The following is a 140,960-nucleotide window of genomic DNA, read 5'->3' on the forward strand; positions in this document are numbered from 1 at the left end:
GAAGCTCTATACAGTCAGCAAAAACAAGACCAGGAGCTGACTGTTGCTCAGATCATGAACTCCTTATTGCCAAATCCAGACTTAAATTGAAGAAAGTAGGGAAAACCACTAGACCATTCCGGTATGACCTAAATCAAATCCCTTATGATTATACAGTGGAAGTGAGAAATAGATTTAAGGGCCTAGATCTGATAGATAGAGTGCCTGATGAACTATGGACGGAGGCTTGTGACATTGTACAGGAGACAGGGATCAAGACCATCCCCATGGAAAAGAAATGCAAAAAAGCAAAATGGCTGTCTGGGGAGGCCTTACAAATAGCTGTGAAAAGAAGAGAAGTGAAAAGCAAAGGATAAAAGGAAAGATATAAGCATCTGAATGTAGAGTTCCAAAGAAGAGCAAGAAGAGATAGGAAAGCCTTCCTCAGCGACCAATGCAAAGAAATAGAGGAAAACAGCCATAGTGGGAGGTATCAAAAAATAAGGGCACTTTTGAGGTGTGGCCAAAAGTTTGGCCCAAAAGTGACCCAAAAGTTTTGGGTCGTGATTCTGGGCAGGAGGTGGACCTGGGTCCCCACACTGGCCCCTGGATCCTGACCTGCACGCTCGCTCCTTCCCCCAAGGTGGACATGTTCTCCGGGGCAGTATTCATTCAACAGGCTCTGGGCTGGAACATCTATGCCTCCGTCATCGCGCTCCTGGGCATCACCATGATCTACACTGTGACAGGTGGCGGGGGCGGGGTCTTAGGGAAGGGAGCCGTGCTAGGAGCGTGGACTGTAGGCGGGGCTTAGGGAAGAGAACCGTGCTAGGGATGTGGGTGTGGGCGGGGCTTAGAGGAGACACCGAAGATAGAGGGCTGGAGAAGTTAAGCGTGATGTGAGCAGAAGGATCTAAGTCTTTGGAAAGCAAACTACACCTCCCCCACCCCACCCTCTACCCCCTCCCCCTCCCTCCCCCTCCTTCCGCCCCCACGTTCCTTGGATTGGTCCGGAAGTTCATAGCTCTGAGCCCCTCTTGGGCTTGGACAACAAGGAAGACTTAAGTTTTTATTAACTTCTGGCGGGGGGAGAGTGGACTTGGCCAGACTCCAGGATAGCTCACCAATCCCAGTGTAGGCCCAGGGATCCCGGGGTGGGGCCTGAGGCCTGACGCTGGCCCAGAGTGGGCGGGGCCTGGTGCCAAGGCCGGCTGTACGGCCCGGCCCCTCGGAGTGGGATGGAACTGAGAATTGGACCTTACAGGATCACCTCCTTCTGTTACACACACGAGAAAACCTGGACTTAGAGGAGGGCCTGTAGTGGAGGTCCTACACGGGGGGCACCTGGCATCCGTGAAGCCCCAAACTCAGCCCCACTGTGCTCACCCAGACCTGCCTCCTGACGCCGGAGTGCAGGAGCTCGGAGAATGGGCCATCATTTTGAAATCTGCCCTCCAGGAAAATTAATTGGAAAGGGGGAATCCTTTTCCAGTTCCCCGCAAAGACAGTCTATGTACTAGAGGCAGCCTGTCTGGGCTGTGCCCCCTGACCCAGGCCGGTTGCAGGAGGGCTGGCGGCACTGATGTACACGGACACGGTGCAGACCTTCGTCATTCTCGCCGGGGCCTTCGTCCTCATGGGTTACGGTACGGGCTCAGCCCATGGGGGAGGGGCGCGGAGGGCGCAGCTCGCAGAGCTCTCCACTCGGGAGCAGGGACATCGCGCGTCTTAGGCGGGGTGGTCCGAGGGAGGGCCTTGTCGCGGGTGCCGGGTCCCCTGACGGCCGTGCCCTCACAGCCTTCCACGAGGTGGGCGGGTATTCGGGGCTTTTCGACAAATACTTGCGGGCAGTGACGTCCCTGACGGTATCCGAGGATCCGGCCGTGGGCAACATCTCCAGCTCCTGCTATCGACCCCGGCCGGACTCCTACCACCTGCTCCGGGACCCTGTGACGGGGGACCTGCCATGGCCCGCGCTGCTTCTGGGGCTTACTATCGTGTCCAGCTGGTACTGGTGCAGCGACCAGGTGAGGGGTCGGGGCTGCGGCGGGATGGGAGGCCGGGATAGAACCTGCGGGGGTGCCGAGCTGAGATGGGAGGAGCCTGAACCCACCTGGGAAGCCAGGTGGAAGGCGTGGTCCGAGGTGGGGGGTGGGGGGGGGGAGGCCTGCCAAATAGACCTACCCAGATGCAGGCGGATCCAAGGGGCAAGGTCCGTTCTTGGAACTGAATTGTCCGCCTCGAGGGGCCAGCGGCGGGGCCCGGATTAGAGAGGCGTCTTGGGGCAAGGCCAGAGAGATGGCGATTTACCCGGGACTGGACGCAGGTAGTTTGAAAGCTCCTCGTCGCAGGTTATAGTGCAGCGCTGCCTGGCTGGGAAAAACCTCACCCACATCAAGGCGGGCTGCATCCTGTGCGGCTACTTGAAGCTGATGCCCATGTTCCTCATGGTCATGCCTGGAATGATCAGCCGCGTTCTTTACCCGGGTAACGTCTGCAACCCCGCCCCGCCCCCGAATCCTGAGCCCCATCCAGCCCCTTTCTCAGGGGAGTCTCCCATTTCCGTTCCCGTCCGAAGATTTGGGCCACCCAGTCCCGCCTCCCACCTGGGGATCCCATCTCTCCACTGGGATTCCCGGTCCCCACTTGGGCGATCCGAAGTTTCAGACCCGGCCCCGCCCTAGCCGCGTGGCGCCCTCCTTCCCGCAGACGAAGTGGCGTGCGTGGTGCCCGAGGTGTGTAAGCGCGTGTGCGGCACCGAGGTGGGCTGCTCCAATATCGCCTACCCGCGGCTCGTCGTGAAGCTCATGCCCAATGGTAAGGGCGGTCCCCGGGTTGCCCTCCATGTCCACAGGCGCCAGTGCGAGGCGTCACCCCTCGCCCGGCTCGCAACTTCCGGGCGCCCCCTCGCGACCGCAGGCTCACGGCTCCAGTCCGCCCGCAGGTCTGCGCGGACTCATGCTGGCGGTCATGCTGGCGGCGCTCATGTCCTCGCTGGCCTCCATCTTCAACAGCAGCAGCACACTCTTCACCATGGACATCTACACGCGCCTGCGGCCCCGCGCGGGCGACCGCGAGCTGCTGCTAGTAGGACGGTGGGCCTGGGTTTTCCATCTCCGGCCCCACGACTCGGCCCCGGGGGAGGGGCAGTAGGGACAGGGGGAGACCGGGTCCTGGGTGAAACCTCCCGATGGCCGCCCACCGCAGGCTCTGGGTGGTGTTCATCGTGGCCGTGTCGGTGGCCTGGCTGCCCGTGGTGCAGGCGGCGCAGGGCGGGCAGCTCTTCGATTACATCCAGTCGGTCTCCAGCTACCTGGCGCCGCCGGTGTCGGCCGTCTTCGTGTTGGCGCTCTTCGTGCCCCGCGTCAACGAGAAGGTGAGCGTGTGTGCACAGCGGGCGCTGGGGCCGGACTTGGACGCCCGTGGAGGCTGACCCGCTCTCCGGCCCCGCAGGGCGCCTTCTGGGGACTGATCGGGGGCCTGCTGATGGGCCTGGCACGCCTGGTTCCCGAGTTCTCCTTCGGCTCCGGCAGCTGCGTGCGCCCCTCCGGGTGCCCGGCTCTCCTCTGCCGCGTCCACTACCTCTACTTCGCCATCCTGCTCTTCGTCTGCTCCGGCCTCCTCACCCTCGTGGTCTCACTGTGCACACCGCCCATTCCGCGCAAGCACGTAAGTGCAGGCCTCCCGTGGGGGCACTAAACGCGGGTGGGTGTGGCCCCTCTCCAGCCCGAGGCTGCAGTCTGCTTCCCACGACTCCCAGTGGGGAGGACCTGATGTCTGTAAGGAGGTTTGGTGAGGACAGACCAAGGAGTTCAGTTTGAAGCTTTAGTTGCAAAGCAAGCACAATGTTTTGATTCAAATCAAGTTTATTTGAGGTGGTTTGGAGGTGGCCTGAAGATCATGGGGGAGGTGAAAGCCCCCCAGAGTTTTGGCCTGAGTGGTGGCCGGGAGGGACCGAGTACTACCCCAAAAGCCCCCAAAGGGCTTGGTCTTGTGCTGCAGGAAGGTGGGTGCCCCAGGGCAGAGCTGACTGGGGAACGGGACAAAAGAGCCGGGGCCCAGAAGGAGGGGCAGGACTCCACAGGTGCAGAAGGGGCAAAGGCAGCAAGAGGAAGCCCTGGTAGCAAACACCCGCAGGGAGGAACACGGCATTGGCAGGACTGGAAGACTAAAGTACTAGAATTGAATTGTGAGTGTAGATGGGGGACATGCGGGTAATGAAGCCGAGGGCAGAGCAGGGCCAAGAGTTTTTAAACACTTAGTTGAGCAGCTTGGGTTTAGCCTGAGGGCAGCCATGGAAGGTGGTCCCGAGCTGCTGTGCAGGCTGGACAGAGCGACGTGAGAGAGTGCTGGTGTGGACGGGAGACCTGCTCTGCTCCCACTCGGCCCCTGCTCCCTCCTTCCCCAGCTCTACCGCCTGGTTTTCAGTCTCCGGCACAGCAAGGAAGAGAGGGAGGACCTGGATGCTGAGGAGCTAGAAGGTCCAACCGCAGCCCCCGTGCAGAACGGGCGCCCTGAGCACGCAGTGGAGATGGAGGGTAAGGCACTGCCCCTGGGAGTTGGGGCGGGGGAGCTGCAGGAGCAGAGTGTCCTCAGACTTACTGTCAGGCCTCAACTTCTCCCAGCGCCCCCGCCCCCAAGGCCAGGCCTGTTGCGGCAGTGCCTGCTCTGGTTCTGTGGCGTGAGCAGGGGTGGGGTGGGCAGCCCCCAACGCCCTACCCAGGAGGAGACGACTGCTGCAGCCAGGCGGCTGGAGGACATCAGTGAGGACCCACGCTGGGCCCGCGTGGTCAACCTCAACGCCCTGCTCATGATGGCCGTGGCCACATTCCTCTGGGGCTTTTATGCCTGAGGCCCACTGCATTGGACACCCTGAGCCACAGCCTTAGATGAGTGGGGGTGGAGAGCCAGCTGCGGTGAGAAGGGCCTGGGGCCAGAGAGTAGAGGGGAGGCCCCGGGACCCCTACTCTCTGCCTTGTTTCTGCCTGGGACCCAGTCCATAGCCACACCCTGTGAGGCCTTGGCCAGCTGGCCACTGTAGTTCCCCTAAGAACAAATAAAGCTGCCTTGCCTAGTCCTGCTGCAGCCAGAGTGTCCTTGTTCCAAGCCCCTGTCCTGAGACCTGGGCCTTTGGCAGGGATGCTCACAAGACCTTCTTCTCTGGGCACAGGAGCCACGTGGCCCTCCATTCATCCACCTCTAGCTGGTGCTTCTCAGTGCTCCAGCCCGCATCCTGTAGACCTGGGGAGAGGGCAGAGGGGTGGTGCTGTGGGGGAGACTCTGGGCTAACCCAGGGGAGAGGGTAAGGCACAGCACGGGCTGGGTGTACTGCTCAGGTTCCCCTTGCCTCTGCGGGGTGATCTCTGGTGTAAAATGAGGCTAAAACCTCATCTGGTTGCCGTATGAATTCATTAAGCAGCATAGGGGAAAGGGCTAGAATGGAGTAGGGGCTAAATGAAAGATCATCATCAGTAATTTGTGAGCCTTCCCCCTCCCCCGAACCCACCACCCCATTCCTCTCTCCAGTGCCAACTGGGCTTCCACAGTCTATCAACACTGAGTGCCTCACCTCAGTGTTGGTTAGACCGTCCTAACCTCCCCGTCCTGCAGACAGGGAAACTGAGACCCGGACTTGAGATCACACACAGAAGTCCAGGTCTTCCACCTCCCAGACAGAGGGGTCAGGATGGGGCTAGGCAGGGCCTCTGGGGAGAAGGTCCAGGAGCCGTGGAGCAGAAGGATGTTACCTTTCAAGAACTTTGGGAAGAGCTTGTCCAGCACTTGGTGTGTCTCCCTGACAACGACCCAGCTCTCTTTCTCAGGACCTGGACAGGGGCGAAGAACCAGAAGCTCCCAGGTGTCCCAAGCCAAACAGGGTCCTTCCCCTCTCCACCCGGCTTTGGTCAGAAGAAGCCTGGACTGCGAGGCATTTACCTGCCTGTGCTTGGTTCCTCAGTTCCTCCAGCTCTTCTGGGAGGGGTCCATCTCCCCGCAGGGCTCCAAGCACCAGCCCGTGAGTGGCAGCCCTTAGAATGGCTTTAGGTCCTGCCATCTGACTCAGGACAACCTGTACCTGGTCTGGAGAGACCCAGGGACAGAGTGGTTCCAGGGAGGGGCTAAATCTGAAACTCTCAGGCCTACCAGCCTGCTTCATCCCTGTCTGGCCCAAAGACCTTGGCCTGGCATGAAAGGCCAGCTCCCACCCTTTCCTTTCCAACTTCATCTCCTGTCACTCCCCAATGCTCTGGCCAAGCTAAAATGCCCAATTTCCAAGATACAACTTCAAAGCAGCTCCCTGAGGTGGGCTTATCTTGCATGTCTTGAATAGTTAGTGAGAATAAGCATCTTTTGACACACAACCAGCAGACCATTAAACTTTAGTGCCTGCTTCCTCAAGAGGTGACCTGAATAGGAGACGAAAGAGGTTCCTCAGAGAGAACCAAAGGTCACAATCTCATTTGTGTGTGCTGCAATGTAAAAGTGCTTTTATATAATTGCTTTTTCTGATCCTCATAAAAACCCTGCAGATAATAAGAGAGGTATTATTAGCTCCACTTTACAGAGTCGTCAAGGGAACTTTACAGGGGCATGCAGCTATACAATTCGAATGGATTCAGTCTCAGCTTCAAGCTCCCTTGAGGACAGCAGGCAGACTCCAAACTGTCCAGCATGTGTCCAGAGCTTGGGGCACAGGGGCTGAAGGAATGAGAGGCTGAGCCCAGGAGGGTGAGTCTGAAGCTGGGAGAACACGGCACACTTACTTCGTGACTGGTCCCAGCGAAGGAGGTAGGGTTCTTGGTGCCCCTCAACCAGCTGCTGCAGCTCAGAGACACTGAAGGAAACAAGAGTGTGCAGTCGGTGGTGGGGGAGAAGACAAAGCAGGCATGACCATCCAGTCACTGCACAGCCACCTAACTGTTAACCAGAACTGTCCTGCACCTCTTTCCCATCCGCCCCTCAGCTGTTACCTTCCCCAGCATCAACCCTTCCTTTCTTCCTGCATCCAACAAACATATCAACAAACATGTCTTCTTTGTCTTACAAGAGTCACTTGAGTAGCCCTACACTCAGGCAAGTAAATATCCACAGAGTAGAACTACTTTATTTGGTGGTTCAGAAAGGCCAATCTGGGATTTCTCTAGTGCTCCTACTACAAGGAGCATGGGTTCAATCCCTGGTCAGGGAACTAAGATCCCACATATTCATGTTATACACCGCCTGCCCTCAAGCACCGACAGTGACACCACCCCCCCCTACCCCCGCCTACCACCAATGGAAATGAAGAACCCTAGAGGTAGGGCTTGGTCAGGGGAGGCAAGTGATAATCAGAACAAGGAGCACAGGCTTCCCTGGTGGCTCAGTGGTAAAGAATCCGCCTGCCACTGCAGGAGACATGGCTTCGATCCCTGATCCAGAAGAGCCCACATGCCACGGGGCAGCTAAGCCTGTGCGCCACAACTACTGAGCCTGTGCTCTACAACCTGGGAGCTGCAACTGCTGAGCCCAAGTACCGCAACTATGATGCCCTCAAACCCTAAAGTCTGTCTCTGCAACGAGAAGCCACCACAATGAGAAACCCCCACACTGCAACTAAAGAGTAGCCCCTGCTCTCTGCAACTAGGGAAAAGCCCATGCAGCAACGACCAAAAGACCCAACCAAAAATAAATAAATGCACTTATTAAAAAAAAAAAAGAACAAGGAGCACATGGGGGGAAGGGTGACAGCGGTGATGGTTGGGAGATGTTGGGACACTCACCTGGACGTCACACGGTGTAGGGGGGCCCCCAAGGATAGAGACACAGATGACCAGAAACCTGTGGGAAGCTGGAGTCAGGATGCCCAGGCAGAGCAAGGAGCTAGGAGACATAAGACTTGAGCCCAAGGGGTTGGGTCACCTGTCCACAGTGGCTCCATCTGATTGGCTGATGTGGGGCCAAGTACCTCTCCCCGCTGAAGGAAGTGCCTCAGGACCAGCCAGAGCCGCTGTTCATTCAAGGTCTCTATGACAAGGGCCCGGACCGCTCGGTAGTTGGCGTAGATGTGCAGGGCAGTGAGGAAGAAGAAACAGCCGAGGCTTAAGCTGGGGCAAGAGAATGAGCTGGTCCGTGGGAGCAGAGGCCCAGCTGGGCGCCTCCTTCCTGCCTTAGATCCCGGCTTACCTGGGGCTATCGGACACCAGGGGCAGCATCAAAAGGCTAACCAGGAGCCCCGCCAGGTTTACCAGCGTCTCCTGGAAAATGGCAGAGGGGTTGGGAGCTGGAGGGCTCCCCTCCAGGCCAGACTGAACATCTCTGAGTGCCTTTCACCATAGTCCTCCCTGCCCCAGATGCTCCCTACACCGATATGGGTGCCTAGGAAATTTTTAACATTTTTGATGAGTGAGCCATCCTTTGAGATACCATCTGCTTCTCTGTCCAGCTAGATGCAATGCCCGTGGAACATTTCTTTGTTTTGCAAACATCACTTGTGTAGCCCTACACTCAGGCAAGTAAGTGTCCACAGAGTAGAATGACTTTATTTGGTGGTTTAAAAAGGCCGATCTGGGACTTCCCTTGTGGTCCAGTGGTTAGGACTCCATGCTTACACTGCAGGAGCCATGGGTTCAATGCCTGGTCAGGGAACTAAGAATCTACATGCTGCATGGTGTGGCCAACAAAAAAAGAGGCCGATCCCCCCCAACCCTTGGTATGCAATAACAGGCAGACACTTCTGCAAAGAGGTCAATGAACCTAGGAAGAAATGCACAAAATCCCAACTTCCCTGGAGAATCAATGTTATCAGACCCCACTGATGGCCCAAGATGGCCTGACTGAGCCTACCTTAGGGGAAAAGACCCATGGCCACAACCCCCGACGCATCAGGAGGGAGGAGAAGTCTGAACTGGGGTCCCTGACTATTGGGGTCCCTGGGATAGGTGGTCCTGGTGCAGAGGGGTGGGCTGTGGGTGTAAACTGGGGATCAGGGGCCTTGGGAGCTCAGGAACAGAGGGCCCTCCCCAGGGTGGGAACAGTCATCTCCAGCAGCCACACAGAGTGGGCAGCAAAGCAACAGCTTCAGAAAGCAGGGGCCTGGTCCCGGGCTGAGCACCAGTCTTGGGTACCCCAATGACCTTACCGCCTCTGTGAACTGAGGAAGCCCCGGGGCCCTGGAAAATAGGCCTGGGGGTGGAAGGGGCTAGAGGTTAGAAAGAGAGCAGGCGAGACAGCAAGCACGGGGCTGGGAGATCCTAAAGACTTGGGCCTGGTGTACTCACTCCCTAACAACTTTGGAAAAGACAATAGGGAAGAACTCGTTCAACCATTTCTTGAGAGAAGGGACAAGCCCAGGGGAACCCAGGGAGAATCAACCTTTCTGGGTCTTTTTTGCCTCAGCTGTGGAGTGGTGACAATGACACCCTGCGTGAATCCATTGTAAGGATTTCATGAGTTCAGACAAACGAAATACTTGGCACATGGTTTATGCTTAAAAAATATTAAATTGTGTTGGGACTTCCCTGGTGGTCCAGTGGTTAAGACTCTGCTCCCAGTGTAGGGGGCACAGGTTCAATTCCTGGTCAGGGAACTAAGATCCCAAATGCTGCACAGCATGGCAAAAAAAAAAAAAAAAAAAGAACCTGTGCTAATATTATTGAAAACAGTTAGTTTTATTTTTTTTTTTAAATGAAGTTCTATTTCACAGAATCATATAAGAGAAGGCCAGAAAGTAGGATTGGAGAGAACAGAGGTTTTTTTTTTTTTTTGGCCATGCCCCCTACCCTCACCCCAGCATGTGGGAGCTGAGTTCCCTGATCAGGGATAGAACCCACGCCCTCTGTACTGGTACGGAGTCTTAACCACTGGACCACCAGGGAAGTCTCGAGAATAAATGTTTCTAAATTGCTTCAATGTCAAAGAAAACCGTGTCACACTTGTTACCTCCCTGGGCCTCACTTTCCACATCTGTAAAATGGAGATAATAATAGTATCTATCTTAGAGGCTTGGTGTGAGTTAAACAATTCACATAAACACTTAGCACAGGGGCGGGGGGTACAGAGGGATCCCATTCCTTAAGGGTTTGGCCCTAGGAATGTCCCCATCCCCACTCCAGGCTCCTTTGGTCAGGTGAGGGGCTGGGCAGGAAGGGCCTGCTACGTTGCCAGGGGGAAGCCTCAGGCCAGTGACTCTAGGCACCTCACTTTCTAACTTGCCAGGAGCTTTAACATGTAGGGCCTCACGTGGTCAGAACACGTACCTCACAGGGTGAGGCTCTGCTTTAAGAGGACGAGGTCCAGGGCAGGGGTCACTCCTGGCCACAGGGGCAGCGGGCAGGGCCTGGACTTGTTGCCACAGAGTCCGAGCCCTCACAGCTGATGACTTCTCCAAAGACTCACCGACGCCTCCTCCTGCCTGTCTCCCAGCGCTCCCCCGGAGCCCTCAGCTTAGTCACTTCCTATTCCCACACTGTGCCCCGCCCCTTCCCTCCGTGCGCCCCGCCCCTTCCCTCCTACTCGGCTGCTCACCTGGCTGCCATCCTTGGCTGACACGTCGGCCATGTTGTTTCTCCGGGCCTGATGCATGGTCAATGCGGCCCGAGTGGCCCCACCAGCCACACCCACGAGGCACTGGGGGGAAAGAGAGAGTAAAAGTCAGAGGGGCTGTGAGCTGCGGCAACACAAGCGTTTCTGGGGGTGAGCAAACAAATGGCTCAAACCAGTTTGAAAAAAGTAGGCCTCAGGCCACCCCACAGTGAAACCCTGAATGCTGTCCATTCTCACCCCGCATTTCCACTAGGCCCACTTCCCTTGTCTTGTTCCAGGAGAAAACTAAAGGTGTGCCTGCCACGCCACCCTGTGGAGAAGAAACTCACTTTCTTCCCCCAAGGTGGAGACCCGAAGGCCATTCTTAATCCAGAACTTCCCCAGCCTCCAATGTCTGCTTTAGCTGCCTCCTCCCCTGGGGGAGCTCCCAGGCCCAGTCTGGCTTGCAACTTGGCGCTTATGTTCTCCCTGCCTGGAACTAACTCCACTTTCTTCCTGTCCCAGTCGAGGCCTAGCCAAGCCTTCCAGGCCAGTTCAAAACCCACACCAGTGGCCCTGAGCGCCTAGGGCTCTCCCTCTGAGATGGGAGAGCTCATCGACTAGGACTACTTAAGGCTTTCACTCATTTGTCACATCTCTTAGATGTCAGATACACATTTCGGTGCTGTGGTAGACTTCAGATACAACTGCAGCCCTCCTGAAACTTAGAAATCATCAGATAGTAAACAAATAAACCAGTGATGACATGGTCAGCATTTGTTCAAAGGTAAGAGGAATGAGGTATGAAAGGAGGCTGCGGTGATGGGTGGGGATCTGATCACACAGACCACAAAAGCCTCATTAAGGTCTTTATACCAAGAGCAACAGGCAGGGTGTTGACCTGATTTGATTTCCACTCTAATAAGGACTATGGGGTTGCTCTGAGGACTGAAAAGGGGTGATAACAGATTCAGGGAGATGACCTCGGAAAATTACTGTGCTTTTTTTTAAGCAACAAGGACCCACCATGTGACATGGGGATGCAGTCATAAAAGGACTAGAGAGATTTAAGAGGGGGAAAATACAGTCTTGAATGGAGGCTTAGGTGAGGGTGACAGGTGACAGGGGGAGGAGGCGAAGGCATGGATGATAGCCAGGCTTCTGGTTGTTGCATCTGGGGGATGGAGGTGCTGGTCACTGGAGACTAGAATTCTGGAGAGGGGTGGGAAGGGCAGAGGGGGAAGCTCACAGCCGTGTTGGAGTCCCTTCTTTAACAGATGAAGAGACTGAGGCCCTCAGAGCAGAGCTCAATGCAGTATTTCGGCAGAGGTCACAATCTTTTTTTCCTCTGAAGTTTCCTGTCCTCGAGGGGATGGGGTGCTCACAGCATTCAGTCCTGGGCCAGGGAGCTCAGCAGCCTCCACCTTGAAGAGCTGTCAACTCCTAAATGTCAGTCATGCCACGTGGAATAACACACATTTTGAAGGGATGGTTGGGCCTTTGTGATAGGTCTTAGGTCTTTTTTTTTTTTTTTTTGCCACACCACAAGGCATGTAGAACTTCCCTAACCAGGGATCGAACACCAACCCTCCTGTGGTGGAAGTGTGGTATCTTAACCACTGGATTGCCAGGGAGATCAATTACATGTCTTCCTGACTCTTTACTCTGCGCCTGGTACTTAACTCTGTGGGGAAGACAGGCTGGGCCTCAGGTTCCGTCTTCAGATGAGGCCAACCTGAAGGAACCACCAGGGTGAGCAGCCTGGCAGAGAGGAGGAGCCCAGATTCACCCCACTTGCCCCTCCAGCCCCGCTGTCTGGTCTGCACTCTGTCTTGCCACTGACTTTGACCTGCAATGCTCTTTCTGCCCACAACGCCCACCCTGCAGCTCACACTCATTCTTCAGGGCCCACTCTCAGGGAAGACCTTCCTACATCCCCCGAGCAGGCCAGAGTCCCTGCTGAACCCTCCTGCAGCCCCTATACTTCTCATCTGGAATACCTATAGCTATCATTCAATAAATATTTAATTACGTGTAGCTTTCTTTCAAAGATGGGAGGGCCTGTGTTCTGTGCCAAACATGCAGCAGACACTCTAAATATTTTATGGAAAGAATGAAAGGTGGCCAGAGGGCTGGTCCCACGGTGTTGACAATGGATCACCTGTTCTATCTCTTGCTCAGAGGTCCTTCACCCACCCCCGGCTCCAGACACCACCTTAGACCATCTCAGACTCTAGAGGGCGTCTGGCTGGAGAGGAGGATCAGAATACACCACAGGGTCTGAGAAGAAACATCTGAACTTTTTCACTCTTTTAGAAGTGCCTTGAACACAGGGCCCAGGCTGGGCTGCCCCTGGGGCTCCAAGTGAGCCCCCACAAAGCACCAGCAGGGCAGGAATCTTGGGTATAGGGGTGCCCCAAGATGGGTACCTTGGCCAGGTTGCTGATGCAGACAGTTATGGTGAAACAGAAGGGCAAGATGGGAGCCATTATCTCGAGGAACATGGCGATGTCGTTGAGGATGTCAGCAAAAAGCCTGGGGAAGGGATATGGGGTCAGAGGTCTGAGACCTTCATGCTAGAAGACTCCCCTCTCCTCAGTTCCAGCCCCTTCTCACCTCCACTGCTTGGCATTACAGTCCATTTTGCTCCTGTGGGGGAGAAGACATTGGTCAACAATTTGGATTTAAGGGGAAAACACATCCTGTGGGCAGTGCGGGCCATCCTCAGGACTTGGGAAGGTCCAAAGGGCTGAGAAGAAGAAACCACAGCCCAGCCAGACTTCTGTCCCCACACTGTCACTGCTGCCTGAAATGCCACCATCAGCAGAAAGGACCTTCAGGGGTCACTCACATTTCCCCCTTACTAACCCATGAGGCACCGAAGGAAAAAACTGATTGTCCCATCATCCCCTGACCCTCCTGGGAGAGAGGCCATCCCTGGGTTCCTCTGCCATCTGCCCTCCTCTCTTCCTCCTGCTTCAGAGGGTACCCAGCAAGAAACCCGCATATTCTGTAAGCACTACATTTAGCGTAAATGCTACCCTGCGTGTTACAGACAACCAGCCTGGAGAGAGGTAGGACTTCCCTCAGATCACGTGGAGAATGGGGGTAGAATGGCCAAGAGAAAGCCAGGCTCTGACACCCAGCCTAGAACATCTCTATTTCGTGACACCATGGACAGTTCCCTCCTCTGCAGGTCGAGTGACTCCTGGACCCTTGTACAAACCCCCAAGGACCCCTTCTCCAAGATCCCAGTGGCAGGAGACATTATAGCCCTTGGGCGAGCTCAGACTTTACAGCATTAACACTGACCCTGAATTTGAAATCTAGACAGAAAGAGAGCATTCCTGGGTAAGGCATGGGGTGCACATGGAGAACTCCTGAGGGAACTAATACATGACAAAGGCAGGACTAGAACACGGGGGCTCCAATGCCTCAGAAAGAGTATAGGCTTTAGGTTCCAATCCCATCTCACCAGTTACAAGCTCTGTGACCTGGTCTATTTTACATCTGGACAAGGTACACATTCGATCCTACTCTACACAGGTATTAGAAGGATTAGAGAGGATACACAGAGAGCTGATGAGGCCCAGTTTGGGTTGGTAATCGTGGCTGGCGTTTGCTGAGCACTGATTACGTGCTAAGCATTTTAGATACACTAGCTCACTGCACCTCACAACCATGATTGATCGCAGATATTAAATCATTCCTGAGGTCCTTCCAGTACTGACCAGAAGAGGAAGCAGGCAGCACAAGGCCCTCAGTCCCTTCTGGATAGATGGTGATATGTATCCCATGTAGGACAGGGATTCCGATGACCTCCCCAAGCCCACTCTCTACAATTCAACCACGTATCTAAGCCACCACACTGCAGGAGGGTCATTCCTTTTGAGCTGAGCACTGTCCCACCCAGGCATCTCTTTTAACAAACCAGCAAAGGATGCTCAGAGCATCCTGGCTCCCTCTGTTTTTCCCATGATGGGCAGCAGAGGGGCCAATCAGTGCTCTTAAAGGCAGATCTCATCCCGGCAGAGGCTCTGTGGCTTCACTGCTTGGTGACCCCAGGAAGGCACCTGTACTGAGTACTCATTGAAGACTCCTTAGCTCTGATGTGCCTGATAAATTTCCCCTCCCTTGGAGATGGGTAGGAAAGAGGCGGAACTGAAAACACAGCCAGGGCTGAGACAGACATGACTCTGTGCATCAGGAAGAAAAACTCACCCCATCCACCAGGCAAAGACGATGCGGCCCAGCATGCCAGTTGAATCTGGGGGAAAGAAGCATTGGTAAGGAACAAGCAAGAGCCTTGGGTGCTGTGGGGCCTGGCACCAAGATGGCTTTCCATCTTGGGTCACTGCCTTTGGGAGCTTAGTCCGGTTTAATAAGTTCTAGCTGCATGATGGGGTCAGAAGTGCCTAGACTTAGTAGTCCCTCAGCACGTACCCCAGAGAACTAGGTACCCACACACATCAAGAGACATGGACCAGAAGGATTCTTTGCAGCACTGTTTATAATAGCAAAAAACTATTAGGTTGGACACCAAATGCTCACCAACAGGAGAACGCATAAATAAATTCTGGCTCATTTACTCAGGGGCATATTAGACAGCTATGAAAATCCAACTACTCACATCAGCATGGATGGATCCTAGTATCATCATCCTACATGAAAAAGTAAGTCACGAAGATAACATACAGCACAATATGCTGTTTGTAAAAGAAAAAAATCCCTGATACTTTCATAAAAGAAAAGACCCTGATGCTGGGAAAGATTGAAGACAGGAGTAGAAGGGGGCAACAGAGGAAGAGATGGTTGGATGGCATGACTGACTCAATGGGCACGAGTCTGAGCAAACTCTGGGAGATGGTGAAGGACAGGGAGGCCTAGCGTGCTACAGTCTATGGGATGGCAAAGATTCAAACACAACTTAGTGACTGAATAAATGCTCTTCATAAAGCTTGAAGACAGCTGAAACTATAGTGTTGAGGTATATATCAATATGGTAAAACTATTTTTTTTTATAAAAGCAGGCAATGCTCTGGAAAGTTCAGAGGTTATTGTTGATATTCTAGCTATTAGATTGGGCAGTGGGTTCACAGACGGTCATTAGAGTATAAATAAATGAAAAGGATTTGAACTGCAGGTTAGTGACAAGAGAGCTGGGAGTATATGCTTCCTCAGGCTGGGGTAAGTCAGAGAAATTTCTGGAATCCACTAGACTTTCATTTGCACAAGGGCTTATTGGCTCCCCACTGTGTGCCAGGCACTACGTGAGGGTCTGGCCGGGAGGTGTATGTGTGGCGGGGTATAGCGGACTACAGTGAACCAGAGAGTCATGGTTCCAGGCTCAAAAGCAGACAGCAGCCATGATGGACACACACACCTGAGAAGGGGACTACTCTCTTGGAGGCCATCTGCAAAGCCCTCGTCAGCTGTGGAGGCTGGCACTAGGGTGTAATACTGACACACAGCCTCGCTGTCTTTCAAAGTCTACACTGTACACCACTCTAGGAAACTTGATTCCCACCTGGTCCTCTTTGCCTCACTTACAATTGGCTGAGCTGCAAGATCTAAAAACTTCTGAATCCTAGTAAGGGATCAGCTGTCCACAAATTGTACTTGGCTCCCTCTGAAAACTCTAACTGGCAAAAGGGTGTGGCAGTTAACAGTGGGACACAGGGGCTTCCCTGGTGGCTCAGTGGCAAAGAAACCACCTCCCAGTGCAGGAGACATAGGTTTGATCCCTGGTCTGGAAAGATCCCATTACTGAGCCTGTGTGCCTAGGGTCCATGCTCTGCAACAAGAGAAGTCCGTGCACCAGAACTAGAGAGTAGCCCCCGCTTGCCGCAACTAGAGAAAAGTCTGCCAACAGCGAAGACCTAGCACAGCCAAAAATAAATGATTTTTTAAAAAATAGCTGCTAAAAAAAAAAGTAGGAGGGGACATATGTAAACCTATGGCTGACTCATGTTGATATTCAACAGAAGACAACAAAATTCCATAAAACAATTATCCTTCAATTTTTTAAAAATGTAGGACACAGAAGTCAGTCAGTGTGGGTCCAAATCTTGGCCCTGTGACCGTAGGCAAATTGCTAAACCTCTCTGTGCCCCAGCTTCCCCCTGTGGAAAAGGAATTCATAACAGCATCTACCCAGTATGGCTGTTGCAGAGATTAAGCTATGTATTACATGTCAGTGTGCAAAATGCCTGGCACACAGCAGGCTGTCAAAATACTGGCTGCTCGTAGAATTAATATCACTAGTTATAACAGTTAACATCATGTTCCATAAAGAGACCTGTAACTAAAAATGACCGTATCAAAAAATTCCAAGGGAGTTTTTTATGTAAAGCTCTGCATGCAAATTTCTCATGTTTGATGGAAACAAGTATGTAACATCCTTTCTAATGAATGGGGCTTCTTTTAATGTCAACAGGCTTTATACTAAGTGGCTATTTTTTCATCTTAAAATGGTCTTGTTTTTTTCTTAATAACCTGCCTGAGCTGAAGACATATATAAATATGTTGGTGATTAGACTAGAGTGCTTAGAAATGACACGAAACTACTGACCCCAGCACCCACTGCATTCCAAACACTTAAGCCACAGGAGTGCAATAGAAAAGATCCAAATTAAACAGTGTGGAGGTATGAAAATGTACCCTACAACTAAAACTGCTGGGTTCAAATCCAAGCCCCACCTCTTACTGGCTGTGACCCTGGGCAAGTTACTGTTCTGTGTCTCAGTTTCCCCATCTACAAATTGGACACAAGGACAACACCCATCTCAGAGCTATTGTGAATGCTGAATCAATACATTTAAAGACTGGTATACTGAGACTTCCCTGGTGGTCCAGCAGTTAAGATTCTGCCTTCAAATGCAGGGGACACAAATTTGATTCCTGGTCAGGGAACTGCTATCCCACATACCGAAGCCTGTGAGCGGCAACTACTGAGCCCTCAAGCTCTGGAGCCTGTGCTCGGCAACTAGAGAAAGCCTTCATGCTCAATGAAGAGCCAGCACAGCCAAAATTAAAAAAAAAACAACACAAAGACTGGTACATAATGAGTACTATGCAGGAACTATTATTAACATTATTAACAGAAGAGACAACTCAAACAAGAGCCCCAGATCACTACCAACTTTCCACTGACATGTACTCTCAGATAATGAGCTTCTTTCCAGAGGTGACTCACATTTGGACAGTTTGGTTAATGCTAAGGGTACAAGCAGGAGCCTCCAGATTCTTCAAAAGATCCAGGGAGGCTCACCAGAGCTGTGGCCAGGCTGACGCTAGGAGCAATGAGCCTTGGGTCTGATTGAAATCCCCACTAGGAACAACAGTGAAAGACAAAGAATGGAAGAGACAACCAAGGGCCCTCCTGATGGAAAACAGTTCCCCCCTTCTTTTCTGCTTCACTCTCTAGAGGGCATGGCACCAAACTGTATCTCTGTGCACTCCCCACCCCCGCTAATGGTTTTTCAAAAAGCAGTATACATTCAACAGATGGTTACTATAGTTATTATTTATAGATCATCTACTTTCCCAGAGGATCCAAAACACCTTTCATTCTTACCCAAACTTCCTCTCTGCCACTCAGGACCTATTACAAAATTGTTTTTTCCTAGAATTAACTAATTTCCCACACCCCAGGCAGTTGGCAGTTTTATTCAATAATTGAACTTGTAGGCAGTCCTCCACAGATGAGGAGTAAAGGGAAGGGGAACGTTTTGCTTAGGGATCTGGGCTCCAGATGATTAAGGGACACTGAACAGCATGTATGGGGAACAAAGTGCAGCTTCAAGGCTGGTGGGCGGGATAAGGGTATTCCTGTCCTGTGTTATTCATCCGTTGTCAATAAAGACAACACCAATGTTTTACTCAGTTGAATTTTGCTTTTTAACGGTACAAGGCACTCTTGGAGGAACCGGGGAGACTTGGCTCCTGGATTTAATCAGACAGGAATGCATAAACATACTCATCACAGCTCAGAGTTAGACGTCAAAACACTGGGAGAAGGGAAAAGGAGGGGTTGGGCTTCCCCGTCGAAGGAAAAAGAGGACAGAGATGATGGCAGGGCTGAGACGAGCGATGGGTGAGACTTCAGGGGCCCAGCTCACCTTTCACGAGCCAGGTGGCTGTGGCAGCTGAAACAGAGGCTTTTGCGTCCCCTACCCCTATGCCCAGCAAGACTGCGTGGGTGGCCAGGGAGCCCGAGAGGCTGGAAGCAAAGGCCTGGAGAAGAAAATAAGTGGGGTGAGGACTAAACGTAGGTTCATGGAGGTCTGAGATCTATCATCAGCCCCACATCACCAGGGTGTGTGGCCTGGGACGTGTCACAGCTCGTCTCTGGATCTCAGTGTCCAGTCTGTAAGTGGGAAGGGACAGGTGGCGCTCTGTCTCCCCTGCCCCGGCTACGTGTCTCTCCCTTTCCCGGTCGGCCAGGCTGACCTGCACGGAATCCCACAGCTGGTAGGGCAGGTAGTCCGGGCTGACGCTATCGGGGAAGCCCTGAGGCAGGAACACGGCCAACAGCCGGGAGAAAGGTGGGGAGGCAGTCCCGGGAGCCACCCCTCCGCCCCCATCTCGTCCTCCGGGTTTCGCTGTGAAGGCTCCGGAGAACCCCCACCAGCGGCGCCCCCAGGCCTCCCACTGCAGGCTCCCGTCGGGGGCGGCACGGCACCCCCGGGCCGCCCCGGAGCCGAACTGCTCGGAGCACAACACATCAGCCATCCCGAGACCCTCCCTCAGCCCTGCACGATGGGAAACGTGGCCACAGGGCACTTCCGGCTCCACTACGGCGGCTGCAGAGGGACAATCTTCCTCCGCGAAAAGGGCCTCCTGCTTCTGTGTCTGATTTCAACCAGAGACATGGTCCCTTTCCAGCCTCCCGGCCCTGCCTCGACCTCCCGGGGCTGGTCGTTCCTCGTCCTGGTTCTTTGTAGCATCTTGTCTGGGGCCGCGGGAGCCCTTTGACTCGCCAGACGCTGGAGGTACTGGCTTTGCTGTGACCCGCGACTTCCGGTTATGGGGACAAGGGAAGAGGGCGTCCCTAGGGAATTGCGTTTTGACCCAGTGCAGCCACAGAATTTTTAGCTGTGTGGCCTTGGGCAAGTCAGTGTCCCCTCTGGGCCTCAGGCTCCTTCTCTGCTGTGAGGCCAGAGACTATATTTTACTCCTGTTCCTAGTACCCAACACGTAGTAGGTGCCTGAACGACATTTATGAATCAGTGAATGCATGCGTGTTGAGAACTTGAACCAAATGATCGCTGAGGCCCCGTTAAGCTTCCCTTTTGGTTGGTTTGTGGGTTTTTTGTTTGTTTTCCTTCTGGTGGGTCTGACCCTCCACTGGAAATTTTTTGCCCTTCAGCCTTCCAAATAAATGAATAAAATAAAATATGAACTTCTTGTCATGACCCACAGAGCTCTGTAGATGAGGCCCTGCTCCATTGTTCAGACTTTACTGATTCATCCTCTCACTGCCCCCACTAGAACATAAACTCCCAGGGGAGAAGAACTTTGTCTTCGGCACTGAACTTTGTCTTTGTCCCAGGGCCTGACACAGATCAGGCGCCAACTACCTTTTTGTGAAATGAATGAATTTATTTTCTCAGTAGCCCTTGTAGGTATTCTCATTTGAACAAGGAAACTGGAGTTTGCATACCCAAACTGGAGTTTGATGGGACTTCATCAAACGGATGAAGACAGAGCTGAAAAGCGTCAAGTGTTCACCTAGTCATTCAACAGTTATTTAGTAAGAACTTGCTACTCTTCTGGGCTCTGAGGCACGAGTCCAACTGGAGGCTAATGGTTTAAGAACTACATCATCTTTTTTTCTTTTTTGGCTGGCCCTGTGGCTTATGGGATCTTAGTTCCCTAACCAGGGATGGAACCCAGGCTGTTTGCAGTGAAAGTGCAGAGTCCTAACCACTGGACCGTGAAGGAATTCCCTATTTTGTATTCTTTTTAAGTATTATAAAAATAATGGAAGGATACATTCTTATTGTAAAATAATTCAAATGATAATGTAGATGGAGAAGGTCAAATTCTCCCTTGACATTTATCCCTCTTTCCATTTTCAACAGATACCAGTCAATGCCCAGAGGTAAACACTGTTTGCCATTTGAGAGAGAGAGAGAAATATAGTTTAATGTTTAATGCCCACTGCCATACTTTCAGCCTGAGGTAGCCTCCTCTAACTGTAGTTCATTGAACATCTTTGATACCTTTTCCTATCAGTACATGTGTAGCTATTTCATTATTTTAATAGTTGGAAGTCATGCCTTGGTATGAATGTGCCAGTTTCTATAAAGATTCCCCATAATTACTTTACAATGTTGTGTTAGTTTCTGCTGTGCAACAATGTGAATCAGCTATAGGTATACGTATATCCCCTCCCTCTTGAGTCTCCCTCCCACCCCATCCCACTCCTCTAGGTCATCAGAGAGCATTCAGCTGGGCACCCTGTGCTATACTGCAGCTTCCCACTAGCTATCTATTTTACAAATGGTAGTGTGTATATGTCAATGATACTCTTTCAATTCATCTCACTCTCCCCTCCCTGCCCTATGTATTTTTAAATTTGAACAAGTATTGTTAAATTATCCCTCTAAAAAATCATACTGGAGCTTCCCTGGTGGCTCAGTGGTAAAGAATCTGCTGCCAATGCGGGAGACATTTTGATCCCTGATTCAGGAAGATCCCACATGTCTTGGAGCTACTAAGCCCATGTGCCTAAACAAAAAGAAAAAGAAAAAAACCTTACCAACTTACACTCCTACTAACAGTGTATGAGAATGCTCATCATAGTGAAGATATGTATTTCTATCTAAAAAAGTTCCCCTTGGCACATTTGCATTTTAAGCTCCACTCTTGTATTCTGGCCACAGATAACCACTGACAATGCTTTCTGCCACTATAGATTACTTTTGCTTATTCTAGAATTTCGTAGAAATGGAATTCCACTGTATATGTCTTCTATGCTTGGCTTCTTTTGCCCAGCCTAATGATTTTGAGATTCATCCATGTTGTCATGAGTACAGCATGTTTCTTTTTATTGCTGAGTCGTCTGTTGATTAGTCTGTTTCTTTTTCTTGCTGAGTAGTATTCCATTGTATGAATATGCCACAATTTGTATATGTACTCACTGGTTATTAGATATTTTGGGTTGTCTCCAGTTTTGAGTTATTGTGATAAAGCTGCTATGAACATTTGCACTTGCATGCAAGTACTTTTGTAGACTTGTATGGTCATTTCTTATTAACTCCATTTGGAGTGGGATTGCTGGGTTATGTGGTCAATGTATGCTGAACTTTATAAGACAGTGCCAAATTATCTTTCAGACTTTTCATTTTACACACCCACTTGCAATGTATGAGAATTCTAGTTCTCTCAGATCCTTACCAACACTTAATCAGTCTTTTAAACTTTTAGTCCTTGTAGTTGGTATGTAGTGGTATCACATTGTAGCTTTCATTTGCATTTCCCTGGTGAGTAATAGTGTTGAATATCTCTTTATGTGCTTATTGGCTATTTGCATATCTTCTTTGTGAAGTGCCTGTTCCAATCTTTTGGCCATTTAAAAAGCTGCATTATCTTATTATTGAACTATCAGAGTTAATTTTAAATTCTGTATACATGTTCTTTGTCAGGTTGCATTGCGATTATTCCTCTCTGTGGCAACAAATCCTTTCTACCCTAAATAAATAAAAACAAGTTCACACAAAAACCTGTACACAAATATTTATAGCTATCTATTGATGCTTACCAATAACTGCAAACAATACAAATATCCTCCAGTGGGTCAATGAATAAACAAGATCTAGTACATCCTTGTCGGAGAAGGCGATGGCACCCCACTCCAGTACTCTTGCCTGGAAAATCCCATGGACGGAGGAGCCTGGTGGACTGCAGTCCATGGGGTCGAGAAGAGTCGGAGATGACTGAGCGACTTCACTTTCATTTTTCACTTCCATGTATTGGAGAAGGAAATGGCAACCCACTCCGGTGTTCTTGCCTGGTGAATCCCAGGGACAAGGGAGCCTGGTGGGCTGCCGTCTATGGGGTCGCACAGAGTCAGACACGACTGAAGCGACTTAGCAGCAGCAGTGCATCCTTGCAGTACACACTTAGCAATGGAATGGAACAACTCATTCACTGTTACTCGCAAACACTTGGATGGAGCTTGAGGGCATTATTCTGAGTGAAAGAAGACAGTCTCAAAGGTTATATGCTGTATGATTCCATCATAGTGTGTGTTAGTCGCTCAGTCATGTCCAGCTCTGCAACCCTATGGACTGTAGCCCTCCAGGCTCCTCTGTCCATGGGGATTCTCCAGGCAAGACTCCTGGAGTGGGTAGCCATTCCCTTCTCCAGTGGATCTTCCCAACCCAGGGATCGAATCTGGGTCTCCTGCATTGACGTCCTCAAAAACACTGAACTGTAGTGATGGCAAACAGATCAGTGGTTGGCAGGGTTTAGGGATAAGAGGGGACTACCACATAGTTCAGTCAGTACAGAATCTGCTTGCAGTGCAGGAGACCTGGGTTTGATGCCTGGGTTGGGCAGATCCCCTGGAGAAGGAAATGGCAACCACTCCAGTATTCTTGCCTGAAAAATCCCATGGACAGAGGAGCCTGGTGAGTTACAGTCCATGGGGTTGCAAGAGTCAGACACGACCTAGCGACTAAACCACCAGGGATCAGAGTGGGGAGCACAAAGGAATTTGGGGGGTGATGGAAATGTTCTGTGTCCTGATTGTGGTAGTAGTTACATGAATCTACATATTGAAATCCATACATTGTATACCAAAAGGAAGTTAATTTTGCTGTATGTTAATTAAGATAATGGAATAAACAAAAAGCATATCAACAAACTGAGTGTACAGCTGCCTGTGAACACTGGTTTTTGTTTTTAAGATTTTTTTATGTGGACCATTTTTAAAATCTCTATTGAATTTGTTATTGTTTTTGAATTGCTTTTGTTTTCATTTTTGGCCTCCAGACATATGGGATGTTAGCTCCCCAACCAAAGATTGAACCAGGGATGAAGTCCACAACCCCTGCACTGGAAGGCAAAGTCTTAACCACTGGACCACCAGGGAAGTCCCTGAACATTGGTTTTTGAATGGAGAAAGATGTGACAGAAAATACATATCTCTTTAATGTTGGCTACTTTGTTGGGGGAAGGAGCAAAAATGATCCGTTTTTTCAGTGTGTATTTTTATAATGTTTCATTTATTTCAAATAGTATATGGTGATTTAGAAATTTGAAAAAATCTATTAAAATGGAAAACATTAGGAAAATATTTTTAAAGATGAAAAAGGGTATTTTTGCTTTGTCAAGTACCTGATGATATGGTAGAGAATAAGAAATGTGTGTCCATTCCAGTGGAATTCAGCCTGGTAGCATCCAGTCCTCCCATCTTACAAATGGCTCATCTGCAAAATTATGACTGTTATTGGAACTGGCCTAATGGAAGCTTTTATAAGAATACATACTTTGTGAGGTTGTTTTTTTTTTTTTTTTTTAATGCCATGCTGTGTGGCTTGCAGGATCTCAGTTCCTTGACGAGGGATTGAATCTAGGCCACAGCACTGAAAGCCCTGAATCCTAACCACTAGGCCTCCAGGGAACTCCCAAGAATAAATACCTTAATACTTGCTTGAAACAATGCCTCACACAAATCATCACTGTAATGTTAGCTGCTATGAATATATCATCTATGAATTGGAAGAATAATTGCCATCAGTTGTAGGGGGATGATTTTTAAAGTTCTTGTCTTGCAATGGGGGATCAGTCACTGTTAATTTTGTTAGCCTTTGGAACCTGGCTTCTGGGTTCCATGTGGCAGGGAGGGCAAGGCTGTCCCTGATGTGGTTTTCTGGGTCTCCCCACTTATCTGTTCTCTTGGCTTTGCTATCTTCCTAATTTCAGGGGAACCTCTCCCTCCTTCCCCTCCCCTGGTTAACATATCACCCTCCCTCAGGACCGAAATGCAGGGCGTTTCCCTCTTTGGCTGACCCTGGACCCCTTGTCTACATCTAGCTTGGCACAGAGGGAAAGCCAGAGCCTGAAAAGTGTGGCTGAGACCTACACAGCACCGTTGGACTTGAAGGTGAGCCAGCCGGGGAGAAATGTGATCTCAGGGCAGTTCAGGGTCAGAAAGGTGGTGCAGGGCAAGTGACCTTGCAGGGCACCAGGGATCCTCAGGTGGGAGTGAGGAGATTGGGAGAAAAGGATATTTAAATTTCATCTCTTTCTCTAACCATGCAGATGGCCCTTATTCAGACCAATAAGGATCTCATTTCCAAAGGAATAAAGGAATTCAACATCCTGCTAAATCAGCAGGTAAGCCTGGTGCTCTGGTTCAGAGGACAGGCCTAAAGTGTTGGGAGGTGGGCAAGGACAGAGAAAGGAGAATAACTTGGAGCAGGGAGGGTAATGGACTTGATGGAAACCATGAGAGACAGGGAATACAAATCAGAGCAAAAAGGAGGTCAGAGTTCGTAGTTATTCCTGAATCACATGTCTGAGCCGGGTCTCCTTTGCCAAATTCTGATCGCCCCCCCACCCCTACCCCCTACCCCACCCTACGTCCCCTCCAGGTCTTCAGTGATCCTGCCATCTCTGAAGAAGCCATGGTGACTGTGGTGAATGACTGGGTGAGCTTTTACATCAACTATTACAAGAAGCAGCTGTCGGGAGAGCAAGACGAGCAGGACAAGGCTCTGCAGGAGTTTCGGCAAGAGCTCAATACCCTGTCTGCCTCTTTCCTGGACAAATATAGGAACTTCCTAAAGTCCTCGTGAGCAGCCCCTCATACGCTGCCTTTCTCCTAGCCCAGAGACCCAGGCTGCAAGTCTAAGAAACCCTCAAATGCTGCCTCTGTGTTCTAGTCCTCCGGCTCCGCTCCTTCATGGTGTTGCTGCACCCTGACACCTCAATAAAGACCAGTTCTGGTTGTGGTGGTCTTCCTGGCTTGTTGGCTCTTCTTTGGTTCTGATCCCTGAATCGTGGAGACAGTTGGTCCCTTTTCCCTCAGCCCTGCTTCCTAAATATGGTCTTGAAGATCAAACTTCTTAGTGCAGAGGTTTGCAGCCTTAAGTAACCACTGGGAAGTACTAAAATAGCCTGAAGGAGGGGCCAGCTGACAGAGCCTAAACAGTAAGTGCTGAGGGACAGGGAAGGGGACAAAAAGGAGATAGAGGCTCACCAGAAAGCATGGTCCTGTGACATGCTGTCTAGCAGAAAGTTTTTGGAATCTCCCAGTCTTGTTTATCTCACACTGCAGCATGTGACAAGAGAATCAAACTATGACAAAAGTATGAGACAACCTCACTGTAGGGGGTTGGGGAATGAAATATACTAACATATCAGACTGTGGAAATGACGGAATCTATAAGACTAAGCCACAAATAACTGCATGCAAGCACTGTGCCCTAGTGCTGGTTAATAATTCTGATACTGTTGCACATGCTCATTGGAATTGAACAATAGGCATAAATACATGGTGGATAATGGGAGTTAAGTTTCTCAATGTCGGAGTGGGAATTTAGGGATAAGCAAGGTGGGGGGTGGCTAGAATAATCTACGTGGTAATGGATTGGAGTTAGAAATATCAGCACGGACAGATGGTGTGATGATGGCATATAGCCGGTGGGTTAAGTTGCTCCTCTTTTCCCTCCCTGTCCCCTTCCTCCTTTTGTAAAAAAGGTTTATTCGTTTGGCTGCGCCAGGTCTAAGTTGCAGCATGCAAACTCTTAGTTGTGGCATGTAGGATCTACTTCCCTGACCAGAGATCAAACCCAGTCCACCTGCATTGGGAGCTCGGAGTCTCAGCCACTGGACCACCAGGGAAGTCCCCCCTCTCCCTTTTAAACAGCTAAGTAAACAGCCATAAGGGAACAGAAGTGCCTCTGCACACTCCATCAAGGAGCCCAGGAGGTTTCTAACCCACCTGTGTATCTGAAAATTATCAAATAGGACCTCAGTAAGGGCTGCAGATCCAAGGGAGATACAAATCTCCTCTGTCTCCACTGGTCACAAGGCAGCAGAGGATGGAGGGGTGAAGCCTGGAGATGGCAAACTGGGAAGAGACCAAGAGACCCTTCTGGAGAGAGAGACTTTGTGGAAGTCCAGACTGCCTGCAGGGGACGTCAGCATGTCCTTAGAGCAAGGTAAGGATGAGTCTGGAGGCGAGAGGAAGGAACTTGCCAAGGTGGCCTGTCTCCCCAGGGCGACTCCACCAATGTTGAGCTTTTCACAGCAGCAGGGGTGCCCCCCTCGGGCAAAGGAGGTGGAAAGCTGTGATGCCTCTCACAGAGTGGGTGGGAAGCGCGAAGGGTGAGTGACTGCCTCCCATTCCTAGCTGCGCACATTCCAACTGGAGAAGCCCATTTCTCTCTAGCAGTACCCAGATTTCTGAGGAAGGATCTCCATAACTGAGGGGTGAGAGGAAAACATGGAAGGAAACATAAGAACCTTGGCTTTAATGGTTTGGTTCCTGCTGTCCGCTCCAGTACTTCCGCAAGAAGTCTGCCCATGAACCAGCTGGATAACCTCAACCAAGGAAATCCCTACAAACTGTGGGCACCCAAAGAACCCCAAGGCTAAACCCATACCTCCTTGTACTCTGCTGCCAGGCACCTCTGCCAGAGTGAGCCCAGGCACCTCTGCCAGAGTGAGCCCTGTGTCTACAGGGCACTCAGGCCAAGGGAGAAAATACAAACGGGCTGTAGTGCCACCTTCTGGAAAACAAAAGAAAGGATTCTAAATAGCCTGCCTGTTGAATTGTTAAGAACAGAAGACTTCAAAGCTTAGTTAAGGAGGTTTCTGCTATTTGTAACCTGAATTCTAACCTGAAAGCAAGAGGCACATACCTACAAATGCTATTTAAAAATCAAGGAAATGTGATGGACCTAGAAATTATCACACTAACTGAAGACACTACATATAACGTGTCAGATGGTGAGCGCTGCCAGGATGAAGAAATCAGTTATAAAGGAGACAGTAGACAAGGAGCGTGATTTTTTTTTTTCTTTTACTGAGTGTTTAGGTAACACCAGCAAACAAGGTGACTTTTTTTTTGTTTTTTGGCCACACTGCAAGGCATGCGGAATCTTGTTCCCAGACCAGGGATGGAACTAGCGCCCCCTGCAGTGGCATTGCTGAGTCTCAACCACGAGACCCCCAGGGAAGTCCCACATTTGAACACAGATCTCAAAGAAGATAGGGTTGGATCCAAGAAGTTATCTGAAGTGTATGCCTCAATGCAGGAATGGCCAGCACAACAGCTCTGAGAAAGGTGCTTGTTTCAGAAAAATCAAGGCTCCAAAGGAACGAGGTATGTCAGAGAGGTGTGAGCAAGAAGGTGCATGATGAGAGATGGTGGTAGAAAAATTTGAGGAACCAGGTGGCTTCCCTACTGCTGCTAAAAGGAAGTCAGAGGGAATCCCTCATCCACACTATGGTCCTCTTCCATACTCTTAATTTTGTTGCAAGGGCCTCCCCTGAATTGATTGGCTCTTTAGTACAACCTCAGAGAAGGCAATGGCACCCCACTCCAGTACTTTTGCCTAGAAAATCCCATGGACGGAGGAGCCTGGTAGGCTGCAGTCCATGGGGTCGCTAGAGTCAGACACGACTGAGCGACTTCACTTTCACTTTTCATTTTCATGCACTGTAGAAGGAAATGGCAACCCACTCCAGTGTTTTTGCCTGGAGAATCCCAGAGACGGGGAAGCCTGGTGGGCTGCCATCTATGGGGTCACACAGAGTCGGACACGACCAAAGTGACTTAGCAGCAGCAGCAGCAGTAGCAGCAGTTAGTACAACCTATTGGTTTATTTATGGTGCCTATAATGTAAGAGTCATCTTGGAATTATGAGGCCATATACAGGAGACCCGAGTTCAATCCCTAATCCGGGAAGATCCCCTGGAGAAAGACATGGCAACCCACTCCAGTATTCTTGCCTGCAAAATCCCATGGACAGATCAGCCTGGTGGGCTACAGTCCAGGGGTCTCAAAGAGTCTGACACAACTTAGCCACTTAACAACAACTCTGCCTTCTCATCCCCCAAGGTACACAAACACCCAAACACATGCACACATCTAACCATGGTCTTCTGGGCTGTTACTACCATGCCTTTTCCATTCCCAGGCTTACTGATTAGGTGAGGAGTAAATACAACTCCAGAAGTTCAGAAATCAGAAGACAATTGCTTCTTGGCAGGAAAGCTATGACAAACCTAGACAGTGTGTTGAAAAGCAGAGACATTACTCTGAGACAAGACGTTACTCTGAGACATTACTCAGAGACAAAGGTCCATATAATCGAGGCTATATGGTCTTCCCAGTGGTCATGTACAGTTGTGAGAGCTGGACCATAAAGAAGGCAGAATGCCAAAGAATTGATGCTTTAGAAGTGTGGTGCTGGATAAGACTTCTAAAGTCTCTTGGACAGCAAGGAGATCAAAGAAGTAAATTTTAAGGCAAATAAACCCTGAATATTCATTGGAAAGGCTGATGCTAAAGCCAAAGCTTCAGTGTTTTGGTCATCAGATGTGAACAGCTGACTCATTGGAAAAGTCCCTGATGCTGGGAAAGATTGAGGGCAGAAAGATGAGGGTATCAGAGGATGAGATGACTGGATGGCATCACTGATGCAATGGACATGAACTTGGGCAAACTTGGGAGGTGGTGAGGGACCAGGAGGCCTGGCGTGCTGCAGTCCATGGGGTCGCAAAGAGTCAGACACAACTGGGAGACTTAACAACAGCAACAAATACAACTCACACCAGCCAGATGTATTATTTTGTCTCTAAGAATGTAGAAATGGTACCAAGAATTCCCAATTCAGTAGCCTCTCATACTAAGTGGAGTAAGCCAGACAGAGAAAGACAAATCATATAATATTGCCTATATTTGGAATCTAAGAAAATGATAAAAATGAACTTCCATACAGAACAGAAATAGACTCACAGACACAGAAAACAAACTTATAGTTACCAAAGGGGAAAAGGGGGGATAAATTAGAAGTTTGAGATTAACATACACACACTGCTGCTGCTACTGCTGCTAAGTCGCTTCAGTCGTGTCCGACTCTGTGCGACCCCATAGACGGCAGCCCACCAGGCTCCCCCGTCCCTGGGATTCTCCAGGCAAGAACACTGGAGTGGGTTGCCATTTCCTTCTCCAATGCATGACAGTGAAAAGTGAAAGTGAAGTCACTCAGTCGTGTCTGACTCCTAGTGACCCCATGGACTGCAGCCTACCAGGCTCCTCCATCCATGGGATTCTCCAGGCAAGAGTACTGGAGTGGGGTGCCATTGCCTTCTCCGATACACACACTACTATATATTAAATAGATGACCAACGAAGACCTACTGTTTAGCACAGGGAACTATACTCAATATTTTGTAATAACCTATAATAGAAAATAATCTTAAATAAAATATATATATACACATATATGTATAACTGAATCACTTTTCTGTACACCTGAAATTAACACAACATTATAAATCAACTTTTTTAAGCCTTTAATGATAGATAAATCTGGGCCTCCATATTGGTATGGCCATTTTCTTTCATGTACTAAAATTATATAAATACATATATACAGTAATTATAATTATGGATATCATTATCTTAATTATATCATTATCAATTTGCTGTTTCTGGGTGGGGACAGATGGTAGAAAGTTCCTTACTGTTGTCTTGTTGACATCATTCTAAGAAAGTCCTCTACTTCTTCTATTGCTTGTATATTTTCAATATTTGCAGTTTATTTTATGTCATTATGGAGACCTGGGTTTGATCCCTGGGTTGGGAAGATCCCCTGGAGGAGGGCATGGCAGCCTACCCCAGTATTCTTGCCTGGAGAATCCCCATGGACAGAGGAGCCTGGCGGGCTACAGTCCATGGGGTTGCAAAGAGTCGGACATGACTGAGCAACTAAGCACAGCATACTCTAGTAAATTAATTAAAAAGAAGAAATGATGCATGACTCATCTAGGATCTTCTTTTTATTGTTGTATAGTTGCTTCACAGTGTTGTGCTAGTTTCTGCAGTACAGTGAAGTGAATCAGCCATGTGTATGCATATACCCCGCCCCTCTGGATTTCCTTCCCATCACCACAAAGCATCGAGTAGAGTTCCCCACAATATATAACAGGCTCTTATTAATTATCTATTCCGTGCATAGCACTGTATACTTGTCATTCCTAATCTCCCAATTCTTCCCACACCACTCAGTATCCATACATTTATTCTCTACATCTGTGTCTCTATTTCTGCTTTGTAAATAGGGTCATCTGTACCACTTTTCTAGGTTCCACACATATGTGTTAATATATGGTATTTGTTTTTCTCTTTCTGACTTATTTCACTCTTTATGACAGTCTCTAGGTCCATCTATGTCTCTGCAAATGACCCAGTTTTGTTTCTTTTGATAGCTTGCTGCCCAAAATCTTGTCTACCTGTCTATTGAGGCCAAATAGAAATATGTAGATAGAGTCTGGAGGAAATAGAAGAGAGTAGCTTTATTTTGCCTGGCAAAAGAGAAATGCTATAGGCTAGCACCTCAAGAACTGTGTCCCCCTTCCTGGGGAATTACATGGGGTTTTATAGGTGGGAACTTGTAGTCCAGGGTATGTGATAAGGAACAAGGTCGTGAAGGTTTTGCATTCTCTGTGGGCATTATTATGAAACAGTCATTTTTGGCATCATGTGGCCTGGTACTTGGGTCCAACAGCCCTGTAATTGGGTCCATTCATCTCTGGCTTATTGGCCTGCAACCTTCTTTCTGAAATGCAAACAGCTATAAGTGGTAACCTGCTAGAGAGTGAGGGAGAGGAAATACCAGGTGCAGGAGGTAATTTATATAATATTAGGGATGATAGGAGGTAAGCTTTGAGATGGACAAATCTAGTTATACGCACTACAGATTAGTAACAGTTAAAATAAAACTAAGATTGGTTAGCTCTTTCAGGCCATTTTATGTTTCTTCTCTAGCCTCTTCACTGTTCTCTTTATTTTCCTTGTTTTTCAGGAGGGAAAAAAAAAAAACTCATTTCTATTTTTGTTGTAGCAGGCTGAGTAATATTCCTTTGTATATATGTACCACATCTTCTTTACCCATTCCTCTGTTGATAGGCATTAAGGTTGCTTGCATGTCCTGGCTATTGTAAATAGTGCTTCAGTGAACACTGGGGTGCATGTGCCTTTTTGAATTATGGTTTTCTCAAGGTATAGCAGCAGCAGCAGCAGCAAGGTATATGCCCAGTAGTGGGATTGCTGGGTCATATCATAGTTCTAGTCTTGGTTTTTTAAGGAACCTCTGTAGTATTCTCCATAGTGGCTGTTACATTCCCATCAACAGTGCAAGAGGGTTCCCTTTTCTCTACATGCTCTCCAGCATTTGTTGTTTGTAGATTTTTTGATGATGGCCATTCTGACAGTGTGAAGAGATATCTCACTGTAGTTTTGATTTGCATTTCTATAACAATAATTAGTGATGGTAAGCATCTTTTAATGTGCCTCTTGGCCATCTGTATGTTTTCCTTGGAGAAATGTCTGTTTAGGTTTTCAGCCCATTTTTTTATTAGGTTGCTTATTTTTTGATATTGAGCTGCATGAACTATCTGCATATTTTGAAGATTACTTCCTTGTCAGTTGCTTTGTTTGCAAATATCCCCCATTCTGAAGATTCTCTTTTCATCTTATGTATGGTTTGCTTTGGTGTGCAAAAGCCTTTAAGTTTAATCAAGTTCCATTTGTTTCTTTTTGTTTTTATTTTCATTACTCTAGGAGGCTGGGTCAAAAAAGCTCTGGCTCTGATTTATGTCAAACAGTATTCTTTCTATGTTTTCCTTTAAAAGTCTTACAGTGTCCTGTCTTACACTTAGGTCTTTAATCCATTTTTAGTTTACTTTTGTGTATGGTATTAGGGAGTGTTCTAATTTCATTCTTTTACATGGAGCTGTCCAGTTTTCCCAGCACCGTGTATTGAAGAGACTGTCTTTTCTCTGTTGTATATTCTTGCCTCCTTTGTCATAGATTAGGTGACCACAGGTGCATGGGTTTATCTCTGGACTTTCTATCTTGTTCCATTGTTCTTCATTTCTGTTTTTGTGCCAGTACCATACTGTCTGATCTTGATCACAGGTAGCTGAGTCACATTGAATAGGTATATGATATATGTCCTCTAACTGGGAAAAAAGAAAGTGCTATTTATGGCTATATGTACAATGGAATTAAATTAAGGCAATTCACATTTTAAAAACTCATTTTCTTGTAGACAAAATTAACCCCAATATAAAAATGAATGGACTGACTGTAACTGGGTCTGAGACAGAAGAGCACTACAGCAATGCACAGATTCATAAATGAGCCTAGAAACACAATGAAGACCCTGGCAGCTAATTGCAAACTCATGAAGCATCTTAGAGCTCAAAACGCCTCCCCACCATCACCTCATTCAATATGAAACACATTGTGTTAAACCATTTTATTTTTGTATGGCTAGCTATGCAGCAATAGCGAAAGATACAACAATCCAAGTGAACTTAGTTAAGGGTAATTGTAATAACCTGCTGTTTCTTCTTCTTTTTTAAAAAAGTTTTATTTATTTTTGGCTGCTCTGAGTCTTCGTTGCTGTGCACGGGCTTTCTCTAGGTGCAGAGAGCAGTGGCTACCCTCTAGTTGTGGTGTGCCGGCTTCTCATTGCAGTGGCTTCTCTTGTTGCAGAGCCTAGGCTCTAGAGGACTGGCTCAGTAGTTGTGGCACACAGGCTTAGCTGCTCCATGGCATGTGGGATCTACCCCACCCAGGATTGAACCCCTACCCCCTGCATTGGCAGGTGGATTCTTAACCACTAGACCACCAGGGGCGGAGAAGGCGATGGCACCCCACTCCAGTACTCTTGCCTGGAAAATCCATGGACGGAGGAGCCTGGTAGGCTGCAGTCCATGGGGTCGTGAAGAGTCGGACACGACTGAGCGACTTTACTTTCATTTTTCACTTTCATGCATTGGAGAAGGAAATGGCAACCCACTCCAGTATTCTTGCCTGGAGAATTCCAGGGACGGGGGAGCCTGGTAGGCTGCAGTCCATGGGGTCTCACAGAGTCGGACACGACTGAAATGACTTAGCAGCAGCAGCAGACCACCAGGGGAGCCCTATTGCTTCTTATTTTTGTCTTTCGTTTTGACATTTGAAGACAACATTTCTGATCACTTTATTATTCAAGTTTTTATCAGATAACTACATTAAAAATGACTACCTTGGTATTTCTTTCCAGGTTCCCAGAAGAGTTTGCAAGAATATGCATGCTTGTGAAGAAAAACTGCTGACCCTGAGTCATATGACTAAGCAGTATTCATGTTCTCTTACAAGTTAGTCTTGATCACACACATAGAAGAAATTCCTTTCTATATAAGAAATATATAATAGATGATATTGTTCGTTCACTGTCTGTTACTGTTTATGACAAAGTTTGGAAATGAATGAGATACTTTATTTAGAACAATGGAAGAAGTCATATTTGTAGCATCACTGTAAGTTTTCGAGCAGAAACAGTGAGGAAATTGAATGAGAAAACCTAAAATCTGCTAACATTCTTCATCTCAATGAATAAATCCCCTTACACATTGACGTTGGTATTCCATAGTTCAGTGAGTAGATGTACAGCTTGAAAAGAAACTTAATGCATGAAATACAGAGTATAATTTAAAATATGCTTCATCATAATGTTATGTCTGACTCTAAGGCCACGTTACTCAACTTTCTGTCTCAGTGTAGATGCCATTAGAATAAATGTATTTGATGTTCAGTTATTTCAGTGACAATAGTAGGCACTGTGGACTAGAGCCTGGAAAAGAGTACAGTATCTTAATAAAGAGAATAAAAACCAATGACCAAAAAAAAAAAAAAACCAATGACAAAAAACCTAGTAGGTTAAGTCTACATTATCAAGAAGACCAGGTAAGATAGTTTTATATAGAGAGGGCTTCCCTGGTGGCTCAGACAGTAAAGGGTCTGCCTGCAATACAGGAGACACAGGGTTTGATCCCTGGGTCAGGAAGATCCCCTGGAGAAGGAAATGGCAACTCACTCCAGTATTCTTGCCTGGAGAATCCCATGGACAGAGGAGCCTGTCAAGCTACAGCCACAGGGTTGCAAGGAGTCAGACATGGCTGAGCAAATAGAGAGAGGGAGGAATGAAGGACCCAAAAGTGAAAAACTGGTCTCAGATTTTCCTCTCCTATAAAATTACAGAAAGAGCAAAGTTGCCACGTTTGGTTGTTCCCATTGGAATGGCAAAACTCATGACTCTTATTCTACTAAAAGTAAAGACATATTACATGGGGTACTATTTGTCATTTGAGAAGAAATTATTCTTAAGAAATCCAAGCAATTCCATGAGATAAATGAAAATTTCTCATTTTTTTAAAATCAATGGTTGGGAATGAATTAGGGAAAACAGAAAGAAAATGAAGAGAAATATGTTAGATATCAGAGAGAGAAGAACGTCTAATCAAGTAAATGACTAAACTGTACACAGAAGTTGAAAAAATAAAAATTCCAGGTACTTTCCTGGTGGACCAGTGGTTAAGACTTCGCATTCCCAGGGCAAGGGTTCGATCCTTGGTCAGGGAACTGGATCCCACAAGCCGCAACGAAGATCTTGCATGATTCAATGAAAAATTGGTAGTTAAAAATTTTTCGGGAAATAAATAGAAAGAGTAAGTTTTACTTGCGCAGGCTGATTGAAGAATTATAACTTCTGACTCTGAGACTTTAAGCCCCGAAATCATAGGCAACTCTTCAGCCCTGTGACCACTGTCCCTTTTATAACTGCCATCCCCAAGAATCTTTTCAGAGCCCCCTTTATGTCTTTATTCCTCAGACTGTAGATGAAGGGGTTTAGCATGGGCGTGACCACGGCGTACATCACTGAAGCTTTTGCACTTGAGTGTGATCTGTGGGTAGCAGCTGAGCTAAGGTACACTCCTAGGCTTGTACAAAAAAATAAAGAGACAACCGAGAGGTGAGACATGCAGGTGGAAAACGCTGCTTGCTTCCCCTGAGCTGATGAGATTCCACGTATGGAGGAAACGATCTTCGAGTATGAGAAAAGGATAGCAGCCAGGGGACCGCCAGCCAGCAGCACAGCTGCAAAATACATCACCATGTTGTTAAGAAAGGTGTCACAGCAGGCAAGTTGGACCATCTGATTGAGTTCACAGAAAAAGTGGGGGATTTCCACATCTGTGCAGAAGGACAGTCGCAACACCATTAGGCTTTGTAACAGTGAATGCAAGACACTTATAATCCAGGTCACCAGAAGCAGCAGTCCACAGAGTCGGGGGTTCATGATAACCATGTAATGCAAGGGATGACAGATGGCCACAAACCTGTCATAGGCCATCACAGTCAAAAGATAGATGTCCAACCCTGAAAAGAATAGGAAAAAGTACATCTGGGTGATGCAACCTGCATAGGTTATGACTTTGCTCTGTGTCTGGATGTTCACCAGCATCTTGGGGACAGTAGTGGTGGTAAAACAGATGTCTGCGAAGGACAGGTTGGAAAGGAAGAAGTACATGGGCGTGTGGAGGTGGGAGTCATAGACGGTAGCCAGGATGATGAGCAGATTTCCAAACACAGTGATCAGGTACATGGAGAGGAAAATCACAAATATGAGTGTCTGTAATTCTTCTTCCTTTGAAAACCCCAGAAGAACAAATTCTGAAACTCCTGTAAGATTCCATGGTTCCATGTGGTGAAGGGGACTATCAGAGAAGAGGACAATAACATGACTCATTTTCACATAACTAACAGTAGTTGCTGGGTTGCAAGGTCACAATATATATTTGCTTTCAAGAAATTAATTTTGATGTTTTGTGTATGGGTTTGTCTTCTTTAGAGCATCTCCTATTTCACCTCTGATTAGGAATTTTGGTCACATCTCAACATTTTCCCCAAGAAGTCATGCATTCTACTGCTTTACTGAGAATATCTTTCACGCACTTGAGGAGTACCTGAGTGCCTACCACAATGCAGGCGCTATCTAGGCAATAAGTACAAGGTGCTGAAAAAAACAAGGCCCTTACAATCCAACAATAATGAAAGAATAGAAGCAAATAAAATAGTTTATCAGGACTTCCCTAGTGGTTAAGACTCCACACTCCCAATGGAGGGGACCCAGCTTTGATCCCTGGTCAGGTAACTAGATACCACATGCCGCATCTGAGTTCACATGTGTGCATGCTCAATCGTGCCTGACTCTTTTGTGACCCCATGGAGTGTAGCCCTCCAGGCTCCCTGTCTATGGAGTTTTCCAGGCAAGAATACTGGAGTGGGTTGCCATTTCCTACTGTAGGGTTTACAAGCTGAAACTAAAAAACCCCACATGGCACAGGGAAGACTGGGCTCCCATGTGCAGCAACTAAGCCCAGCATAGTCAAATAGATCTTTTTTAGAAAAGAAAGTAAATGGATTCTTTTCTGGAGGCTCTAGAAGGAACCCAGTCCTGCAGACATCTGGATTTTAGCCCACTGAGACCCATTTCAGGCTTCTGAACTGCAGAACTTTAGGAGCATAAATTGGTTTCTTTTCAGCCAATTAGTGTTCTTTTGTGACAGTGGCAATAGGAATATCATAGAGACATTGATTCAGTAAAATTTTTTTTAGGGAAATGAGTTTAAGCCTATCAAGTCATGCATTTAGCTTCCCTTGAGTAAGGGCAATCTATGTTGAAAATTCATGTTAAGTAAAAAAAAAAATTAAATCAGTTTGGATATATTCCACTCTGTCTAGCTGCCACAGTAAATTTCTCATTGCATAAATGTAACTGTTGTTCTCACTGTGGGACTTTACTGGCACTGAAATATGAAAAGCAACATATTGTCAAAATTAAGATTACCCATCTTACTTTAAATCTATTTCAGCTTTCTTTTATTTCATATTAATTCAAATGTTCATTCTTTTTATTTCTATCATTTTCAATTTTCATATTACTCTTTAACATATAAGATGGACTAGAAGATACATCTCTGTGTGGGTATATATGGGTATATTTTTATATACACACAAGTGCACAGATATAACCTTTGCCCTTGAATATTTTATTTATACTAAAAATAAATTATTACATATTTCATCATTCTTCACAGCATCTATATGAAGTTATATTTAGTATCCCACATTATCTTCAGAAATAAGGAAACTCAATGAAACTAAGCCATGTCCGTGGGGCAACCCAAGACGGGCAGGTTATGGGGGAGATATTTGACAGAATGTGGTCCACTGGAGAAGGGAATGGCAAACCACTTCAGTATTCTTGCCTTGAGAACCCCATGAACAGTATGAAAAGGCAAAATGATAGGATACTGAAAGAGAAACTCCCCAGGTCAGTAGGTGCCCAATATGCTACTGGAGATCAGTGGAGAAATAACTCCAGAAAGAATGAAGGGATGGAGCCAAAACAAAAACAATACTGTGGATGTGACTGGTGATAGAAGCAAGGTCCGATGCTATAAAGAGCAATATTGCATAGGAACCTGGAATGTCAGGTCCATGAATCAAGGCAAATTGGAAGTGGTCAAACAAGAGATGGCAAGAGTGAATGTCGACATTCTAGGAATCAGCAAACTGAAATGGACTGGAGTGGGTGAATTTAACTCAGATGACCATTATATCTACTACTGCGGGCAGGAATCCCTCAGAAGAAATGGAGTGGCCATCATGGTCAACAAAAGAGTCTGAAATGCAGTACTTGGATGCAATCTCAAAAATGACAGAATGATCTCTGTTCGTTTCCAAGGCAAACCATTCAATATCACAGTAATCCAAGTCTATGCCCCAACCAGTAACTCTGAAGAAGCTGAAGTTCAAGGGTTCTATGAAGACCTACAAGACCTTTTAGAACTAACACCCAAAAAAGATGTCCTTTTCATTATAGGGGACTGGAATGCAAAAATAGGAAGTCAAGAAACACCTGGAGTAACAGGCAAATTTGGCCATGGAATACGGAATGAAGCAGGGCAAAGACTAGTAGAGTTTTGCCAAGAAAATGCACTGGTCATAACAAACACCCTTTTCCAACAACATAAGAGAAGACTCTATACACGGACATCACCAGATGGTCAACACCGAAATCAGATTGATTATATTCTTTGCAGCCAAAGATGGAGAAGCTCTATACAGTCAGCAAAAACAAGACCAGGAGCTGACTGTGGCTCAGACCACGAACTCCTTACTGCCAAATTCAGACTTAAATTGAAGAAAGTAAGGAAAACCACTAGACCATTTAGGTATGACCTAAATCAAATCCCTTATGATTATACAGTGGAAGTGAGAAATAGATTTAAGGGCCTAGATCTGATAGATAGAGTGCCTGATGAACTATGGACGGAGGCTTGTGACATTGTACAGGAGACAGGGATCAAGACCATCCCCATGGAAAAGAAATGCAAAAAAGCAAAATGGCTGTCTGGGGAGGCCTTACAAATAGCTGTGAAAAGAAGAGAAGCGAAAAGCAAAGGAGAAAAGGAAAGATATAAACATCTGAATGCAGAGTTCCAAAGAATAGCAAGAAGAGATAAGAAAGCCTTCTTCAGCGATCAATGCAAAGAAATAGAGGAAAACAACAGAATGGGAAAGACTAGAGATCTCTTCAAGAAAATCAGAGATACCAAAGGAACATTTCATGCAAAGATGAGCTCGATAAAGGACAGAAGTGGTATGGACCTAACAGAAGCAGAAGATATTGAGAAGAGATGGCAAGAATACACAGAAGAACTGTACAAAAAAGATCTTCATGACCCAGATAATCACGATGGTGTGATCACTGACCTAGAGCCAGACATCCTGGAATGTGAAGTCAAGTGGGCCTTAGAAAGCATCACTACGAACAAAGCTAGTGGAGGTGATGGAATTCCAGTTGAGCTATTTCAAATCCTGAAAGATGATGCTGTGAAAGTGCTGCACTCAATATGCCAGCAAATTTGGAAAACTCAGCAGTGGCCACAGGACTGGAAAAGGTCAGTTTTCATTCCAATCCCAAAGAAAGGCAATGCCAAAGAATGCTCAAACTACTGCACAATTGCACTCATCTCACACGATAGTAAAGTAATGCTCAAAATTCTCCAAGCCAGGCTTCAGCAATATGTAAACCGTGAACTTCCTGATGTTCAAGCTAGTTTTAGAAAGGGCAAAGGAATCAGAGATCAAATTGCCAACATCCGCTGTATCATAGAAAAAGCAAGAGAGTTCCAGAAAAACATCTATTTCTGCTTTATTGACTATGCCAAAGCCTTTGACTGTGTGGATCACAATAAACTGTAGAAAATTCTGAAAGAGATGGGAATACCAGGCCACCTGATCTGCCTCTTGAGAAATTTGTATGCAGGTCAGGAAGCAACAGTTAGAACTGGATATGGAACATCAGACTGGTTCCAAATAGGAAAAGGAGTTCGTCAAGGCTGTGTATTGTCACCCTGTTTATTTAACTTATATGCAGAGTACATCATGAGAAACGCTGGACTGGAAGAAACACAAGCTGGAATCAAGATTGCTGGGAGAAATATCAATAACCTCAGATATGCAGATGACACCACCCTTACGGCAGAAAGTGAAGAGGAACTCAAAAGCCTCTTGATGAAAGTGAAAGTGGAGAGTGAAAAAGTTGGCTTAAAGCTCAACATTCAGAAAACGAAGATCATGGCATCCGGTCCCACCACTTCATGGGAAATACATGGGGAAACAGTGTCAGACTTTATTTTTCTGGGCTCCAAAATCACTACAGATGATGACTGCAGCCATGAAATTAAGACGCTTACTCCTTGGAAGGAAAGTTATGACCAACCTAGATAGCATATTCAAAAGCAGAGACATTACTTTGCCAACAAAGGTTCGTCTAGTCAAGGCTATGGTTTTTCCTGTGGTCATGTATGGATGTTAGAGTTGGACTGTGAAGAAGGCTGAGCGCTGAAGAATTGATGCTTTTGAACTGTGGTGTTGGAGAAGACTCTTGAGAGTCCCTTGGACTGCAAGGAGATCCAACCAGTCCATTCTGAAGGAGATCAGTCCTGGGATTTCTTTGGAAGGAATGATGCTAAAGCTGAAACTCCAGTACTTTGGCCACCTCATGCGAAGAGTTGACCCATTGGAAAAGACTCTGATGCTGGGAGGGATTGGGGGCAGGAGGAGAAGGGGACGACAGAGGATGAGATGGCTGGATGGCATCATTGACTCGATAAATGTGAGTCTGAGTGAACTCTGGGATTTGGTGATGGACAGGGAGACCTGGCATGCTGCGATTCATGGGGTCGCAAAGAGTCGGACACGACTGAGTGACTGATCTGATCTGAGGCTCAGAGAGACTAAATTTTTTAAATTTAACAATTATTTTTAAATTTGTTGACAATTACATAATAAAGTAGTTAAAATTCATGTGCACTGTCTTAAGTTAAACACAAATGGAAGCAAGCAATATGTACCTTGATTTTTGTATAGCTTCTTTAATTCATCAAATGCACACTTTAAATATGCAGCTTATTTTGTGCAATTACATACATAGTTATATGTAATTTTTAATATATAAAATTCATAATATATTATTATTTATGTAATTATACTCCAATAATTTAGATAAAAAGGAAAACTGCATGGCACATAGCTAAGGGTAGTATATGGAGCACATGTAGCTGATTTTCACTTTATAGGGTGGAAAATATCTCTTTTAGCTAGATCAAAAGTCAAGTGCTGTATATAGACAGAAGCAATGAAATTAATTTTAATTAATTCACATAATAAACTCATTTTGCTGCAAATAGAAGATTAACCTAAATATAAGAATGTAGTAGACACGTGTACCCCAATGTTCATTGCAGCACTGTTTATAATAGCCAGGACATGGAAGCAACCTAGATGTCCATCAGCAGAAGAATGGATAAGAAAGCTGTGGTACATATACACGATGGAGTATTACTCAGCCATTAAAAAGAATTCATTTGAATCAGTTCTAATGAGGTGGATGAAACTGGAGCCTATTATACAGAGTGAAGTAAGCCAGAAGGAAAAACACCAATACAGTATACTAACGCATATATATGGAATTTAGAAAGATGGTAACAATAACCCTGTGTACGAGACAGCAAAAGAGACACTGATGTATAGAACAGTCTTATGAACTCTATGGGAGAGGGAGAGGGTGGGAAGATTTGGGAGAATGGCATTGAAACATGTAAAATATCATGTATGAAACGAGATGCCAGTCCAGGTTCGATGCACGATACTAGATGCTTGGGGCTAGAGCACTGGGACGACCCAGAGGGATGGTGTGGGGAGGGAGGAGGGAGGAGGGTTCAGGATGGGGAACACATGTATACTGGTGGCGGATTCATTTTGATATTTGGCAAAACTAATACAATTATGTAAAGTTTAAAAATAAAATAAAATTAAAAAAAAGAATGTAGTAAACTGATAATAAATTGGAAGAGCATTCAGCCACACACAGCATGGATGAGCCTTAGAAACAGTGTAGAGACTGACTGCTGACTACAGACTCAGAGCACAGAAGAGACTACAGCATATAATTTCATTTGATAATAAAGGTATTGTGATATCCTATTTGATATAAGATGACTTGTACATGATGATCACTTAGTGCAGGGAGTGGCTGATGACCAAGTGGTCATAGATCATCATGGTCAGAGAAACTACAAAGCATATGTAAAAATACATATGGCTGATGTAACTTTCATAGGTTATAACTTTTCTCTGCATATTCACTAGCATCTTTGGAATTGTGGTGGTGACGAAACAGATGGCCACGAGGGGCAGATTAGAGAGGCAGAACTATGTGGGTGTGTTGAGGTGGGAGTCTGAACTAATGGCTGGGATGTTAAGCAAATTTCCAAACACACTGATTATGTACATGGAGGGAAAAAACTCAAATGTGAGGGACTGCAGTTCTGGTTCTTTGATAGCCTCAGAAGAAAACTTGAAAATTGTGTAACATTGCCTGGTACCATATGGTGGTGGTGACTACCAAGAAACAAAAAATAATGACCACTAATACATTGCTAATACATTTGAATCACTACTATTTATATTAGGCAGTGAAGAAATCAACATATATATTTATACGGATCTCATCCTCTTTTAAGGGCTTCCCGGATGGCTCAGCAGGTAAAGAATCTGCCTGCAATGCAGGAGACAGGAGACACGGGTTCAGTCCCTGGGTTGGGAAGATTCCCTGGAGGAGGAAATGGCAACCTACTCCAGAATACTTGCCTGGAGAATCTCCATGGACAGAGAAGCCGGGCGAGCTACAGTCCACAGGGTTGCAAAGAGTCGGACATGACTGAACAACTAAGCAACTATGCTCTTCAAGGGATATCCCATGACTTCTCTGACAAGGGATTCCTACCCCATACTCAGATTTTCCCCAAAGAGATCATATATTGCAAAGTTTAATGAGAAATGCTTTCATGAATTTGAGAAATAAATGCTGAGTACCGACCATCTTCTAGGCAAAAGGTAAAAGGCACTAAGAGAAAAATTCCCTAGAATATGATGATGGTGAAAAATATAAGTAAATATTATATATCATGTCAGATGGTGACAGGTACTATCATCTGTCCAGAAGAAAAAAAGAGTAGATATAAAAATAGTGGAAAGGGTATTATTTTTTATTAGGAACTCAAAAAGCCCTGCAAATAAAAATAGAGAACTCAAGGAAGACTGAATACAAGACATGAGGTTCTCTGGGTTGCTCTACGAGGACAAGGGGGCTTCCCTCGTGGCTCAGATGTTAAAGACCCTGCCTGCAATGCGGGAGAGCTGGGGTTCAGTCCTGGGGTTCCCTCTGGAGGAGGAAATGGCAACCTGCTCCAGTATTCTTGCCTGGAGAATCCCAGGGACAGAGGACTACAGTCCATGGGGTTAAAGAGTCAGACACGACTGAGCTACTAATGCTTTCACAAGGGAAAGAGACTTAGCAAAGACTCTGACAAAGGGGCCTGTGTGCTGAGAGGAAATACGAGGGAATGTGATGAAAGACATTGTCAGAGGATGTGGAGAAACCAGGTGACTTTTCTGCTGCAGTGAAACTTCAAGACACAGGGAGTCCTCATTCACATGCCATCCCTCATACTTCATCAATTTTGTTTCCAAGGAATCCTGTGGGTAAAGATGATGCTCTTATTTCCATCTGTTGGTTAACATTTTGGCATCTGTACTAAAGGTCAGATTTTGGAGCTTATGGGCTGGGTACCACTGCCCTGAGAACTGCTTATGCCCCACAAAATACAAAGGAACACACTCAACCAACATACAACACATATACACACCAAGCACGTTACCACTTTATGATTTCCTGGGGTCATGTTATTACCAGGATCTTCTCACCACTGCCGCAATGATTAAGAAACAAACGATACAAGGGAAGCTGTGGACATCTGATTATTTTTATCCTAAAGAATATAGAAACAGTAACCCAATTCCAGTTGGAAAGCTACCATGGCCATGGGGTTCCATATTTATATGACCAGTTTGGGTATAATATTTAAGGAAACAAAAGAAGCATTTCAAAAACAGAGAGAGGGAAAAGACAAAGACATGTGAAAGGAAAGAGATCCAAAATGCTCAGATTTCTGAGAGATTGTGACAGGGAGAAAGCTCTTTTGGTTCTGGCAGCATTCCAATCCCATTATAGCCCCTTGACACGCAGAATAACTACTAAAGCAGCAAAAAAAAAAAAAAAAAAAATTATCCTCAAGGGAAAGGAATGATACCTCACAACGTTAAGACACCTTATCGATTGAACATGCCACTAGAAAAATGAGCAAAGGGAATCAACCCTCAATTTACAACAGAAAATTACAACCTACAATATTAGAGACTGTAAAAGATGAAATGGCAAAAGACTTTCTAAATGGTATTAAATGCAAAACTTTCAGAATCAGGAAACCATCTTTAGAATATTGAATCTACCATGTATTAGCTGTTGGTCTATGGAGAGGCAAACAAATCATTTAAAATGTGAATGAAAGTGAAGTGAAAGTCACTCAGTCATGTACGACTCTTTGTGACCCAATGGACTATATAGTCCATGGAATTCTCCAGGACTCCAGAATACGGGAGTGGGAAGCCTTTCCCTTCTCCAGGAGATCTTCCCAACCCAGGGATCGAAACCAGGCCGCCCGAATTGCAGGCGGATTCTTTACCAGCTGAGCCACAAGGGAAGCCCAAGAATACTGGAGTGGGTAGCCTTTCCCTTCTCCAGGGGATGTCCTTGACACAGGAATTTTTACTCAAATAATGGGTATAGCGGTATCTATGTATCCTGAGGTGGTCAACTGATTTAGTCAACATACGTAAAAAGTTTAGTGTAATTCCTTCCTGTGGATGAAGATGATGATGAAATGGGGTCAAATTTTTTATTTTACATCTCAAATGTGTCCATCACTTTCACAAATAGGTAATAAAATGATTGTAAAATAAGGCTCTTTAGCATACTCCTTTTTCACATTAAATACAACGTTTTTTCATGTGAATATTCAGTATGCTACCAATGCAAAATGTTTATCTTAAGAACTGTTGTTGCAAAATGATAGTGTGTTCTGGGATTTCTAATATATATAGAACATGCTCAAATACACCCCATGGTAAATATTTTTAAATGTTTTCAGTTCACTGCACAGGCCTCCACACCTAATACTCTATTTTGCTATTCCTCTTCAATGCAAAATGCTTCACATATAATTTTATTGGAACCTCTTTACACCTTTGTTCCCTTCTTCTCCTCTGAAAGGACTTGCATTCCCATCATTTAAATGTTGCAATGATTCTTGTATTTGTCCAAAGGACACTTCTCCTTCTAACATACTAAATAAATTAATGATCCATTAATCAGTCTAACTAGCAAATAATCTCTAGGTTCTGGGCTAGTTTGGTTTTTCTCTCAGGTGACCTCGGGTGGAAATCCTCCACTTCCCTCCTCTTTGAATCTTTCCTGAAGTACCTACCGAGCTCTTAGACTCACCTGAATGGGGTCTCTGAGAGGAAGAGCTCTGTGTGGAAGTCTGAATTCTTCTCTGGATGGTTAGTGATGGAGACTGAGGCTCTGTTACCACAGAGGACAGCAGAAAGGAGTGAAACTTCAGTTTCCGAGCCAAATTTAGGAATCTAAAATCAACAATCATGCCCTCTCCAGCTTAAGGGTCCCTGTGCTCAAGAACAGTAGCAGAGAGGATATTTACAGTTTCTGGGGTCTGCTCATTAGGCACTGCTTTTTATTATTACCTGTACTTCTGAGCATAGCATTTTCCTGTGGGACACTGGTCTGGACACAAGGGGAAAATCCCCCACTGATTGTCTATTCCTAATAGATCTGATTGGCCCTCAGGTGACTCCAGTTTTTGTTACTCTTTTTCCATGAATTCTCCTGCCTTCTAAAGGTCTCACCTCCTTGTACTGTCTCTCAATCTTGATTTCATATTTTCTCCAAATCTAAGACTGAGGATTCTGTGTTACATAGGTCTCACAGACCTCCAAAATATTGACTGTGTCAGGGCACATCTCCTGAAATCGCTAGAAAATTGCTATTCACCCCCTCCATAAGGGTGAGAGGTGTTTTCCTTTGAGATAAAACCATAAGTACTAGCCATTAGCTTCGTGATGCCTTTGATAAGTCAATTAGGAGTTTTATGCTTTTAACACAGATTAAGACCTGGCATTTGGCCCTTCATTTAGAAAACATTCAGTTCAGTTCAGTTCAGTCACTCAGTCATGTCCTACTCTTTGCAACCCCATGGACTGCAGCACACCAGGCTTCCTTGTCCATTGCCAACTCCCAGAGTTTACTCAAACTCATGCCCACTGAGTCGGTCATGCCATCCAACCATCTCATCCTCTGTCGTCCCCTTCTCCTCCCACCTTCAATCTTTCCCAGCATCAGGGTCTTTTCCAATGAGTCAGTTCTTCGCATCAGGTGTCCAAAGTATTGGAGTTTCAGCTTCAGCATCAGTCCTTCCAATTCAGGACTGATTTCCTTTAGGATGGACTGATTGGATCTCATTGCAGTCTAAAGGATTCTCAAGAGTCTTCTCCAACACCACAGTTCAAAAGCATCAATTCTTCAGCACTCAGCTTTCTTTATAGTCCAACTCTCACATCCATACATGACCACGTGAAAAACCATAGCCTTGACTAGACAGACCTTTGTTGGCAAAGTAATGTCTCTGCTTTTTAATATGCTGTCTAGGTTGGTCATAGCTTTCCTTCCAAGGAGCAAGTGTCTTTTAATTTCATGGCTGCAGTCATCATCTGTAGTGATTTTGGAGCCCAAGAAAATAAAGTCTGACACTGTTTCCACTGTTTCCCCAACCATTTGCCATGAAGTGATGGGACCGGATGCCATGGTATTAGTTTTCTGAATGTTGAGTTTTAAGGCAACTTTTTCACTCTCCTCTTTCACTTTCATCAAGAGGCTCTTTAGTTCTTCTTCGCTTTCTGCCATAAGGCTGGTGTCATCTGCATATCTGAGGTTATTGATATTTCTCCTATCAATCTTGATTCCAGCTTGTGCTTCATCCAGCCCAGCGTTTCTCATGCATATAAGTTAAATAAGCAGGATGACTATATACAGCCTTGATGTACTCTTCCCAATTTGGAACCAGTCTGTTGTTCCATGTCCAGTTCTGACTGTTGCTTATTGACCTGCATACAGATTTCTCAGGAGGCAGGTCAGGTGGTCTGGTACTCCCATCTCTTAAAGAATTTTCCACAGTTTGTCATGATCCACACAGTCAAAGGCTTTGGCATAGTCAATAAAGCAGAAGTAGATGTTTTTCTGTAATCCTCTTGCTTTTTCTATGATCCAATGGATGTTGGCAATTTGATCTCTGGTTCCTCTGCCTTTCCCAAATCCAGCTTGAACATCTGGAATTTCACAGCTCACGTACTGTTGAAGCCTAGCTTGGAGAATTTTGAGCATTGCTTTGCTAACATGTGAGATGAGTGCAATTGTGTGGTAGTTTTAACATTTTTTGGCATTGACTTTCTTTGGGATTGGAATGAAAACTGACCTTTTCCAGTCCTGTGGCCACTGCTGAGTTTTCCAAATTTGCTGGCATATTGAGTGCAGCATTTTCACAGCACCATCTTTTAGGATTTGAAATAGCTCCACTGGAATTCCATCACCTCCACTAGCTCTGTTCGTAGTGATGCTTCCTAAGGCCCACTTGACTTCACATTCCAGGATATCTGGCTCTAGGTGAGTGATCACACCATTGTGTTTATCTGGATCATGAAGATCTTTTTTGCAGAGTTCTTCTGTGTATTCTTGCCACCTCTTCTTAATATCATCTGCCTCTGTTAGGTCCATACCATTTCTGTCTTGTATTGTGCCCATCTTTGCATGAAATTTTCCCTTGGTGTCTCTAATTTTCTTGAAGAGATCTGTAGTCTTGAAGAGATCTCTAGTCCATTCTATTATTTTCCTCTGTTTCTTTGCATTGATCACTGAGGAAGGCTTTCTTATCTCTTCTTGCTATTCTTTGGAGCTCTGCATTCAAATGAGTATATCTTTCCTTTTCTCCTTTGCCTTTAGCTTCTCTTCTTTTCTCAGCAATTTGTAAGGCCTCCTCAGACAACCATTTTGCCTTTTTGCATTTCTTTTTCTTTGGGATGGTCTTGATCACTGCCTCCATACAATGTCATGAACCTCTGTCCATAGTTTTTCAGGCACTCTGTCTATCAGATCAAATCCCTTGAATCTATTTGTCACTTCCACTGTATGATCATAAGGGATTTGATTTAGGTCATACCTGAATGGTGTAGTGGTTTTCCCTACTTTCTTCAATTTAAGTCTGAATTTGGCAATAAGGAGTTCATGATCTGAGCCACACTCAGCTCCTGGTCTTGTTTTTGCTGACTGTATAGAGCTTCTCCCTCTTGGCTGCAAAGAATATAATCAATCTGATTTCGGTGTTGACCATCTGCTGATGTCCATGTGTAGAGTCTTCCCTTGTGTTTTTGGAAGAGGGTGTTTGCTATGACCAGGGCGTTCTCTTGGCAAAACTCTATTAGCCTTTGACCTGCTTCATTTTGTACTCCAAGGCCAAATTTGCCTGTTACTCCAGGTGTTTCTTGACTTCCTACTTTTGCATTCCAGTCCCCTATAATGAAAAGAACATCTTTTTGGGGTATTAGTTCCAGAAGGTCTTGTAGGTCTTCATAGAACCTTTCAACTTCAGCTTCTTCAGCATTACTTGTCAGGGCATAGACTTGGATTACTGTGATATTGAATGGTTTGCCTTGGAAACAAACAGAGATCATTCTGTCGTTTTTGAGATTGCATCCAAGTACTGCATTTTGGACTCTTGTTGACTATGTGGCTACTCTATTTCTTCTAAGGGATTCTTGCCCACATTAGTAGATATAATGGTCATCTGAGTTAAATTCACCCATTCAGAAAAAATTAGTTATATATATATATATATATATATAAAATATATATTTGGATCTTTTTATGCACCAGGAACTGAACTTAAGATTCTCATACAAATTGTCTCATTTAATTTTTACTAAAAGCCACTCTCTGAGGTCCATACTGTTTGAATATCATTCTATATTTTCAGAAATTGGCCTAGATGGGTGAAGTAATCTGCCCTAAGTTACTAAAGGATGAGGTTTGACTGGGGCCCCATTATGTTATTTCTAGTTCTCATGCTCAAAGCCAGTTGCCCTCAACTCGGGTATTTTTGCCTGCAGGCACACTTGGCACTTTGGGGAGAAATCTTATTTGTCACAAGTGGGAAAGTACTACTGCCATTCGTTGGATTAAGGCAAGGAGTGCTGCTCAACATCCTGTACTGCACAAGGCGTTCCCATCACAGAGAATTTTCCAGGGACTTCCATGGTGGTCCAGCAGTTAAGAATCTGCCGGCTAAAGTAGGAGACGGGTTCAATCCGTGGCCGGGGAACTAAGATCCCACATGCTGCAGAGCAGTAAGCCCATGCACTACAACGACCGAGCCTGCACTCTAGAGCCACTCCACAACAAGAGAAGCTATTTCAATAAGCCGGTGCACAGCAACAAAGATCCAGCACAGCCCCAAAATAAAACAATTAACTAATTTAAAATAAGAATTATCCAACACAAAAGGCAACATTTTGAGAAATAGTATTTTAGACCAAAAGGTCTCTAGCAGTGTATATGAATCACTTGGGAATCTTGTTCAAATGCAAATTCTGCTTAAGCAAGCCCAGAGATTCTACCTTTGGAATTAGTTCTGAGTTGATCTTGGCGCTGCTGGTCCTGTTCCATTTACCACTTTTAATATCATGATTGTGGTCTACTCTTAGAGTCAGATGGAGGTATTTTGAGACCTTCTCTACCAAGGACCGTTCCACACCTCAGGTCTGACATTAGGTGGTCAAATGTGGGACTTGGTAATTAGTCTCTGCGTACTCAAGTTTACACCTCCCTGTTGAATATTTCCTTAATGACAGGAAGTAAAACATTTTGGTCTTTTGTTCTTTATTGATAAACTCAGAAAATTCCACCTACATTATGAACTGATGTTCAGTTCAGTTCAGTTCAGTCGCTCAGTCGTGTCCGATTCTTAGCGACCCCATGAATCGCAGCACACCAGGCCTCCCTGTCCATCACCAACTCCCGGAGTTCACTCAAACTCACGTCCATCGAGTTGGTGATGCCATCCAGCTATCTCATCCTCTGTCGTCCCCTTTTCCTCCTGCCCCCAATCCCTCCCAGCATCATAGTCTTTTCCAATGAGTCAACTCTTCGCATGAGGTGGCCAAAGTACTGGAGTTTCAGCTTCAGCATCATTCCTTCCAAAGAATACCCAGGGCTGATCTCCTTTAGAATGGACTGGTTGGATCTCCTTGCAGTCCAAGGGACTCTCAAGAGTCTTTTCCAACACCACAGTTCAAAAGCATCAATTCTTCGGCACTCAGCTTTCTTCACAGTCCAACTCTCGCATCCATACATGACCACTGGAAAAACCATAGCCTTGACTAGACGGACCTTTGTTGGCAAAGTAATGTCTCTGCTTTTGAATATGCTATCTAGGTTGGACATAACTTTTCTTCCAAGGAGTCAGCATCTTTTAATTTCATGGCTGCAGTCACCATCTGCAGTGATTTTGGAGCCCAGAAAAATAAAGTCTGACACTGTTTCCACTGTTTCCCCATCTATTTCCCATGAACTGATGGGACCAGATTCCATGATCTTTGTTTTCTGAATGTTGAGCTTTAAGCCAACTTTTTCACTCTCCTCTTTCACTTTCATCAAGAGGCTTTTTAGTTCCTCTTCACTTTCTGCCATAAGGGCGGTGTCATCTGCATATCTGAGGTTATTGATATTTCTCCCAGCAATCTTGATTCCAGCTTGCGCTTCATCCAGCCCAGCGTTTCTCATGATGTACTCTGCATAGAAGTTAAATAAGCAGGGTGACAATATACAGCCTTGATGCACTCCTTTCCTGATTTGGAAACAGTCTGTAGTTCCATGTCCAGTTCTAACTGTTACTTCCTGACCTGCATATAGGTTTCCCAAGAGGCAGATCAGGTGGTCTGGTATTCCCATCTCTTTCAGAATTTTCCACAGTTTATTGTGATCCACACAGTCAAAGGCTTTCTCATAGTCAATAAAGCAGAAGTAGATGTTTTTCTGGAACTCTCTTGCTTTTTCCATGATCCAGTGGATGTTGGCAATTTGATCTCTGGTTTCCTCTGCCCTTTCTAAAACCAGCTTGAACATCAGAAGTTCATGGTTCATGTATTGCTGAAGCCTGGCTTGGAGAATTTTGAGCATTACTTTACTAGCATGAGAGATGAGCGCAATTGTGCAGTAGTTTGAGCATTCTTTGGCATTGCCTTTCTTTGGGATTGGAATGAAAACTGACCTTTTCCAGTCCTGTGGCCACTGCTGAGTTTTCCAAATTTGCTGGCATATTGAGTGCGGCACTTTCACAGCATCATCTTTCAGGATTTGAAATAGCTCCACTGGAATTCCATCACCTCCACTAGCTTTGTAGAATGTGGTCCACTGGAGAATTGATGTTAGAAGTAAGTAATATTTTAGAGTTCATGGGAGATGGCATGATACAGAGCAAGTCTGCCTAAACTGCTCTGTGGCTGCTGTAAAATCCAAATTAAAATTTGTTAGGACTGCTTAATAGAAATTGACCATTATGTAATATTTATATAGCAATGCAAAGAACCTACAATAGCCAAAAGAATTTTGTAAGAAAACAAGAAAAGGTCTCATACTACTTGACTCCAAAACTTACTTTAAAGGTGCAGAAATCAAGACATTGTAGTTTAGTGTGAAGATAGACATAGAAATCAATGGAGAACAGATTCCACTTTCAGTCTGTGTGTGTCTTTGGATCCGAAGTGAGTCTTTTGTTGACAGCATATATTTGAGTATTGTTTCTGTATCCATTTGGTCACTGTATGTCTTTTGATTGATGCAATTAATCCATTTAATTTTAAAGTAATTATTTATAGGTATGTACTTGTTGCCATTTTAAAAACATTTTTTTTTCTAGTTGTTTTTGTGGTTCTTTTTCATTCCCTTCTTTTTCTTTGTTCTCTTCCCTGTGATTTGACAGCTATCTTTGTTACTATGTTTGGTTTCTTTTCTCTTTTTGTGTGTGTATCTAATACATCTATTATAGTTTGTGTTTATTATAAGGTTTATATGTAGCAATCTACATCTATATATAAGCAACTTATAAAAATCATTGTGTTAAATTGCTAATTGCTTAACTTCAAATGCATTTTAGAACATTACATTTTTAGTCCCTCTGCCTGTGTTTACTGTTTGTGACATCATATTTTACATCCTTTTGTTTTGTGTATCCCTTAATATCTACCTACTGTGGATATAGATGACTTTACTAGGTTTGCCTTTTAACCTTCCTACTTGATTTATAAGTGGTTGATCTACTATCTTTACTGTATATTTGCCTTTACCAATGAGATTTTTTCCTTTCGTACTTTTCCCATGTCTAGCTGTGACTTTTCTTTTCTGCTTAGGGTTGTTTGTAAAGCTGATTTCATAGTGTTGGAACTCTTTTAGGCTTTTCTTGTCTGTAAAATTTTTATCTCACTTTCAAATCTGAATGAAAGTCTTGCTGAGTAGAGTATTCTTAGTTGTAGGTTTTCCTCTTTTTTACCACTTTAAATATATCACATCACTCCTTTCTGGCTTGCAGACTTTCTGCCAAAAAGTCAGCTGACAGCCTTATAGGAGTTTCCTTGTATGCAACTTGTTGCTTTTCCTTTGCTGCTTTTAATATTTTGTCTTTATATTTAATTTTTGCTATTTTAATTACAAGGTGTCTTGGTGTGGCCCTCTTTGTGGTGATTCTGTCTGGGACTGTTTGTACTTCCTGGACCTAGACATCTGTTTCCTTTCCCAGGTTAATGTTCAGTTCAGTTCAGTCCAGTCGCTCAGTCATGTCTGACTCTTTGCGACCCCATGAATCGCAGCACGCCAGGCCTCCCTGTCCATCACCAACTCCCGGAGTTCACGCAAACTCACATCCATTGAGTCGGTGATGCCATCCAGCCATCTCATCCTCTCTCGTCCCCTTCTCCCCCTGCCCCCAATCCCTCCCAGCATCAGAGTCTTTTCCAATGAGTCAACTCTTCGCATGAGGTGGCCAAAGTACTGGAGTTCCAGCTTTAGCATCATTCCTTCCAAAAAACACCTAGGGCTGATCTCCTTCAGAACGGACTGGTTGGATCTCCTTGCAGTCCATGGGACTCTCAAGAGTCTTCTCCCAGGTTAGTGTAGTTTACTGCTCTTATGTCTTCAAATAAGTCCTCTGCCTTTTCTCTCCTCTTCTTCTGGAATCCCTGTGATAAGAATGTGTTAGTACACTTCCTGTTATTTCAGAGGTCTCTTAAACTCTTCTCATTAAATTTCTTTTTCTGTTTACCTATAGTGATTTCCACTATTCTGTCTTCTAGTTTGCATGTCTGTTCTTCATATCATCTAATCTACTGTTGATTCCTTCTAGTGTATTTTTATTTCAGTTATTGTATTCTTCAGTTCTCCTTGTTTCTTTATATTTTCTAACTCTTCATTAAAAACTTCTAATTTCTCACTCTATTCATCTCTTCATCAAGTTCTTTGAGTATCTTTATGATCATTACCTTAAATTCTTTATTGGGTAGATCACTTGTTTCCACTTCAATTAGTTTAGTTCTTCTGGGGTTTAATCTTGTTTCTTCATTTGGAGCATATGTCTCCATTACCTCATTTTGCATAATCTGTTGTTTTTATTCCTATGTATTTGGTAGGTTAGTTACATTTCCTGATCTTGGAGAAGTGGCCTTATGTAGGAAATACCCTGCAGGGTGCAATAGTGCACTCCCCTCAGGTCACTAGAGCTGTATGGTTTAGAGATGCCCTCTGTGTGGGCTGCCTGAGTCCTTCTGTTGTGGTGAGCTATTATGGGCATGGCAGGTCCAGTTGGTTGTCAGGCTGTGTTGTGCCAAAGCTGCCAGCCACTGGTTGGGGGGCTATGCCTCAGGGGAGTCTCATTCCTGGCCTGCTAATGGGTAAGTGAAGTCTTGACATGATGGCTGTAGGGCCACTCTGGTCCCAGAACTACTGTCAGCCTGCTGGTAGGTGTGGCTGGTCCTGGGTTTTTGGTGAGTGGGGCCAGGTCTTGGGGTGGCCAGGGCTCAGGAGGGTCCTACAGCAGCTGGCCTCTGGTGGGTGGGGCTCCATCTCTGCTCTGCCTACCTGACTCACTGTGGTTCCTTCTTTATATCTTTAGCTGTAGAAGATCTTTTCTACTAGTCTAAAGGGATATTGTTGTTCTTATTATCATGGAGATTGTTCTCATAGATAGTTGCTTTGTAAATAGTTGCAGTTTTGGCATACCCATGGAAGGAGATGAAGTCAGGGTCTTTAAACATCACCATCTTCAATTTGCCATCAAGAATTCCCAACTCCTGCCATAAATTTTCACAGTGCACTGAAATGTCAAATCAATGCAGTAAGACCTAAAAGTGAAATAGGTCTTATAAAACTCTGGTAGTTCAGACGGTAAAGAATCTGCATGCAATGTGGGAGGCCCAGGTTTGATCTCTGGGTTGGAACGATCCCCTGGGGAAGGAAATGGCAACCTACTCCAGTATTCTTGCTTGGAGAATTCCATGAGCAGAGGAGTCTGGCAAGCTACAGTCCATGGGACTGCAAAGAGGCAGACAAGACTGAACTACTAACACACATTATTAGGATAAAGTTAAATTTTGGAAATACTCTTAAAATTAAGAAAAAAAGTCCCGAAAACTAACATGATACTTTAAAAATACAGAAATATCAGAAGTTTTCCTAATATATCAGATAATAGGGAAAATACCTTAATGGAAGTAAACCTAAAATATATTAAAATACTATTATCAGTAAATTAGCATAATCTACAAACTACAGGAAAGCTTATCCTAAAAGAGGCTGAAATACCTAAAGGCAAATTCTTGATATTGGAATGGAATTCTGAATGCAACAAATATGTCAATTGTTTGCAAATTAAATTTGAAGTTTAATGGAGTATTGAATAAATCTATAGTATTTTTCTTGCAACAAGGCTAGATGATTCTGAAGTCTATTTGAAAGAGTAACCTGGCACCTGACATAAAAGTATTGTAGACAGAAATAACATTTTTTCTACTCATTATTTAAGCATTTTATGCAGATAGATAAATAAAGATATGGCACAAAAAATAAAAATTTGACAGCATAAAAATTTTGAGCTTTTGAACAGTGGTGTTGGAGAAGACTCTTGAGAGTCACTTGGACTGCAAGGAGATCCAACCAGTCAATCCTAAAGGAAATCAGTCCTGCATATTCATTGGAAGGACTGATGCTGAAGCTGAAACTCCAATATTTTGGCCACCTGATGTGAAGAACTGACTCATTGGAAAAGACCCTGATGCTGGGAAAGATTGAAGGTGGGAGGAGAAGGGGACTACAGAGGATGAGATGGTTGGATGGCATCACTGACTCAATGGACACGAGTTTGTGTAAACTCTGGGAGTTGGTGATGGATAGGGAGGCCTGGTGTGCTGCAGTCCATGGGTTGCAAAGAGTCGGACAAGACTGAGTGACTGAACTGAACTAAATGGAACTGAATATCGTGGAATAGATGATCGTTTATAATATGATCAAGGAAATACCTTTAAAAACTAAGCAAGATATAGCTCTAAAGATACAGTTTACATAGTTCTAAAATGACATACATAAAATCAATCAATATTGTCATAAAGAAAACTTGGAAAGCAAATAAATGTCCAAAAATGGGCAAGTATTTAAAGACCCATTTCCGTTTGGTGGACTATTTTGATTTGCTGAGAATGATTGATGTTGGAAAATGTATTAATACATTAGACATTTACATGAAAAATGTACATTAGACACTGAAGAGTCTATATTTAGACTCTGTAATAAGAAATTCCATTTTTATTAAATTTATGTAAGTAAAATAATAAGATAAATGAAGTATAAACAATGATTACTGATAACAATGGTTATAAAATCTTTTAGTTGAAGGAGCAGCAAAGGCCCAGATAACTAATGTTTAGAAATAACAATAATAATGTTTTGTGCAGAGAAACAATGAAGCTTTGTAATTTTTACACTGTTTGATCATTTTCAAATTTCTTGGTCAAAGCCTAGGGAGCTCAGCAGACTTTCTCCAACCCTTTACTTTAGGTCTATAATGAGTTAACTACACTTAGATATAAAGGGGACCATCCTTACACCCTGCTCCCTACAGATCACATCTAAGGGAATAATCCTAACCTTGATTAGAAGACATACATTGAGATCCATAGCTACTCCCAAGAGGCATGACTGCCAAAACAAAATCAACTTTTATTTAGCTCCTTAGCTTCTAGGGAAATCTAGTCCTCAGAGAACAGAGTAACAATGTAACAATTTATTTAATGAGGCACAATGAGACTTTGATCCTGGAAACTTCTGAAGCTGTAATGGCTTTCTTTTTTTGTACATATTTGGCAATTTGGCTTAATCAGTAATAGAGGAAGCACAATTGTATCCTCCAGAGATCTCATGAGTGATTTTGTTTCCCTGCCCTTCCTGGAGGCAGAGCTCCCATTTTTAATAATTGTTCACAGGAGAAACAGAAAAGGAGTCAGTGTAAGTTGACTCTAGTGATACAACTTGGAAAGCCAGAGAATCCTTGTAAGTGTAGAAAAAAGTGAGATAAATGAGCTATGGAGGGAGGATCCCTATGAATGGTATCAACTTTCAAGGTTCCTGACAGAGATAAAGAAATAAAAGTTCAGCTAAACCAAGACTTCCCAGTTTTAAGAACTTGGAAAGTTTTAGCATCAACTGTGGCCTATTGTTTCTTAATATGGTTTATCTGCTTTGGCTTTCCGTTCAGTTGCATGGGCTGCCCCTTCCCTCCTCTCCCGCATTTTCTCCTGTTTATCTTCCATATCCACTTCAGCTTTTCCTTTTGTTTCTGTTTCTCTTACCTTCCACTATCAACAATTTCTAGTCAAACTCTTTCATTCAGGAAATAATTAGCAAGGATTACTCTAAATTCAACATTTAACTGTGTTCTGGAATAAAGGAAGGGATGAGATGTTATTCCTTCCATCAAAGAGGGGAATAAGACCAAAAAACTAAAAGTAATATCCCATGATAAGGACTTTCCTACCAAATTGGGGTAAGGTTCATATACAGTCTAGATTTATGGTTTCTCTTGACGGTTTGAAAGATTAGACACCTTGAGGACCATATTCCCACTGGGCAAAAAGTAGCTGGAGCCAGACAGCTACTATCCCTTTAAAAGGGGCATATGGGGACTTCCCTGGTGGTCCAGTGGTTAAGACTCCACGCTCCTAATGCAGGGGGCCTGGGTTCAATCCCTGGTCAGGAAACTAGATCCCACATGTCACCACTAAGAGTTCACATGCTGCAACTAAAAAAAAAAAAAAGAAAAGATCCTGCATGTCACCCCTAATACCCGGTACAGCCAGATAAATAAATATTTTTTAAAAAATCTCACAGTAGGCAAAACAGTGTCGACAGAGTGTAATAAAAACTGTTCAGCTGTGTCAGGGAGCGGGAGGGCAACAAAGACCTAGGGTAAAATAGAGTATGCTCCCTGAGAAAAATGTTGGAATGAGTCTTGATGGAGGAATTGGAATTTTCAAGGTACGAGCTATCCAGGCAGAGGAAATTGGGGTGTAAAAATGTGGGGTGATAATAAGCGAAAGAAGCCAGACACAGATATGTAAAAGGTTACGTATTGTGTGGTTTTATTTACATGAAATGTCCAGGACAGACAAATATGTAGAGACAGAAGGTAGATTAGTGGTTGCCAGAGATTAGAGGAAAGGTAAATGGTGAATGACTGTTTGATGGGTACGAGGTTTTCTTTGAGGATAGCAAAAAATTTCTGGAACTAAATACTGGCGATGTTCATACAACACTGTGACTATACCAAGTGCCGTGAAATTGTATACTTTCAAATGATCACAGTTGTGAATTTTATGTTATATGAGTTTTATCACAATTTTTAAGAAGTGCATTGCATACTTACGATATGAAAAATAATCCTAAGTGCCTGGAGAACAATGTGGGGTAGATGAAGAACAGTAAAAGATGAAATTGGCTTGGCAAGACAAAAATCAGTAAGTGCCCTGTTATACAATTAGTGTATTTCTAAATTTAATACAAAACTGGTCCAATATCTGAAGAAAGGAAACTATGATACATGAGTAGGTTTACATTGTAGAAAGATCTCTCTGGGGCCAATGCAATAATTGTGCTGGAGACATTCTAGTCTCCTGTCATTTCAGAGGGAGAGATGATGAGGGACCACAGAGATGGGACAGAAGTAGTGGGGAAATAATTGAAATATCTGAGAGACACAGTGCTTAAGAATAAGCCAGTACTTACTGAATATTTGTTCATGGTGGGGAAAACCAGAATTCAGAACCAGGGATGTTTCCATGTCTTGGCTGTTTCATTGCAGCACTATTTACAATAGTCAGGACACAGAAAGAACCTAAATGTCCATCGACAGATGAATGGATAAAGAAGATGTGGTGCATATATACAACGGAATATTACTCAGCCCCTAAAAGGAATGAAATAGGATCATCTGTAGAGACGTGGATGGACCTAGAGTCTCATACAGAGTGAAGTAAGTGAGAAAGAGAGAAACAAACATAGTGTATCAACGCATATATGTGGAATCTGGAAAAATGGCACAGACGAATTTATTTCCAAGGCAGGAATAGAGACACAGATGTCCAGAACAGACTGTAGACACAGGGGCAGAAGGGGAGGGTGGGATGAACTGGGAGATTAGGATTGACATATATATGCTGCCATGCGTAAAACAGATAGCTAGTGGGAACCTGGTATAAAGCACAGGAAGCTCAGCTGGCTTCTCTGTGATGACCTAGAGGAGTGGGATAAGGGAAGTGCGAGGGAGGTCCAAGAGGGAGGGTTAGGGTTAGGCTTCTCTGGGTGGGCTTATTTTAATCATAGCATTCCTTATAAAGGAGGCAGAAGATCAAAGAGACAGAAGACCATGAGATGATGGAAATGAGAGGTTGGAGTAATGTGAACAAAGGGACCAAAGAATACAGACAGCATCCAGAAACTGGAAAAGACAGATTCCACTACAGAGCCTCCAGAAAGAGCCAACCATGCCAACACCTTGACTTTAGCTCAGTGAAACTGATTTCAAATGTATAGACTCTGAAACTGTAAGAAAATACGCTGGTGTTGCTTTGTGTTAGGCACCTCAGTCATGTCTGACTCTTTGAGACCCCATGGACTGTAGCCCACCAGGCTCCTCTGTCCATCGGATTCTCCAAGTAAGAATACTGGAGAGGGTTGCCATGCCCTCCTCCGGGGGCTCTGCCCAACCCAGGGGTTGAACCCGGGTCTCTGGCTTTGCAGGCAGATTCTTTACTGCTGAGCCACTGTTGCTTTAAGCAGCCAGTAAGTGGCAATTTGCCTACCTCATAGCACTATGAGGATCAAATGAATTGACGAACAAGCTGGTTAGAACCATGGCTGCATTCTTATTAGCCATGAGCTTCATAAAAGTTTTCTGTTTTTAAAAAAAGAAATTTGTTTATTTGGCTGTGCCAGGTCTTAGTTGCGGCATGTGGAATCTAGTTGCTTGACTAGGGATCAAACCTGGGCTTCCTGCACTGGGAGCACAGGATTTTAGCCACTGGTACATCAGGGAAATCCCTAAGTTTTCTTATATAATTCTGCATTTCTAACAAGCTTTCCAGATGACGCTAATGCTGTGAGTCCATGAGTGACAATGAAGGGCAAGGAGCTACTACATAATTCTATCTCAGAGAAATGGTAGAAATAACGCTGGCTTTGAGGAATAAGATATGACGAATGGCTAGTTTGCATACTGAAGTGGGTACAGTGGCAGAAAGAGATTGGCTACATTTTTAATCCTCTGAACTGGGCTATACTGACCCTGATGCATTAACATGGAGAAGGCAATGGCACCCCACTCCACTACTCTTGCCTGGAAAATCCCATGGACGGAGGAGCCTGGTAGGCTGCAGTCCATGGGGTCGCTAAGAGTCGGACACAACTGAGCGACTTCACTTTGACTTTTCACTTTCATGCATTGGAGAAGGAAATGGCAACCCACTCCAGTGTTCTTGCCTGGAGAATCCCAGGGACGGGGGAGCCTGGTGGGCTGCCATCTATGGGGTCGCACAGAGTCGGACACGACTGAAGCGACTTAGCAGCAGCAGCAGATCCATTAACAAAATATAGGGATGTGTTTATATTACGTGTAAACCGTAATATTAACTATATTTATATGATATCAGAAATATAATCAGTAGTAGTTCAGTTGGTTGATAATGCTTATTTGTTTGTATTTTTTTATTGCCCCTTTCAAGACAGTCACACTACCTATATGGAACAGGAAAATCACACACAGTTTTCAGGATTTCTTCTCCTTGGACTATCAGATGAGGCAGAGTTGCAGCCTCTCCTCTTTTGGCTTTTCCTCTCCATGTACCTGATAACTATTGCTGGAAACCTGCTCATCATTCTGACCACCATCTATGACTCCCACCTCCACACACCCATGTACTTCTTCCTCTCCAATTTGTCTTTTTCAGACATCTGTTTCACCTCTACCACCATCCCAAAGATGCTGCTGAACCTCTACATCCAGAATAAAGGCATCACATACGAAGGCTGCCTCACCCAGCTGTACTTTTTCATCCTTTTTGCAGAACTGGACATTTTCCTCCTCTCTGTGATGGCCTATGACCGGTTCGTAGCCATCTGCCATCCATTGCGCTACACAACCAAGATGACCCCCCAGCTCTGTGGCTTGCTGTTGCTGGCATCTTGGATATTGAGTGTCCTGGACTCTTTGCTACGCAGTTTGCTAGTGTTGCGGCTGTCCTTTTGTACTGACTTGGAGATCCCCCATTTCTTCTGTGAAATCAATCAGGTTATCCAACTTGCCTGTTCTGACAATCTTCTCAGTATCATAGAGATGTGTTTTGCCACTGTGCTCATGGGCATTATTCCCCTCTCTGGCATTGTTGTTTCTTATTCTCGGATTGTCTCCTCCATACTGAGGATTACATCAGCAAGGGGGAAGTACAAGGCATTTTCCACCTGTGGGTCTCATCTTTCAGTTGTTTGCTTGTTTTATGGCACAGGTCTTGGGGTGTACCTCAGTTCTGCCACTACCCAAAATTCCAGAACCAGCGCAATAGCCTCTGTGATGTACACTGTGGTCACGCCAATGCTGAATCCATTTATTTACTCTCTGAGGAACAAGGACATAAAGGGGGCTCTGGAAAGTCTTGTCACCACTCTTGCTTTCAGTGAGTGACAGGAGTGTTAACCTTGGGGCTAGAGAAGTTTTCACAAGTAGCCAAGAACAAGATTGGCATCCAAAAGCCTGATATTTTTGCTGTCTTCAGATGTCTTTTTTTTCCTTATTCTTTACCGCATGTCCCTTAAATCAATGATACCACATGTTTTGTTTATTTTCTAACTGCTTTTTTTTTTAACATTGCTTTGATGTATTGATATTTCTTTCTTCATTGTTTCTCAACTTTTTCAATATTTCAGGTTTTCCCTTTCCAACCTAAATCACAATATCCTGATGCCCTGAAAAAAAATGCTGCCTTTGAAATGAAAGCAGCAAAAACAATTACAACAGAAAAATTTTTTATTCTTTCAGGAACAAGAGAAAAATTTCAGAGTAAATATACACAGACACTCAAGGGTAGTAGTTTTGCTGAATAAGTCATGGTAAAGTTCAGCCACACAAACAGGTGAACTGACATTGTAAATGCAGAAAATTCAGGATATATAGTCAGAAGGAAACTTTGGAAATAGTTTTAAAAATCTACTTTATTTTCTAAAACATTGATAACTTTAGTTTGAAGTAAATGTTCGTATGTAAGGCATAATATTATCATCCAAATGTTACTCATGGTTTCCCATTATTCTCTGACTCTCCTTCACTTCTGAAGTTTTATTCCAATATTTGTTTTACAAGGTCTAATATAAAAGTATAAGAGTTATAATCATAAACAGCATTTTATTTAATAAAAACTATCAAGAAAGTATTATCAGTAGAATTTTATAAGGAATATGAGCATAAGGATTAGCTTTTTGTAATACTGCATGCCAACAAATCCCCTACTTCTATTTAGATATGAAATAATACATATACTGGGTCACCAGAGTCACAGGTAGGGCTATGGTAAAAGAATTTCCACAGCTAATCAACACCTTTACACTGTGCTACATAAATCTTTGATCTTCTTTCATTTTAGCAAATATTTATTGAACGCCAATTCTGTGCTACTCTTGTTCTAAACCCTGATGATAGAGCATCTAACAAGATGATCGAGGTATGTGCTGTCCAGGAGCTCACCTTCTAGGGAGAGGAAATACACAGCAAGTAAACAAGTTTTCAAACCTAGCATAATTTCAATCAGAAATTAAGTGCTATGAGGAAAATCTCACAGGAAGAAGAGAGAGAGTGAAAGGGCTCTACAACACAGAGTGGTAAAGGATTATTTCTTACGCTCTTTGTCCTTCTTCACACTGGTGCACACCTGACTCTGCAAGGTTCCAGAGGAGGCCTTCATTTTACACAATTCTAGGATTTCTTCTTCCAGTTGTCTCCTCTCCTCCTCAAGTCTCATTGTCTCCTCTTGTTGGACCTTCTTAAGATGTTCAAACTTGTCCTGTAGCTGTAAAACAAACCCGCAGTTGTGACTCAAAGCACCCTATGGGGGCACATCCCCAGGAACCTGTTTCTTTCCTTCTGATTATCAAACCTACCCTAATCATTAGAATAGCACTTGATCTTAATAGTAGTCTCAAAAGGATCTCTGCTGGAGTCATATCGCTGGTAAATACATTTTCAGACTTGAGGGCAAATGAGCATCTACATACAAGGGCAAGAAGAATGACTGGAAAGACTGGGGATGTGAGATTGTGGTATTTATAAATGATAGCAAAATCACTGAGAAAACTTTTTACTTAAAGATGTGCTATATGTATACATATACAATATACAATGGAACATTACCCGTTTAAAAAAAGGAGAGAGAGAGACCTTGCCTTTTGAGACAACATGAAAGGACCTGGAGGGTATTATGCTAAGTAAATAAGTCAGAGGTAGATAATAGATAAGAAAGAGAAAGATAAATACCATATGATTTCACTTATACAGGGAATCTAAAGAAAAGAATTCAAATGAATAAACATAATGAAACAGAAACACACTCATAGATACAGAGAAAAAACTGGTGGTGGCCAGAGGGGAGGGATGAATGAAATAGGTGAAGAAGATTAAAGGATACAAACTTCCAGTTATAAAATAATAAGTCATGGGGATGTAATGTACAGTATACAAAATATAGTGAATAATATTTTAATAACTTTCTATGCTGACAAATGGTGCATACGTGCATGCTAAGTCGCTTCAGTCGTGTCTGACTCTGTGTAACCCTCTGAACTGTAGCCTGCCAGGCTCCCCTGTCCATGGGATTCTCCAGGCAAGAATACTGAGTGGGATGCCATGCCCTCTTCATTGACAGGTGGTATTTAATATATAAAAATATTGACTCACTGTTGTACACCCAAAACTGATATAATATTGTAAGTCAATTTATACTTCAGTTTACAAAAATTCAAAAAAGCTGATTCTCCAAAAGCTCTAGGAAAAATAAGATTACAGGCAATCATTTTTTAAAAGGCTGCATCCAAAATTTACATGGTAAATAGCTACTTTTTGAAGGATAGAAAGTATCCTTCAACAAAATCATCTAAACTCTTGAGATAAAAACCCCCAATTTAATAGGACCCCTAAACTTAAATATGGATTATATCAAACTAGCAGGACTTGCCTCTTTTTCAGCTTCTTTAAATGCTGTTTCTTTCTCCTTTACTCGCTGCATAAACTTGTGTTTCAACTCTTCTTCTTCCCTCTGACATTGCTCCAAGAGCTCCTGCCTTTTGGCTTCATAGATCTCTTGAAAACTAAAAAGAAATGTGTGTGTTCTTATATTAAAATGTTAATATAAATAAACATAAAAAAATATATATTATATATTAAAATATATGTAATATTGTATGGAAAAACCCAAATGAACTTTTTGGCCAACCCAATATAAACAAATGCATATAACTTGAAAACAAAATACCAAACAACCCAAATGAAAAACAAGCAGAAGACCTAAATAAACATTTCTCCAAAAAAGATATACAGATGGCTATCAGGCACATGAAAAGATGCTCAGCATTCCTAATTATTCGAGAAATACAAATCAAAACTATCATGGGGTGCCACCTCGTACCAGTCAGAAAGGCCATTATGAAAAAATCTACAAATAACAAATGCTGGAGAGGGTGTGAGAAAAAAACAAACCAAAACTTCACTGCTGGTGGAAATGTAAAGTGGAAAAGCCACTATGGAAAACAGTATAGACATTCCCCCCAAAACTGAAAATGGTGTTGCTATACGATCCAGCAATCCCACTCTTGGGCATATGCCAGAACAAAACTACAATTCAAAAAGATACCTGGACCCCTGTGCTCACAGCAGCACTATTCACAACAGCCAAGACACAGAAACAGATCTCTGAGTTCTACAGGAACCAAGGCTCCTACCCAGGTGGAGGATGATAACTTCAGGCTGAGCACAAGCATATGGACCCCAGACTGGCTGCAACCAGAAGGCTGATGATTGAACACCATCTTGTTACCTCACCACCAACCAATAAGGGGAGGGTTACACAGCCTACAGCCCTCCTCCCAAATTTTGCCTATAAAAACTTCTTTTCTCTTTGGGATTGATACGGAGTGTTTCAGCACAAGTACATATTGTGTGTGCTCAGTCGCTCAGTCGTGTCCGACTCTTTGCAATCCCATGGACTGTAGTCTGCCGGGTTCCTCAGTCCATGGGACTCTCCAGGCAAGAACTGGAGTGGGTTGCCATGCCCTCCTCCAGGGACATGTACATATTGGAGGCACATAAATTAGCCCTTGCATTATGTTGCTCCTACTAACCCTCCATCGAGGTCTGAAGATAATGAAAACCCACAAGATTCAGATGGCCCAGAATACGAGAAGCAGAGCTATTCTCATTCCAAAATAATCACATCTCACCGTTATAGAGGATTTCCAAGTCACCTATCATCTTGTTCGAGCGAGATCTCCACTCACCTAACTGGCTGGTTATTTGGACCCATATCAGTAAATCCCATCATGTGAAGTCTGTTGCGCCTGTAACGTTCATAGTGCCGAGTGTGAGTCTGTTCTTTCAAGTCTTCCATATTTGTACAAAGAAGCATATCCCGGAGCTTAACAAAGTCACAGTGGTTTTCATTTTCCACTAGGCAGAAAAATAATAAAGCCACAAAGCTTATTATCAATCTCTATCACTCAGTAAGCATTCTTGAATGAGCTTAGAGTGTTCTGAATAATAGCTATAAATCTTTTAACCATTTAACTATGCTTACATGGTACATGTCAATTATAGGTATAGTTTATTTATAGACCAGGAAATTTGCTTTAAATTTATTATCCAGAGACTAAATAGGAAACAGTGAAATAATATGTTACATTATATTATTATAGAGCTTCAGTTCAGTTCAGTCACTCAGTTGTGTCTGACTTTTTGGGATCCCATGGATTGCAGCATACCAGGCCCCTCTGTCCTTCACCATCTCCCGGAACTTGCTCAAACTCTCATGTCCATTGAATTGGTGATGCCATACAACCATTTCATCCTCTGTTGTCCCCTGTCCTCCTGCTTTCAATCTTTCCCAACATCAGGGTCTTTTCCAATGAGGAAAAGACTCTTATCAATCAGGTAGCTAAAATATTGGAGCTTCAGCTTTAGCATTAGTCCTTCCAATGAATATTCAGGACTGATTTCCTTTAGAATTGACTGATTTGATCTCCTTGTAGTCCAAGGAACTCTCGAGAGTCCTCTCCAACACCACAATTTGAAAGCATCAATTCTTGGGCACTCAGCCTTCTTTATGGCCCAACTCTCACATCCATACATGACTAATGGAAAAACCATAGCTTTGACTATATGGACTTTTGTTGCCAAAGTGATGTCTCTGCTTTTTAATACGCTGTCTAGGTTGGTCATAGCTTTTCTTCCAAGGAGCAAGAGTCTTTTAATTTTGTGGTTTTGAAACTTATATAGCATAAGCTTTCTTTAATAATTTAGTATTTTTCAAATGAATATTCTCAAGGTATTTTACAGAGCAGTAAACTGATGAACTGATGCTATATACTAATATAATGTAACATATTATTTCACTGTTTCCTATTTAGTCTCTGGTTAATAAATTTAAAGCAAATTTCCTGGTCTATAAATGAACTATAAATTATCTTCTTTTAAAGAAGATAATTTCACTAAACTAAGTAATTTAATTAAAGCCTGCTAATGTAAAGGCCTTAACAATTGTACATGATGTAGTTATTAAATTATATTTGTATACCATATGTATGAGAATGAATTAGTCACTTTTCAAAATCACTCAGTAAATTCACATGGCTCTCTCTTGTACCTGTCATCTCCAAAAGACTAATCACAATATTTTGGGTATTGGGTATGATATTGTAACCAAATATAATATTCATTAAAATATGTTGTCTTTAAGTACATTTAATAAAGTTAAAATTTATAATACATTAATTGAAAATAACATTTGGAACATTATCTCTACAGATAGAGATAATCCAGTCTCCAATAATTAGTATCACAAGTATATGAATCAGATAATAAATGACTGTTATGACAATATTCTAATTCATCATGATGTTAGATAACTAATATAAATGTCTAGGTATAATTTATCCAAAAATAAATTATATTACTTTATTTTTGAAATAGTTTACCACCCCTTTTACTAGTAACCACTTAAAAGTGCTTTATAAATTGAGTAGCAAAAACTTATATAACATGTATCAAGAACCAATATTTATGCTTCCATGCTATTCAAAGTTCTTTTGTTCAAAGAACTTTTCAACATTCTGAATATGATAGCTTAGCACCACAGAGATAATCTGCATATGGCAGACTGGGGTAGATGAGAAGGTTCTGCTCAGTTTCTGAATTTTTGCCTAAAGTACAAAAAAATTCCAGAAAATTCCCATGAGAATAAATTATAGTCAAAATAATCACTATCTCAAATGAAACAGAATCTGTGCTCCTTATCAGTAACTGTTAATTTGCTGTTTAATGAGAGTTACCAATATTGACTCAAGATATTTTGTTTTATATATTTTTAGTTATATTTTACATAATTTTATAATTATCTATATTTGAGCATAATCACTCCAGAGTAAGCCTTCTCATGGAGGTTTGTTATGCTTACCTTGTAAAATTCCCCAGGGGTACTGACGTCCTCTGACTGTCCTTTTTCCAACTTTCACTTCCTCCGTACTTCCTACTACAGCAAAAGGTAAGAGGCCCTAGAAAGTAAGAACAAATTTCATCATATTTTCTTATACCAATATGACTTACTCTGTTACTCTTATTTCTGTTATGGAAATAACAGAGACAAGAAGACATAATAAGTTTACTCAAACAAGTTATTTATCCTGCCTCAGATTTTATGACTTAGCATTAAATATGTGCAGATTAATTTCTGTAAGCATTTGTGTGAGATCCCACTTCTATTTAACATAATATTAGAAGTCTTAGCCACAGCAATCAGACAACAAAAATAAATAAAAAGGTATCCAAATTGGAAGGGAAAAAGTAAAACTGTCAGTATTTGCAGATGATATGATACTATACACAGAAAACTTTAAGTCTTTACCAAAAAATCACTAGAAATAATAAATGAATTCAATAAAGTTGAAGAATAAAGGTTATCATACAAATTTCTACATGTTGCTTTTATATTTACTAATAATGAACTGTCAAAAAGAGAAATCAAGGAAACAATCCATTTAAAATTGCATCAAAATGAATAAAATACCTAGATGGCTTAAAAGAGGAGGTGAAAGACCAATATTCTGAAAAATATCAGACACTGATGAAGGAATATGAAGATGACACAAATTAGTGAAAAAATATACCATGTTCATGGATTGGAAGAATAATGTTAAAATGTTCATACTATTCAGAGTAATCTACAGATTTAATGTAATCCCTATCAAAATAGACATGGCATTTTCCACAAAACTAATGGAATTAGTTACATAATACATAATAAAATTGTATGGTACTGCAAAAGAGCTCAGATAGCCAAAGCAATCTTGAGGAAAAAAGAACAAAACTATAAGTATCACACTCTTTGACTTCACACTATATTATAAAACTACAGTATCAAAATAGTGTGGTACTAGCACAAACAGTGCAGAAGGCAATGGCACCCCACTCCAGTACTGTTGCCTGGAAAATCCAATGGACGGAGGAGCCTGGTAGCCTGCAGTCCATGGGGTCGCTAAGAGTCGGGCACGACTGAGCGACTTCACTTTCACTTCTCACTTTCATGTATTGGAGAAGGAAATGGCAACCCACTCCAGTATTCTTGTCTGGAGAATCCCAGGGACAGAGAAGCTTAGTGGGCTGCTGTCTATGGGGTCGCACAGAGTCAGACACGACTGACGTGACTTAGCAGCAGCAGCAGCAGCACAAACAGACACACAGATCAGTGGAACAGAACAGAGAACCCAGAAATAAAATTACACACATATGGCCAATTAATCTACGACAAAGGAGGGAAAAATATCCGATGGGAAAAGACAGTCTCTTCAATAAGTGGTGCTGGGATAACTACATGATAACAACACAATTAATATGTAAAGGAATGAAATTTGAACTTTTCTCATAATACATACAAAGATAAACACAAAATGAATTAAAGACCTAAATGTAAGACCAGAAACCATGAAACTCCTAAAAGAAAACTCTAGGCAGAACACTGACATAAACGCTCACAATATTTTTTAGATCTTTCTTCTCAGGCAAACGATACAAAAGCAAAACTAAAAAAATGGGACCTAATTTAACTCAAAACCTTTTGCACAGCAAAAGAAACTGTCAAAAAATGAAAAGACAGCCTACGGAATGGGAGAAAATATTTGGAAATGACATATCTAATATGGAGTTAATACCTAAAATATATGAACAGCTCATACAATTCAATATCAAAGCAAACAACCCATTTTTTAAAAAGGGCAGGTCTTCTCTGGTGGTTCAGTGGTAAAGAATCTTCCTGCCCATGCAAAGGATAGGGTTGACTCCTGGTCAAGGAAGTTCCCACATGCCACGGAGCAACAAAGCCCCTTGTGCCACAAACTACTGAAGCACCTAGAGCTCATGTGCTGCAACATGAAGATCCAGCACGGCCAACAGATAAGTAGATAAATCAATTTTTACAAAATCACAATGCAGCTTTTCAGGAAAGGCTATTGCTTTGCGCTTTGACACTAGCATTTCATATGGGATTTCAAATAAGTTGATTTGAGGAGAGAAGAGCCTCACCTGACTTCTTTGAGATTAACACAACGCGTTGGGGTCCTTTGTTTGGCAGGGAGATTAGTAAAATGAGTAATGCATTATTTAGAAGATAAGCCTGGGCAATTAAGAGATGTATATGCACAATATTTAACCCAGGAATTGCACCTTAAAAGCAAGCAGAGTAATAGTGTTCTGTTACCCAAGTGCCTTTTGAAATGTACAGGGAATTCCAGAGACACTTGGGTGCAGGGAGGTCTGGGGACAGTATAACAGTGACCTAGAAAACCCAAGAGACCTGTTCAGGTTTCCTATCAGGTGAAAACTTGATGTAATGACACTAATATTGGCTTCTTTACCATTCTCAAGTAAAAGTGGAAAGCAGCTGTCCATAAGAATCTACTTCTTAATAAAGAAATCCATGTCAGTTTCTAATGTACTCATGAACTATAATAAAGATGACTATACACACACACAAACCACAGTGCAATAGCAACTCATATGCATTAAGATAAGCTATCATTTAAAAAAAAAAAAACAGAAAATAACAAGCGTTGGTGTGAATGTGGATAAACTGGAAACCCTGTGCACTTTTTGTGGGAATGCAAAAATAGTGAAGCCACTATGGAAAAAGTATGGTGGTTCCTCAAGAAATTAAACCTACAATTATCATATAAGCCAGCAACTCCACTTCTTGGCACAGACAAGAATTGGCCCAAGGAAATTGAAAGCAGAGACTCAAAGAAATATTTGTACAGTTAGGAAAGGACAAATATTATATAATTCTATCTATTAGAAGTACTTTGAGTAGTCAAATTCATACAGTTGATGGAAGGAATAACACGGAATTATTATTTATTGCAGAGCCTCAGTTTTTCAAGATGAAAAAAGTTCTGTGGATATAGTTGGTGGCGAGGATAGTAGCACACTATGAACAGATAATGCCACTCAACTGTGAACTTTGAAAGATTTAGGTTGGGGACTTCCCTGGCATTCCAGTGGTTAAGACTTTGCCTTTGAATGCAGGGGTTGCAACTTTGATCCCAGGTCAAGGAGCTAAGATCCCACATGCCTCGCAGCCAAAAAAAAAAACAAAACGTAAAACAGAACCGTAACAAATTCAGTAATGACTTCATAAAACCATAACAAATTCAGTAAAGACTTTTTAAATGGTCCACATCAAAAATATTTAAAAATTTTTTTAAATTAAAAAAATTAAAAGTTTAAGATGGTAAACTTCATTCGATGTATATTTTACCACAATTTTAAAACCTCTTAGAAGGAAACATAAGAAAATCTTTATTACCTTGGATTTGACAAAACAGTCTTAGATATGACATCAAAAGCACAAGTAACAACTAAAATATATAAATTGGACTTCATCAATATTTTTAAAAAGCTTATGTTTCAAAGGACACCAGAAATAAAATGAAAAAATGACTAATAGATTAGGGGAAAATAATTGCAAATCAAGTAAGACAGTAGGTGTTGCAAGAGGGCATCAGAGGGCAGACACACTGAAACCATACTCACAGAAAACTAGTCAATCTAATCACACTAGGACCACAGCCTTGTCTAACTCAATGAAACTAAGCCATGCCCGTGGGGCAACCCAAGATGGGCGGGTCATGGTGGAGAGATCTGACAGAAGGTGGTCCACTGGAGAAGGGAATGGCAAACCACTTCAGTATTCTTGCCTTGAGAACCCCATGAACAGTACGAAAAGAATACATAAAGAACTCTAACAACTCAATTAAAAAAAAAAAAAAAAGAGCTCATTTAAAAATGCACAAAGGATCTGAGTAAATTTTTCCCCTGGGAAGACATACTAATAGCCAATTAAAGCATGAAAAGACCAAATACTATGTAATTCCATTCATATGATATCCAGAACAGAAGAATCTGAGGAGAAAGATGTTGGTTAGCGGTTTCCTAGGTCTGGTGGAGAGGAAGGTTGACAGGCGGTAGGGGAGAAAAGCTAAAGAGTATGGGGTTTCTTTTTGAGATAATATTTCCATTTCAATTATATAATAAAAATGTTCTCAGTTTGGTTGTGGAGGTGGTTGCACACATTGTGAACAGACTAAAAATCATTAAATTGTATACTTTCATGGGTGAGTCATATGGTATGTGAACTATATCTTTCTAAAAGGATTTTTAAAAGAATAAAATGCTTCTTAAAATACTTAATTCTCAGCAAATATTTTTCAAAATCAAGAAAAAGAAACATTTTCCCACACTGGATTTGGGGGGAAAATACCTTATTTATAGTCTCTTTGTCAGATACAAGTGACACTATATTAGCAACATTGCTGTTCAGCTGCTAAGTCATGTCCGACTCTTTGGGACCCCATGGACTGTGGCACGCTAGGCTTCCCTTCACCATCTCCTGGAGTTTGCTCAAACTCATGTCCATTGAGTCAGTGATGCCATCTAATCGTCTCATCCTCTGTCGCCCCCCTTCTCCTCTTGCCCTCAATCTTTCCCACCATCAGGGTGTTTTCCAGTTTTTTCTGTATTGCTAATAAGGTTACTTATAAATTATATTTTCATTCCCCCTGTCAAATAGAATTGAGATTCAATAGTTAGAAGCTTACATTCATCGAGGAGTTCATGTGAGTGCTAGTTTCATTATCTGTTGGGAACTGATACATCTGGATGCCATTACTAATCAATTCATTCATTATCGCACACTTAAATGTCTGTAAATCACTTTTAGAAATTGCATCTGCTTTGGCAATCACTGGTATAATGTTCACCTATTAAGAAAGAAGCAAAGAAAAACTCACCATTGAGAATTAATTATTAAATGTTATTGTTACAGTGAAAACCTCACAATATCTGACAACACATTTTTGTAACCAAATAATCCCTAGCTTTCATGACTTCATAAAATTGCTTTCCAAAATCATCAGTATTTTTGAAGATCAAACTTTAATCAGAAATCAGGTTTAGAAGGCTCAGTTTTTTCTCTTCTCAAATTTTCTTACACTTCCAAAGCATCTGGGTTTGGTAAAATGTAAATAGCAAAATGAAGTATGATCAATTTGATTTCTTATTTGATTGAGTATTAAAATGTCAGAAGAGACTTTTCATCAACACTGTAGAACAGATCAACTTTTTCCTTCTAATCATTTATTTGCACCATCTAAGGCCATTAAAATAGCGTTAACCCAGTTCCACCAGTGTCCTCATAAAAATGAGAAACTTGGACACGCGGAGACATCACATGTGTGTACAAACAGAAGATCGTGTGAGGTGACAGTGAGAAAGTGGCCATCTACTTCCTGAACTGAGAGGTTTCAGAAAAAACAAAACTTGGTGACACTTTTTGGAACTGTAAGAAAATAAATGTCTATTTTTAAATCACTTTCTACTGTTAAATCACTAAGTGACATTTTGTAATGGTATCTCTAGAAAATGCTTTAAAGGTTAACAGAAAAAATGATATATATTTGAAGTCACTCAGTTGTGTCCGACTCTTTGTGACCCCATGGACTGTAGCCTGCTAGGCTCCTCCGTCCATGGAATTTTCCAGGCAAGGTTACTGGAGTGGGTTGTCATTTCCTTCTCCAGGGGATCTTCCCAACCCAGGAATCGAACCCGGTCTTCCGCACTGAAGGCAGACTCTTTACCATCTGAGCCACTGGGGAAGTCAAGTTCTTGTGTGCAAATGCTTTCAAGATTTGCACTGTTTCTTAGGTTCAGTAGTTGTGGCGCAGGGGCTTAGTTGCCCCACGGCACATGGGATCTTCCCGGACTAGAAATCGAACCCATGTCCTCTGCACCCACAGATGGATTCTGAATTACTGGACCACTAGGGAAGTTCAAGATTTGTATTGTTTAAAAATAAGTATCAAATCTTGCTGATGGATTTACCAAACGCACCTTGCTGTCAATGTTCTTCATGGTTAATATATCAAGAGACTTCAGAGAATGTCCTGTCGGTGAAATGAAGTAAAGGCACACATGGACGCGGGAATCACGGTAGTTACCTAAGGAACGTTTAATTTTCAATTCTTCTTGAAGATAGGACTCAAATTGAGCATCTAGGTAGTCAACAATTGGCTGGTAGCTGGAAAAAAAAAGATTATTCAAACATTTAACATAACAGATTAATATCATCTGATGCCTGTGATTTTATCATTTACTATATAGTGAATATGTGCACTCACTAATTGCCCCAGCAATTAAAATGTTCATAACATGTCCTTACAAAGATAACAAGTATAAACCAATAAAAAGGCCCATTATTGGACTTGACTGGTGGTACAGTGGTTAAGAATCTGCTTACCAATGCAGGAGACATGGGTTAGAACCCTGGTCAAGGAAGATTCCACACGCTGAGGGTCAGCTAACCTTGTGCAGCGTAACTGCTGAGCCCACGCTCTAGGGCCGGTGTTCTGCAACGACTGAGTCTGAGTGCTGTGACTACTGAGCCCACACGCCTAGAGCCCATGCTCCACAACGAGAGAAGCCACCACCACCAGAAGCCTGTGACCACAGGAAGAGTACCCCCACCTGCCACAACTAGTGAAAGCCTACGGGCAGCAAGGAAGATACTGCACAGTCACAATGAATAATTTTTTTTAAGGACCCATTGTTTAGAGAAAAGGCAAAATGCTCTCTCAGTTCAATGCAGTCCCAATTAGAATCCAAGTTTTTGCATGTATACATATATATAAGTGCAAAGAACCAAGAATGCTCAAGACATACTGAAAAAAAAAATGAAGAAGATATATTCTTCCTATATTAGAACTTACTGTGAAGCTAAAATCATTAATACAGCATGGTATCAGCATAAGGATAAACTGACTAAAGCACAAGATAATTTTTCGATGTGATACAACTGTTCTAGGTTCCAGATGAGGTGGTGGGTATACAGCTCAATGCATTCTTAAATGTAAGTCAGACACTATAAAACTCTGAGGAAAACAGGCAGAACACTCTTTGACAGAAATTGCAGCAAGATCTTTTTAGACCCACCAACTAAAGTAATGAAAATAAACACAAAAATAAACAAAGAGGACCTAATTAAACTTAAAAACTTTTGCACACAGCCAAGGAAACCATAGACAAGACAAAAAAAAGACAACTCTCAGAATGGGAGAAAATATTTGCAAATGAAGCAACTGACAAGGGATCAATCTCCAAAATATGCAAACAGCTCATGTAGCTCAATATCAAAACAACAAACAACCCAATCAAAAAATGGGTAGAAGAACTAAGTAAACATTTCTCCAAAGAATACGTGCTGCTGCTGCTGCTGCTAAGTCGCGTCAGTCATGTCCGACTCTGTGCGACCCCATAGATGGCAGCCCACTAGGCTCCGCCATCCCTGGGATTCTCCAGGCAAGAACACTGGAGTGGGTTGCCATTTCCTTCTCCAATGCTTGAAAGTGAAAAATGAAAGTGAAGTTGCTCAGTCGTGTCTGACTCTTCGAGACCCCATGGACTGTAGCCCACCAGGCTCCTCCGTCCATGGGATTTTCCAGGCAAGAGTACTGGAGTGGGGTCCATTGCCTTCTCTGAAAGAATACATACAGATGACCAAAAACATACAGATGACCAAAAACACATGAAAAGATGCTCAACATCATTAATTATTAGAGAAATGCAAATCAATGAGGTATCACCTTACACTGGTTCAGAATGGCCATCATTAAAAAAATCTACAAGCAATGAATTCTGGATAGCGTGTGGAAGAAAAGGAATCCTCTTACATCGTTGGAGGGAATGTAAATTGATACAGCCAGTATGGAGAAGTATGGAGGTTCCTTTATTTTTTTTTTCTTACATATTTTATTTTATTTTATTTTTTTTAATTTTTTTTCCCCATCCTGAACCCTCCTCCCTCCTCCCTCCCCACACCATCCCTCTGGGTCGTCCCAGTGCACCAGCCCCAAGCATCCAGCATCGTGCATTGAACCTGGACTGGCAACTCGTTTCATACATGACGTTTCACATGTTTCAATGCCATTCTCCCAAATCTTCCCACCCTCTCCCTCTCCCACAGAGTCCATAAGACTGTACTATACATTAGTGTCTCTTTTGCTGTCTCGTATACAGGGTTATCGTTACCATCTTTCTAAATTCCATATATATGCGTTAGTATACTGTATTGGTGTTTTTCCTTCTGGCTTACTTCACTCTGTATAATAGGCTCCAGTTTCATCCACCTCATTAGAACTGATTCAAATGTATTCTTTTTAATGGCTGAGTAATACTCCATTGTGTATATGTACCACAGCTTTCTTATCCATTCATCTGCTGATGGACATCTAGGTTGCTTCCATGTCCTGGCTATTATAAACAGTGCTGCGATGAACATTGGGGTACACGTGTCTCTTTCCCTTCTGGTTTCCTCAGTGTGTATGCCCAGCAGTGGGATTGCTGGATCATAAGGCAGTTCTATTTCCAGTTTTTTAAGGAATCTCCACACTGTTCTCCATAGTGGCTGTACTAGTTTGCATTCCCACCAACAGTGTAAGAGGGTTCCCTTTTCTCCACACCCTCTCCAGCATTTATTATTTGTAGACTTTTGGATCGCAGCCATTCTGACTGGTGTGAAATGGTACCTCATAGTGGTTTTGATTTGCATTTCTCTGATAATGAGTGATGTTGAGCATCTTTTCATGTGTTTGTTAGCCATCTGTATGTCTTCTTTGGAGAAATGTCTATTTAGTTCTTTGGTCCATTTTTTGATTGGGTCATTTATTTTTCTGGAGTTGAGCTGTAGGAGTTGCTTGTATATTTTTGAGATTAGTTGTTTGTCAGTTGCTTCATTTGCTATTATTTTCTCCCATTCTGAAGGCTGTCTTTTCACCTTGCTAATAGTTTCCTTTGATGTGCAGAAGCTTTTAAGGCTAATTAGGTCCCATTTGTTTATTTTTGCTTTTATTTCCAATATTCTGGGAGGTGGGTCATAGAGGATCCTGCTGTGATGTATGTCAGAGAGTGTTTTGCCTATGTTCTCCTCTAGGAGTTTTATAGTTTCTGGTCTTACGTTGAGATCTTTAATCCATTTTGAGTTTATTTTTGTATATGGTGTTAGAAAGTGTTCTAGTTTCATTCTTTTACAAGTGGTTGACCAGATTTCCCAGCACCACTTGTTAAAGAGATTGTCTTTAATCCATTGTATATTCTTGCCTCCTTTGTCAAAGATAAGGTGTCCATATGTGCGTGGATTTATCTCTGGGCTTTCTATTTTGTTCCATTGATCTATATTTCTGTCTTTGTGCCAGTACCATACTGTCTTGATAACTGTGGCTTTGTAGTAGAGCCTGAAGTCAGGTAGGTTGATTCCTCCAGTTCCATTTTTCTTTCTCAAGATCGCTTTGGCTATTCGAGGTTTTTTGTATTTCCATACAAATTGTGAAATTATTTGTTCTAGCTCTGTGAAGAATACTGTTGGTAGCTTGATAGGGATTGCATTGAATCTATAAATTGCTTTGGGTAGTATACTCATTTTCACTATATTGATTCTTCCAATCCATGAACATGGTATATTTCTCCATCTATTAGTGTCCTCTTTGATTTCTTTCACCAGTGTTTTATAGTTTTCTATATATAGGTCTTTAGTTTCTTTAGGTAGATATATTCCTAAGTATTTTATTCTTTTCGTTGCAATGGTGAATGGAATTGTTTCCTTAATTTCTCTTTCTGTTTTCTCATTATTAGTGTATAGGAATGCAAGGGATTTCTGTGTGTTGATTTTATATCCTGCAACTTTACTATAATCATTGATTAGTTCTAGTAATTTTCTGGTGGAGTCTTTAGGGTTTTCTATGTAGAGGATCATGTCATCTGCAAATAGTGAGAGTTTTACTTCTTCTTTTCCAATTTGGATTCCTTTTATTTCTTTTTCTGCTCTGATTGCTGTGGCCAAAACTTCCAAAACTATGTTGAATAGTAATGGTGAAAGTGGGCACCTTTGTCTTGTTCCTGACTTTAGAGGAAATGCTTTCAATTTTTCACCATTGAGGATAATGTTTGCTGTGGGTTTGTCATATATAGCTTTTATTATGTTGAGGTATGTTCCTTCTATTCCTGCTTTCTAGAGAGTTTTTATCATAAATGGGTGTTGAATTTTGTCATGGAGGTTCCTTTAAAAATCTAAAAATAGAACTACCATATGACCCAACAATCCCACTCCTGGGCATATACCCAGAGAAAACCATAATTCCAAAAGATACATGCACCCCAGTGTTCACTGCAGCACTATATACAATAGCCAAGATATGGAAGCAACCTAAATGTTCATCAACAGAGGAATGGATAAATATGTGGCATATATATAATGGAATATTACTCAGCCATAAAAAGAAATTGTGCCATTTGCAGAGGTGTGGATGGACCTAGAGACTGTCATATAGTGAAGTAAGTCAGAAAGAGAAAAACAAATATTGTATATTAACACATATATGTGGAATCTAGAAAAATGATACAGATGAATTTATTTGCAAATCAGAAATAGAGACACAGATGTAGAGAACAAATATATGGACACCAATGGGAGAAATGGAGGGGTGGGATGAACTGGAAGATTGAGATAGACATATATACACTTTGGAAGGAATGATGCTAAAGCTGAAACTCCAGTACTTTGGCCATCTCATGTGAAGAGTTGACTCACTGGAAAAGACTCTGATGTTGGGAGGGATTGGGGGCAAGAGGAGAAGGGGACGACAGAGGATGAGATGGCTGGATGGCATCACTGACTCAATGGATGTGAGTTTGAGTGAACTCGGGGAGTTGGTGATGGACAGAGAGGCCTGGCGTGCTGCGATTCATGGGGTTGCAAAGAGTTAGACATGACTGAGCGACGGATCTGATCTGATGTATAAAATGGATAACTAATGAGAATCTACTGTATAGCACAGGGAACCCTACTCAGTGCTCTGTGGTGACCTAAATAGGAAGGAAACCAAAAAAAGAGGGGTTGTATGTATGTGTTGGAGTAGGAAATGGCAACCCACTCCAGTATTCTTGCCTGAAAAATTCCATGAACAGAGGAACCTGGTGGGCTGCAGTCCATGGGTCGGAAAGAGTCAGACATGACTGAGCAAATGAGCACACAGCACATGTATGTGTATGGCTGATTCACTTTGCTGCACAATAGACACAAGTGCATCATTGTAAAACAACTATACTCCAATAAAATTGCTTTTTAAAAAGTTAAGGACAAAAAGTAAATTTTGCAAGCAGCAACAGAAAAGCAACTCATCACATATAAGGGAGCCCCCATAAGACCATGAGCCAATTTCTCAGCATAAAATTTGCAGGCTAGAAAAGAATGGGATAATACAGACAAAGTGATAAAAAGAAAAAACCTACCAACTGCCTTTTAGAAATGAAAGAAAAAAAAATACTTCCCAGACAAATAAATACTGAGGAAGTTCATCACCACTAAATTTGCCTTAAAAGAAATGCCACTAGATCTACTTGAAAAGAAATGCTAAAGGGAGTTATTCAAGTTGAAACAAGTGGACTCATTACAGTAACACAAAAGCACACAGGAGTATAAAACTCAATGGTAAAAGTCAATGAAGGTAAATATAGACAAATAGAAAATATTGTAACACTATAATGAAAAAGGCATGTTAATCACTTTTACCTGTAACATAGAAATAAAAAGAAAAAAGTATAAATAACTGTAAATACAAAAATCTTTGAATGGATGAACAACATAAAAATATGAAGCTTGATATCAAAAGTAAAGAACAGGTAAAACTGTAAAATTGTGCATGTAATTGAAGTTGTTGTAAGCTTAAAATAAACTGTTATAAAATGCTTTATATAAGCCTCATAATAATCACAAATAAAATACCTATAAAAGATACATAAAAGAAAAAGAGAAAGAAAGAAAACACATCACTACAAAAATCAACAAAATACAAAGAAACTAAAAAGAGGAAATGAGGAACAAGGGGACTACAAGACAGAAAACATAGCAAAATAATAATAGTAAGTCATTCCTTGTGAATAATTACTCATATACTATAGAGTATATACTATATATAATTATTTGAAAAGAGTGAAAAATGAAAGTCACATCTGACTCTTTGAGACCCTTGAATTCTCCAGGCCAGAATACTGAAGTGGGTTGCCTTTCCCTTCTCTAGGGGATCTTCCCAACCCAGGAATCAAACCGAGGTCTCCGGTATTGTAGGCAGATTCTTTAACAGCTGAGCTACCAGGGAAGCCCATTTGAAAGGAGTAAACTTCCCAATCAAAAGACAAAGAGTGGCTGAATGGATTTAAAAAAAAAATCCAACTACATGCCATCTACAATAGACCCACTTGTTATTTTTTAATTGAAGTATAGTTGATTTATAATGTTGTGCTAATTTCTTCTGTACAGCAAAGTGATTAAATTTCATATATATTCTAGAACATTACTTTTTAATATATGGAGAAAAAAAGCAAATTCCTTGAAATAACAACAACTTTTAAAATTAAAATAAGAAAACACTCACCTGGCTTCCTTGTTTATTTGATCACCATAGCCCACTGTTTTCACAACAGTTAATTTCAACTGAACATTATTTTCCTGGAGTTCATATGTCTGAATTTTAAGTCCAACACTTGCGTAAAAATGTGAAGATTTTTTGTCTTTCAAACTAGTATTGAACAGTGTGTCAATCAAGGTTGATTTTCCAATTCCAGTTTCCCCTGTACAGAAACAGATACATCATAGGGGCATAAGATATCTGCAAAGTGACACCCTGTGCCCTCCCTAGAATGGTCCCAAATACTTCAAAGACTAGAATGTCCTTGAAATATATATGATACTTCTGACTTCATGCATCATTAACATAATATGGAAAGATAAAATACACAAAGGTGTATCAGATTTTGAAGAGCACTGAAAAACTTAGATAAAAAAATGTCTAAGGTGTTAGAGAAGACTCTTGAGAGTCCCTTGGACTGCAAGGAGATCCAACCAGTCCATTCTGAAGGAGATCAGCCCTGGGATTTCTTTGGAAAGAATGATGCTAAAGCTGAAACTCCAGTACTTTGGCCACCTCATGCGAAGAGTTGACTCATTGGAAAAGACTCATGCTGGGAGGGATTGGGGGCAGGAGGATAAGGGGACAACAGAGGATGAGATGGCTGGATGGCATCACTGACTCGATGGACATGAGTCGGAGTGAACTCTGGGAGTTGGTGATGGACAGGGAGGCCTGGCATGCTGCGATTCATAGGGTCGCAAAGAGTCGGACATGACTGAGCGACTGAACTGAACTGAACACGGCTAAGAAGATGCAAACCAATACAAACACAAAGACATAGTCCTAAAGAAACAGCACCAGTGTTATGCTGCTTAAAATAAGTTGAAATGAACAATTAAGAAATAATTCATGGGAGGGGTTTGGCACTTACCCACACAAAGAATATTAAAAAAGAATCCTTGTTGAACGGATTTGTCCACCAACTGATGAGCCAAACAATCAAAACCAAAATGGCCAAGCATATTTAAGCAACGTATATTATCTTCTTTTTGCTTAAAGAAAAAAACAATATTTTGATTAGATAGAAGATATCACTTGACAATGACTATATTAATATGTCAAAGAAATGGAATGATTATTATTTAAGAAATGATATCATTTCATATGATCATTCAAATGATCAAATATCATGTGATTATCATACTTCAGACAAGATGCAAATGAAGTAAATTTGTAAGAAGAGAGACCACAAACAGAAATATAGATTTTTGTCGTTTTTATAAATAGTAACATTATCTCTGTTTACACTCAAATAGACTATATTTCTAAGTTTAAAAGTAGGAAATTAAAGACATACCACAAGAAAGCCCAGTATATTACTCCACAATAATAAATTATTTTTGTGGAAAAAAGAAAACGACATTGTTTCATTCCATTCCAGTTTGGTAATATATTCAGGAGATCCAGTATATGTTAATATATGCAAGGAAATCAAACTTTATTTGAATTTTTAAAAAATAACTAAAAACCTTGACTTCATATTTGTGATATGCCTGAGAACTTATGTTGTATCAAGTTGTTAAAGGAATCCACTGCTAATAACACAAACCTAGAAACCCAGAAATCCATTAATAATGTATTTATTATATTTTATTATTTATATTTTATTTATTTATTATAATTTATTATACATAAATTTACCAATTTACCAAAATTTGATTATTTTTAAAAGTGAAAATAATTCAAAGAAGGCTTATTAATCTAACTAGTCTCAGCCCTGGATATCTCTCCCAAACAGCTAGAAATTTTCACAAATGCTTTATGCAGAAAAGTGTTTGCTGTAGCTCTCTAACATCCAAATATATGACTCCTTGTAATAGAATATCCAAGTAAATGATAATATATTTATTCACATACACACTGGGGCATTCTTCAGTCATTAGAGATATTTATAAAAATGCTTTAATAAATTGAAAAATACATGAAACTCTTTAAAGAGTAAGATATAAAATTGTGTGTACATGCCTAACTTTTGGTGTTAGCAGAGTAACTTAACAGCATTTTACCTTTCCTTGCATTAACAACGAGAACAACTGTTTGAAAGCATTGGAACAGAAAGAAAAGGAGGCAGAAACAAGAATAAATAAAATTGTGGAAACAAGTTAGCATAATAGGTGAAATTAGATTTATCCACATACTCCCGTGAAGTGACTCCCCAGTAAATAAGAAACTTGAAACGTAGAGCTCAAGCAGAGAGCAACAATCTTGAGCTGGGAAAGCTAAGGTTAGAATTTGGGGCTGCCAAAATACCAGGATACAGAGAAAGAAATCTTGGAAGAGCAAGCCACAGCATGGGGAGACCCAAATTTGCAGACTTTAGAACACTTGGCTGAGTCTCACTCCGTACGTGCAGGCGTGACTGTAAAGAGCCCAGTGGAAACTGAGAGAAGAATTGGCATTCTAAAAACGCTGAGCTCATATCTTAGCAGTGGTATTGGGAAGACCCAAGGGGACAGAGTTTGGAGTTTAAGCTTCTTCCCAGTTAGACAAGTTTGATCAACACTTTAGATAAACACTTTGAACTTTTAATTTAAATTTGTAAAAGGACTTGCTATAGGATCAAGGATTATGTTCTAAGTCAAAGAGTTACTCCCAAGTCGAAGGGTACAATGAAGGTAAATCCACCTTTACAAAGAATATCGTGACTCAACAGGGTCCAAATGACTTGCCACTAATCTAACTGCTAAAACAAATTCACTACTCTTTAGAGAAATATAATAATAGAATTTAGACTTTCTACAATGTATAATCAAAATTACTAGATATGAAGAAGCAGAAAAGAATCTCTCTCACAGCCAAGGACAAACACAATCAATAGAAACACCCACACAATGAGGAATTGGCAGATAAACACTGTAACTATTATGAACTTGTTTAAGAATCTACAGAAAAAGATGGGTACAATGGATTAAGTGATAGGTTATTTTATTTTATTTTTGGCCACATCACTTGGCATGTGGGATCTCGTTTCCTGACCAGGGATTGAACCCATACCCCTTGCATTGGAAGTGTGGAGTCTTAACTACTGGACCACCAGGGAATTCCCAATAGGTAATTTTAGATACACAAAAGATGATGATACACAAAAGTTGTTAGTTGAATTCAGTTCAGTCCAGTCACTCAGTCATGTCCACCTCTTTGTGACCCCATGGACTGCAGCACACCAGGCTTCCCTATCCAAACCCAACTCCCGGAGCCTACTCAAACTCATGTTCATCGCATCAGTGATGCCATCCAACCATCTCATCCTCTGTCATCCCCTTCTCCTCCTGCTTTCAATCTTTCCCAGCACCAGGGTCTTTTCCAATGAGTTAGTTCTTCACATCAGGTAGCCAAAATATTGGAGTTTCAGCTTCAGCATCAGTCCTTCCAATGAATATTTAGGACTGATTTCATTTACAATGGACTGGTTGGATCTCCTTTCAGTCCAAGGGACTCTCAAGAGTCTTCTCCAACACCACAGTTCAAAAGCAACAATACTTCATCGCTCAGCTTTAGTTGAATTAGTACATGCTAAACGAACAATTGGCACCCTGCTCCAATACTCTTGCCTGGAAAATCCCAGGGACGGAGGAGCCTGTTGGGCTGCAGTTCATGGGGTCACTAGGAGTCGGACACGACTGAGCTACTTCGCTTTCACTTTTCACTTTCATGCATTGGAGAAGGAAATGGCAACCCACTCTAGTGTTCTTGTCTGGAGAATCCCAGGGACGGGGAAGCCTGGTGGGCTGCTGTCTATGGGGTCGCACAGAGTCGGACACAACTGAAGCGACTTAGCAGCAGCAGCAGCAGCAGCAGCAGCAGCAAATGAACAATGAAGGGTAGGGATAGGACCCTACCAGGGTCCTATTTGGTCCCAATCAGGGATCCAGGCATCAACCAAGGATTAATTAATAAAAATTCCATGGGGATTTTTATATTTAAAGAGAGCATATTGAGCAATACTAAACTGAAAATACAATCAAATGAGAAAAAATTTTAATTTGTTACTATTTGTGGGGTTTAATATATGTGGCAAATTCTGAGTTCTCTATTCAAAGAGAACATTCTGACCCATAGAATCTGAAGGTGATATGAAACAATAACAGATTTGGATGCTCTATTGTCCTCTCTGTCCTAGACTCCCTTGTGATAGGCTTCACTCATTTTAAAAACTGCAACTCAGGGAGGTACCAGATCAAAGTGTCCATAGAACAAAATATAGCCCATTTTCTTATCAGAAAAAGACCAGAGACCGTGGCCTCATTAGCACTGAGTTTTTACCCACAGAACAAGCAAAGTTCTGAATCATCACAATTACTTAACAAATGTCTTCTGTTAGGCTGAAAGTTCTTTTTTTATAATATATATTTTTATAAAATTCTGATATAATTTATATAGAAATTTTCAATATTTCAGTTTCTATTAATTTGGCATTTATGATCATGCAAATCTCTTTCTTGATTTCACCTTTGCATCATCTACAGTAAAGCAAATTAAGAAGGTATATAAAGTATACATAAGGTAAGTATATAAAAATATAAGGTTTAACCTACCATGAAAAGGATTATTTCATATGCAATCAAGTGAAGCTGAAATGCTAACCATGCATTATTTTAATTTCTCATGATAGCAAGGACATACAGACTACATCTAGAAAATGGGATACTGCATGCAAAGTCTGTAAATTACAAAGGACTCTACAAGCGCTGAGAAGCCCTGATGTTTACCCTGTAATGAATGAGCTTTTGCCCCAGTCATATGGGGAAAGGTAGCTGAATAAGAAAAGTCATTAGTCATTGTGAGCCTTTGGGACAGTCACTGATGCCTGTTTTCTCTTCTATAAAATGAGAACATTTGACCAGTTGAGCTTAAAATTCTTTCACACTTTAATGTTCTATAAGTCAGAGAGTTTTATTTATGAAGAGCAGATAATTTCAAGGAGAATAAAAGCCATGCAGAAAAAATTAAAATATTTATTAATATCATAATAAGTATCAAAATTTTAGAAAAGTCAATTTAAAAATATAGGAATTTGGAAGAAGGATAGATGACTGTTAATGTGGAGTAGGTAAAAATGATTTTAAAAGATGACGGACTGGCTCTTGAAAATAGGATAAGATTTGTATGGAGGAAGTAGATATTATGAGCAAGAGAGAAATATGGCAAATGAACAATGTACTATTTGTCCTTGTGTTGTAAAGAACTTGCCTACCTTAAGGAAAAGACTTCAATTGGGAAAACTGAAGAAAAAGACTTAAATTGGGAAGACTTAAAAGATAAAAAGGGCCCTAACAATAGGGAGTTTTTGGATATGAGGCTAAGGAATATGGATTTTATCGAATTAGTAATGGGCAGTGGCTGGAGATTTGAGTCAGAGAATAATAAAAGGAAGAAACATTTCAAAAAGATGAATGAGGCACTAGCATGCAAAGTAAACTGGAGAGGAAACTAGAGCCATGAGTTGGGAAGACCTTCCCTTATAAAAGTGAGTGGTAGGGCTTCCCTTGTGGTCTAGAGATTAAGAATCCACCTACCAATGCAGGGGACACAGGATCGATCCCTGGTCAAGGAATACCCCACATGCCTCGGGGCAACTAAGCCCGTATGCCACTTGCTTCTTTCTCTTTACGCTTTTAAACTATTTCTTCCTCTTTATGCTTTTAAACTACTGAGCCTGTGTGCTGCAACTACCGAAGCCCTTGTGCCTAGAGCCGTGCTCCACAACAAGAGAAACCACCACAATGAGAAGCCCATGCACCACAATTTAGAGCGCAGCCCCAGCTCCCCGCAGCTAGAGACAGCCCACGTGTAGCAGTGAAGACAGCAATGCATCCAGAAGTAAATACAATTTTCTAAAATGAATGGTAATAAAATTACTAGTGTGAATGAAAAATATAGAGAATGAGGAGGCTTTCTGGGGGAAAAAAAATCAAAAGAACTTGACCACTAATCAGGTATAGATACTATGACCAGTAATAGGAAAATCAGAAAACGAAGTTAGTACATTTTTGTGTGAGAACAAGATAAGTTTGAATTTGGAAATTTTAATTCTAAAGAAAGTATAGAAATATCCTGAAGGTGATTATATATATTTGAGCACAGTGGAGGCTTGAAGAAAGATAAAAAAGAACAAGAATGAGACATGGGAAAATGCCCACTCTCAGAAGGTAAAAAGAGAAGCCTAAAAAGACGATGAAGAATGACCGGAGAGGAAGACAGAAAAAAGAATCAATATAATGTTAACTATAAAAATATTGTGCTGCTGCTGCTGCTAAGTCGCTTCAGTCGTGTCCGACTCTGTGCGACCCCATAGATGGCAGCCCATCAGGCTCCCCCGTCCCTGGGATTCTCCAGGCAAGAACACTGGAGTGGGTTGCCATTTCCTTCTCCAATCCATGAAAGCGAAAAGAGAAAGTGAAGTTGCTCAGTCGTGTCGGACCCTCAGCGACCCCATGGACTGCAGCCTACCAGGCTCCTCCGTCCATGGGATTTTCCAGGCAAGAGTACTGGAGTGGGGTGCCATTGCCTTCTCAAAAAATATTGTGACAGATGAGAAAACTATGGAAAAATCTGAAAGAATTAAACACATCATGTTGCATTTACAATTCATGGCTTAATGGCAAGTGAAGCTTGATAAAAGCATAAGGAGGAAAAAGAAGCAAGAAACTCAGATGATTATAAACGTAAAAATTTAACATTGTAATATAACTGTAGAGAAAAAAACCCTAGGGTGGTCAGTGTATCCAGATAAAGGATGGGCCGTGAACTTATCTCTGTGGGAACTTTCCTTGGAAATTCATCTTCTACTCCAAGAAGGACACTAGAACACTGTACATCATCTCATATTTTGCACAGTTTCTGGTACATTGTTGGTGCTCATTGTAAATAGCCTGGAAGGACACGGGAGAGAAGAGAGAAGGAAAAGAGGAACGGAGAATGAGAGGAAGAAAAGGGAAAAGAGAGGAGAGAGGGAGAGATGAAGATAGGAATCCAAAGGAGACTGACTAGGCGAATAACGGAATTTAAAACATTACGTGAGAAGAGAATAGATGGAACAGCATGTGGTAATGGATGCTAACTAACCTAGGTGGTTGTCTTGCAATAAGGATTTCCCTGTAGTTCAAAGGGTTAAGAATCTGCCTGCAATGAAGGAGATCTGGGTTTGATCCCTGGGTCAGAAAGATCCTTTGGAGAAGGGAATGGCAATCCACTCTAGTATTCTTGCCTGGAGAATCCCGGAGCCTAGTGGGCTACAGTCCATGGGGTGACAAAGAGACAGACACGACTGAGCGACTAACATATATAACATATACAGCATCAAATCATTATGTTGCACACTCAAAACTAATCCAATATTATATGTCAATGATACCTCAATTTCTAAAAAACTATGTAATAAACTGAATATTTGAAGGTGAGCAAAAGAAGCATTTTAGAGGGACAGATCTGAAAACACATGAAGACTGTCCTATGGAAAAAGGATTACATTATTTTGTGGCATTCAGTTCAGTTCAGTTCAGTCGCTCAGTTGTTTCCAACTCTTTGCAACCCCATAAATCGCAGCACGCCAGGCCTTCCTGTCCATCACCAACTCTAGGAGTTCACTCAGACTCACGTCCATCGAGTCAGTGATGCCATCCAGCCATCTCATCCTCTGTCGTCCCCTTCTCCTCCTGCCTCCAATTCCTCCCAGCATCAGTCTTTTCCAATGAGTCAACTCTTCGCATGAGGTGGCCAAAGTACTGGAGTTTCAGCTTTAGCATCATCCCTTCCAAAGAAATCCCAGGGCTGATCTCCTTCAGAATGGACTGGTTGGGTCTCCTTGCAGTCCAAGGGACTCTCAAGAGTCTTCTCCAACACCACCGTTCAAAAGCATCAACTTTATAGAGCGTTTTGATAATTACTATCAATTTAAGTGGCATATACTATCTGACCCAACAATTTCATTTCTAGGAAAATATTTCATCATGTACATAAAAAGGTATGTAGAAGCATATTCAAAGCAATATTGTATAGAATAACAGAAAACAAAAATAAAACCAGAAATTAGCTTATAGCTACCAACAGGGGACTGGTTATTGAATAAAAGTATTTACAACAGTACAAGAATAGAGCTATTAAAAAGAATAAGATTGATCTGTACGTGCTGACATAAAAAGTTGTCCGAAGATTAGACTAGTTATTGCCTGTAAAAAACTAGATTGAGAAGAGAATTTTCTCTTTCCTACTGTTTGAATTTTTCTTTTAATAATGTGAGAATGGTATTTTTAATTTCAAAAGGGAGAATAAACTAAGTTGCCAATTGTAAGGGATTCAAAAAAAGGTTGAAAGGTTACTTGTTGAAGTGTTTGTAGCAAACATTTATAAATCAGATTAAAGTTTGACTAATGGACTTTGGGGATCTGCCTATTCTAAAATGTTATCGTTTTAATGACATGTAAACAAAGGAGCACTCACCATGATTTAATGCATTAGAGAGGCCAAAGATAAAATGGAATGGGCATAAGCCAGTGGTTTAGTCACTGAGGTAGGACTCTGACAGTAGTTTTGACACCAGCAGAGCCCACTAGGGTCCCCAGGAAAAGTGAGATGGAATCTAGGTAATCAAACAAGATATAACCTCTTCTTTTGTGCTTAGTCTAGTTTTGCTTGCCTAAGGGGGCCAGATGCAGAGGATTAGAGTTCCTGGTTCAGACCACTGCACCCAACACCCCAGTCTGGTACACCATATGGAGAAGCACTGTGCACCATATCTCAATCCAAGATGACGACAGCATAAAAAAATATGATAGTTTGATTTAAACTAAGATCTAGGAAAAACATGCATGTTTGGAGGAAAACATCAAGAGAACCATAATTAAGACATAAGCAACTGCTACTTAACATAGCTCAGTACTCATGGATCTATTAGATGTTTTGACCAAGTTCAGTTCAGTCACTCAGTTGTGTCTGACTCTTTGCGACCCCATGAACCCCAGCACGCCAGGCCTCCCTGTCCATCACCAATTCCCAGAATCCACCCAAACCCATGTCCATTGAGTCGGTGATGCCATCCAACCATCTCATCCTCTCTCATCCCCTTCTCCTCCTGCCAAAGACAGTTCTAAAAGCCAGTTTTCACTCATTCAGACATGCTACTCTTTTAGTGCAAAATTTTATGTGAGGTACTGTGTTTTCCCTAGTAGAGAGGCTCACCTTAAAATTGAACTTGGTTCAATTTCCCACTCAGTAATTAAAAAGCAGCCACCCTGCCATTTTCTAAAATAACTTCATTTAAAAATTATTTATTATCAGTACCTAACTGGTTCCAAATAGGAAAAGGAGTACGTCAAGGCTGTATCTTGTCACCCTGCTTATTTAACTTATATGCAGAGTACATCATGAGAAATGCTGGGCTGGAAGAAGCACAAGCTGGAATCAAGATTGCTGGGAGAAATATCAATAACCTCAGATATGCAGATGACACCACCCTTATGGCAGAAAGTGAAGAGGAACTCAAAAGCCTCTTGATGAAAGTGAAAGTGGAAAGTGAAAAAGTTGGCTTAAAGCTCAACATTCAGGAAACTAAGATCATGGCATCCAGTCCCATCACTTCATGGGAAATAGATGGGGAAACAGTGGAAACAGTGTCAGACTTTATTTTTGGGGGCTCCAAAATCACTGCAGATGGTGACTGCAGCCATGAAATTAAAAGACACTTACTCCTTGGAAGGAAAGTTATGTCCAACCTAGATAGCATATTCAAAAGCAGAGACATTACTTTGCCAACAAAGGTCTGTCTAGTCAAGCTATGGTTTTTCCAGTAGTCATGTATGGATGTGAGAGTTGGACTGTGAAGAAAGCTGAGCACTGAAGAATTGATGCTTTTGAACTGTGGTGTTGGAGAAGACTTGAGAGTCCCTTGGACTGCAAGGAGACCCAACCAGTCCATTCTAAAGGAGATCAGTCCTAGGTGTTCATTGGAAGGACTGATACTAAAGCTGAAACTCCAATACTTTGGCCACCTCATGTGAAGAGTTGACTCATTTGAAAAGACCCTGATGCTGGGAGGGATTGGGGGCAGGAGGAGAAGGGGATGACAGAGGATGAGATGGCTGGATGGCATCACTGACTCGATGGACGTGAGTTTGAGTGAACTCCGGGAGTTGGTGATGGACAGCGAGGCCTGGCATGCTGCGATTCATGGGGTCGCAAAGAGTTGGACACGACTGAGCGACTGAACTGAACTGAAAGTTTCACAAGCATATGCATCAAAGTAGTACTGTTGTTCGCACCTACTAGGAGGCTCTGGAGTTTTCATTTTTTATTTGTTGGAGTTAAATTAGAATAGTCTTGAGGAAGGGGATATGTGTATACTTATGGCTGATTCATGCTGTCGTACAGCAGAAACCAACACATTGTAAAGCAATTAACCTCCAATTAAAAATAAATTTTAAAAAAGATCCCTCCCCCCAAAAAAAACTGGAATAGTCTTTTGCACTACTAAAAATGTCTGCAAGACTTCCCTGAGTGTCTGGTGGCTAAGAATACATGCTCCCAATGCAGGGGGTCTGGATTTAATCCCTGGTTGGGGAACTAGATCCCACATGCTGCAACTAAAGATCCTGCATGCTGCAGCTAAGACCCAGTGCAGCCAAATAAATAAATAAAATAAATACATTAAAATGTCTGCAGATGCAAGAGATATACAACAATTATTTAAACCATCATTGATATTTAACTCCAATCAGAACCCAGAAATAAACTCATGCACCTGGTCATAGATTAATGGTCAATTAATCTGGGACAAGGCTTCCCTGACAGCTCAGTTGGTTAAGAATCCACCTGCAGTGCAGGAGACTGTGGTTTGGTTCCTGGGTTGGGAAGATCCTCTGGAGAAGGGATAGGCTACCCACTCCAATATTCTTGGGCTTTCCTTGTGGCTCAGCTGATAAGGAATCCTCCTGCAACGTGGGAGACCTGGATTAAATCCTTGGGTAGGGGAGATCCCCTGGAGAAGGGAAAGACTACCCACTTCAGTATTCTGGCCTGGAGAATTCCTGGGTTGCAAAGAGTCGGACACAGTTCAGCGACTTTCACAGCTTCACAATCTATGACAAAAGAGGCAAGACTACACAATGTAGGAAAGACAGTGTCTTCAATAAATGTGCTGGGAAAACTGGACAGCTACATGTAAAAAAATGAATTTTTATCATTCTTTAACACCATACACAAAAGTAAGCTCAAAATGGGTTAAAGACTTTAAATGTGAGACTGGACACTGTAAAACTCCTAGAGGAAAACATAGGCAGAACATTCTCTGACATAAATCACAGCAATATCTTTTTTGATTGCTCTCCCAGAACAATGGAAATAAAAGCAAGAATAAATGGGACCTACCTAAACTCAAGGACTTTTGCAAAGCAAAGGAAACAACAAAACAAAAAGACAACTCGCAGATTGGGAGAAAATATTTGCAAATGATGTGACTGACAATGGATTAGTCTCCAAAATTTACAAAGAGTTTGTGATGTTTAACAGAATCAAAACAAACAACCCAATCCAAAAACAGGCAGATCTAAAAAGACATTTCTCCAAGGAAGACATACAGATGGCCAAGAGGCACACGAAAAGATGTTCAACAGCGCTAATTATTAGAGAAATGCAAATCAAAAATACAATGAGATATCACCTCATGCCAGCCAGAATGACTATCATCAAAAAATCCACAAACGATAAATGCTGGAGAGGGTGTGGAAAGAAGGGAACCTTCCAACACTGCTGGTGGGAATGTACATCAGTATGGCTACTATGGAGAACCGTATGGAGACTCCTTAAAAACTAAAAATAGAACACCATATGACCTGGCAATCCCACTCCTGGGCCTATATCCAGAGAAAAATATGATCTGAAAGGATATATGCACCCCAGTGTTCATTGCTCTATTTATAGCAGCCAGGACATGGAAGCAACCTGAATGTCCATTGACAGAGGAATGATTAAGTCCAATCAGCATAAAAGCGAATTCATGCCCCAAAATAATAAAGATAAGCCTTTATCAGCTAGGTCTATATCAGTTTACTGAATCAATATTTTGAAAAAACACAATCTTGTTGAAGTACACAACGAACAGTTCTCTCTGAAAGATATACTCAACTGTATCTTCATCATCGGGTATTTGTGTGGAGGGACACATTGGTTTTTCTGCCATGTCAGACTGAAGGAGCTGAAAACAAAGGAGCAAAAACCTTAAAAAGATGAAAAGACTACATTCCTACAATATAATTTACATCAATAAGAGAATCCAATATAGACATTATCCCAGATTTTGGCTTTCAGTCCATACTATTGACCTGTTTTAAATTATGGGTATTTTTCTAGTTAGGCTTCTATATAATAAAGAATATTATATATAACATTCAACATAACATACAGTAATATATTTAATCATAAACACACAAAAAGCATCTAAAGAAAGGTAAACTCCATTTTGAAATCAAAAGGACACAGTTCACTCTTCTTTAAATGACTCTCTGGTCATGAGAACCAGAAATAGGAAATTTTGCTTTTCTTTCTCCCCCCCTTTTTTTTTTTCAGTGTAGTTACCATGGACTGTAAACCCGCCAGCCTCCTTGGCCCATGGGATTCTCCAGGCAAGAATACAGGAGTGGGTAGCCATTCTCTTCTCCAGGGGATCTTCCCAACTCAGAGATTGAACCTGGGTCTCCTAGTTCAGATTCTTTACCATCTGAACTATCAGGGAAGCCCATAGTTAATTTACAATATTATATAATTTCAAGTGTACAATAGTGATTCGATATTTTTATAGACTCTACTACATTTAAACTTATTGCAAAATAATGGCTATATTTCCCTGTGCTGTACAATATATCCTTGTTGCTCATTTATTTTATACATACTGTGTTGGGAAGATCCCCTGGAGAAGGGAAAGGCTACCCACTCCAATATTCTGGCCTAGAGAATTCCATGGACTGTATAGTTCATGGGGTCACAAAGACTCGGACATGACTGAGCAACTTATACATACTACGTTGTGTCTCTGAAGCCTATATCCCTATCTCACCCACCCTCCCATTGCTCTTAAAAAGTGCTAAAAGAATCAGAAAGATGCTCACAATTACTTAACTTTCCATAGTATCTTATCAGCAGAGGCTGAGGTGTTAAGAGTGTACTTATTGAAGGAAAACTGGGAAAGCAGAGCTTCTAAAAATCTAAATGACTCCCATAGACAGGGAACTAAATTAATGATAGCTCTCATTTATGAAGCACTTATTATGCACCTAGCATTGTGCTGCGTGCTTATGCGCTTTTATTTTAATCCCCAGAGTAAATATGAGATATACATATTTTCATCGCCATATGCCAAAAGAGAAAATTCAGAATCAGAAAAATTAAGGGACTTACTTGCTCAAGATTTCAGCTCTGTCACAGACACAGGTCTGAACTGATTCCGAAGCTGGTGTTCTTTCCACTGTCCCCACTTGTGGACTTAATATTCTCTGTCTTTGCAACAATTTGGAATGAGGGAGGAGAGGTACAGGAGAGCACACTGTGCTGATTTCTAAGCACCATTGCCTGAGAAGGACATGCTACCCTACTTTTGAGCACAGCATGAAGATACTGAGACTATGAGGCATGTTTTAAAAGGAAATATTATATATGGGTATAGCAAAGAGAAAAGCAAACAGAATTAAAGAATGATTCTGTACCATGGTCTTTTCACTTGACATATCCTGAGGGTTATTCCACTTTAATACATAAATTTACCTCCTTTTTCCTCCTAATGGTAAATAGTGGTTTCTATTACAGATAGTATTGTGTTCTGTGATTTGATTTACTCTGTGCATGTATTCTCAGTCGTGTAAAACTCTGCAAACCTATGGACTGTAGCCCGCCAGGCTCCTCTGTCCATGGGATTCTCCAGGCAAGAATATTGGCATGGGTTGCCATGCCCTTCTCCAGGGGATCTTCCTGACCCAGGGATCAGACCTGCATCTCCTGTAGCTTCTGCATTGCAGGCTGATTCTTTACCACTGAGCCACTGGGGAAGCCCATGGTTTACTCTAGTCTAGTATATATAATGGCACCCTACTCCAGTACTCTTGCCTGGAAAATCCTATGGATGGAGGAGCCTGGTAGGCTGCAGTCCATGGGGTCGCTAAGAGTCGGACATGACCGAGCGACTTCACTTTCACTTTTCACTTTCATGCATTGGAGAAGGAAATGGCAACCCACTCCAGTGTTCTTGCCTGGAGAATCCCAGGGACGGGGAAGCCTGGTGGGCTGCTGTCTATGGGGTCGCACAGAGTCGGACACGACTGAAGCAACTTAGCAGCAGCAGCAGCAGTATAAATTTAAGATTCTCATGTTTCAGTCAGTAAAGAATCCACCTGCAATGTGGGATACCATCTGGAATGCATGAGACCCGGGTTCAATCCCTGGGTCAGGAAGATCCCCGGGAGAAGGAAATGGCAAAAAAAGGAAGGAAAAAATTCTAGAGATCTAATGTAAAGCATGGTGAGTGTAATTAATAATACTGTATTGTATACTTGAAATTTGCTCAAAGAATAGATCTTAAGTGTTCTTCTCCCCCCAAGACACACACACACACACAAAATGGTAACTACGTGAGGTGATGGATATTTTAGCTTCATTGTGGTTATCATTTCACATTGTGTGTGTATATATCAAAACACCACATTATACACCTTAAATATATACAATTTCTATCTATATTTTCAATTTTATCTATATTTAAAGTTTTATAATTTTCAATTATATCTCAATAACTCTGGAAAAAAGAGAGGATTTTTTAAAAATAAGAGTATCTCTGTGTTACTGCCGACTCTTTGGCAAGTCTGAAGTAGAAAATTTGAAAACTAGAAGTACACGTTAACTTGTTTTTTAAAACCTAATTAACGGTACCTTAAACAAGCCGGGGTTTACTTCTCTCACATAAATCTAGAGCAGAAGTTTACAAGGTATAGTCCCTGGGCCCCTGAGGATCCCTGACTCTTTTTCAGGGAGCCCATAAGGTCAACTTTTTTCTAATAATACTAAGGTTAATTTGCTTTTTCCACTGGGTTAGCATTTGTATTGACAGTTCTAAAGCAGTGGTAGATAAATCTGCTTTAGATTTTTTTACTTTACTTTAATCAAGGTAGTAGTGGTGATGGTTTAGTCACTCAGTTATGTCCAACTCTTGCTACCCCTTGGACTATAATCCACCTGGCTCCTTTGTCCATGGGATTTTCCAGGCAATAATACTCGAGTGGGTTGCCATTTCCTTCTCCAGGGGATCTTCCTGACCCAGGGACCGAGCTCTGGTCTCATGCATTGCAGGGAGATTCTTTAATGACTGAGCCACTAGGGAAGCTCAATCAAGGGAGTGAGTATCCATAAAATATTTATACCATGTATGATAGCACTCTTGAGTAAAACAAGTTATGTGGCTATGAGAAATAGTAACTCCTTATTTTATGGAATGTCAATTTCAACTGTAAAAACAACTGACAAACACTAGTTTTTTAGGCTTGGTTATTTCTAAGACAGGTTCTTGAAAATGAATGAAGTGTTCTTTGTAACACGAAGGAAATGAACTGAAAATACATGTTGTAAATGGTAAAATTTGAGCTTTAAGTTTTCGGAGAACTTGTATCTACCATCTTGACAGCTTCCAAATACTTAACAAATTTTCTCAAAAAGATTAGTGATGACATTAACAAATATACATTTTTATATTTTATAGTGAAATATGTCAGCCCTAAATAAACTAAGGTTTTCCAATCTCAGCACTGTAGACTTTTGGAGCTCTATAATCCTTTGCTGTGCACTGTAAAATGTTTCACGGTATCTCTAGCTTCTATCCAGTAGATGTCAGTAGCAGCCCCAAAGTTTGACAACCGAATCTCTAAACATTGCCAAATATTTCCTGGAGGATAAAATCATACCCAGCTAGGATCTACTGAGTTAGGTAACTCAGTAAATAGTTATTTTCCAAATGGCCAATGTGTGACATTACAAAGTCATACATGAGTTCAAGATCCATTGGGGGAATAAGACAGACAAATAGATTTTGGTGGCTCAGACCGTAAAGAATCTGCCTGCGATTAATCAGACCTGGGTTTGATCCCTGGGTTGAAATGATCCCCTGGAGAAGGGAATGGCCTTTGGTAGAGTATCAAAGAAAAATAGTCACAATTATGTGAGAAGACTTATTAAAGGATTCTTTTTTCCAACTAAGTATCTATATGAAGCCAGATTTTCTTTAGAAACATCAACCAAAACAACATATTTCAGAAGATTCAATGTAGAAACAGATATAAGGATCCAGCTGTCTTTTTTCTCATCTTATGGTATTAAAAATACATAATATAAAATTTACCATTTTAAGTGCAGAGGCATTCAGTAATTCACATTTCTGTGCAACCATCAGCTTCCTCCATCTCCAGAACTCTTTTCATATTCTCAAATTGATAGTCTGTACTCATTAAACAGTAACCAGCCATCTTCATCCCACTTCCTGCCCCTGGCTACAACTGTAATTTCTGTCAGTGTCTGTGTTTAACTACTCTGCTGCTGCTGCTGCTAAGTCACTTCAGTCGTGTCCGACTCTGTGCGACCCCATAGACAGCAGCCCACGAGGCTCCCCCGTCCCTGGGATTCTCCAGGCAAGAACACTGGAGTGGGTTGCCATTTCCTTCTCCAATGCATGACAGTGAAAAGTGAAAGTGAAGTCGCTCAGTCATATCCGACTCTTAGGGACCCCATGGACTGCAGCCCACCAGGCTCTTCCGTCCTCTAGGTATCACTTATAAGTGGAATCAAACAGTATTTGTCCTTTTGTGACTGAATTATCTCACTTTGAATAATGTCTTCAAGGCTAATCCATGTTGTAGTATGTTTCAGAATTTTCTCCCTTTTTAAGGTTGAATGATATTCCACAGTACACATATAAACACCACGTTTTGCTTATTCATTCATCTGTGAATGAATACTGGATTTCTTTCACTTCTTGGCTATTGTGAAAATACTGCAACAAACATGGAGATGCAAATATCTCTTTTGAGATCCTGCTGTCAATTCTTTTCGTTATGTATCCCAAAATGGAATTGCTGGATCATATTTTAAGGCTACATTTCAGTTCAGTTCAGTCGCTCAGTCGTGTCCGACTTTTTGTGACCCCGTGAACTGCAGCACGCCAGGCCTCCCTGTCCATCACCAACTCCCAGAGTTCACCCAAACCCATGTCCATTGAGTCGGTGATGCCATCCAACTATCTTATTCTCTGTTGTCCCCTTCTCCTCCTGCCCTCACTCTTTCCCAGCATCAGGGTCTTTTCAAATAAGTCAGCTCTTCGAATGAGGTGGCCAAAGTATTGGAGTTTCAGCTTCAGCATCAGTCCTTCCAATGAATATTCAGGACTGATTTCCTTTAGGATGGACTGTTGGATCTCCTTGCAGTCCAAGGGACTCTCAAGAGTCTTCTCCAACACCATAGTTCAAAAGCATCAATTCTTCAGTACTCAGCTTTCTTTATAGTCCAACTCTCACATCCATAAACGACCACTGGAAAAACCATAGCCTTGACTAGATGGACCTTTGTTGACAAAGTAACGTCTCTGCTTTTTAATATGCTGTCTAGGTTGGTCATAACTTTCCTTCCAAGGAGCAAGTGTCTTTTAATGTCATGGCTGCAATCACCATCTACAGTGATTTTGGATGTTTAAAAAAATCGCCAAACTGTTTTCCACAGCAACTGTATCATTTTATATTCCCATCAGTAACACATAGGAGTTCCGATTACTCCACATCATTGCCAACACCTGTACTGTTTTTTGAATAGTAGTCATGCTAGTGTCCGTGACTTGGTACCTCATTGCAGTTTAACTTGCATTTCCCTAATGATGAGTGACACATCTTTTCGTGTGCAGATTGGTTATTTGTATACCTCGCTTGAAGAAATGCCAGTTGAATTCCTTTGCCTATTTTTTTTAAATGTTCATTTTTATTTATTAATTTGGCTGTGTCAGATCTCAGTTGGGGCATGGTGAATCTTTAGCTGTAGCATGTGGGATCTAGTTCCCCAGACCACCGGTGGAACCCAGGCTCCCTGCAACGGGAGCATGGAATCTTAACCACTGGACCACCAGGGAAGTACCCCTTTGCTCATTTTAAAATCTGAATGGCAGTTTGTTGTTGACTTACAGGAATTTTTTATTCCTTCTGGACCTTAATCCCTTATCAGATAAATGATTTGCAAATATTTTGTGGATTGTTTTTTCACTCTATTATTACTGTTCTTTGATGGACGGAAGTGTTAAATACTGAAGTCCAATTTATCCATTTTTTTCTCTTTTGTTGCCTGTGCTTTCGATGCCATCTAAAGGAAATATTAATAACTGCCAAAAGAACATCATGAAGCTTCACTCCTATGTTTTCTTCTAAGAGTTTTATAATTTTACCTCTCACATTTAGGTTTTTTGATCCGTTTTGAATTAATTTATGTACGTGCTGTTAAGTCTAAGGTCCAATTTTATTCTTTTGCATGTGCCCATCCAGTTTTCCCAGCATTGTTGAAAAGTCTCTCCCTTCCCCGTTGAATGCCTGCATTAACAGATAAGCATTTGCAATCGATTTTGGCGAATTCCAATTTTATCTCCGTTAAAAGAATTCCATTCTTCTCATCAGTATACTTGTATTATATATTCAATCGTTATTACTATATCTTTAGTTTCGTCAATATAAAATTGGGGAAGGGGCGGAATTTCAGGACTGAGGAGAGCGACGACTTGTGTGGTCACCTAGGGGACCGCGCGGCGCCCCTCGCTGGAGCGTCTGATCGTCAAGGGCTCTCTGGGAGGGTCCTGGGTCCTCTCTGAAGGCGCAGTTCTGCGAGGCCGGGAGCGGGGGCCGGGGACCGGGTAGTCAGCGCGGCCCTGGTGAGAAGCCTACCGGGGGGAGCGGGTGGGAGTTCCCAGCCGGGTCTGTGGGAAGAGGTCGGGCCCCGGCACCGCCGGCGCATGCGTATCGCCGAGCCGGAGCCAGCGCGGCGCGGCCGCCATTGCTGGGAGGCTTTCGTCAGAGCCTGGCTGGCCCCGGCGGCTGGTCCAGCCCCAGGGGCCCCGTCACTGGGCGTCATTGGCTCAGGCATCAGGGCCCTCATCACCTTCTCCCGCCTCGGTCGGGACGGGCGGCGGCGGCTGCGGCGTCAGGGGGCGGAGCCGCCCGGGGCGCCCTTTGTCTGTGCAGGCGGGTGAGTGCGGCGCCAGCGGGCGGGTGGCTGGCGAGGGGGCAGGGCGGGCGGGGGTCACGGGGCGGGGAGCCCTCGACTCCGAGCCCCCCAGGCGGCGCCCTCCGGCTTCTCGGACCCCCTGTTCCCCTTTCATGGGAAGGCCTTCCCATTCCCAAGATTACAAACCTATTTTCCTCTAATATTTTCTGCAATTTATTTTTGTATAGGCGTGGGTGGGTATCATTTTTGGAAAATTTTTCCCATTTCAAGAGTATTAAAAGATTCACCTTTATTTTCGTCTAATACTTTTAAAGGATTAAAAAAAATTTTTTTTTTTACATTTTAACCTATTGGATATTAAATTTGTGATAACCTGTAAGATAGAAAAATGCCTTTTCCCCGGTCATCTTGCCGTCATCTCTTTCCCACTGAATTGAAATGACACTTATCTATTCTACAGACGTTTGTATACTCACATCTGTTTCTAGCCTGTTACACTGCTCTCACAGTTTCTGCACTGATACCATTTTCTTTTAATATAAAATGTTTTAATATGTGGCAGAGCAGATCCCCGTAATTGTGTCTTTTGATTTAATGAACTTTGTTTCTTTTACTTACTTTGAATTGTGGGAAATATTAAAGGTACAAAAATTACCATTTTCCAAGAGACAGAATTGATCATGGCACTTAGTAGGTGCTCTTATTAAATGGAGAATATTGAAAGTCACTCTGTTGCTGAAAACTTTTGTATACTTCCCTGATGCCATCAGGATAATGTTTTAGTTTCTTAGCAGTGACCTCAAAGCCCTTTTCTTCCAAGGGGCAAGCATATTTTAAATTCATGGCCGCAGTCACCATCTGCAGTGATTTTGCTTGCTCCTTGGAAGAAAAACTATGACAAACCTATATAGCATATTAAAGAGCAGAGACATTACTTTGCCAACAAAGGTCGGTGTAGTCAAAGCTGTAGTTTTCCAGTAGTCATGTATGAACGTGAGAGGTGGACTGTAAAGAAAGCTGAGCACTGAAGATTTGATGCTTTTGAACTGTGATGTTGAAGACTCTTGAGAGTCCCTTGGACTGCAAGGAGATCAAACTAGTCAATCCTAAAGGAAATCAACCCTGAATATTCATTGGAAGGACTGATGCTGAAGCTGAAGCTCCAATATTTTGGCCACTCGGAAGGAGATCAGCCCTGGGATTTCTTTGGAGGGAATGATGCTGAAGCTGAAGCTCCAGTACTTTGGCCACCTCATGCGAAGAGTTGACTCATTGGAAAAGACTGTGATGCTGGGAGGGATTGGGGGCAGGAGGAGAAGGGGACGACGACAGGATGGCATCACTGACTCGATGGACAGGAGTCTGAGTGAACTCCGGGAGTTGGTGATGGACAGGGAGGCCTGGTGTGCTGCGATTCATGGGGTCTCGAAGAGTCGGACACGACTGAGTGACTGAACTGAACTGAACTGATGCAAAGAGCCAACTCATTGGAAAATACCCTGATACTGGGAAAGATTGAAGGCAGGAGGAGAAGAAGACTATAGAGGACAGAATGGTTAGATGGCATCCCCAATTTGATGGACTTGAGTTTGAGCAAACTCCGAGAATTCGTGAAGGACAGGGAAACCTGGCATGCTACAGTCCATGGGGTTGCAGAGTTGGTCATGACTGAGCGACTGAACAACAACAAAGCCCTTTATGACCTTAATATTGCATACTGCTTTGCCTTCCGTCCTTGCACTTTATGTTGTAGGCATACCAAACTGCCAGGACAGGACTCAAAACCCTCTGGGGAAAATGCATTAATTAAATTATATCAGAATTATATCAGAAAAGCCCATGTGCCAAGTATTTTGAAAAATATTTGCTATATTTGAAAAGAGCAAAGGGCTTAAAATTAGAGACATAAAATACTTGCAACATGTGTTAGAGAAAGTACCGAAATATGTAAAGAGACTTGTTGAAAAAAAAAAAGTGTGGGACTTCTCTGGTGATCCAGTGGCTGAGTCTGCTCTCCCAATGCAGGGGGCCCTAGTTCAACCCCTGATCAGGGAATTAGATCCCACATGCCACAACTAAGACCCAGCACAGACAAATAAATAATAATAATAAAGGTGAAAATCTTAACTTAAAAAAAAAAGTGGACAAAGGATATGCACAGGCAATTTATAGACGAATTACAGCAAATTACAGGAAACCAATAAACAAAAAAAGTGCTTAACCTCATAAGTAATTATAGAATGCAAATGAAGACAAAGATACTTTTCACCATTTAGAGTGGGAAAATATATCAATATTGGTGCTAACAAAGTGTCAAGGCAAATGCAGAGGGGCAGGGCCCTGGTTGTACAATTTAGGAAGTGTTTTGAGTGGCAGTATGACTACACCTAGTAAAATGTTAAGTGAGTTCACTCTGTGGCTCAGAAATTCTATTCTAAGATCTGTCCTGCTGAAATACTTGCACAGGTGCACAGGGATGTGTGTACAAAGATGTTCATTACAATATTGTTTGTGGTTTGAGAAAGGGATACCACTTAAATGCTAACTATGAGTGTGGTTAAACGTATTGTGGTAGAGCTGTACAGTGTAATATTGTGCTATTATAAAAGTAGAGTAAGGTAGTTTGTTATGAAGTTAATAAAAGGAAAGATCTCTAAGATCAGCATTTCCAAAAGTGTGTTTTATGGAACCCTATTCCCATCAGAAGAGAAGGCAATGTACTCTTGCCTGGAAAATGCAGTACTCTTGGAAAATCCAGTACTCCACTCCAGTACTCTTGCCTGGAAAATCCCATGGACGGAGGAGCCTGGTAGGCTGCAGTCCATGAGGTCACTAAGAGTCGGACATGACTGAGTGACTTCACTTTCACTTTTCACTTTCATGGATTGGAGAAGGAAATGGCAACCCACTCCAGTATTCTTGCCTGGAGAATCCCAGGGACAGGGGAGCCTGGTGGGCTGCCGTCTATGGGGTCGCACAGAGTCGGACTGAAGCGACTGAGCAGCAGCAGCAGCAGCATTCCCATCAGATGCCATAAAAAGTACTCTCAAACTAGCTATGTTTGTGTATAATGTATAATATACTTGAAATATTCCTCATTCCCCTGGGTTCATAGGAGGAGAAACCTGTCTTCCTAACATGGTTAGTGCAGTTTTTGTTGTTGTGAATATATGGTTTTCAGGTGATTGGGTTTGAAACCCCAAGACATTCTTGTAAATTCAACCTGGCTCTTCAGACCATGGGACCTTTTTAGAGTTTTTGCTTGATAAAATAAGGACCTGATCTTAAAGTGCTTTTAAATTATTTTTGAAAGATCTTCCTATTAGTGAAAACTGGTTGTAAAATGTTAGATTCCTGGCATGTCTTGGCTTGAATGGCTTCTTTCTCTAACAGGGCCGTTCCATTGGAACCATAGTTTCCTTTCTTTCTTCCTATTACTTCTCAGAAATGGTTTTATTCTTTGTTTCTATCAGTAGTTTTTGAGAAGAGTTTTTCAGGTCAACTTTTGTGAACAGAGAACAAATGTATTCTCATGATTATTAACAGATCAATACATTTCATTCTGTTATTGGTACTGGTGAAATGCCTGTTTTTTTCTTCTTTCTGGGGAGAAAACCACTCTATTTGAAAGTCTTTCTGTGGGAAAGGACCACATGTTTTCTGTTCCAAGAAGAGGGTGGGAGAGGACTAAGGCTAAATTTGTTGTAGTTGCTGCCTCTGTATCTCTCTGCTCTTTGAGAAATTCTAAAACTGCTTTTTTGATTGTTTTAATGAATTCCACCTCCTGTGGTGCTCTGTCTTTATCAATGAACAGTGTGTATGTCTCTTTTCAGACTCCATAGGTCTCTAGGGGACCAACACTGCTGGAGTCCTTCTGCTGACTCTGATGCATCTCATTACAGGTGCTCAGCCTGAAATTGTATCTCTCAAGATCTCTGCCGGGAGGCAGATTCAAATATCACAGTGACGTATGTACATGTAGGATTGATGCCTTTAGTGAAAAAAAACAAGAGCAGTGTAATAGCCAACTTCAGCAACCTCCACATCTCAACTGTACATGAACAAGGCAAGATCCTGAGAGTGGCTGCCCTGGGAAGCAGAAATCACTGTCATGGATATCCACTGGCTCCTGACCCTCTCATGAGATCAGGCACCTTTAATACCTGCGACTGGCTGCTGCCTTTAAGGCACTGGAAAATCAGCCTTCGGGGACTGACAGGGCTGCTGAAGCTGTTAGAACTGGTATGTCTCCTGACTGTCGTGCCCGAAGAGAATAAGGCTTTGGTGACATTACAACTGAAGGACTGCCAAGAGGTGTAGTCATCCTTGTGGAGGACTGAATCCAGGTACTCAAAAAGGAAGGTGAACATTCTGAGAAATGAAAAGCGTGAAATCTCCTTTCTGTATTGGAAGGGTCATCTTTTTAATAACTTTTAATGTTTATTTTTATTTATTTATTTATTTTTGGCTGTGCTGGGTCTTCCTTTGCTGTGCGCAGGCTTTCTCTAGTTGCAGCGAGCAGGGGCTACTCTCTAGTTGTGGTGTGTGGGCTTCTCATTGTGGTGGCTTCTGTTGTTGCAGAGCAGAGGCTCTACAGTGCACAGGCTTCAGTAGTTGCAGCATGTGGGCTCAGTAGTTGCAGTTCATGGGCCCTAGAGCACAGGCTCAGTAATTGTGGTGCATAGGCTTAGCTGCCCCACAGCATGTGGGATCTTCCTGGATCGAGGATTGAACCTGTGTCTCTTGCATTAACAGGGGGATTCTTTACAAATAAGCCAGTAGGGAAGGTGTAGAAGGATCATCTTTTTTTTTTTTTTTTAATCATTTTAAAAAATTAATTTATTTTTTAATTGAAGAATAATTGCTTTACAGAATTTTGTTGTTTTCTGTCAGACATCAACATGAATCAGCCATAGATGTACGTATGTCCCTTCCCTCTTGGACCTCCCTCCCATCTCCCTCCCCATCCCACCCCTCTAGGTGATACAGAGCCAATGTTTGAGTTCCCTGAGACTTACAGCAAGTTCCCACTGCCTATCTATTTTACATATGGTAATGTAAGTTTCCATGGTACTCTCTCCATACATCTCACCCTCTCCTTCCCTCTCCCCATGTCCATAAGTCTATTCTCTATGTCTGTTTCTCCACTGCTGCCTTGCAAATAAATTCATCAGTACCATCTTTCTAGATTCCATATATATGTGTTAGTATATGATATTTATCTTTCTGTTTCTGACTTACTTCACTCTGTATAATAGGCTCTAGGTTCATCCACCTCATTAGAACTGACTCAAATGCATTTCTTTTTATGGCTGAGTAATATGCCATTTGTATATGCACCACATATACTTCTTTATCCATTCATCTGTCAATGGACATGTTCTAGCTATTGTAAACAGTGCTGCAATGAACATTGGGGTACATGTTCATTGTACATGTACATGTCTTTTTCAATATTTGTTTCCTCATGGAATATGCCTAGGAGTGGAATAGAAGGATCATCTTAAAGAGAGTAGAGGAGATGCCTGGACTTTGAGTTTAGGGGTGAGTTTATGCTCTTAAAGAGTAAGAATAACTCCTCAACATAAATTCTCTGGATCACATCATCTCAGTGGTTCTCATCTGCCATTTGGAATCATTTGGAGACTTCAGAATTTAAAAATGCTGTTGCCCAGGTTCACCTGAGATTGTTAAATCCAAATCTCAGGGAAGAGGGGCTGAGCACTGGCATCTTTTTAAAATCCCCCCCAAATGAGTAGCTAGTGCTAAAAACCAATGAGCACCCCGAGCTTCCCATATGTTGCAACAAGTGGAGTTGTACCACAGAGGAGAGACAGCCATACTTTAAATTCCTCAGTGTAATAGAGGAACAAGAGTGTCAGAGTTACGTCACCCAGACTTTAGACTTATGTCTTAGAGGGCTTCTGTCTAAACCATCTGCCATCCTGATAGAAGACAAAAGGCGCAAAATTTAGGTGAAGCTTTAATATCATTCCTTGACAAGATTCTTCTCTTCTTTTCTCAGGAATGCCCTCTCAGGATGCTGTACTTTCTCAAGAAGGAAACACAGAGAAGGAAATGAATGTTGGATCACAGACAGTCATGTCTCAGGTAAGTTCAGTTTTGTTTGTTTTTTTAATAACTTTATTTTTTGTTTTTTTTTTTGGGTGTGTTAGGTCTTTGTTCCTGTGGAGGTTCTTCTCCAGTTGTGGCAAGTGGGACCTACTCTCTAGTTGCGGTGTGCAGGCTGCTCATTGCGATGGCTTCTCTTGTCACAGAGCATGGGCTCTAGGGAACATGGGCTCCGTAGTTGCAGCTCCCAGGCTCTAGAGCACAGGCTCAATAGTTGCGGTGCACAGACTTAGTTGCTCCAAGGCATGTGGGATCTTCCCAGATCAGGAATCAAACCCATGTCTTCAGCATTGGCAGGCTGGTTCTTTACCACGGAGCCACCAGAGAAGCCCCAGGTAAGTTGTTTTCCTCTCCTCTGAAATGACATGGTGGTTCGCAGAATGTAGGTACTTTTATTTTTCAATTCTCAGAAGAACTAAGCTCCCCAAGTCCAGAGCCCTTGAGATTCTTGGGACAGATGTGACATATCTGTATGTGGTGTTTCCCACTCACCTTCCATACCTCTTTATAGCTCTTCTCTCCTTCAGCATTTTTATCAGCTTGTAGATTCATGTCTGTCCTGAATGTTGTAAAGGCAACACAAGAAGCCGTAGACTATCTTTTAATAGTCCATGTGTGCGTGCTCAGTTGTGTCTGACTCTTTGTGACCCCATGGACTGTAGCCCACCACGCTCCTCTGTCCATGGAATTTTCCAGGCAAGAATACTGGAGTGGGTTGCCATTTCCTACTCCAGGGGATCTTCCCAACCCAGAGAGCAAACCCACATCTCCTGCATTTTTTGTATTGGCAGGCGGATTCTTTAAATCACCCTTCCCTTAAACAGCTCACTAGAATTTAAACACTTGCCATTCAGTCTTCAAACAATGGATGATGCCCATGTCACTGACCCCTTGGAGGTAATGGAATTATTAATATACCTGAGGACCTCTGCTGCCACAAATTAATGTGGCAAATTAACGCCACAAATTAAGCCAGCCACAACATCAGTCCTTCCAGTGAATATTCAGGACTGATTTCTTTTAGGATTGACTGATTTGATCTCCTTGCTGTCCAAGGGACTCTCAGGAAAGTCTTCTCAAGCACCACAGTTAGAAGACATCAATTCTTCAGCATTTGACATCCTTTATGGTCCAACTCTCACATCTGTACATGACTATTGGAAAAACCATAGCTTTGACTCTGTGCAGCTTAGTCAGTGAAGTGATGTCTTTGCTTTTTAGTATGGTGTCTAGATTTGTCATCGCTTTTCTTCTAAAGAACAAGTGTTGTTTAATAGCATACTCTATAATTTACCCAGTCATCATTTATTGTCTACTTTCCCCTGCTGAAGTTTCATAAAGGAAGAGAATTTTAGTCTCTCGTTCACTAGTATATCTCAAGCCCTATAGGTGACCCATAGGAAGCACTGAATAAATATTTGTTGAACAGATAGGAATTTTGCATATGATAAACCATATCTCAACCCAGTGGTGGAAAGATGGTTTATTCAATAATCAATGATATTTCTGTGGAGCCATGTGGAAAAAGGTAAAGTTGAATCCATACCTCATACTTTACATCAGAACAGTCTTCAAACTGATCAAATATTTAAATATGAAAAACTAAGCCACAAAAGTTACACAAGAAAATAATTTGGGAATTCCTTTATAACTTACAACTGAGAATCCAGAATCTGTAAAAGAAAAGACTAATGAGAAAGAGAGAGGGACAGGAGAGAGAGAGAGAGAGAGAGAGAGAGCTGAGCAAAGGGCAGAAGACAGAAAGGAGAAGATTATTTTTGGAATCATAAAGGACCTCCAGGAGAGTTAGTGGGGCCCTAAAGGACCTTTCACAGGACTTAAAGGATAATAAGGAAAATCTTGTCATGAGCTGAAGAAAAGGGACACTTGAAGAAGGAATTTTGGTCAACATTGTCACCTTCAGTAACAAGAAAAATAGGAACTATACTTAATGGACTCAATGATATATTTAAGGAGATTTTCAGGTAGAAGACTAAAAGTGCCAGGTGTCAGCTTCTGGGTGGTTAAAGTAAAATGTGAGAGGAAAAGATAAACTAGATAAAGAACTGTTACATATAAAGGAAGCAGACAAGAAAAAATGCTCAACCTCGCTAATCATCAGGGAAATGCAAATCAAAACCACAGTGTGCTGTCTCCTCACACCTGTCAGAATGGCTGTCATCAGAAAGAACAGAAATAACAAATTTTGGCGAGGATGTAGAGGAAAGAGAACCTTCATACACTGTTAGTGGCGATGTAAATTGGTGCAGCCACTATGGTAAACAGTATGGAGGTTTCTCAAAAAACTAAGAATAGAACTGTCACATGACCCAGCAGTTCTACTCTTGGGTATATACCCCCCAAAAAACTAAAACACAAATTCAGAAAGATACATGAACCCCAGTGTTCAAAGAGGCATTATTTACAATTGCCAAGACATGGAAGCAACCTCGGTGTCCGTGAAGAGATGAATGGATAAGGATGTGGTGTATGTATACAATGAAATTACTCCTAAGTCATAAAAAAGAATGAAATTTTGCTATTTGCAGCAACATGGATGAACTTGGAGGGCATTATGCTAAGTGACATAAGTCAGAGAAAGACAAATACTGTATGATATCACTTTTATGTGAAATCTGAAAAATACAACAAATTAGTGAATAAAACAGAAAAGAAGCTGACTTGCATATATAGAGACCAAACTAGTGAGAACCACTGGGGAGAGAGAATGGGGAAGGGGCAATGCAAGAAGTAGGAGATTAAGAGGTACAAACTATTATGTATAAAATAAGCTACAAGAATCTACAACACAGGGAATATAGCCAATATTTTATAATAACTATAAATGGAGTATAACCTTTAAAATTCATGAATCACTATGTTGAACACCTGTAACTTAAATAATATTGTACATCAACAGTATTTCAATTTTTTTAAAACATCAAAAATATGTATATAAAGGAGCCAGAAATTACTGAGTTTGAAAATAAAACTGTTTCTCATTCATACCTCTCAACACGTGCCCAGCTCAGCTACATTATAGAATTGCTGTGAATTGCTGTTTACTTGAATGGGAGTGTGTGTGGCAGTTATTTCTATGAGTTTCCCACCACTTTGAGTTTGTGAAGGATAAAGGGTGGGGCCAAATACCTATTTCTTCAGCTCACAGAAAGAAAAATAGAAAGCTTTCAGGGAACCATACCTGAGGAACTATGTTCCAAGAGCCTCATCTGCCTGTGGACCTGGTGTAGATGATAAGATCCCAGACTTCAAATTGATACATCACACGTAGGGGTCTTGAGGAAGATGAGTAAAATTTGCATAAGGAAGGAATGTGAATATTAACCTTCAGAGGGTAAACAGTAGCAGGTTGTATTTTCTGAAAATGGCACAATTTCTCCCATTCCATAGGTTCCTCTTATACTGATTTAACTACTCTTATCAGGAGAGGTGTGATTGTGTTCCTTCCCCTTGGATCTGGCTTGTGACTGTGGTGGAACTGAAGCCACGTGACTCTTGAGGCTGGATGAAGAAAGGTGGTTCTCTTGGGAATTTTGCATTTGGCATCCAGCTACCATGCCATGAGGAAGCCCAGGTAGCCTGTGGACAGGCTTGTATGGAGAGGACCAAAGGCACCTGACTGAGCTCCCAACTTTCAGCCAGCACCAACTTGCCAGCCACATGAATGAGCCTCTTAAAAAGTGAATCTTACAGCCCAAAGTTGGGCCTCCTAGCTGAAACAAAATGGAACAAAGATGAGCTACTCCTGCTGAATCCTGCCCATGTTACAGATTCTGAGAATAAAATAAATGATTGTTACTGGTTTTGAGCTACTAAATATGGAGGTGATTTGTTATACAGCAATAGATAATGACACAATTGATACCACCCCTACAGAAGTCAGCTTGACAATATGTATCAAAATTGCAGATTCATATACTCTTTTGCCAGACATCTTTTGCCAGGCATACATACATATGCCATACATACATATTCTAGAGTTAGACTAATATACATAGCAAAATAGTATACTTTCAAGATAATTCATTGCAGCATGATTTATAGTAACAAGAGAGTAGAAAATAGCTAAAATGTCTGTTAGTAGACTAGTTACATAAGTTGTGGGATAGTCACACAATACCACACAAGCTGTAAAAAAAAAAGGAGGAAGAAATTATGAACTGGTGTGGAGGGATTTCCAGTATAAAGTGTTCAGTGAAAAAAATCAGAAGCAAAAGATTACCTATAATATGCTACTTTGTACAAGAAAGAAGAGGAAACAAAAATATATAAATGTATCAAATGCTTGTTTGAGGGAAAAGAGAAATTGAAAGGATAAACTTGCATCTAATGAGGTTGGTTACTTGTAGGACTTAGGTGGAAAATGGGTGACAAAGAGGGAATGGAGGTGTACAGTATGCAAGGAGGGCTTAAAATTGAAAATAAACAGAAATAAGTGAGCCAAACTGTATTTCAAATTACTGATATAACCACACTGAAAAGGAGTTAACTTTTGAAACGAAATCATTTCTTGTACTCTGTGTCCTCAGACTAAAAGCAAAATAATTCTCAATACTGAACTCTCATTTGTAGGCTTGTTCTGTGCAGAGACATGTTCCCTGGTAGCTCCGCTGGTGAAGAATCCGCCAGCAATGCAGGAGATGCCAGTTCAGTTCTTGGGTCAGGAAAATCCCCTGGAGAAAGGATAGGCTTCCACTCCAATATTCTTGGGCTTCCCTGGTGGCTCAGACTGTGAAGAATCTGCCTGCAATGCTGGAGACCTGGATTCAGTCTCTGGGTTGGAAAGATCCCCTGGAGGAGGGCAAGGCAAACCACTCCAGTATTCTTGCCTGGAGAATCCCCATGAACAGAGTAGCCTGCTGGGCTACAGTCCTTGGGGTTGCAAAGAGTTGACACGACTGAGCAACTAAGCACAGCACATGTGTTAGCAATACCAAAACCACTTTCTTTAAAATCTAGGATTGAGCAAATAAGTAAACACATTGTCCATAATTTTGTTGTTATTGTTTACTCACTCAGTTCAGTTCAATTGTATCTGACTCTTTGCGACCCCATGGACTGCAGCACGCCAGACTTCCCTGTCCATCACCAACTGTCAGAGCTTGCTCAAATTCATGTCCATCAAGTCAGTGATGCCATCCAACTGTCTCATCCTCTGTCATCCCTTCTCCTCCCACCTTCAATCCCTCCCAGCATCAGGGTCTTTTCCAATGAGTCAGTTCTTCGCATCAGGTGGCCAAAGTATTGGAGTTTCAGCTTCAACATCAGTCCTTCCAATGAATATTCAGGACTGATTTTCTTTAGGATTGACTGGTTGGATCTCCTTGCAGTCCAAGGGACTCTCAAGAGTCTTCTCCAACACCACAGTTCAAAAGCATCAGTTCTTCAGCGCTCAGCTTTCTTTATGGTCCAGCTCTCACATCCATACATGACTATTGGAAAAACCATAGCTTTGACTAGATGGGGCCTTCCCTGATAGCTCAGTTGGTAAAGAATCTGCCTGCAATGCAGGAAACCCCAGTTCAACTCCTGCGTTGGGAAGATCTGCTGAAGGGAATGGCCACTAACTCCAGTATTCTTGTCTGGAGAATTCCATGGACTGTATAGTTCATGGGGTTGCAAAGAGTCGGACATGACTGAGTGACTTTCGCTTTTCACTTTGACTAGATGGACCTTTGTCAGCAAAGTAATGTGTCTTGTCATAGCTTTTCTTCCAAGGAGCAAGCATCTTTTAATTTCATGGCTGCAGTCACCATCTGCAGTGATTTTGGAGCCCAAGAAAATAAAGTCTCTCACTGTCTCCATTATTTCCCCATCTATTTGCCATCAAATGATGAGACTGGATGCCATGATCTTAGTTTTTTAAATGTTAAGTTTTAAGCCAGCTTTTTCACTCTCCTCTTTCAAGAGGCTCTTTAGTTCTGTTCGCTTTCTGCCATTATGGTGGTGTCATCTGCATATCTGAGATTATTGATATTTTCCCAGCAGTCTTGATTCCAGCTTGTGGTTCGTCCAGCCTGGCATTTCACATGATGTGCTCTGCATATAAGTTGAATAAACAGGGTGACCATACACAGCCTTGACATACTCCTTTCCCAATTTGGAACCAGTCCATTGTTCCATGTCCAGTTCTCACTGTTGCTTCTTGACTTGCATACAGATTTCTCAGGGGGCAAGTAAGGTGGTCTGGTATTCCCATCTCTTGAAGAATTTTCCACAGTTTATTGTGATCCACAGAGTCAAAGGCTTTTGCATAGTCAATGAAGCAAAAGTAGATGTTTTTTTCTGGAATTCTCTTGAAGGGAATTATAAGATAAGAGAGATATGGGTCAGAGAAGGGAATTACAGATATGAGAAGAGAGGATAGAATGAACCTTGCTATGTTGGATTAGATTTAGAGGTATCAGTATGGACCCATGTTTGTTTTTTTTCTAACCAGTTGATCTCTTGACCCATGGGTTTTAATACATATCACTAAACACAGGGTTGTATATAGAGTTGTGTGTGTTTACAGGGTTGGATATGGAGTTGTGTGATGATGAATTCCAGATGTTTTTCTGGAATTCTCTTGCTTTTTCTACGATCCAGTGGATGTTGGCAATTTGATGTTTAGTCGCTCAGTTGTATCCAACTCTTTTATGACCCCATGGACTTCAGCCCACCAGGCTTCACTGTCCATAGGATTTCCCAGGCAAGAATAATGGAGTGAAATGCTTTGCCCTCCTCCAGGGGATCTTCCCTACCCAGGGATCGAACCCACATCTCCTGCATTACAGGCAGATTCTTTACTGCTGAGCTACCTGGGTAAGACAAGCCAGGAGTCTCATGGTCAGAGAAGGGAATTACAGATATGAGAAGAGAGGATAGAATGAACCCTGCTATGTTGGATTAGATTTAGAGATATCAGTATAGACCCATGGTGTTTTGTTTTTTCTTAACCAGTCACTCTCTTGACCTATGGGTTTTAATAAATATCAGTAAATACTGGGTTGGATATGGAGTAGAGTTGTGTGTGTATACGTACATCATCGTATATATTCCCCTCTCTCCTAGATACGACCCCTGAGAGGGCCTAGACGAAATGGTACTCCAGTAGCACTGGATGCAGCTAGTGCCCAGATCTTGGGGTCTAAGTGCCATTTTTCATTAAAGGGAACAAGGCATAGCACTTAAGGATTTGACCAACAGAGCAGAACACGACAGACTGCCTCCCTGTATCAGCTGGGGAAGCAGAGCAGCTCAGTATTTTACCACTAGAAGGAATCAGGGATCCTTTGTCTACTGCACCACCTTTGACTCTTCCCTTAAGGGCCCCTGTAAAGGAAAAACAAAAAGGTTTCTGGCTGAGCAGGGATATACTTGATGTTTCAGGAATCACTGACATTCCAGGACGTGGCTGTGGACTTCACCAGAGAAGAGTGGGACCAGCTGTACCCTGCTCAGAAGAACCTCTACCGAGATGTGATGCTGGAAAACTATAGGAATCTGGTTGCACTGGGTAAGGAGGGCATCTCTGTAAGTCATGTCTGATTCTTTGGGACCCCATGGACTTTGGCATGCCAGGCTCCCCTGTCCTTTACTATCTCCCAGAGTTTTCTCAAATTCATGTCCATTGAGTCGTTGATGCTGTCTAACCATCTCATCCTCTGTCGCCCCCTTCTCCCTTTCTTTTCAGTCTTTCCCAACATCAGGGTCTTTTCCAGTGAATCAGCTCTTCTCATCAGGTTCCTATAGTATTGGAGCTTCAGCTTCAGCAGTAGCAGTCCTTCCAGTGAATATTCTGGGTTGATTTCCTTTAGGATTGACTGGTTTGATCTCCTTGCAGTCCAAGAGATTCTCAAGAGTCTTCTTCAGCACCACAGTTAGAAAGCATGAGGCCAGGATGGAAGAAAGGCAATCATTTGTGGAGACAAGAGACCTCTGTTTCCTGCTTTGTCCTCTGGTGAAATGTGTTGACTTTGAGATGGGTAGCTTTATTTTGCTGCCTCAGAAGCCTCCCCTTTCCAAATCCAAAGACCCTAAAGATAAAAAAAGTTTGGAAATGAGTTCTGAGATGTTCGTTCCCTGTGTAAAATTCTAAGATACACATTTTCCTCTTGAACAGGGCATCAACTGTATAAGCCAGAGGTGATCACTCAGTTGGAGCAGGAGGAGCAGTGGATGATGGGAAGAGTCAGCCCACCAGACACTCATCCAGGTGAGAAGAGAGCATCTGAGTATTTGTGACTCAGTGAAGGAAAATAGTCACTTTTGAAATACTTAATGGAGTGTGCTCTGAACATCTCCCTCTGGGATTTAAAGGATATCAAGGCATTTTTAATGGGTTTGGTCCTTGGGTTGGGATGATCCCCTGGAGAAGGAAATGGAAACCCACTCCAGTATTCTTGCCTGGGAAGTCTCATGGACAGAGGACCCTGGCGGGAGTCCATGGGGTCCAAAAGAGTTGGACATGACTTAGCAACTAAACAGCAGCCACAGCAGAGGCCTTTTAAAAACTTCAGTTCATATTTGACATTTTTCCAAAGTAGAAATGACTATTTTTTTCCTGATTAAACAGATTTATATATATATATATATACTTACTATTTTAAAAATTTGCACAACACAAAAATTATTTTGAAAGTTTTAGTTTGTTCATAAATACCTTGATATTGCAAATCTCCACAAAGCACTTTCTATTTTTTTGTTTATACATCATTTCAGGATTCTTTAAATCTTTTTCTTTTCCATACCAAAACCCTCTTAACATTTTTACCTATTTTTCATTATTTTTTTTATTTTTATTATCAAACATGTTAAAGTTGTCTAAAATCCATAGCCTTGGTTCTCAGTCTCTTGTTCACCTTTGTGATAGGATCCCTGTCATACTTATGTTACTAAAATTGTTTTCTTGGAGATTACCACTAACTTCCTTCCAGTCAAGTCCAGTGGCTAAAACAAACCACCATTATCATGTTCTATGATCATGTTGCATTTGACTATGTTGACTTCACTCTTGAAAATTGTCTCGCACCTTGGCTTTCACACCATTCTTGCCTCTTGTAGCCTCTCTCCTGTCTCCCAACCTGTCCTTTTTTTTAATTAATTTATTTTTAATAAATTAGCAAGGGTAAAGCAAGGGTAATTGCTTTAATAAAGCAAGGGTAATTTAATACAACATTGTGTTTCTGCCATTCATCAACATGAATCTGTCGTAGCTATCCTACCTGCTCTTTTAAATACCTTCTCTTGCTCTTTATTCTTCTAAAGGCATGTCTTTCTTATGGACTTGGTGTTCATTCTTCAGTACTGTGCTTTTAAGTAGCTTCTCTATGTCATTTTTCCATTTCTACATTTCTAGCCTCAGTATTTCATGTACATTCTTTTCCCAGAGTTTAGATTATATTTTTGTTTATGAATGTCATACTGTCATTTTAATCAAGTATTTCAAATCCTGGACCTATTGATTCTCTACTCCTTTAAACCATGCTACTAAATGAGACTTCTTGACCAAAAAAAAAAAACCAAAACCCCAAAATCTTAGCTCCTTTTTGTGGGCATACTGCCTGGTTATATTAGGAAACAGTGGACTGATGGCTACGTGCCAGATACTGAGTCATTAAGCCAGGTTAATGTACCCCATCTTGATTCTTTGCTCAGACACCTTGTTTCATCATTTGGGCTTGGTTTTCTGTCATTCAAACTTGAGCTTTGTGAAGCTGACTCTGACTCAGTTGTCTTTCTTGCTTATAGTGCTCTTGGTTATCTTAGGTAGGAAAACTTACTCCTTTTTCAGCCTCATTGGACCTAAAATTTTAGCCTGACAGGTGGTGCACCCCAGTGCTCTAAACCCTGTTTAGAGGCTGATAATTAAAACACTTTGTCAAGAACCCCTGAGCACTTTTCCTGACAATGATGAGTAACATTATTTTCACAAACCTTCCTATCCTGGAACCTGGAGAATAGGAAACTAAAGAAGGAAAATGAAAAACTCCCTTTTCAGGCAAATTGCCAGTGTAGGTGCCCACACAGAAACCTGAGCTGTTTTTTCCCGCAGGTACATATGCTGCCATGTGAAGGAGCCATACTGTCTCCCATTATGTCCCTGCCCAAAGACTCCCAACTCGAGAAAATAATTACTACACTCAAGAAAATTTCCAGGTAATTCCCTGGCAGTTCAGTGGTTAGGACTCAGTGCTTTCACTGACAGGGCCCAGGTTCAGTCCCTGGTTTGGAATTTAAGATCCTGCAAGGTGTGCAGCATGGCCAGAATAGAAAAGAAATTTCTAGACTTCATTATCAACTGTACCTGTGTGGTCAAGGCTTTTGGTCCACAGATGAGGTTGAATAAGTGGTTTCTTTGTATCCTCCTTGTCAGGGCAGGCAGCCTAGCAGTGCCCTCCAAGGAGACTGCTTACATTTTTGCATTTTCCTGTGAGACACAATCAATTGTTTCTCTTATAAGGATGTGGTAAAATGTTTCTGTTGATGGAGGAACTGAGATAGAATGATCTGGCTTGTGCAGCCTCATTCTGATTTGCCCTCTGGGGTATTGCTTGTCTCATTGTCTTCTACATTAGCTGATGTCTATTTAATATCTAGAAATTCTCTTCCTAGCTAAGGTGAGACATGTAAAATGTCTGATGGATCTAGCAATGAAAAGGTTAGGGATGATATTAATGAGAGAAGTGACAGGGGAGTAATTAGTAAAACAGTCAGTTTATACATTGCTGAGTAAACAGGAGATTAAAAAAAAAAAAGTAGAGCTAGTAGTTGGACTTGCCTAACAGTCCAGTGGTTAAGATTCCACACTTCCACTCCAGAGGGTGTGGGTTTGATCCCTGGTCAGGGAACTAAGGTCCCACATGCTGCTGGTACAGCCAAAAACTAAAAAACAGTATAGCCAGTACATATACGGTACTTCTTACAAGAAGCTCAAATGAGAAGGTGAAGCAAAAAAAGAGGGTGACTGCTAGACTAGAAAGAAAGTGAAAGTGAAAGTGGCTCAGTTGTATCCAACTCTTTGCGACCCCATGGACTATACAGTCCATGAAATTCGCCAAGCCTGAATACTGGAGTGGGTAGCCATTCCCTTCTCCAGGCGATCTTCCCACCCCAGGGATTGAACCCAGGTCTCCCACATTGCAGGCAGATTATTTACCAGATGAACCAGGTAGCTAGACTAGAAGGCAGTGTCAAAACAGGATCATTCTAAGCAGGAGTGATTCCAGCTTGTTTAAAGTGCTGAATGGAAGGGGTCAGGGAGAGTGTAAGTAGAAAATAGAAAAGATGGGGCAAGGTTCTAAAAAAATGGGAGTAGGATTAAAGACAAGGAAATTAGAGTAACCTCCACTTGCTGCTTGGGCTACAGTTTGTGGGGTTGAAAGGAGTTGGACACAACTCAGCAACTAATACAATACTTGCCACAGCTAAAAAAGCCCACATGCAGCAATGAAGACCCAGCACAGCCAAAAATTTAGTATTAGTTTTATCATTTTAAACAAAAGTTTAAAATAGGAAGAAATACTTTTGAAATAAACAGATAGTGGGCACTGCAATAGAATAATCCACAGGTAAGATTGAGAAGGTTCTGGACTTGGCCCTGTGTTCTCTAAGCAGTCTTTTCTGTCTCCCACCTCTGAGCACAGACTTTGTTCTGATATTTCTTATTCTCCTTTCCATTTTCTCCCAATTATGTATATTCCTGATGGATCTCTTCTTTTTATGATTACCACTCATATTTTAAAATTTCTCCCTGCTCACTGCTTCTTGTCATCCTCTTATAGTCTTTCCCCTTGTTACATGGCTTTATTTCAAAATTTTCAGTGCCACATTTTCATTGTCTGCACGGCTGTCAGTTTCATTTGGTGATATACTGTGCAACAATTTCTTTTTCAAACAGAAAATACTGAAGTGTTTATATGTTCTGAATTTCTTTTAGATGGGGAGAATAGACCAGAAATTAAAAAATCAAACCATAATATGTCTGATGAAAATCAAACCCATGACATGATAATGGAGAGACTAACAGGAGACAGTTTCTGGTACTCCATCTTAGGTGGACTCTGGGAGTTTGATTACCAGTTAGAATTCAACCAAGAAAACCAGCAGAGATACTTAGGACAAGTATCTTTTACCCACAAAAAGATCACACAGGAGAGAGGCCTTGAATGTAGTAGATTTGGGGAAAACTATAATCTGAACTCAAACCTTCTTATGCAACAGAGAATTCCTTCAATGAAAATACCCCTTAATTCTGACACACAAGGAAATAGCATCAAACGTAATTCAGATCTGATTTACTATCAGGGAAACTATGTAAGAGAGAATCCTTATGAATATAATGAGTGTGGAAAAATCTTCAATCAACATCTTCTTCTTACCAGTCATATTCATACTGAAGGGAAACACAGTGAATGCAGGAAGGCCTTCAGCCAGAACTCATCTCTTACTCAACCTCAGATGGTCCTCACAGGAGAGAAACCCTATAAGTGTGATGAATGTGGGAAAAGATTCAGCCAGAGAATACACCTTATTCAACATCAGAGAATTCACACGGGAGAAAAACCTTTTATATGCAATGAATGTGGGAAAGCCTTCCGTCAACATTCATCCTTTACTCAGCATCTGAGAATTCATACTGGAGAGAAGCCCTATAAATGTAATCAGTGTGGTAAAGCCTTTAGCCGGATCACATCCCTTACTGAACATCATAGACTTCACACTGGAGAAAAACCTTATGAATGTAGTTTTTGTGGGAAAGCCTTCAGCCAGAGGACACATCTTAATCAGCATGAGAGAACTCACACAGGAGAGAAACCTTATAAATGTAATGAATGTGAAAAAGCCTTCAGCCAGAGTGCACACCTTAATCAACATAGGAAAATCCACACTCGGGAGAAATTGTGTGAGTATAATAAATGTGAGAAAACCTTAAGCCACAGTCCTTCCCTTACTCCACAGCACATAACTCAGAATTTTTAGCTTTGTCCTGATGGGGGTAATGGGGGTGGTAAGGAAATCATATGAATATATAAATACAGGAAAATTTGGGCTAGACCTTTTCATCCTGTTCAATATCAGATTATTCATAATGGGGAGAAAGCTTATAAAAAACTTTTAATGCATAGAAACCAAATAAATTTAGACCTTAAATTTAGCATATTCCCAGGAGAAGTTATACGTAGTGAAAATAATTTATTTTATAAACAAGATTATATTAGGAGTCATATTCTAAACTTTTTTTAATGACCAGAAATCCTGTAGGCAATGACCTATCGTTATTCCCTTTGATTTTTATAGCATACAGTTTTTAAATTATATAAACATTAATTAATTGAGGCTATTGTGTAGTATAACCAGTCACATTAACTTGAAATAAACAGAAAAGAGCAATATTTTTCAAACTTAAGTCATTTGTGTATATCCTTTACCAATTTTATCATACTTAATGTTTATTTAATATTTTTCTTTAATAGGACTCAGGGTTTTTAGCCTTGTCCTAGGAAATATTATTTATGGAGATTGTGAGTTTTGTATGCTAATTATATTCTAATTTCCATCAAAATAAATATATAATTTTGAAGTTGAAAATATTCATTGGTATACCATCTATGTCTCCTGTACCATCATTTGAGAAGCCATGTGGTAGGATATGGCAATAATAATATTGTTTTTTAGGAATCCTTGCATTATTTTCATCAAACAGGTCCTGGGATCTCTAAGATGAGTCTTGGAGGAGACTAAGGGTCATATTGGTGACCTTTGAAAAGTGATTCAGAGAAATCTACTTTTTTATCCTGTTACTGTAGTTTTAAATTTCCCTATGGCAAATGTATATTTTTGAATCAAAATTGTTATTTCTGTTACATTTGCAGGTTCAGATAGAGAGGAGGTTTTATTTTATACTGACAGGGACTTTGTAAGAATCCCTTCACCTGTCTGCATCACTGTGGAAGTCAGAAGTAGGGGCTGTACCAGAGGGTAAGCAGTGGTGCCACGCTGAGGCAAAGAACCAGGAAAGAGCCTTATTGGTTTATATAAACAACTAAGGAAGCATAGGGCCTTCCCAGGTGGCTCAGTGGAAAAGAATCCACCTGCCAATACAAGAGCTGTGGGTTTGATCCCTGGGTTGGGAAGATCCTCTGGAGAAGGAAACCCACTCCAGTATTCTTGCCTGGAGAATTCCATGGAGAGAGGAGCCTGGTGGGCTACATTTCATAGGGTTGCAAAGAGTCAGAGATGATTGAGCACACATGCAAGTAAGTGTTACTAGTTTGTTTAATAATTCACTTTATTTATTGAAGTATATTTATGTACCACCTTTTTCCAAAAGGAATTTAAGGTGGTTAAATTTTATGATCACTGCCTTGTTTGACAGAAATCGCAGTTTGATGTTACAAAGCATTGTAAATATAAACCGTCATAAACCATGAATAGCTACATCTAGTGAGCTGCTTTTTTCTGGGCTTTCTGTTTTTCTCTTGGTCTTCTCAGTCTTGGCTGAAGAAGCCATGAGACCAAGTTGGAACCCAGTCCCCTTGCTTTCTTTTTTTTTCCTTCCCCAGTCCCCTTGCTTTCTCACCTTTCTTCTAACATATCTCCTAGCTAAAGACTTCCCCATTTCTTTATTCCTGTGAAGGACTAGATATCATAGGCCTTAAGTCAAAGCTGGAATGATGTAAATTAAAAAAAAAAATTAAAACTCTAAAAAACAAGAAAGTAATGAAATGATTTCATTTCATTGTGGAAGTTAAACTTTTCAAGTACATTTTTGTCCCACACACCAGTGGATGAAATAGTTAATAAAACCCGGAGATACTGGAGTGAGGGAGGATTTCCAGTAATATCATGTTTAAATACCTTTGTAATGGAGATCAATTTTCAAGACAGATAAGTTCTGAAAATGTCTCTTCACCAAAGGGAGTAACATGTAAGATTTATTTGCCCTAAAGAGGCAGAGTATAGAGCTCTCAGGTTTCAGGAAGAGAGAGTGAGGCAAGATGAAGTCTCAGACAGCAGAGGTATAGGTTAAAAGAAGTAATGATTGATTATAGTTGGTGAAGCCTTTGATCAAAGTATGCAATCAAGAAAAAAAAAACCTGAATAATCCACAAAGAGTGCTAAAGGCTTCAACAGAAGGCAGTGTACCTCACACAGGGAAAGGAGAGCAGTACAGGATTTTCAGAAGAAGATAAGCACAATTTGGACAATTTCAGAAAAGAGGAGTCAGAACTGAAGGAGAGCAGTCAGCCATGGATTTTCACCAATTCTTCATAAAATTAGAATCTATTGCCTATGCTTAGGGTCATAAATGATTATGCTTATATTAACCATACAGTAAACGATGTCATTCTGGTGTGAATTCATTCTCATGTCCTTTGTTATCTTCAACATGTTCTAATTTAAGTGAATCCTAAAAGTATTTATTACATGGAAATTCTAGGGAGTCATAGGAGTGGTTTACTCACTCAGAAATGTAACGTTATGACTTATTTCTGTCTAGGAGGGCAAGATATTACCCTTTTACATATGTTAATTCATTTGGTCCCTCCAACCAAGTGATGTTGCCTTTCTTTTATGAAAAAAGATACTGAAGCTTAGACATGATAATAAGCGATAATTATTCAGAGTTTCTCAGACTGGAATGTCACTAGAACATGGATCATCTTACTCCTAATCCAGTGGACAAAAACAGTGCCTGGAACAGTGTTTTATAGCACTCTGAAAACATTTGATAAATGTATTAAACTTAATAAAATGAATTGCTGCTCAATACCAAAATTTGTATGACTCTCTTTCTCAGAATCTCAGAGTAAAAAGGATTATTGTGTTGATAGATTCTCTTATGTCCAAAGGGCTTAAGGGCTGGGAGAAAAATACTCATTTGGATTTTGATTAATTTTCAATTTATTAATTTAAGAAACCAAATGACATTCCTTAAGTAGCTGACATTCCTCTAATTTATTCATAGATGTGCAAATAATAAATACTTAAGAATTTCTAAAATGAGATATCCTTACTCTTGTAAACACTGATCAGATTTAAATACATCTAAACATTTAATTAAAGTCTCAGACCTAAAATTTCAAATGTTATTAAGTGCCTTAAACACATTAAGAAACAGGTAAGAGGTACCCAGAATATCAAAAATGATTATACCAAAACTAGTTATAAAAATGTCGGACTTCTGCTGGGAGCCAGCGAGAGACATTCCACTCGTGACAAAGGTCATGAGGAAGGAGGCTTGGCATACGCAAAGGCGGGATCGAGCCTCAGGAGTCCCCCCGGATATTCTCGAGCATCTACCCCACAAAAACCAGAGTCTGCCTACTTTATTGCTTTGTGCTCTCACCTCTGACTTCACTGGGGGCTGTCCCCCACCACCATCTTGCTCTCTCTGTCAATGAGTTAACTTACAGCTCCAATTAATAAAGTTCCTGGGCAATTAGGAGTGTTTAAATTCAAACCCCTCAGATGGCGCTCTAACTCGCCTGACAAGTTTACCCGGACTCCTACAGCTATGCATACGATTGTTTACAGTCTCCCAGCCTCGAGAGGCACGGGAAGCTTAAGATATTCAAATGGCTTAGAGCCTCTCAGAGAGTTAGAAACTGTCAGAATAAAACTAGTGAAAGATTTCATTGGTGAGCCAATGCTTGTTGCCAAGTTTTCACATCCCCTGAATTGTATCCTTGAATGTGTATTAATTAATATAGTTGGTATGTAGAAAAAATAAGTAGTGGCCTTGGTGTTAGTAACTTTAGACCCTTAAGGTAATAAATTCTTTCCTTTGTTGTAAACCCATTACACATCCGCCCTATAGGAATGCAATTTTATCTTCGGAAGATGGTGCCAAACCTTAAAATAATTACTCATAGAGAAAATAAGTCTTTGTTGATAAGTCTTTGTCAAGAGTCATAAAATGTTAGTAGGCCTTCTGGCCAGAAGATGATGTAAATCACCTAAACCATTTGTATAGGATAAATTTGCAGGAAAGAAACCCTGGTTTTTGATAAGGATCAAAGACTGCTGACTTTGCATCCCCTATTATCCTCTATGCGTAACTTAGGGTATATAAGCCCCTGTTGATAATAAAGTTACGGGCCTTGCTCACCAAAGCTTGGTCTCCCCATGTCATTCTTCCCCTCAATTTCCAGCTGAGTCTCCATCTGGAGCGTGGATATCCTCTGTGACCATTTATTTGCCTGGGCTTCTAAGACCCACTCGAGAAGGTGTCTAAGGTGGGGCACCTTCCGCTATTTGAGAGGGCGCCTGCGGCCTCCGTGGTCAGAGCTAACCTGGTGTCACGGGTTATATTGATTTTCCGTGTAAACCAAGCTACTCAGCTTCTTTTCTCCACTGAATTTTCCTACTGAGCTATCCTCATTCTATTACTCTTTATATCTTTGATGAATAAATAGTCGCCGAAGCCGTCTCTCCTTCGAATACCCTGGAGCAGCCGGGGCTGGACCTCGGCAGACTTCCCTGACAGTTCAGTGGTTAAGACTCTGAGCTCCCAATCCAGGGGACCTGGGTTCCATCCCTGGTCAGGGAACTAGATCCCATATGCTACAACTAAAGAGTTCACATGCCACAGCTAAGACCCAGCAATGCTAAACAATATTTTAAAAAATCATAAAAAATTTTTAAAAGGGAAACAACCTTAGTAGTATCTGATGAATGGAAAAGGAAATGTCATATATATATACACAAAATACTATATATATATATATATATTACATTACAGATGTATGTATGTGTAAATACAAATTCCATCATTTTATATATACAAAATGAGGCTTCCCTGGTGGTTCAGTGGTAAAGAATCTGCCTGCCAACACAGGAGACACGGGTTTGATTCCTGATCTGGTAAGATAACCTGGAGAAGGAAATGGCAAGCCACTCCAGTATTCTTGCCTGGGAAATCCCATGGACAGAGGAGCCTGGTGGTCTACAGTCCATGGGGTCGCAAAGAGCTGGATACAACTTAGCAACTAAACAACATCAACAACATATACAAAATACCATAGACTGCTAAGTGTCCGACTCCTTGTGGCCCCATGGACTGTAGCCTACCAGCCTCCTCTGTCCATGGGATTCTTCAGGCAAGACTACTGGAGAGGGTTGCCATGCCCTTTTCCAAGGGATCTTCCTGACCCAGGGATCAAACCATGTCTCTTCGGTCACCTGCATTGGCAGGTGGGTTATTTACCACTGAGTGACTTCACTTTCACTTTTCACTTTCATACATTGGAGAAGGAAATGGCAACCCACTCCAGTGTTCTTGCCTGGAGAATCCCAGGGACAGGGAAGCCTGGTGGGCTGCCGTCTATGGGGTCACACAGAGTTGGACACAACTGAAGCGACTTAGCAGCAGCAGCAGCAGCAGTGCTGCCTGGGACCATAGACTGAGTGATTTATAAAAGCAGAAATTAATTGCATACAATTCTGGAGGCTGGGAAATCCAAGATCAAGGTGCCAAAAGATCTGTGTTAGTAGGGACCCATTTCCTGGTGCCCTCACACAGTAGAAAGAAGTTTTCTTGGAGTCCTTTTATAAAAGAGATTGAATCCCATTCATAAGGGCCAAACCTAATCACTTCCTCAAAGCCCCATCTCCTAATATCTTCACCATGGGGGTCAGGATCCAAAATAAGAATCCTGGAAGGATACAAACATAACAGTGACCATGAAGAGAAATAGACGAGAAGAATGGGTTGGGGAATAGCAGAAGGAAGAGAGAGAAAGATTGAATATGAGAATGAATGTTGGGTTGGGGGCTGATGGCTGAGAAAGATGTTTATCAAATATGGGTACCTTTTAGTCTTTTCGAAAAAGCATCTAATTTGTGTGTTACCCCATGAATGACTGCATGTTGTTTTTAATTTTCCGAGTGCCAACTTCTTTATAGGTTAATTTTCTGTTGGTGCAAGCAGCAGAATTGACTCTTCAGAACACCTCCACCAGGATCCATTATCCCCAGTCACCTCCCATTCTCCCATCAGAGCACTCAAGATTCATATTCCTGGAAGGTAATCTGATTAGTCCAGCTTGGGCCTTGTGCTAAATGAAGACAGAGCATATTGATTGGCAGACCCACAGAGGGTGCTGTAAGGCAAGCAGAGAAAAAGAGAGTGAGCCAGGCATTCAGGCAGAGAAAGATTTATTATAGGAAGAAAGAAAGAAAGTGACTGGCTTTAGGGAGAAACCAGTGCCCTCCCTTTACAGCCAACCCTTCTTATACCCTATCAATGGGAAATTGTGCCCCGTAGGGAAGGGGCCTCAGTTTATCTTTAGCCCACAGCTGGGGTCTTGTGGTCATGTAGTGAAGGGATCTCATGGTCAGATGGTCATGTAGTCGAAGGGGTCTCATGGTCAGGTGGTCACGTAGTCTTGAGAAACTGGCACCAGCAGGGAAAAACAGGGTATCACCTTAAGGAAAAAACGGGATGCCCGCCAGGGCAATGTGGCCACTGTGACTTCATCCCTTGTTTGTCAGGTCACCACGATGGGCCATATTTTAACTATATGCTACGAGCCCCTTGTGAACCCTAACATTCGAGCCTTTTTGATACAGGATATGGGCCGAAGTCCCTTCAAGAAAATTAGAGATATCAAGGGAACATTTCATGCAAAGATGGGCTCAATAAAGGACAGAAATGGTATGGACCTAACAGAAGCAGAAGATATTAAGAAGAAGTGGCAAGAATACACAGAAGAACTGTACAAAAGAAGATCTTCATGACCAAGATAATAACGATGGTGTGATCACTCACCTAGAGCCAGACATCCTGGAATGTGAAGTCAAATGGGCATTAGAAAGCATCACTATGAACAAAGTGCAGGTGATGAAATTCCAGTTGAGCTCTTTCAAATCCTGAAAGATTATGCTGTGAAAGTGCTGCACTCAATATGCCAGCAAATTTGGAAAACTCAGCAGTGGCCACAGGACTGGAAAAGGTCAGTTTTCATTCCAATCCCAAAGAAAGGCAATGCCAAAGAATGCTCAAACTACTGCACAATTGATTCATCTCACATGCTAGTAAAGTAATGCTCAAAATTCTCTAAGCCAGGCTTCAGCAATACGTGAACGGTGAACTTCCAGATGTTCAAGCTGGTTTTAGAAAAGGCAGAGGAACCAGAGATCAAATTGCCAACATCCGCTGGATCATGGAAAAACCAAGAGAGTTCCAGAAAAACATCTATTTCTGCTTTATTGACTATGCCAAAGCCTTTGACTGTGTGGATCACAATCAACTGTGGAAAATTCTGAAAGAGATGGGAATACCAGACCACCTGACCTGCCTCTTGAGAAACCTATTTGCAGGTCAGGAAGCAACAGTTAGAACTGGATATGGAACAACAGACTGGTTCCAAATAGGAAAAGGAGTACGTCAAGGCTGTATATTGTCACCCTGTTTATTTAACTTATATGCAGAGTACATCATGAGAAATGCTGGGCTGGAAGGAACACAAGCTGGAATCAAGATTGTTGGGAGAAATATCAATAACCTCAGATATGCACATGATACCACCCTTATGGCAGAAAGTGAAGAGGAACTTAAAAGCCTCTAATGAAAGTGAAAGAGGAGAGTGAAAAAGTTGGCTTAAAGCTCAACATTCAGAAAATGAAGATCATGGCATCTGGTCCCATCACTTCATGGCAAATAGATGGGGAAACAGTGGAAACAGTGGCAGACTTTATCTTTTGGGGCTCCAAAATCGCTGTAGATGGTGATTGCAGCCATGAAATTAAAAGATGCTTACTCCTTGGAAGGAAAGTTATGACCAACCTAGATAGCATATTGAAAAGCAGAGACATTACTTTGCCAACAAAGGTCCATCTAGTCAAGGCTATGGTTTTTCCAGTGGTCATGTATGGATGCGAGAGTTGGACTGTGGAGAAAGCTGAGTGCCGAAGAATTGATGCTTTTGAACTGTGGTTTTGGAGAAGACTCTTGAGAGTCCCTTGGACTGCAAGGAGATCCAACCAGTCCATTCTAAAGGAGATCAGTCCTGGGTGTTCTTTGGATGGACTGATGCTAAAGCTGAAACTCCAATACTTTGGCCACCTGATGCGAAGAGTTGACTCATTGGAAAAGACTCTGATGCTGGGAGGGATTGGGGGCAGGAGGAAAGGGGACAACGGAGGATGAGATAGCTGGATGCATCACTGACTCGATGGACATGAGTTTGAGTGAACTCTTGGAGTTGGTGATAGACAGGGAGGCCTGGCATGCTGCAATTCCTGGGGTCGCAAGGAGTTGGACACGACTAGTGACTGAACTGAACTGAACTAATGGGCCAAAGTCAGTCTTCTGTATCTGCTTTGTGCTGGTTTGGGGCAACATCATGGGGTAAGATTAGAAAAGTCTGGAACGTGGGTTAAGGAAAGTCTGAGTGGGCTTGAAGGTTTTGATAATTGGAGAGAGTTAGAAATAGTTCATCGGAGAAGGCATTGGCAACCCACTCCAGTACTCTTGCCTGGAAACTCCCATGGATGGAGGAGACTGGTAGGCTGCAGTCCATGGAGTTGCTAAGAGTCGGACACGACTGAGTGACTTCCCTTTCACTTTCCACTTTCATGCATTGGAGAAGGAAATGGCAACCCACTCCAGTGTTCTTGCCTGGAGAATCCCAGGGATGGTGGAGCCTGATGGGCTGCCGTCTATGGGGTCGCACAGAGTCGGACACGACTGAAGTGACTTAGCAGCAGCAGCAGCAGCAGAAATAGTTCATGAACAGTCTGGTTGGTGAAGGCTGGTAGGCAATCCTGGAGAAGCTTTGAAAAAAAACAAAACAAAACAAAACAAAAAAACCCCTCATTAAACAGGGGCTGAAAGTCAGAATGAGAGTTAATATGAGAAGGGGGCCCAGTAAAAGTAGAACACATGGCATCCAATCCCAACTGCTTAACCAGTTTTCCCATGAATTACTGAGATGTTGATGTATTCTTAAGACCCTATTTTTCAGATTCCTTGCTGCCTCCTTTACAACACCCGATTTATTGGCGTAGAAACAGCAGGCTTAGTCTAGAAAAAAACATAGGCCTCCTTTTTCTGCTGTGAGAAGATCTAACCCTCTTCTGTTTTGAAGGACCACAGCTGCCAGGGAATCTAGATGGCCCTGGAGACTGATAAGGCTGGTGGCTACTTCTTCTAGGCTTTCAGTGAGATCCTTAGAGAGACTGATAGTAGTTTAAAGAGGTCATGAGCCCTGCAGTTCCTGTTCCAATACCTGCTGCTATTCCTAAACTTATCAATAAGAGAATGAATTGAATTGCTTCTTTGGGTCGGTTGTGGATTAGTGGGATAGGAGGGTTTGGTTGTTAGGAGCAATAGAGATACACCAAGATCAGGGTTATTTAAAGGGGCTGAGGAGATATGGGAGAAGTAAGGTATCAAGTCTTCTAATGTCTCATTCGGAGAAGGCAATGGCACCCCACTCCAGTACTCTTGCCTGGAAAATCCCATGGACGGAGGAGCCTGGTGGGCTGCAGTCCATGGGGTCACTAAGAGTCGGACAGGACTGAGGGACTTTACTTTCACTTTTCACTTTCATGCATTGGAGAAGGAAATGGCAACCCACTCCAGTATTCTTGCCTAGTGAATCCCAGGGACAGCGGAGCCTAGTAGGCTGTCATCTATGGGGTCGCACAGAGTCGGACACGACTGACGTCTCATTGCAAGTGTGAATTGGAGGCTCAGAAGAATTAGGGATGAGGGTGTCGGGCTTAAGAGTAGGGCAGCGTTCAAAAGAGAACTTAGGAGATTCTAGGAGGGTGACGTGAATTAGTTGGATACGAGAAGGTGATAGAAGAGCCATGGCCTTGTGTGAGAGTAAGTCCTTAAGGTCATGTGTTGAGTGAATGACCGTGGGTGTCCCAAAAGTAAGTTTTTTGCTTTCTTGAGCGAGAAGTGTAGCTGCAGCCAGAACACGCAGGCAGGCTGGCCATCCCTGTATGGTGGTATCCAGTTGTTTTGACAGAGAAGCAATGGGGACAAAGTAAGGGCCCTGCATCTGTCCTAAGACTCTTAGGACAGTTTTATGTCTTTCAGTGTGTAGAGTATAAAAGGGCGAGAAAGATCAGGCAGTGTTAAAGTTGAGGCCAAGAGAACAGCTTGTTTTAGAGCATTAAAGCCCAAATATACATTTGACTTAAAAGTATTCAGTTCAAGAGGCTCCAAAAGATCGCGCCGCCCCTCCCCCCCACCCCCAGTAGCTGGGTATAGAGGTTATGCTAGGAGGGCAAAATTGGGGATCCAGAGGCGTAGATACCCAGCCACGCCCAAAAAGGACAGAATTTCTGTTTTTGATGTAGGAAGTGGTAGGACAGATATAAGCGACTTTCTGTCAGTAGTTATATGTCTCTTTGCTGATGTCAGGAGAGCTCCAAGATACGTGACCTCAGGAAGGGAAAGTTGAGCCTTAATAGGAGATACTTGATAGCCCTCAATCAGCTAGGAAGTTGAGGCGTTGTATGGTATGTCGCTGAGAATGTATGAGAGAGGGGCTACAAAGGAGAAGAAGAGCATCTATGTATTGGAGGATAGAGCTTGGGGCCTGGGGCCCTGGGCACCTTCAGTCTCCAGAGGTGAGTCCAAGGAGTCTGGGCACAGATGGGTCCGAGACTCCTGCTCAGGACTGGGAGGAAATGTCCGGATCCCTAGAGGGAGGTTAGGGCAGTCTACCTTCCAATGTTCCTTTATGCCACAATTACTACATGGACTGGGAGGGGGCTTGGGTTTTAGGCATGAGCCGGCCCAGTGCCCTTCTTTACTGAACTTGTAACAGGGCCTAGATGATTTATTTTCTCTGTCAGAGGATTGAGGTTTGGAGTCGTGTAGGGCAGTGGCTAAGAAATGATATTTAGCATGATCTCTCTGGGCCTTTTCTGGTTTTGCCTGTTCTTCCTGGTTATTGAAAAAATTTAAAGCCAAGTTTAAAAGATCTCGTTGAGAGGTTTGAGGGCCTTCCTCTGCCTTTTTAGCTTCTTTTGAATGTCTGAGGACTATTGGGAAATAAAATGGGTATTAAGGACAATAGTACCTTCTATTGAAGTTGGATCTAATTTTGTATATTTTTGTAGGGCTTCTGTTAATCTAGCCAGAAATTGTGCTGGATTTTCATCTGGTCTTTGAGTTATTTCTTTGAGTTTATCAAACTTAACAGCTTTATGTCCTGTTTCTTGGAGGCCTGCAATAAGGCAAGTCACCATGTGATTACGAGCTGTTCGCTCAGGACTCCTTGCCTGGTAGTCACAATTAGGGTCGTCCCTGGGATTGGCAGCTGAGCCTACAAGCTTAGTATCATCAGTTTGACGTATTTCATTGGCAGGAGCGTGAGTGGCTTGCCAGACTTGTTCTTTTTCTTCTGGGAGGAGAGTTCAGTTCAGTTCAGTCACTCAGTCATGTCTGACTCTGAGACCCCATGAATCGCAGCACGCCAGGCCTCCCTGTCCATCACCAACTCCCGGAGTTTACTCAAACTCATGTCCATGGAGTCGGTGATACCATCCAGCCATCTCATCCTCTGTTGTCCCCTTTCCTCCTGCCCCCAATCCCTCCCAGCATCAGAGTCTTTTCCAGTGAGTCAACTCTTCGAATCAGGTGGCCAAAGTATTGGAATTTCAGGTTTAGCATCAGTCCTTCCAAAGAACACCCAGGACTGATCTTTAGAATGGACTGGTTGGATCTCCTTGCAATCCAAGGGACTCTCAAGAGTCTTCTCCAACACCACAGTTCAAAAGCATCAATTCTTCGGCGCTCAGCTTTCTTCACAGTCCAACTCTCACATCCATACATCACCACTGGAAAAACCATAGCCTTGACTAGATGGACCTTTGTTGGCAAAGTAACATCTCTGCTTTTGGTAGAGGAGCTGCTACTGCTAAGTCACTTCAGTCGTGTCCTACTCTTCGAGACCCCATGGACCGCAGCCTACCAGGCTCCTCCATCCATGGGATTTTCCAGGCAAGAGTACTGGAGTGGGGTGCCATTGCCTTCTCCGTGGTAGAGAAGAGTATAATGTAAATATGCCAGGTCAAGTCATAAGACTGGGTGAGGTAGATGGACATGAGTTTGGGTGAACTCTGGGAGTTGGTGATGGACAGGGAGGCCTGGCGTGCTGCAATTCATGGGGTCGCAAAGAGTCGGACACGACTGAGTGACTGAACTGAAATAAGTGTCAGGGTCAGAGGAAAAAGAGCCAAGACGTTTTTCGATTTGAGATAAATCGGAGAGGGAGAATGGGATGTGCACCCAAACAACACCTTCTGTACCACCCACCTCTAATAAGGGAAGGAAGGGAGCGGGAAGGGATTCAGGGTCCTGTCTCTTTAAGGCCGTTCGCAGCTGGGTAAAAGAAGGGGATTTAGGGAGGTCGGGATAAGGACTTGAGTCACCGGTAGTAGCGGGTGGAGCTGAAGCCCAAGAGCCCTTTTCCGAAATAGGCCTGGGGGGAGGGTCGGAAGCGGCGGCGGCCTGCGCCTGAGAGGGGAGAGGAGCCAGGGGAATGTAAGGTGGAGGTTGTGGGACCGGGTCTGCTACGATAGGAATAGAGGCGATTGGAGGTGCAATATGGTCAGAAGGGTCAAAAGAAGAGGAAAAATCCAAACAGGGATCAGGAGATATAGTATTGGGGGGATGTGGCCCAGAATGGGCTAAAAGTATTTGAGAAGTAGAAGAGGAAGTACAGAGAGAGGGCCAAGAGTGGAGAACAAAGAAAGCCTGAACATAAGGGATCTCTGACCACTTGCCATTGCCGCCGCAGAAGTAATCGAGGTCCCCTAAAGTAATGTAATTGAGAGTTCTGTTTTCTGGCCACTGGGCCCTATTATCCAGTCACCACACAGTGGGAGAGTAATAAGTGAATGGCTTTGGCCTTCTTTCTCCTTGAAAACCCAAGGTTTTTTAGGTTTTGGAGAAGGCAGGCTAAAAGGGGTAGGTTGGGACTGAGAATTTCCCATTATAGTCGAATAGGGAGGTAGGGCAAACAAGGGCGAGTGAAAAAAAGGAGGAGAAAGGTCCGAAAGAAAAGGCGTCCCCGTTCTCACGGCCTTCTCAGACAACGACAGGGTCTCTCATGAAATGGGTGTCCCCTATTTCAAAGTGAGACCAGGACCCAAGGGCCGTGGGATCCTCTACCTAGCGCTGCTGCTGCTAAGTCACTTCACTCGTGTCCGACTCTGTGCGACCCCATGGACAGCAGCCCACCAGGCTCCCCCGTCCCTGGGATTCTCCAGGCAAGAACACTGGAGTGGGTTGCCATTTCCTTCTCCAATGAGTGAAAGTGAAAAGTGAATGTGAAGTCACTCAGTTGTTTCCATCGCTCAGTTGTTTCTGACGCTCAGCGAACCCATGGACTGCAGCCTACCAGGCTCCTCCGTCCATGGGGTTTTCCAAGCAAGAGTACTGGAGTGGGGTGCCATTGTCTTCTCCCCCGCCTAGCACTAGGGCTTCAAAAACCAGATGAGAGACAGAGGATCTAAGAGAGCAGGAATTCACTCACCCCTGCAGGCGATGAAATGAGAGCCGGTGTGTGGATGTCAGTCCAGCAAGGTAAGTGGAGAGTCCCATCTTGGGGGCTCGTCCCAGTTTCTCTGGGAGGTCCAAGGGAGGGAACCACAAAGGTGGGCTCAGGAGAGGAACCAACCTAGCCGTGGTGGGTCTTCCCTCCCAGGTTTTGGCACCAGAAATGTAAGGCGAGCATGGAGAAAAAGATAGCAAGCTGGGCATTCAGGCAGAGGAAGATTTATTATAGGAAGAAAGAAACTGGCTTTAGAGAGAAACCAGTGCCCTCCCTTTACAGCCAACCCTTCTTATACCCTATGATGGGAAATTGTGCCCCGCAGGAAGGGGGCCTCAGTTTATCTTTAGCCCACAGCTGGGGTCTTGTGCTCATGTAGTGAACAGGGTCTCATGGTTGGGTGGTTACATAGTCTCAAGAAACTGGCACCAGCAGGGAAAAACAGGGTATCTCCTTAAGGAAAAAACAGGATGCCCAGCAGGGCAATGTGGCCACTGTGACTTCATCCCTTGTTTGTCAGGTCACCACAATGGGCCATATTTTACCTATATGCTATGAGCCACTTGTGAATCCTAACAGGTGCAGATAGATACAGGAATTCACGACGTGCTCTCACCCCAGAAGACAGGACACTAAGGGGTGATGGCACTGTACCAAATCCACCAAAATGGCACAAATATTCTCTTAAACTGAGGACATTGAAGATACTGCAGATGCAGGGAAATAAAAAACAAAAAACCTTTTCAGAGTGTTCCTTATCTGACTACAGACAGAGCTTTCTCAGAGTGAAAGTGAAAGTGAAAGTGAAATCGCTCAGTCGTGTCTGACTCTTTGCAACCCCATGGACTGTATAGACCACCAGGCTCCTCTGTCCATGGGATTTTCCAGGCAAGAATACTGGAGTGGGTTGCCATTTCCTTCTCCAGGAGATCTTCCTGACCCAGGGATTGAACCCGGGTCTCCCATATTGTAGGCAGCCGCTTTACCGTCTGAGCCACCAGGGAAGATTTCAAGCTGTTGTTAATTCCCTCTCAGGGGAGATTCCAGCTAGAAAGGAGATCAACCAACCACTGACACCAGAATGAAAAATTGCATAAACAAATACTATCACAAAGTGTTGAACTTGCTGTGGTTCTCATAAAAGCCCATTTGCCTTGTGTAAAAGTCCATTTGTTTTCCCAGAGGCCCTTTCTCCCTCCTTCCTTTCCCCTGTTAAGTTAGTGTATGTTGTTCAGTGGCTAAGTTGTGTCCAACTCTTTGCGACCCCATGGACTGCAGCATGCCAAACTTTGTGTCTTTCACTGTCTCCCAGAGTTGGCTTGCTCAAACTCATGTCCATTGAATTGGTGATGCCATCCAACCATCTCTTCCTCTGTCGCCCCCTTCTCCTCCTGATGGCAATCTCCTGCTTCTAGTTTTGGTATATATCCTCTACATCTAGTTTTTCAAGAGTCTCTTCATCTGCTCTTGAGTGCGTTTGTGAATAAACCTTGTCTTTTTGCCTGGTGAGCTATTGTCAGTTCATTCACAGTCCCCCACCAACACAAACTTAAATTAGTAGAGGGAAAGTTTTCCTCCCAACGAGGGTTGGAAAAAAATCAACACATGTTTACTACCTTTGATGGTGTGAAATGATTTGATTTACATTTAAAAAAATCACTTTGGGTATGTTATTGGTGTTGTTAGCAAGAGAGGTTTTAAGCTTGCTTGTAAAAGAAAGGGATTTAAGTTCATAGCTAGAGGGAAATATATTATCTTGGGAAAGTTTTTGTTTATATGAAATAATGTACATAAAGTTATAGGGTTTCCCTGATGGTTCAGTGGGTAAAGAATCCTCCTGCAATGCTGCATATAAAATAATTATCACTTCTATAGAAAATCAGCTTCCATTTCTGAAATTTCAAACATCTTACACTATCCCCATCACTAAGTGTGCCCTTGCCCTTAATTCTTTATCTGAAAACACACTTCAATCTAAGGGTACGATCGCTGTTGTTGTTGTTTTTACATCCATTAGGTCTCCCCTAGTCTAGCAATTTCCTAACAAGAGCCTCATATATTCCCAGACTTTCTTCTATCTGAGAAGGCATCAGCAGCAGCCTGCTCATGGCCCATCTAAGATCTTCCTAACTGGCACACATATATATGTACCCACATCAGACTTCTCTCCATCTCACAATATTGAGAATTAACACCTAAAGTCATACCAGACATAAAGATCTACAGAAGTTTATCTTAAATGCAACTGCTGGGGGTGGAAATGCTTAAGCATTTCAGTCTCAGCGTTTGGCAGCCTCCAATGTTTCAGTGTTTGATGAATGAAGCTCCTTTTATTTGGAAGGCCTTGTCCAATGTCTGGGAGCTCAACAAAAGCAGAGAGAAACTAAGTGGAATAGGTAAAGGCCAACTCCCCAACGCATCGAACTAGGTACGGGTGCAGAAAGCAGAGACCAAAGTCTTCAGCGGAGCTACAGCCCGCAGCTGCGATTAAGGGGGAGTGGGTGGAGCCCTGTCTTTAACCCCGCCCACGACTGAGCGGACTCGGAGCCAATGAGTGGGCGGCCTGGGGCGGAGCGACCTGCGTACGACGTGACGCCATGACGCTCCGGTCGGCCCTCGGCCGGGCGTACGCCGAAACTGTGGAGTTCTGAGGTGGGTTATTTGCCAGTCCCGGAGCGCCGCAGCGTGGGAGCCCTCAAGGCGAGGCGAGTCGAGTTACATGACCTCGGGTTTCAGGGACGAAGGGAGCAATCACCCCCCAAACCTTCCCCAGGCTGGGCGACATGAACTCAGTGTTAATTGATCTCGAAAGGAATGCCAAGTCAAGGTCTCCGGTGGGGTGGACTCCCGGGCCGCCTCGCCTCAGCCTCGCACGCCCCAAGTAGCCGGGCTCTGAGCCTTTAGGGAGAGGCAGCCCAGCGGGATGGAAAGAAATAGGGACGCAAGGGAAGGCCAGCGTTTATTCGCGCTGTTGAGCGCCTTACGGGTTAAATCCTCGAAGCACTTCTGTGAGTAAGCCCAGTTGTTATTCCCATTTGGTAGAAGGGAACACTGAGGCTTGAGGTTAAAATTACAATAGTGAAACGTGTAAACACCTCTATAAAGTGGTGATTCCAGAAGGCCAACAAAGCTGTTTCTGCACTTGGGCGGTTCTAGTGACAAAATTCTTTTGGTGAGTCACAATCGTCAGGCTAAACTTTGGAATTTATTTTCAGGTGACCAAAGCCACATCATGTCCGTAGTTCGTTCATCCGTCCATGCCAAATGGATCGTGGGTAAGGTGATTGGGACAGCAATGCAAAAAACTGCTAAAGTGAGAGTGACGAGACTTGTTCTGGATCCCTATTTATTAAAGGTAAGGAACATCGCTGTTTGCAGATGGCATTGATGAATCACCAACATGTTCAGGGTTCTGAGCAGAAACACACCGTTAGGGAAGATGGGCTGAGCCAGTGCTGCACATCAGGCGTTGTGCTGGTTGGTGGATGTAACACAACGCATGATTCCTGGTTCACCTCACATTTTAGAGACTGCACAGAGTTCATTTCAATTCAATCTGATGACACTGTTATAGACATTCTATGTGTAGAGTACTGCAGAAGGTAAGACTCATTCTTCCTTCCCTGGTTGTTAAAGGGGAGCATTTTTTTTTCCGGCCATTCCAGGCCACATGTGGGGTCTTCATTCCCCAACTAGGGACTGAACACATGCCCCCTGCATTGGAAGCACAGAGTCCTCACCACTAGACCACCAGGGAAGTCCCAAGAGCATTCTTGATTATATAAGATCAAGCTGAATCTCCAAAAGGACTTTATCCAGGAACTTCTTCGGAGGTCCAGTGTCAAGTCTCTGCCTTCCCGATAGGGGTTCGATCAGGAATTAGGACCCTACATGCCATGCAGTGCAGCCAAAAAAAAGATTTTATCCAGAAGACCAAGTTGGGGGCAGGAGGAGTGAGGGAAGTCATTCCAGCCATGGTGAATAGTTTGTGGAAGTTCCTTTAGCCATGTATTCACCTAAAACAAATACACTGCCAGTTACTTATACAGCAAAAACAGATTTACTTGGGATCAGCAGAGAATTGCAGATCGGGGTCTGCAACCATGATAAGCCACGTGTCGGTCTCCCACAAAAGTAGAGGTGACCAGAGAGGAGCGTGCTTTTACAGAGGGGACGGTAAACAAAGAGTCTGTGGCGTTTTGTTGGCTGAATTGTTGCTGGGAAAGAAGAGAAGGAGATCTTTCTTCCTGTTGAGCTCTCATGACAGGGTATGAGAACTTCCCCTTCTGGTCTCCCAATTCTGAGTTTTTTGTTTTTGTGTTTTAGTAACTTATTTATTTTTGACCGTGCTGGGTCTTCATTGCTGTACGTGGGCTCATTAGTTGTGATGCACCGGCTTAGCTGCCCTGAGGCATGTGAAATCTTAGTTCCACAACCAGGGATTGAGCCCATCTCCCCTGCCCTGGCAGGTGGATTCTTAACCTCAAGATCACCGGGGAAGTCCCTTGACTCTGTTTAATTGAAGTTTCTGTTTATTAATTTCTTACACATGAAAAGGCATGACACTGTATTGGAGCAGCCAGTGCTTTGGCGAGGTTGAGCTCAGAGCTTGGTACTAAGTAGGCCTTGGCTTTGAATGAACGCGAGAATGATTGGAATCGGAGTGGGAAGAGTCTCCTGTGTCATAGTTTTGATTTCAGCCTATGAGAAAAGGAGATAGGTAAGGAAATGGGTGAGGAGGCTATTGCAAATGTCTAGGATGGAAATGGTAAAGGACCAAACAGTCCATGGAACAATGAGGATGGCGTGGAAAAGGTGGGTTTCGGGCAGGAAGGTACAGAGTCCTTAATTACGTAGATGTGCTAGGGAGGGAGGGGCAAGGGCCAGGGGTGTTTCTGCATGCGAGGTTAGGCACCCTGGTAGGCACAAGTGCTGTTTGTTATCTAGGATCAAACATACAGGGGCCTTTTCAGGGTCTTGTGAAGCTGGATAGATCCCAGCCAGAAGAACAGCCAGTCTCATCATCCTCCCAGCCCTTTGACTGCCTTGAAGCTGCTCCGTAAAATGGCTTGATCCCAAAGCAAAAACAAAAATAAAACCACAGAAGCAAGCTGAAGAGTGACAGCATGGTCATTGGTCTTAGAATCATTGGTGTGTACTGGCTGTCTTTTGTTGTTATTTTTTAATGTTTATTTATTTATTTTTGGCTACATCGAGTCTTACTAATAGTTGCATTACCTGGGCTTCTCTCTAGTTGCGGCACTCAGTCTCCAGACCAGGTCGGCTCTGGAGTTGGGGCATGCGGGCTTAGTTGCCCCATGGCATATGGGATCCTAGTTTCCCCGACCAGGAATCAAACCCATGCCCTCTGCGTTGGAAGGCGGATTCTTAACTACTAGACCACCAGGGAAGTCCCCTGGCTATTGTTTGCTAGCTGTGCACCTTACTTAACCTCCCTGAGCTTGTTTTTCATATCTGTTAAATGGAACTACCTGCTGTGGCGGGGTTGTCTGGAGGAAGAGATGGTTCTGGTTCTCATCTGTGGCTTGTTTGCAATACTTTGAGGGAGGCATGGAGCTAAGTGCTTTACATACATTATAACGTTTTGTTCTGTTGATAACCGGATGTTTTTTGGCTGGAGAGAAGACTCTACCAGGAAGGAAGAGTTTATTTATTTTTATGTTGGGTCTTTGTTGAGGCTCTCCAGCTTCTCTTGTTGCACCGCTGGAGCTCAGTGGTTGTGGCGCTCAGGCATAGTTGCCCTGAGGCACTATGTGGAATCCTAGTTCCCTGACCAGGGAATGAACCCCCATCCCCTACATTGGAAGGTGGATTCTTAATCACTGGATCACCAGGGAAGTCCCAGGAAGTTTAAATAGTGTAGAAAAGGATGATAATATAGAGCAAGGATACTGCAGGCAGTGGACTTGGAGAACCCTGGGACAAGATCAGCTCTGGAAAAGTCATTGTTGTTTTCCAGAAACTAAGTGGCTAATTTTTGCGTTGGAAGCCTTCATAAATATATTGTTGCTCATTTGCTAAGTCACGTCCAACTTTTTGTGATCCCATGGACTGCGGCCCACCAGTCTTCCCTGTCCTCCACTATCTCTCAAAGTTTGCTCAAATTCAGTCTATTGAGTCAGTGATGCTATTTCCGTCTAACCGTCTCTTCATCGGCCGCCCTCTTCTCCTTTTGCCTTCAATCTTTCCCAGCCATCAGGGTGGATTTGGAAGGTGGATTCCATAAGTATATTACCTGTTTCTTTTCCCCAAGTCCCAGCTTGTTTTCTGGACATTCTTTTTTCAGACTGTCTACTACCTTGCCAGGTCATCAGTGGGAAGTACTGATGTGTTTCCTCCTTCTCTCAACAGTATTTTAATAAGCGAAAAACCTACTTTGCCCACGATGCTCTCCAGCAGTGCACCGTTGGGGATATTGTGCTTCTCAAGGCGCTCCCTGTCCCAAGAACAAAGCATGTGAAGCACGAACTGGCTGAGATCGTTTTCAAAGTTGGACAAGTCGTAGATCCAGTGACTGGAAAGCGCTGTGCAGGAACCACTTACCTGGAGAGCCCAGTTGATCTAGAGACCACCCCGCTAGCCAAAAACCTGGAAGAACTCAGTCTCTCCACAACACAGTGAAGGAGGATCGGAAAACAGAGCCAAAAGGGAATTTCTAAGTTTACTCTATGGAAAAATTTTTCTCAGTTTCCTCACAAACCGTCCAGTTTCTCGTCTGGTATTTATGAAATCGCTAAAAGTAAATGAAGTAAAGTCTTTGTTATAATTTTTCATAAAAGTTTATGGTCATGTTTCAGATTTTCTTCTTGGTGGACTTACTTTTCTGTTGCACAGAGTATACCTAGCAATCCACTACATTGTTCTGTAGGCTCACTGTTTTAGAAGGTATATATATTTTTCTCATTCAAAGGAATCTTGAATGTATCTTAAAACTTTTATTTTGGGAGAAGAAAACCTTTTGAGATCATAAACAGATAAGACCACATTAAGTGAATATTTCAGTTCAGTTCAGTTGCTCAGTCGTTTCCTACTCTTTGCGACCCCATGAACTGCAGCACACCAGGCTTCCCTGTCCATCACCAACTCCCAGAGCTCACTCAACTCATGTCCATAGAGTCAGTGATGCCATCCAACCGTCTCATCCTCTGTCGTCCCCTTCTCCCCCCACCTTCAATCCCTCCCAGCTTCAGGGTCTTTTCCAGTGAGTCAGTTCTTCGCATCAGGTGGCCAAAGCATTGGAGTTTCAGCTTCAGCATCAGTCCTTCCGATGAACATTCAGGACTGATTTCCTGAATGTTTAGTTTTGATCATATATATTCAAAATTCAAGTTTTTCTCTGATTTAACCACAGAAACAATATGCTTGGGTCAGACTTTATCTGATTAAAGTCTGTATTAATTAGAATGTTGGCACGTAGAAAGTAAAACTAAAATTCTATCATTTTTCTTTTATCCTGTATCCTAGGGTAGATTAAATAGGACTGAGTTCTTAAAATCCATACACTGGTGAAGTAGAGGAATTTCTCATCCATGCATCTTTTTCTTTTTCCCTCAGCTGCATCTTGCAGCACTGGGATCTTATTTCCCCGACCAGTGATTGAACCCGTGCCTGCTGTACTGGGAGCTCAGAGTCTTTTTTTTTAAAACCTTTCCTTTTGTATTGGTGTATACAGCTATACAAATGAACAGTTAACCACGTTGTGACAGTTTCAGGTGAACCGCGAAAGGACTCAGCTGTACATATACACGTATCCATTCTCCCCCTAATTCCCGGGAGCCTGGAGTCTTTTTTTTTTTTAACTTTTCCTTTTGTATTGATGTATAGCTGATTAACCATGTTGTGACAGTTTCAGGTGAACAGTGAAGGAACTCAGCCATACATATGCACATATCCATTCTCCCCCAAATTCCCGGAGCATGGAGTCTTAACCACTGGACTGCCAGGGAAGTCCTTCACACAAGCATTGAAGTTGGAGAGTTTCAGAGTTTTACTGCCATTCATTGATAAACCATGATAACTTAGATTTTGACCTGATGAAACACTGAGCTACACATTTCAGTGTTCTGGCTCCCACAAGGGACTTGGAGCATATTTCAACTTCAGCTAATAAGTGTATTGTGCAAGCACTGGCTTCCAGTAATAACCACAGGCCCTGCCCTCCCCCAAACCCCTCCCTCTCCCACCCTGCCCCAGGCTTATAATCTCCTGGACAGGTATGCACAGGTGCCTTCATGGCAAACACAGAAGCACATGGGTGTGGGAGAAGTTAGGTAACTTTCCAGAAAAAGTGAGAGAATGCTAGAATTGAGTCTTGAAGAGTCAATGTGTGTGAGGCATGCGGAAAGAACATTCCAGGCAGGGGAAGGGAGTATAAAGTCCTCAAAGGATGAGAGAAGAGTGTAACCATGGGGTTCTGGAAGTGGTGAGCACTTCGGGTAGAGAAGTAGGCAGGAGTTAGACGTGGCTCAGACAGTGAAGAATCTGCCCAGATTGCAGGTGACCCGAGTTCGATCCTTACGTTGGGAAGATCCCCTGAAGAAGGGAATAGCAACCCACGCTAGTATTCTTGCCTGAAGAAATCCGTGGACAGAGGAGCCTGGTGGGCTACAGTCCATGGGGTTGCAAAGAGTCAGACATGACTGAGCAACTCACATTTTCACTTTTATAGTATAAGTGGTAGTGGGTTATTCAGCATTTGGGGGTGGTGCATATCCCCCCACAGCATGCAGACGTGTGGGGTCTTGGTTCCTTGACCAGGAATCAAACCCACACCCCCTGAAGTGGAAGTGGAGAGTCAACTACTGGACTACCAGGGAAGTCCAGGTTATGTAACTTTAAAAAAAAAATCTATTTATTTGACTGCCAGGTCTTAGTTGCAGCTTTCGGGATCTTCCATCTTCCTTGTAGCATGAGGGATCCTTAGTTGGATCTTGTGAACTCTTAGTTGGGGCATGTGGGAATCTAGTTCCCTGATGAGGGATCGAACCTGGGCCCCCTGCATTGC

The 140,960-nt window shown here is 42.6% G+C and overlaps 8 protein-coding genes across 14 annotated transcripts in view; 5 read left to right on the forward strand and 3 right to left on the reverse strand.

Annotated features, from left to right (window-relative positions):
* SLC5A2 (solute carrier family 5 member 2) overlaps positions 1-5,056 on the forward strand; it is a 9,770-nt gene extending 4,714 nt beyond the window's left edge. For 2 of the 3 annotated variants that reach the window (XM_005224841.4, XM_059881164.1), the window contains 9 exons: positions 623-728; positions 1,545-1,625; positions 1,777-2,006; positions 2,331-2,466; positions 2,689-2,796; positions 2,924-3,074; positions 3,187-3,355; positions 3,433-3,648; positions 4,388-5,056. In XM_005224841.4, the coding sequence (XP_005224898.1) occupies positions 623-728; positions 1,545-1,625; positions 1,777-2,006; positions 2,331-2,466; positions 2,689-2,796; positions 2,924-3,074; positions 3,187-3,355; positions 3,433-3,648; positions 4,388-4,831 (1,641 nt within the window). In that variant the 3' untranslated portion in view covers positions 4,832-5,056. 3 annotated transcript variants of the gene reach the window in all.
* On the reverse strand, positions 3,828-19,247 carry RUSF1 (RUS family member 1). Its single transcript, NM_001434888.1, has 13 exons — positions 18,928-19,247; positions 18,597-18,711; positions 14,698-14,743; positions 13,093-13,125; positions 12,906-13,011; positions 10,480-10,581; positions 8,140-8,210; positions 7,876-8,060; positions 7,737-7,794; positions 6,741-6,811; positions 5,914-6,057; positions 5,727-5,804; positions 3,828-5,220 (listed from the first exon to the last, which is right to left on the reverse strand). The coding sequence occupies exons 1-13, from the start codon at positions 19,207-19,209 to the stop codon at positions 5,123-5,125; spliced, it is 1,389 nt and encodes a 462-aa protein (NP_001421817.1). The 5' UTR covers positions 19,210-19,247; the 3' UTR covers positions 3,828-5,122.
* A 5,301-nt stretch (positions 19,248-24,548) lies between these two features.
* AHSP (alpha hemoglobin stabilizing protein) lies at positions 24,549-25,448 on the forward strand. Its single transcript, NM_177522.2, has 3 exons — positions 24,549-24,592; positions 24,751-24,825; positions 25,083-25,448. The coding sequence occupies exons 2-3, from the start codon at positions 24,751-24,753 to the stop codon at positions 25,284-25,286; spliced, it is 279 nt and encodes a 92-aa protein (NP_803488.1). The 5' UTR covers positions 24,549-24,592; the 3' UTR covers positions 25,287-25,448.
* Positions 25,449-35,243: 9,795 nt separating this feature from the next.
* OR7A53 (olfactory receptor family 7 subfamily A member 53) lies at positions 35,244-36,456 on the reverse strand. Its single transcript, XM_002698105.2, has one exon. The coding sequence runs from the start codon at positions 36,303-36,305 to the stop codon at positions 35,292-35,294; it is 1,014 nt and encodes a 337-aa protein (XP_002698151.2). The 5' UTR covers positions 36,306-36,456; the 3' UTR covers positions 35,244-35,291.
* A 24,030-nt stretch (positions 36,457-60,486) lies between these two features.
* Positions 60,487-61,425, forward strand: OR7A153 (olfactory receptor family 7 subfamily A member 153). Its single transcript, NM_001390359.1, has one exon. The coding sequence runs from the start codon at positions 60,487-60,489 to the stop codon at positions 61,423-61,425; it is 939 nt and encodes a 312-aa protein (NP_001377288.1).
* A 324-nt stretch (positions 61,426-61,749) lies between these two features.
* SEPTIN14 (septin 14) lies at positions 61,750-98,265 on the reverse strand. 2 transcript variants are annotated; one of them, XM_005224911.5, is made up of 10 exons: positions 96,427-98,265; positions 92,179-92,247; positions 80,932-81,052; positions 80,025-80,220; positions 73,435-73,621; positions 72,144-72,305; positions 67,454-67,550; positions 65,283-65,451; positions 63,965-64,097; positions 61,750-62,803 (listed from the first exon to the last, which is right to left on the reverse strand). In XM_005224911.5, the coding sequence occupies exons 1-10, from the start codon at positions 96,472-96,474 to the stop codon at positions 62,624-62,626; spliced, it is 1,362 nt and encodes a 453-aa protein (XP_005224968.1). In that variant the 5' UTR covers positions 96,475-98,265; the 3' UTR covers positions 61,750-62,623.
* Positions 98,266-98,903: 638 nt separating this feature from the next.
* ZNF713 (zinc finger protein 713) lies at positions 98,904-121,190 on the forward strand. Of its 3 annotated transcripts, NM_001110444.2 has the most exons (6): positions 99,124-99,296; positions 103,178-103,621; positions 105,301-105,386; positions 112,800-112,926; positions 113,533-113,625; positions 117,349-118,818. In NM_001110444.2, exons 3-6 carry the CDS (start codon positions 105,378-105,380, stop codon positions 118,389-118,391), a joined length of 1,272 nt encoding a protein of 423 aa, NP_001103914.1. In that variant the 5' UTR covers positions 99,124-99,296; positions 103,178-103,621; positions 105,301-105,377; the 3' UTR covers positions 118,392-118,818. The 3 variants fall into 3 exon arrangements, with proteins under 3 accessions (XP_059737117.1, NP_001103914.1, XP_024840397.1); XM_059881134.1 differs by lacking the exons at positions 99,124-99,296; positions 103,178-103,621 and adding an exon at positions 98,904-98,982 and having other exon boundaries at positions 117,349-121,190; XM_024984629.2 differs by lacking the exon at positions 103,178-103,621 and having other exon boundaries at positions 99,215-99,296; positions 117,349-121,190.
* Positions 121,191-134,534: 13,344 nt separating this feature from the next.
* On the forward strand, positions 134,535-138,752 carry MRPS17 (mitochondrial ribosomal protein S17). 2 transcript variants are annotated; one of them, NM_001024500.2, is given in 3 exon segments: positions 134,535-134,640; positions 135,151-135,290; positions 138,308-138,730. In NM_001024500.2, coding segments are annotated over 2 exon segments (393 nt in total). In that variant the 5' UTR covers positions 134,535-134,640; positions 135,151-135,167; the 3' UTR covers positions 138,578-138,730.
* Positions 138,753-140,960: the final 2,208 nt, after the last annotated feature.

This window comes from Bos taurus, chromosome 25 (assembly GCF_002263795.3).
Source record: "Bos taurus isolate L1 Dominette 01449 registration number 42190680 breed Hereford chromosome 25, ARS-UCD2.0, whole genome shotgun sequence".
NCBI classification, from domain to species: Eukaryota; Metazoa; Chordata; class Mammalia; order Artiodactyla; family Bovidae; genus Bos; species Bos taurus.

Coding starts and splice junctions, on each gene's coding strand:
- RUSF1 (NM_001434888.1), bottom strand. CDS start 19,209: ATGGCTGATGTGTTGTGCTCCGAGCAGTTCGGCTCCGGGGCGGCCCGG. Junction 8,061..8,139: donor CTGGTGTCCGATAGCCCCAG/GTAAGCCGGGAT, acceptor CTCTTGCCCCAG/CTTAAGCCTCGGCTGTTTCT. Junction 5,221..5,726: donor CTTCCCAAAGTTCTTGAAAG/GTAACATCCTTC, acceptor CCCTCTCCCCAG/GTCTACAGGATGCGGGCTGG.
- AHSP (NM_177522.2), top strand. CDS start 24,751: ATGGCCCTTATTCAGACCAATAAGGATCTCATTTCCAAAGGAATAAAG. Junction 24,826..25,082: donor ACATCCTGCTAAATCAGCAG/GTAAGCCTGGTG, acceptor CGTCCCCTCCAG/GTCTTCAGTGATCCTGCCAT.
- OR7A53 (XM_002698105.2), bottom strand. CDS start 36,305: ATGAGTCATGTTATTGTCCTCTTCTCTGATAGTCCCCTTCACCACATG.
- OR7A153 (NM_001390359.1), top strand. CDS start 60,487: ATGGAACAGGAAAATCACACACAGTTTTCAGGATTTCTTCTCCTTGGA.
- SEPTIN14 (XM_005224911.5), bottom strand. CDS start 96,474: ATGGTTGCACAGAAATGTGAATTACTGAATGCCTCTGCACTTAAAATG. Junction 81,053..92,178: donor TACCCGATGATGAAGATACA/GTTGAGTATATC, acceptor TTTTTCTTTAAG/CAAAAAGAAGATAATATACG. Junction 62,804..63,964: donor TTAAAGAAGCTGAAAAAGAG/GCAAGTCCTGCT, acceptor TTTGTTTTACAG/CTACAGGACAAGTTTGAACA.
- ZNF713 (XM_059881134.1), top strand. CDS start 105,303: ATGCCCTCTCAGGATGCTGTACTTTCTCAAGAAGGAAACACAGAGAAG. Junction 105,387..112,799: donor CACAGACAGTCATGTCTCAG/GTAAGTTCAGTT, acceptor TTGATGTTTCAG/GAATCACTGACATTCCAGGA. Junction 113,626..117,348: donor CCCACCAGACACTCATCCAG/GTGAGAAGAGAG, acceptor AATTTCTTTTAG/ATGGGGAGAATAGACCAGAA.
- MRPS17 (XM_005224873.4), top strand. CDS start 135,168: ATGTCCGTAGTTCGTTCATCCGTCCATGCCAAATGGATCGTGGGTAAG. Junction 135,291..138,307: donor TGGATCCCTATTTATTAAAG/GTAAGGAACATC, acceptor TTCTCTCAACAG/TATTTTAATAAGCGAAAAAC.